Source organism: Seriola dumerili, unplaced genomic scaffold (genome assembly GCF_002260705.1).
Source record: "Seriola dumerili isolate Sdu_G_001 unplaced genomic scaffold, Sdu_1.0 BDQW01000665.1, whole genome shotgun sequence".
In the NCBI taxonomy this organism is placed as follows: domain Eukaryota; kingdom Metazoa; phylum Chordata; class Actinopteri; order Carangiformes; family Carangidae; genus Seriola; species Seriola dumerili.
In genome coordinates, this window is record NW_019174920.1 from 805,287 (window position 1) to 949,465 (window position 144,179).

At 40.1% G+C, this 144,179-nt stretch overlaps 4 protein-coding genes across 4 annotated transcripts; 1 reads left to right on the top strand and 3 right to left on the bottom strand.

Moving 5' to 3' along the window:
- The first annotated feature begins 10,675 nt into the window (after window positions 1–10,675).
- On the top strand, window positions 10,676–43,264 carry eno4 (enolase family member 4). The gene is made up of 13 exons (XM_022765137.1): window positions 10,676–10,840; window positions 13,228–13,356; window positions 15,788–15,972; window positions 17,521–17,663; window positions 29,675–29,844; window positions 29,925–30,053; window positions 30,297–30,359; window positions 30,965–31,129; window positions 31,298–31,423; window positions 32,288–32,462; window positions 35,791–35,852; window positions 41,619–41,736; window positions 42,253–43,264. The coding sequence occupies exons 1-13, from the start codon at window positions 10,676–10,678 to the stop codon at window positions 42,342–42,344; spliced, it is 1,722 nt and encodes a 573-aa protein (XP_022620858.1). The 3' UTR covers window positions 42,345–43,264.
- Window positions 43,265–48,005: 4,741 nt separating this feature from the next.
- shtn1 (shootin 1) lies at window positions 48,006–77,175 on the bottom strand. Its single transcript, XM_022765130.1, has 16 exons — window positions 77,104–77,175; window positions 75,226–75,278; window positions 74,631–74,691; window positions 69,285–69,379; window positions 63,999–64,170; window positions 59,560–59,657; window positions 58,662–58,743; window positions 58,413–58,507; window positions 58,177–58,323; window positions 55,698–55,851; window positions 55,381–55,495; window positions 54,810–54,892; window positions 52,218–52,321; window positions 50,494–50,544; window positions 50,061–50,182; window positions 48,006–48,020 (listed from the first exon to the last, which is right to left on the bottom strand). The coding sequence occupies exons 1-15, from the start codon at window positions 77,156–77,158 to the stop codon at window positions 50,072–50,074; spliced, it is 1,476 nt and encodes a 491-aa protein (XP_022620851.1). The 5' UTR covers window positions 77,159–77,175; the 3' UTR covers window positions 48,006–48,020; window positions 50,061–50,071.
- Window positions 77,176–77,945: 770 nt separating this feature from the next.
- LOC111236413 (V-type proton ATPase subunit B, brain isoform) lies at window positions 77,946–112,629 on the bottom strand. The gene is made up of 14 exons (XM_022765128.1): window positions 112,437–112,629; window positions 96,952–97,007; window positions 96,627–96,725; window positions 94,792–94,885; window positions 94,128–94,205; window positions 93,660–93,799; window positions 89,621–89,722; window positions 88,192–88,289; window positions 87,806–87,929; window positions 83,644–83,794; window positions 83,003–83,085; window positions 82,600–82,704; window positions 81,910–82,039; window positions 77,946–79,066 (listed from the first exon to the last, which is right to left on the bottom strand). The coding sequence occupies exons 1-14, from the start codon at window positions 112,543–112,545 to the stop codon at window positions 78,924–78,926; spliced, it is 1,512 nt and encodes a 503-aa protein (XP_022620849.1). The 5' UTR covers window positions 112,546–112,629; the 3' UTR covers window positions 77,946–78,923.
- A 9,261-nt stretch (window positions 112,630–121,890) lies between these two features.
- vax1 (ventral anterior homeobox 1) lies at window positions 121,891–127,593 on the bottom strand. The gene is made up of 3 exons (XM_022765131.1): window positions 127,380–127,593; window positions 125,509–125,696; window positions 121,891–122,430 (listed from the first exon to the last, which is right to left on the bottom strand). Exons 1-3 carry the CDS (start codon window positions 127,591–127,593, stop codon window positions 121,891–121,893), a joined length of 942 nt encoding a protein of 313 aa, XP_022620852.1.
- Between the last annotated feature and the right edge of the window lie 16,586 nt (window positions 127,594–144,179).

A 144,179-nucleotide genomic window follows, 5' to 3' on the forward strand; every position in this document is an offset into this window, starting at 1 on the left:
TTCCAAAAACTGGCAATACAGTCTCTCGATATTTCTGCCCAGGAAGGCTCCCAGTGATTAATGATATATTAAAACCTTTTAGCACTAAGGTGAAAACAAAAGTGTAACTGTTGAGCAAAACAATATCTTGAGTCTGAAGCTGCTGGTTGACATATTAAGTTCAAAAAGTGAACATACACATCTTCCAGATCAGTTGATTAACCGTCTCCAGGTTGTACAGTCCAAAGTGTAACACACATATTTCTACTCCTTACCGAACCTCTGATCGAAAAACTTCTGAGCTTCATCAGGTGAGTCGAAGGTGAGCATGTCGTCTCCGCATGTCACACACAGCCGGGCCAGGTATAGCAGGTGAGATCTGACGTTCTTCTGGTATGGGGCTTGTTTTATGCCATTAAACGCAGCCCTCTTTTTAGTGAGTGCTGTACTGACATCCTGATAGACCCTTATAGTGGTACCTTGGTACTTAAGCTTGTGATTCCTGGCCCCTCTGCTGGAATCTGGAGAAACAGACCAGGAACGTGCGGGGAGATGATCTTTGACCGGATCTGGAGGTCGGGGTCCGGTGGGCTCTCTCCAGTTCAGGTGGTGCAGGGAACACATTGGGGCCCATCGCTTGCATCAATACCTCCGACATGAACTTGAGTGGATCTTTACTGTTCTCACTGCCTTCAGGAATGTTCAATATACGGAGATTAGCTCTCCGTGATCGGTTCTCGAGGTCGTCAATTCGGTCCAAAAGCAACCGGCTTTGGTTTTGGAGCATACTGATGGTGGACCCCGCTGCTGTTAACCGTTCAAAGTTATCACCTGCTACAGACTCCACAGAGGTAAGACGGCTCTGGAAAGAGTTCACTGTAGTCTGCCGAGAGTCCAGTGAAGCTGATAGTGGTTTAGTTGCTTCTTGGATCAGGAAAGAGACATCACCCCTGAGTGAGGTCCTCTGCTTTGCAAATTCTGCAGACAGTTGGTCCATAGCAATGACCACGGCAGCGGCGGGTTCTTCGGGTGTTGCAGATGTTTTTGTCGTTGTCGGAGGGTTGTTAGCTGCAAAGGATGCTAACTTCCCTGCAGCGCTGGTGGCAGCATGTGTAGCCGGAGTTTGTGAGCTGTTAGCCGGTTTAATGTTCTTAGAATTGCTCATTTTGCAATGAATAGTCTTAGCTAAATCAATCATGATGATTATGTCGAAATACTTAGGATAAGGTTGTTAAAACAATAAGGTAACAAAACATGGACCAGGAGCCTTCAAGTGTGCCTCCTCTCCCACATGTCACAACCGGAAGTCACTGTAGAGTTTTTAACAGCACACATCACATTAAGTTCCACTTCCTATCACCAAGACCAGAAACATGGCACTGAAGTGGACACAGACTCACCAACTCTGGACAGTTGCAGACCTGGTCTGATGGATAAGGATTTGTGCTGAGGCAGCAGATGGTAGAGTCAGAGTCTGAATCCATGGAACAACCTGACTTGTGTCAATAGTCCAGGCTGGTTGTGGTGGTGTGATGGTGTGGGGAATGTGTTCTTCTTAATACCATCAATCATGGTCTGAATGTCTCAGTCCATCTGAGTATTGTTGCTGACCATGTTCATCCTTCATGGCTCCAGTTCACTATCTTCTAATGGCTCCTTCCAGCAGGATAATGCTCCATGTCACAAACTGATTTCATCAACATGAAAATAAGTTCAGTGAACTTCAGTGACCCCCCCCCCCCGCTGCGTCGAGTCGTCCGGAGACGCTGAATCCAGTAGAACACCTCTGGGATGTGGTAGAACAGGAGATTGGCAGCATGGATGTGATGCAGTCATGTCAACATGGAGCAGAGTCTCAACATCTGCTGAATCCATGACATGAAGAACTGAGCAACTAGCCAGTCTGTCCCCTGACTCTGTGGAAGTGCAGCACTAAATCATTGAGGTGTGTCTGTGTAAGTACATTAACATATCTGTTGCTTTATGATGATCACCACCTGGTGTTCACAGTCTGCATTATTTGCCGCTGCACCAATGAATATCAATGAACTGTGTCTCTATTCAGGTTTGTTTATATACACCTATATATATATATATATATATATATATATATATATAATGTAATGTAATGTGATGGTAGTTGCATGTTATATTTGTCTCTCCATTAACTGTTTTATTCAAAATTATAGTGAGAGCTAAAATCTTCTTTCTGTCCCTACACTTGTATCAATGCAAATGCTCAGTATACCATGATCTGACATGATGGATGTGAAGCTGTAGTACTCAATGTGTAACACTAGAGGGTAGTACAAGTGTAAAAGTAAAAACTGGAGGCAGACTGATAGCCTCAGGTCAGGAACAGTCAAATCAGGAACAGTCAAATCATATGTCAGTATATATATATATATATATATGCGTGTGCGTTCATGTTTAATTATTATTGTTATACTAATAATAATAATAATAATAATAATAATATGGAGAAGAAGAGGAAGCCATTAGCTGGTAATGTCTGAAGTGAAATACATACATTATATGTGTATATGTATATTTTTGCTGCACAATAGAACAAAAGATATACATTTAAGTTTCTTCAGCAAAATTAGTTATAACAAACATTTTATATGAACTTACGTTCGTCCCCTCTTTAGTTCCACCCAGATGCAATGGCATATTTTTTTTATAAAAACAATACAATGATATTTCCAAACAAAGTGATAATAGACTGTGGAATATTTAATCCAATACAATAAGTGTATTTAATTGTTTAACTGTTTGCTGCAGAAAATGAATTTAAATGTGGTGCTTAATGTAAAAATAAGATGATAGAAGGCCTACTGACGTCTATGGTGACAGGTGTCCACAGGTGTTTGAACCCCACTTATTCTCCTGAACATCCTAGGAAGGGCTTCACCGACAGGTTCTCCACTTGTTAGGCCTAAACAAAGAGCTGTGTCTCACTCAAAACATCAGAGCTGATGATCTGATCTGCCATCAGCTCCGTCTGCACCAGGGAACAGCAGCACCAGCCTTTTCCTCCAGACAGGGAGCGCTGATCACTGAGGAATCCACTTATCATCTCAGCTTTTATCTAAAACTGTGTGACTACAGTTTATCACTAAGCAGTGTCATGTTATAAATTTGTGTGTTATAGCTTTAGAGTGACAATTACATTGAAAAAAGTAAATTATTTTAATTATAATTATTAAATATCCAGAATTAGGCTGATTTTGTGACAGCTCAAGCAAATGAACCCAAAAGAGAGGTGCATTTATCTGCTAAAGACAAAACATACAAAACAAAGTTAAACATTTATATAAAGACCTGTGAGACTTTTGAGAAATACACAACAAACTGATCGTTCATTTTCCTCTTTTTATTTTTCAGTTTTAGGCTGTTTTTATTTTATAATTACATACGATATCACTATCATATTTTTGAAACATTTCTCTGGACACTACGTGATTTGTTGTGCTGTAGTATCATTAGAATATTTATCACTCATTTATCACTGATTAATGAGGGTTGAGACATTGAGACTATACAGCCAAATATCAGTCATGAAGAGAGAGCCACAGAATATCACAAATACCACACAATTCACCACTGTTCATTCAAAACCATGAATTCTGCTTCCTAAACCAAATAACTGTTTAAAAACCCATTTGATTATCTGACAAATTCACTTTAAAGAGTTGATTTTCAGTAAAAGTTTGCGTGTTGGATGTACGTGGTTTTCAAGTGCACACATCAGTTAGTAGCATCTTTTTGAAGTCATTAAAATCATAAACAAAAATTGGAGTAAAATAACAACTTACTGTTGTTTTAGTGGCTGATTTATTCTCACTGGTGATGTTGTGGTGACTGGTTCAGAGCTACAGTTTTTCTCAGTATAGTCCACAAACCAGGCCACACACACACAAGTCAGCAAATGCTCACAAGTTTCCAGCAGCACCTCAGCGCTCTGTATCACCATCACAAGCGATTCTTCTCCCAGTACCAGTCTGAAAGCCAGACTTTTAAAGCCCATTCAAACCACACCTGGTCAAGTTTGAAAACATTATTAGGGGATTCTAATTAGATGCAATTAGAGTTGGAGAAAAAAAGATGCGCTAATTAGGCCAGAGGCTACTTTTATTCATCTGACCTGTGAAGACCCTGCACAAGCTGTTTAATGTCACTGCTCTCACAATTACAACAGGAATTCATTTGAATGAGCTGTGCACGTTGACATAAACCCACAGCATCACATTCACTGCAGTGGGAAGAGTTGTCTCTGAGCTTTGAATGGTGTGTGTGAATGAACAGTGACAGGTGACCAGCAGGAAGAGGTTGGCAGAGCCATTGTGTAGCCATGTTGCATTACTTATAGTCCTTCTATAGATGCATATTAAAGCCATTGAGCTACAATGATGAGGTTTTAGTGGCAGGATTTTTCTGTCACATATTCCTTCACAGAAGATCAAACACAGTGAGTGAGTGTGTTAGTATTTTACATAACTTTGACCTTTTCATCTTTAAAAACACAAACATTTGCCTCTGTCTTTCTGAGAAACCTCTGGTAAAACTTCCATCCTGTGTCCAAATGTCTTGGGCACAATATTGCAGTGAAATATAACCATTCCCTGTTTTTCCAGGGGACCTAATGAAGCCCTTCTGAGGACCATGGGAACCCCCTTAAGGACACCTAGTGGACCCCATCAACAGTGCTTTAAAAAAGACATTCAGAGTTCTTCTTCCTGTGACAAATTAGCTGTAGACACTTTTCATGCAGCCCAATTTCATATGCCATTTGTGTCATTTAGAACCAAACTGGTCATTTTCTTGGCAGCTGCAGTTTTTTTTAAAGCCTGTTGGCACCCTGCTGTTGTAGCCTACCATCCTCTGGAGGAATAAAAAAGAAAGGAATGATGGCCCCATTATATCCTCATATGTGAGAGGAGAGTGTCCAGGAAGAGGCTGGGGCTTCGGCTTCATTGGCTGAAAGCTGTGCATTTTTAGGATTTGGCGTCTTAAAATGTGCCCCTCTTTGACAGGCCTGAATGGGTTTTACTTTCTTTTAATATGTTGCATAAGGCTTTGGCTCAAACTGTTGCTCCAGGCCTGCCAGTCCTGCTCTGGTAGGTAAGACCATTACCATCAAGGATTCATGGGAATATAGTTGTTCTCATTGTTTGAGTTTCTGAGTTTCTGAGATTCTGAACATGCAGTGGATTAAACCAACACTCAGGACATCAGATAACAAAGGCACAGTTCTTCTGTTCGCATCCAGGTGGTGACGGCACTAACTCTCAGGGTGTGACCTGACCTAACCTACAGTAATGGTAATGTGGATGTAAATACAAGATTACATGTTCAAGCATAAATATTTCAAAGAAATGATAATGTGCTTAAATGGAAAAAACAAAGAGCTTGTTTTCTTCTGGCATCATTAATGTCATCTTCTCTCTTCTGTGTTTAATCCCGACAAGCCTGAATATTTGTTTATCAAGCAAAATTAAGTTATTTATTAGATATGATCATGTAGCTCGCTCTAATTATATTCAGTCATTTTGTCAAGAAATGTGGTTTGGGAGGGAATCTGTCAGTAGGGTTTTAATTTCAAATCTAAATATCTGCATTTTGTTTGGTGAAACAGCAGCTGATCTAAATGATGTGGAGTCCATCCTCAGGTTGACTGTTTGCTGGATCATGGTGATATGAACAGAGTTTTAATTTTTGTAGGTTTTGATGAGGAGTAATAATGTGTGGTGACATCAAACATGTCTGTGAGAATGAAGACTTTTCTCTGTTGCTCATTTCCACTGTGACAGATTGTGTTTGAGTTTGCGTTTAAGCCATGTAGATGCGTCAGTCTCTGCTGTCTTCCTGCTTAACTTTCTGTCTGGGAGCAATGCGACCCTCTGGGTGACCCCGCAATGACCCCGCAGTGACTCCTGGACGTGCTGGAGGAGCCTCCAGAGCCGGGGCTTCCGATCCTGCACGGCCTTGAATTAGGCCATGTGATGGGGAAAACGTAAAATAAATTATTTCTACAGTCACCCGCACGGCCACGTGAAAAAACGACATTATTATTATTATTTTTTTTATTATTATTATTATTATTATTATTATTATTATTATTATTATTATTATTATTAGTGTTGTTATTGTTATTATTAAATTTGACTCTATTTTGATACTGAAAATATAAAACGTCGCGGGTTTTGTTTTATGCACACGCTCTATTTACTGTTTCCTGAATGAGCTGTGTGCGCTGTGAATATAGAAAGTAAAGTTTCATCATAATTAATAAATAATAATAATTGGGATTTAGGCAAAATACGTGCACCTAAAACGTCAGAAATTCAAATGAGTTATATTATCTGGCGGACAATATAATACAATATAGCCTATGGTGTGATAATTGAAACAACTCTCAAAAATAATATTTAAAACATTTTTATAATTAAACTAAGACTATTTCAATAAATATTAATTTACTTTTTAAAGTAAATTATCGGGCTTAAATGTGGATTTGGATTTAATCACACAGGAAATAAAAATAAATCAATAAACAGTGATGATGTGACGGACTGGCTGCTGAAGGAAGGAGGAAGGACAAGATTTTTAATTCCTAAAGTCACGCTGTGACTAACGGAACTGTGAGAGGCAGCGACAGGTGTGTGTTTATATTTACAACCATAAACCGTATTATGTCTTCATGAAGGAGAAGGACTGACTCAGATCCTCGGCTGTGTGGCGGCTGATCCGCACTGCCCTGCTCCACGCTGCTGCACATCTTGGTGTGTGTGTGTGTGTGTGTGTGTGTGTGTGTGTGTGTGTGTGTGTGTGTGTGTGTGCCCGCTGCTGCTGCAGAAACGTTGCCTCAAACACCCGCATCAACAGCCGCTTCCACAGGGAAATATCCTCCATGTAAAGTGTACGTAGGTTGTATAAAAGTGTTGATCTACTCTGGGACGAATTAAAAGCCTAAATAAAAATGAAAAAAACAGCAACATAAACAGTCCAGTTTCAGTCTCAGATCATTATCAAAATTGGCTATTTAACTTAAATCAAACACGGTACTTTTCACAATAAAAGCTCACTGCATATGAGTAAGATGTCATGTTTGTCCAAATAAAAACCATCGGAAACAGGTGTGTGTGTGTGTGTGTGTGTGTGTGTGTGTGTGTGTGTGTGTGTGTGTGTGTGTGTGTGTGTGTGTGTGTGTGTGTCTTTTTACTCTCACTCCACACTGGTGTTTGTGACTTCAAAAGATGTTAGTGTATGAGAGACAGAATTGTACATTAGCTCTTCAACAGGATATGGACGTCAAGAGTTCATTGTGGGTGTAGAACAGCCCCCGTTGGTAGATAAAGGTCATAAACACTTTAAAGGTTCAGCTCGTGAATTTTCACAGCAAGTAGGTAGCCTAAATCAGGCGAAGGACGGAGGAAATGACTCAAATTTATATTCTCTATGTATGCGCTTCATTGTCTCACAATTGTTTTTATGGTTTGCAAATCTGGGGTCAAAAGTGTTATTATTATTATTACTATTATTATTATTATTATAATTATTATTATTATTATTATTATTAAAACATTTTTAGGCCTGTTATTTTTGTTGTCATCATCATTGTTGTTGTTGTTGTTGTCGTGGTTGTAGTGATAGTGCTTGCTCTTTCAAAATAAAATTTGAGCTCCTGCAGTAGGCTAACAAAGGGAAGATTTACAAAGTGAAGAAAACGGGGAAGATTTTCAGAATATAACTTTCTAGTATCATTGTGCATAAGTTCTTTCATTCTTGTGTATGTTTGTTGACAAATACTAATAAAGTTAGGAATTCAGTCGGCCCCATGTGACCTTGTGGGTATCAGTGGTGAGATTGAATGTTTGTGCGTCCATTTCACAGCCTGGTAATAATTTGACACTCAGGTAATGAAACACGCCGGGGTTAAGGCCTTCCTTTAACACACCCACCTAGGGCGAGAGCTCGGTGAGTGGGTGTGCTGATTGTTTAGTGGAGGCTTGTTGGTGAACAATCAGTGCGTTTTGATTGGCAATATATCTATTGATATTTTCCTGAAGCTGCTTACAGCTGAGGTCCAGTGTGTTAAACCTGACCATTTCCATCACAGAGTAAAGAGTAGATACTTGTTTAAGGTGAATAGACTGTTGTCACTGAATATTTCATCACAGGACAGTAAAGAGGTTCATTGAAATTAGATATTTATATAAGTTTAACTGTCTTGAAAGAAGTGAATCACCAGTGTCAGGAGAAGTGTACATGAGGCATTCTGTTAAATAAGAAATAGGTTATTTAATCGTGTTATATTTTAGTCAAGCAGAACAAAGCAAAAGCAAAAAAAGAGGACAGATTCAGATACTGCATCACGCTCAAAAGGTAAAAACAACAAGGAAGAAACAGGCCTGGACAAAAAAAAAGACTATCTCATCCTTCATGTTCACTGAATCTCTTCTATTAAAGTTATTTCATCCTACTTGGCTCAGGTCTTATTTCAAGGGTGAAGTAATGTGTAAGGAAAACATGGATATATCATAGAAACACATGTATTCATAATTATACAAATAATACATGTACTGTATATTTTTAGAAACTTATTACACTCTACCCAATACTTAATGTTAATTCCTTGTTTCCTTTCACCTTGCATACGAGAGCTCAGCATGCCCAGAGCCATGTTTCTATACTTACTGTGCTGGTCTCCAGCTGCAGACCACCGTCCTACTGGCTGCAGTGAGACCTGCTGGAAGAAGATGTTTGCAGCTTATGTTCAACTCCAAACCAAACCATGTGAATGAAAGTGTAGATAATATTGTCTGCACAAAAAGAGCAACAGGGACCAGTTCTAAATTTAATTTGGCAAAGTTTTTGTGGGGAAATACAATATGAATAACTTTGTCAGGTTTCATTTGGTAGTTTGGTTAAATTCTTGAAATCCTCTCCATCTCAAAACAAATCAGTCAGTGTGTGTGTGTGTGTGTGTGTGTGTGTGTGTGTGTGTGTCTTTATTTCCCACTGTATACTGTTTCTGCTTTTTGAATGTGTTCCCTCCCTCCAGCTGCTTTCATTTCAGTTCACTATGAAAAGCAGTTTGAATTAGGTGTGACAGTGAACATCAGACTTAAATCATTATGTCATGCAGTAAACACTTACCAAATCAATTTTAAATTTACAGCCAAACAACCATAATGTAACTGACAAAAAGTAAAGCATACCTTGTGTATACTTGTGCATAATGTAATAGTCTTGACTGACTCAGTGGCTGTCTGGAAGGCAGCAAAAAGACACATGCCCTGGAAAGTGATTATCAGTCAGGCATACATGATTTATAGAAACTGGCTAATGAGGTTTTTGGTGACATGTAAACATATGGCAACTGAATGTGACTAAATACAAAACCACAAAGCTATGGTGTGGGTGGTGTGAAACAGTGAATAGTGAAGGTAAGTCTATGACCAAAAAAGGTTACTGTGACACAGTAAACTGACCCTGGCCTGTAGCTGCTCCACACACTCTGAGCCTGAGAAGATTCAGTTCAATTAACCTGTTTACCGACTAGTCATAGAACTTATGCCCCCACTTCAGGGGCCAGTCTGAACAAAGATATTTCAGACAGGTCTCTACTGTTGGTCCAGTCTTCATGTTACTCATAGATCAGTCTAATGCTGTTTCACAAAAATAAAGACTCACTAATTTTTAGCCAAAAACATTAGACAACTTACCCCCAGGCTAACTCAGGCCTAAGACCAATGTTACCATGGTAACAATCAATGACACTGCAAAAAAACAGGAAAACATGGCTCTTAATTTGTGCTTTGCTAACATTCTTATGGAGAGAGCAAAGAGAAGGGAAACAGTTTTTAGGCTACAGACTGTAGCAATATATATATATTTTCAAATTAGATGTTTCTTTTTCTTTTTATTGCTTCACCCTTCGCTGTATTTCCCAATTGAATTCTTCCAAAAAAAAATGTTCAGCTGGGGTAAATGGAGTACTGGATTGATCAGATGTGGCAAAAAAGGCGCAAATTGTTTCTCAAACGATGCAGAGAGGTAAGTCTAGATAGGGATGGATTTAAGTATAAGCTACGGTCACATTTCATGCAGTTGCCTCGGCTTGAGGGAGGGGTTGGGAGACAACGCCCACTTAGGGGACGAAACTGTGTCCCATTTCATTACATTGGTGCTGCCTGTAATGCAGTATCTTCTGTATAGAGGATCTTTGGCTAAAGATAGTCAAGAACTAAATGCTTTGTGCAACAGATGAATTTAGACTCAGTCTATCTGAAGTCTGACTATTTGTTATATCTGTCTAGAAAGTGTCCATGTTGTCAGATTTACAGCTATTGTAGTTTCAGGAGAATAAAATATACATTTTGATGAATACAGGGCTGATGTAGCTCTCATTCATAAGATATTGTTACAAATTATAACATTAACAAGGGGTTGTTCCCATTATAATCCCATACTTCGTTTTCATTTTGCATTGCTTTACAAAGCAGTGGCAGGGATATCCCCAATTCCTCTGTAATCACTGAACACTGACCGGACAAACACGTTATCCACTGTTTTATTTATGACGTGAAAAGGAAGGGATGTCGCTCTGATCTCCGCTGTCACTTGAACGACTCGTTTCCAGGGTAACAGACAACACAAAGCCAACGGAGACGGTGACAACACGTGAACAATGTCTTATCAAGCGGTTACCAGCCGTGTTTCTGAAGAGGAACAGGATTTGTATGAAATTAAAAACGCGGCCGAGTTTTATCGGGTCAACCGAGTCCCGGAGCAGATAGAGGGAGCTCTGAACGAACTCTTCCTCCACAAGCCCAGAGACGTTCACGGCTACCTGGTATGACTGCTTCTCTCTCTGCTGTTAATAGATAGCTAGGCAGTCCGAATGTTATGCTAATCCTAGCTTTGTTTATTTGCTAAAGTGCAACGGTTTACACCCAACAAAGCTAGTTAGCTTAGCTAGCAACTTTCTAACCAGCTGGTGATGGCAGGCCAAAATTGTAATGTCCTCTCCTGAGCACTTTTCCTTGATAAAGGATGTGCAGGAGAATTCATAAGGCCTTAATGAAAAGACAGCTGCTAAGAGAACTGCCCTTTTTTTAAACCAACTTTATTTATAATGGCGGTAACAATACTCACGACTGTAAGCCTACATTTCAAGTCAGGTTTCCTGTCCTTAACAGAATCACGCCTCCTCAGAGAGGATGTTTTCTTCCATTTCATACATTTAACCGTCAACCATTCACAGGAATTAACAACAAAATACATATTGTTCAAAACAAAACAAAACAACAGGATTGAAATGTCGAAATAATATAATATCATGAAAGGAAAGGAATATAATAACTATATTCAGACATAAGTAGAGCTGATATCGGTACTCATACTGATATCTTGACTATACTGATTCTTAACGATACTTTTTTCAATACCAATTTTTTCAAATTCATTGTGTGAATAAATAGCCAATCATCAACATTATAAGATCTTGGTCCAAGCATCCTGCATACTTAATGGCTCTCCAACGCTGATGAAATTTACTAATTTATTCCTTTAATCTTCAACAGTATCAAACCAATTTGGTTTGTCTGTAAAAGTATCCAAGTTCAATACCCAGCCCTAGACTTAAGTATATAGAGTTGCCTGACAGCCGTTTTTGACCTTTGATTTAGTGAAACAACATTTATGTATATAATATTTTGTTATGATGATGATATTGTTAACTAGTAGTTCAATAATCTTGTTCTTCATGATGAGTCCTAACTGGATCTGAAAGAGAATAAATCTACATTTATGGATTTTGAGTTCAGCAAATCAGACAAGGAAGAATAGAACAAGGACAAAGAAGTTTTGGATTGTGTCACAAACATAAAACAAGAGGTCTGATGTTTCTACATTTATGTGGTTCTGCTGTTGTGAAATTACAATAGTGCGTTGTTTTAAATGTTGCTGCTGCAAGGAATTATGGGATGACATTATCTCCTTTCCTTTTGTAAAAGAAGGTCCAGTGTATATGCTAAAAGACATAAGAAAGGAAGCACTGAAGCTCAATTCCTCAGTATTTAGAGAATTTGACCAGCTCTTATCATGGCTCCCACTTAGATACTTCTGGGTCATTTCAAGCAAAAAAGAGTATTCATTGACAACCTTGGTCTGACTGCACCATCTGGAGCTAGTGCTGCCTTCAAGTGCTGCATGAACTTTGCAGAATGTTTGAAATGCACATGAACTATAGAATAAAGTGGGCTTACAGTGAAACAAAATGGGACAGCGGAACTGGTAAACCTAAATGGAATGCAGCCTTTATTGATATTTGCAATGCACCTTAATGTTAGGTACATTGCAATGTTAACTCAAATTCTCTACTAACAGAGCATTAAGGCACAAGAAATGCAGGAAATAAGAATTACCAAGGATAAGGCCACATTAAGGCTGTGAAATTAGGGCCATAAATTTATTCTTTGAAAGTGAGACAGTTTTAAGAATAAGCTATTTCTTCCACGTGTTAGCCATGGTTTGTTGTGCAGGTATTCACCTTCATAGAATGCCACCTGAGAATTAATGGATATGACATTAATAATAACATTTGAGGAAAGGCATTCACATTGTCAAACTCTTTGGGTTATTAGCTTCAAACGCAACACAGATCACACCAGTGGTAGCTCACATATGGGATATTGTATTGGTTGTCATGGAAACCTCAGTACTCACTGGTGAAAAAGCTTTTTTTTTCTTGTGATAAATTTAAAAACTCATAATCATCTGTGACAACTCCCAGTTCAATTCTTTAACTTCCTTGATGTTGTCACCATTAGAGTTACATTTGGCACATGGGACAAAACTCTTGTTACTCTCCATTGACTGTGAAAGTTATGCATGCAATATTCTTTTCCAGTAAAATTTGTAGTGAACATGAGCACTATTTTACTATTATTTTCATATTGTAACATTTAGGTGAGGTAGGTTTTTATATGCATTCACTTGCTTCTAGGTGTTGAACTCTGTTTATTAAAACAAAAAACATTCACAACATTTTTGATCTTTGTTGCTTCATTTGCAATTAAATTGCAACCAATATGAATTTCGCCACAATCTGTAATTTGTGTGCAGAGGTTGGTTTTAATGGCTAAGAACAATTTAAATGCACCATAATGGCAGAATAGTGGGGTCTTTGAGTGTGGTCACAACTCACTGAGGTTAAAAATGTCTTTTTCTTCACTTTAGGCAAATTACTTTGCAAACCTCGCTGCACCACCAAGGATAAACAGACTGAGGGGAAGGGAGGTTTATGACACAAGAGGACAACTATCAATTGAGGTGGAGGTCTTCTGCATCGTCAGCAACAAGGAAAAGGTAAAACTCATAAACCATATTTTGCCTTTTGGCTATAGACTAGTGCTGCACCTGATGAACTGTTGAAATACTTTGTGGTGGCTCACCTGGTGGAGCGCATACCACTTAGGCTCAGTCCTTTCTGTAGCGGCCATGGATTCAAGTCCGACCCATGGACTGTGGCTGACAATCGCTCATGTGCCAGATTGTGGATATTCAGCTCAGTGTATGCTTTCAGTGTAAAGATTGAATATACACACTTTTCAAATGGACTTTCAAACACAAGTCATACTCTTATCTGTGACACAGTCGTATTCAACAGGCATGCTTTTGGCACCGCCATGATGTCAGCTGTGCTGCTTGCTTGTGTGATGTTGCCGATGGTATAGCTAAAAAATTGGAAGACAGATTTCATATCCACCCAAAATAAAAGGCTTCTGTATGAAATAAATGGCAGAGATGAAAACTGAGGACATTTTCTCTTCGGTTTTAGTTTGTCTTATTTTTGTAAAAACACAGCACAGTTTCAGTTAGTCATTTTTTTTTTTTTTTAATAAAGCCTCATATTTATTTTTATTTCAGTTAACAAATGTGTTTTTTCACATCTAGTTTTTGTTATTTTTTCATTTTCATTACAATAATCTTGGTACAAACCTATGATAATAACCATAATAAATTTTTTGAGGAAGGGCATTCACATTGTTGAACTCTTTGGGTTATTAGCTTCAAACGCGACACAGATCACACGAGTGAAAGCACACATATGGGATAGTGTAGTGGTTGTCATGAAAACCTCAGTACTCAATGGTGAAAAAGCTTTTTTTTTCTTGTGATAAATTTAAAGACTCATAATTATCTATGACAACTCCCAGTTAAACTCCCTAACTGCCCTGATATTTGATATTGTCACCATTAGAATTACAAAACGTGAGTTTTTTTCACATTTTTGTTATTTTGTTAGTTTTCATTAACGATAATAACCTTGGTCTATGATAATAACTCTGATGTTAGTTCTTTGAGGGAGAACTGCCGTTTGCTCAGTTGCATGATGATAGAATCAAAGCAGAGCTGAAGTAAAATAGATATGGGAGTCATCTGCATAAAATGGAAACTGATAAAGCAGCATATCAATGATATGGTGCTTTTGAAGCTAGATAGAGGTTTATGTAAAAATTGTATGATCAGTCACCTTAGCGGCCAAATGATTAAATCACACTGTGTCACAGCTGTCAGGGTTTGTCGGGGTTTGCCATAGCAAATCATGACACACTGAATGTAACTGAGGTCATAGGTCCTTTGTGGAATGTCACCTCCCTGAAGGAGAAAAGAATAACATACAATTATCTTAAAAGTCTGCAGGACAGGGATTGCCCTTTTTCCCTTTTGAGTATATTATTTAAAGAATGAATAGACTCTTTCTGTTGCATGTTATTGTATATTGGATTGTTACTCGCAGAAGTTACAAGCAGAATACAGAGACAGCCGATCCACTAAAACACATTAGAGATGTTTTGTGTTTTTTATGAAGTAAACTGGGCATACAGTAGCTGTGCTCCGGGATCATGGAGGGCCCTCTGTCAGTCTGTCTTCAGCATTAACACTAATGTATAATCAGAGAAAAATGTGCAAGTGGTCTGTGAGAAGGAGGGTGGACAGATAAGGGTGTTGTGGGTGAGGAGAGATAAGGCAGATATTAACGCCTGTCCTCCTCTCTCCAACCATCTGCTGGCTACAGCTCAGGTGGAGGTGAATGTGTCAGTAGTCAAGTCAGATTTTATTTATATAATGTAATATTACAAATCCAATTTTGCTGTAACTGTGCAGCATGATGAAGTCCGCTGTCCTTAGACCTTTGAATGAGATAAAGACTCAACCCAACTCCCCTGAAAAATCCTCTAACTTTCAAGATGGACATGAAATAGATATCATGTGGACAAAATAGTAGATTTACAGTATGGACAATCAGGATGACAAAATTATGAATTGTAAATATTAATGAATAATATAATCTGGGAGGATGTTGGGCAGCTTCCAGTCACACAACCTCCTGTCCACCACGAAAACCGAGGTTGGACTATGCAAACACACGAGGCAACAGCAAGCAGATCAGACCAAGTATACATACAGTAGATGTGTGAACATCTAAGAGAAAGAAACAAACACAGAGAGACAAGGAATAGGCTGAGACTCCTGGAGGACAGAGATCCTCCAAGACAGCCCGTACGGAGAGCCCGAATGAAAAGAGAGGAGCCTGGATGCTCATGTGCTTAAGGGAATAACAAACAGAGAGTTAGAGAGATGCAGTGGTGGGGATCTCATCGGCAGGACCACATGGACTCTACTGTACTATAGAAGTCTATTTTGGTATTTTGCACTTGCAGCTGTAGTGTTTTTGTGGTAAATAGCTTGTTGTTGACCTTTTGAACAAGTTCTTCTCTTTCTCTGTGTTCAGAGCATTTCCTCAGCTGCTGTCTCCAGCCTCTTTGGGTCTAAAGAGTCTTCACTGGACTGGAGAGCTCAAAGTCAGGAGAGGGCTGACCATGTGATGACTGCTGTCCAGTGGATCAATGAACCTCTAAACAACATGTTGAAGGACCAAAACCCCTGTGACCAATCAGAAGTTGACCACGCTCTCAGGTAGTGTTAAGATGTTTTTCAAGTTAATCTGAAAGGGCTGGGAGACTTTTGATTGTTCATCTGTCTCTAGAATGTCCACAGATCAGACTGTGCTGTTTTTACTAATCGCTTTTACTCTCTTCCACATTTTTCATCTAGTGTAAGTTTAATTGTATTCAGCTGCTGTGCTTAAAAGAGTTACTAACCCTGACTAGTTCAGTTTCAGTGGAAGGTTTCGGTGTATTATGTTGTAAATGTTGTAAATGCTGTAAATGCCTTTACATCCTGACAAGAATAAATTCTAGAAGAAACTAAATACTTATTTTTTTGTTTGATCTATGATCTGTTTGTGGTGCTACTTATTGATTATAATCATTGGGGTATATAAAAAATATATGGTGGGAGAGCACATCCCGGGTTACAGGAATCTTCTACGCTGATCATTTAAACACTTTACCAATGGTTTATAAATGTTCGTTAGAAAAGTTGAAATTTAGATTCTTCAACTGATTTTAATCCTCTACATTATAATTTTATACAAGGTAAACAAACAGACATAAACAGATAAGTAGTGCCGTTTTTATGCATAAAGATCCAATGGGGTCAGATGTAGTCTTGTGTGTGTTGATGTCCTAGAATGGGGTCACGCAGAGGTTAATGCTTTTCACTTGTTTCATCAAATTATCATTATATACTGAGACCCAATAGTAAAGCTTGATGAGTTGTCATGCATGGGAGTTGAGGATGACAATGCCATAATCGTATTGCACTGTGTGTCTCAGATACAAATTAGGAATTACAAACACATTTCAGGTAGAACAAGTAAATTACATCTTACATTACTTGTAGTCTATTAGTGTAGATAGATAGAGTTACCTTATTAATCTCAATAGGAAACTGCAATTTTAGTATATACTGTGTATGCCCTGTTATATACAACCTGCATCCTTAAGTAGAAGTGAGCAGGACTAAATTGACACCTACACACATTTTAAGTTAAATCATATTTTTTGACATTAGGAATAGGACAGTAATTGATAAAAAGAAGTATTAAAATTGTGTTTTATTTTTGGTAGGTGGTAGATCTGCATTATATGTTGTCAGGAGGACGTAAAATAGAATGATTATTGAAAGTAAAGAGCCATGTGCATACAAGCAAGTGTCATCTGCATAAAAATTGATAATTTGTCTGTTTATTGTTAATCTACATTGTAAGCAATAATAGACCAGAACCTTGTGGTACCTCCTCAGTAATTGTTAAGTGAGGTTGACCTGAGACCATCAGATCACCTGTGTTCTAGTGCAGTGGTCCTCAAAGTGGGGTCCGGGGAGTCCGGGGAGTTCCTGGTGGTCCCCAGCAAAAAGGGGAATAATTTATTTTCACAATAATTCCATCCATAAGTAACACAATGACGGAATGTTTGACTATGTTGGTCATGGTCATGTTTCAAACACTCACACTTCAGTACCTACATGCTTATTTTATTTTGCCCCAAGAACATGTAGTCTTCTTTTAGTACTTGTTTTTGTGACCTAAAATCTAATTTTATCCTCTGTAATTTTGCACAGTAATTTCTTCATGGCCCGGTACCTGGAGGAGAAAGACATCCGCAACAGGGAGGAGGAGGAGAGTCATTCACCAAACGAGTCTGAGGCGGTTCTTCCTTCTGCACCGTCAGCACAGGCTAAAGACAAAAGGACTGTTGATAAAGGTAGGGTGGTGACCGGTTGTGAATAGTACTTCCAAATATTTGGTATCAATATCATAATTTCTACAGTTGTAAAATCTTGCAGTTGAAGCTAGTTATTAAACCAAAACAACACTTTTCCACTATTAATACAGCATAATAAAATGTAGAATGTGTATTGTCTGTCTATCTGTTGTAATACATCATATTGCAGTTTATATTCCGTTGCTTCCTCAAATGACTCAACGGGGCAGCTGTGGCTCAGGTGGTAGAGCGGGTCGTCCACTAATTAGAAGGTTGGTGGTTCGATCCCTGGCTCCTCCAGTCCGTGTGTTGAAGTATGCTTGGGCAAGATACTGAACCCCACATTGCCCCTCAGTGTGTGATTGTGATGAATGAATGTGTGAGTGAATGGCGGAATGTGAGAAGTATTGTAAAGCACTTTGATAGGTCAGTAAGACTACAGAAGCGCTATATAAGTGCAAATCCATTTACCATTGTGCTGGGTGACATATTCCTTCACTTTGATAAAACTGGCTGCTGTAGTTCTTTTCAGCTCATGAAAGTAGCAAAACATTATAAACACTGAGCATGTGCAGTGAAGTTGACATTGAGTTGCTCTCCAAAGACTGACCACAAATTTAGGAATTTTAAGTAATTTTAAGTAATTATATTGTTATTCAAATCTTTATTATTATTAGTTTGAATGCTGCAGCACGGTCTCTAACTACTCCTTCATACTTTGTCCTACAGAAACCGTTCAACTATCAAAATGTTCGGCTTTTTCTGTAGATTATTGGATGTATTCAATTTCTTGATATTCGATATTTTTGATATATTTATATATATTTTTTGAAATATTAAGCTTTTTATGATTTTTTTTTGCCATTCAAATGAATGGAGACCATGTTCAAATCCTTGAAATCTTCAGCCTCTTTAAACTTTAACTACTTCAGCATACTTTCAGCTACAGACTTCATTCAACCTTTAAACTGTAGACAAGCCTTTCAGCTATTAAGCTTGTATTCAAATTCATTATATCTTCAACAGTTTTTGAATTACCACAGTTTTAGTTTCAAGCTTTTTTCTGATTATTTTTGAGTTTATAATGAGTGTGTATTGCACGTAATGTTTGAGGCTAGAGTGGATGACATCATCGCTAGAGCGGGAGAAGCTCTAGAACTCCTCTGAAAAAATTCTGTTTAACTTGTTCTCACGGCCAAATATTTTGGTTTTCACAAATAATTTCTTCCTCATTAGTAGACAAATTTGCCCTGTTTCATAAAAAGTGTCTACCTTAGTACAGAGATTAAAAGAATTTGAAATGTGACCCTCCAAGTGATGCAAGGACCCTCAAACTCTCACATAGACTGCAATACTTCAGGCAATAATTCAGGAGCGGATTTCGGGAGAAGACCGGAACAGACCCTTCTTTGTAACTAGCTCCTATTTCTACATTTTTGGCTTTAGAAACACCAAAACCACATAGAGGTGTTCAGGAGAGTCTTGTTGCGCTGACCATGTGATCATTTTTCTGATACTATGTACCGTTTTGTATTAAATGGCAGGAAGTTCGCTGACCCCTGTCTGCCATATATTTGTATGAGCTCTGTGTCTTCAACAGCCAGACTCCCTCACACACACACACACACACACACCCACACAAATGGACACATAGAAATTATGCTTTCCATCACAGTCTATATGTTCATAGGAATCAGTGAAAATGGGTGACATTTTCTGTATTGCTCAAAAGCGTAAAATAGCCTACTACAAGGCCCAGAATCCTTTGTGCCCTGGTGACTGCGATGTCCCTACAGGCCACTCCAGTTGCAACCATAGAGACAGAGAGAGAGAGAGAGAGAGAGAGAGAGAGAGAGAGAGAGAGAGAGAGAGAGAGAGAGATAGAGAGAGAGAGAGAGAGACAAGATAAACTCTGAAATAATGAAGCTCAATGAAACACACCACATGCTAATTACATAAAGACCTATGAAATATTTTAACGGGTGGTGACCTGTTAGGTGTGAGGGATAGATGACGGTCTTTGGGTCCGTAGTTGCGAGTCTGCCTCCGGTTCGTACTATTGACTAGTTAGTTCACGTCAACGCACACGCACACGCACACACAAACACACACACACACACACACCACACACACACACACACACACACACACACACACACACACACACACACACACACACACACACAAAGAAAGCTGTTTATAAGTTAGTACTCATAGAGGGAGATGACAGTAACACTGGTGTTATACTTGAGATCCTCCTTTTACTTTCCTTCAGTAGTTAACTACTCCTGCATACTTTGTGTTACATAAACCATTCAACTATCAAAATTTTCAGCTTCTTCAGGAGATGTATCCTTTCCTTCAAGTTTTTGATACTATTCATCATCTTTGAAATGATAAGCTTTTTCTGCAATTTATACAATGTAAGTGAATGGAGACGATGTTCAACTACTTCACACTTCAACATCTTTGAAATTCAACTACTTGAGAATACTCTCAGCTACAGACTTTATTCAAACTTTAAACTGTTCACAACACTGCCAGCTTTTAAGTGATTTTTCAGCTTATTCATATCTTAAATCAAAGTTTCTACTATTTAGGATGTAGTTCATCTTTCTGTTACTAATACAGATGATTACTTCTTCATATTTTTAAGGCATTCCATTCGAAGTTCCACCTATGGCGGTAAATTATTTGGCTTTCAAGTGTTTCAACAACATGTTTCAGTTCTCAGATTTTGCAGCTAATGGACTTCAGCTCCTCCAATTTAACATTTTGGCATCAAATTTTTCAAAGCACTGTCAGAAATCTCTTTCAGGTGTGACAAGTTTTGCTTGTACATTTCTTCTTTCTTAGGTTTTTTTTTAAAGGCCATTTAGCTTTCAACTAACATGTTTTCTGTTTTTAGCATTTTCTATATTTTCTACAGTTTTGTGCAGTTTGTTACAATTTCCAACAAGAATGTAGGCCTTTTTCAACCATTTCATACCATTCAACCTCCAGCTTACAATTTCTGCTTTTAATCTTCAGCCATTGCTTGAGCTACTTCAGTATTACTTCAGCAATTGCTTCAGCTTCTTCAGCATTGCTTCAGCAATCTAATTCAGCTCTCAGCATTCACAAGCATTTTCAGCAGGAAATGCATTTTCTAGTTATTATTATTCTTAATTCTTACGCCTTTCTATGGTTTTTAACTAGTCCTTCATAGTTTGTCCTACAAAAACCGTTACTATCAAACTATAAAAATGTTCGGCTTTCCCTGTAGATTATTGGATGTATTCAACTTTTTCACATTATTTATAATTTTTGAAATATTAAGCTTTTTATGATTTTTATTTGCCATTCAAATGAATGGAGACAAGGTTCAAATCCTTGAAAAGTTCAGCCTCTTTAAACTTTAACTACTTCAGCATACTTTCAGCTAAAGACATCATTCAATGTTTAAAATGTTCTGAAGAAATTTAGCTATTAAACTTGTATTCAACTTTTTGATATCTTCAACAGTTTTTGAATTATCACAGTTTTAGTTTAATACTTTTTTCATTTTTGATTTCTGAGTTTATAATGGGTGTGTATTGCATGGAACGTTCAGGGCTAGAGTGGATGACATCATCGCTAAAGTGGGAGAAGCTCTAAAATTTGTCTGAAAAAAATCTGTGTACCTTGTCCTTATGGCCACATATTTCGATCTTGACACATCATTTCTTCCTCATTAGTAGACAAATTTGTCCTGTTTCATATAAAGTGACTACCTTAGCAGAGAGTCTAACAGAATTTAAACTGTCAGCCTCAAGCTGATGGGAGTACCCTCCAACTGTCCTACAAACTGCGATACAAATTCAGGAGCTGATTTCAGGAGAAAACCAGGACAGACCCTATATTGTAACTCGCTCCTATTTCCACATTTTTGGCTCTAGAAACACCAAAACCACATAGAGGTGTTCAGGAGAGTCTTGTGGCACTGCCCATGTGATAATTTTGATATTATGATATTATGTACTGTTTTGTATTTAATGGCAGGAGGTTGAGAAGTTTGCTGACCCCTTTCTCCCATAGATTTTTATGAGCCCTGTCTTTAACAGCCAGACTCTCTCTCTTACACACACACACACACACACACACACACACACATATACAAACATGTGCACACGCACACACAAACGGACACATAGAAATGTAGACAGGTAGACAGACAGGCAGATAGACAGATAGATAGACACAGTTTAATTCAGGAAACATTTGGCTGTTAATTTCAGTTTGAATTTCATTGGTGGATTACCTTCAACCAGTGTTTTCCAGGTGCTACCTCTTTCAAAGACAGGTGGTCACCTAGTGAGACAGCATTGTCACCATGGCAACCTCTAAGATGAGGGAGCACACATCTGGGTCAATTAACCTGATTTGAGAGTCCTCTGATATCTTTGGTGTTTATCAACCACTTAACTGACATTTGTGCAGTGATTCACACACATCTCAACTGGATTCACTGCAAATATGTTTCAGTCCACTTTTAATCAGGAAGCAATCGGCAGTTAATTTTAGTTAGTCATTTTAACTGGCACAGAAACACACATGAATACAGACAAGCAGAGAGCTACACAGACAGACAGATAGATAGACACACACACGCACACACACATGTACGCAGGCCCACCCCCCCACACACACACACACACACACACACACACACACACACACACACACACACACACACATACACACACACGAACTGGAGACACATTTCTAAGGCATTTTATTCCTACTTCCACCTTTGGCAATAAATAATTTGGCTTTCAACTGTTTCAACAACATGTTTCAGTTCTCAGCTTTTGCAGCTAATGGACTTCAGCTCATCCAGTTTAACATTTTGGCATCTAATTTTCCGAAGCACTGTTGATCAATTAATATGAGCAGCTTTTTCATCTATTTTAGCATTGTGTCAGTAAACTCCTTCAGGTGTGATACTACAAGTTTTGATTGTAAATTTGTTATTACTTTTTTTCAGCCAATTTAGGCTATTTAGCTTTCAATTAACATGTTTATCTGTTTTTTACATTTCATATATTTTTTACAGTTTTTTGCTGTTTGTTACACCTTCCATCAACAACTCAGGCCTTTTTCAATACATACAATCTCCAGGGTACAAGTTCTGCATTTAATCTTCAGCTATTGCTTAAACTACTTCAGCATTGCTCCAGCAGTTGCTAAAATGTCTAAAAATGACACACAACGTAAACTGCGATTTTGTGTAAACCGTAATAGTTGTCAAAATACCAGTTAAACCCAAAAGAGTCTCAAGTCTTGTGACCCGTTTAATGTTTCAACCATTGTACTACGTTGAAGTATGACGCAGCAATAGAGCTCCAAAGTTGGAGCTCCGCAAGGTTTTCGGCATGGGGGCTTTTGGTTCTGACGCAGCACGGGGTCTGATGAGCATGCGTCAGGGCGACCAGACAGTGGCTGACTTCTCCATAGACTTTCGCACCAAGGCTCACCAGAGTGATTGGAATTCTGCAGCGCTATGCAACGCTTTTCTCCATGGATTAGCTGAATATATTAAAGATGGTGGTGGTGCCGCACGACCTCCCGTCTACGCTGGATGGGCTGATCGCGCTGATTGCGCTGGCGACAAGATTGGACCTTCGGATCCAGGCACGGAAACGAGAAAAGAAGCTGAGTGGTCCGACTCGTCACCCGTCTGCTACTCCTCGGGTCTCCTTCTCCTCCATCAGCTCCAGGTAGCATGGTAACCTGTGTATGCACTGTGGCCAGGCCAGCCATTTTGTCTCCCACTGTCCAGTAAAAGACAGGGCTCACCAGTGGAGAGGGAATTTCTGGTGAGCCCAGCTTCCACGCAACATTCCCTCAACCGTCGACCCCTATTCCAGGTCAAGTTTCTCCTCCCTGACGGGCCCCAGACCTTCGCCACCTTCATCGACTCTGGAGCTGACGCCAGTATCATCGATGAGGGGCTGGTTTACCAGTTGGGGCTCGGCCGTGTTCCTCTGCTTCACCCAGTTCCTGCCAGCGCCCTTGACGGACACCTCCTGGGAACCGTCACCCACCAGACCACGCAGGTTCACGTTCTCATCTCCGGAAACCACCATGAGACAGTTCAGTTCCATATCCTCAACTCTCCACACATTCCCCTGATTCTGGGTCACCCATGGCTTCGTCGGCACAATCCCCACATAGACTGGACTACTGGGGCCATACGGGGGTGGAGCTCATCTTGTCATCTGTTTTGCCTGAAACAAGCGGCCTCACCTCCGGTTTTCGTCACCACCCAGCACCGTTCCAGACATGACTGGGGTTCCCTTGGAGTATCACGACTTCTGAGAGGTCTTCAACAAGGCCAAGGCCACGTCTCTGCCTCCTCACTGGCCCTACAACTGTGCCATTGACCTCCAGCCCGGCATGTCCCCTCCCAAGGGACGTCTGTACTCCCTGTCAGCCCCTGAAAGAAAAGCCATGGAGACATACATTAATGAATCCCTGGCGGCCGGCATCATCCGTCACCCGTCCCTCTTCTTCCCCTGTGGGGGCCGGATTCTTCTTTGTGGAGAAGAAGGACAACACTCTGAGACCCTGTATAGACTATCAGGGGCTGAATGACATCACTGTTAAGAACCGCTACCCCCTTCCACTCATCTCTTCTGCCTTTGAGCTTCTCCAGGGGGCCACCATATTCACCAAGCTTGATCTCCGCAATGCCTACCATCTGGTCCAGATCCGAGAGGGCGATGAATGGAAGGCGGCTTTCAACACACCTACTGGTCATTACAAGTATCACGTCATGCCCTTTGGTTTAACCAACGCCCCGGTCGTGTTCCAAGCCTTGGTGAACGACGTGCTGAGGGACGTGTTGAACCACTACATTTTCGTCTACCTTGCTGACATCCTCATCTTCTCTAAGTCTCGCGAAGAGCACATCCACCATGTACAGACAGTCCTGCAACGGCTCCTCGAAAACTCACTCTTTGTTAAAGCCGAGAAGTGTGAGTTCCACGCCTCCGTTTCCTTCCAGGGGTACATTGTAGCTGAAGACAACATACGGATGGATCCGGCGAAGGTATCAGCGGTCACCTCCTGGTCAGTCCCTGACTCCCGTAAGCAACTGCAATGTTTCCTGGGATTTGCCAATTTTTACTGCCACTTCATCCGACAATACAGCAGCATCGCCGCCCCCCTGACTGCCCTTACCTCCTCCAAGATGCCCTTCAGTTGGACCCCTTCTGCCGATGAGGCCTTCCTCACCCTCAAGGCCCGGTTCACATCGGCCCCCATCCTTCAAGTGCCAGTTTGTTGTGGAGGTGGACGCCTCCGACGTGGGAGTGGGGGCTGTCCTATCCCAGCGTGCAACCTCGGACCAGAAAATTCACCCCTGCGCCTTTTTCACTCGGCGTCTGTCCCTTGCCAAGAGAAATTATGACATCGGCAACCGGGAGCTCCTGGCTGTCAAGCTGGCATTAGAGGAGTGGCGGCACTGGCTTGAGGGGACCAAGCAACCTTTTCTGGTATGGACTGACCATGAGAACCTGAGTACATCCGTACGGCCAGGAGACTTAACTCCCGTCAGGCCCTGTGGTCCCTTTTCTTCACCCGCTTCAATTTCTCCCTCTTCTACTGTCCTGGGTCCCACAACGTCAAGCCTGATGCCTTGTCACACCAGTTCCAAGGAGAAACAGACTCTTCCTTGGGGCCCGACCCGATCCTCCCTGCTCCCTGTGTTGTCGCCACCCTTACCTGTGAAATCGAGGAGAGGGTGAGGTCTGCCACCAAGGGTCAGCCTGGACCCAGCGCTTGCCCCCCGCACTGCCTGTTTGTTTCTCCAGCCCTGAGGTCCGAGGTGCTTCAGTTGGTCGCCTCCAAGCTCACCTGTCATCCTGGGATCCGGAGAACATGGGACGTCCTCCGCCAACGGTTCTGGTGGGCCACCCTGGAGGAGGACACACGGGAATTTGTGAATGCTTGCCCTGTCTGCAATCAGCACAAGCCCTCGCATCAGGCTCCATATGGTCTTCTACAGCCCCTGCCGGTGCCGCATCGTCCATGGTCCCACATCTCTCGTCACTGGTTTGCCCCCATCAGATGGCAACACAGTTATCCTCACGGTGGCGGACAGGTTCAGCAAGATGGCCCACTTTGTGCCCCTGGCCAAACTGCCATAGGCCAAGGAACCGGCCCAGCTGGTCCTGCTCCACGTCTTCCGCCTGCATGGTCTCCCTGTCGATGTGGTGTCCGACCGGGGCCCCCAGTTCTCCTCGAGTTTTGCTGTCTGATGGGAGCCACTGCCAGTCTCTCCACTGGGTTCCATCCCCAGTCTAACGGGCAGACTGAGCGGAAGAATCAGGAGATGGAGACGGCCCTTCGCTGCATGGTCTCCTGGAATCCGTCTTCCTGTTCGCAGCAGCTCCTGTGGGTGGAGTACGCCCATAACTCCCTCACCAGCTCTGCCACAGGCCTCTCGCCATTCCAAGGTGCCTACGGCTACCAGCCACCGCTCTTCCCAGCCTTGGACAAGGAGGTTTCCTGTCCGTCGGTCCAAGCCTTCGTCCACCGCTGTCGCCGAATCTGGGTCCAGGCACACACTGCCCTCCAGTGCTCCGTGAGTTGCTACACTGCTTTGGCCAACCAGCGACACTCTCCTGCTCCGGTCTACCAGGTTGGCCAGAAGGTGTGGCTCTCCACCCGGGACCTACCCCTCCGGGTGGAATCCAAGAAGCTGGCTCCCAGGTTCATCGGCCCATTCCCCATCCTGAGGGTTATCAGTTAGACGGCGGTGAGACTGAGGCTCCCGCGCACCATGCGCGTCAATCCCACCTTCCATGTTTCCAGAGTGAAGCCGGTCAGAGAGAGTCCGTTGGTGCCCACTATTCCACCTCCGATTTCCACCAGTGTCACCCTGACCAGCCTAGTGGACATCAGCTCCCCCCAGGAACCTTCGCCGGAGAGTCCTCCCTGCTCTTCCACCCATCACTCCCAATGAGGAGGAGCCGTCATCAGACAGTGGGGGATCCCTCCACCAGACCCCCTCCACCCACCTGGCTGAGGAGATGGACTGGACCAGCTCCCAGGAGTTTTAGGCAGCGCCAGCCCCAGCCTTCGGGTCCAAGAACTTTCCCCTGTGTGTGTGAGCTCAGTCACCTTGCTCCGGACCCCCGGCTCTCCATCCCCGGACCACATCCTCGGCTCCTCATACCCACCTGTGTGTTCTCTCTGCTGGTATATCAATAAAGGTCATTTCCAACTATCCATCTGTTTGGTTGTGCTGTAAGTGGGTCCTATCACACCCCGTTACACTCTTTGGAAAGTCGCTTGCTGTGAAAATTAATGGGTAGCTAATGAGCAGTTGAACAATTATTAATTATCTTACAGTAAAACTGTGGCCAGTGGCAATGTAAGCAGTCGTGCTCCTTTGTGTCCCTGATACTTACACTTACACTACTACTGAATATGTACCTGGGGAAGTTAATGGGAGTTCTCACACTGCATCTTGGTTGATGTTTACATTCTTCCCTCCGCTAACCCAGCAACCCATCAAGATTGTGAGGTGATGGTCTGATAATACATGTGCTACACTGCAAAACTTCTTTCACTGCACAGACTGGGATGTTTGCCAAATGGTGAGGATGTAGATGGACTGACAGACTGTTTGTCCGAGTATGTCAACTTCTTTGTGGACTCTGATTGACTGTCAGTGAATATCGGAAGGAGGAAGGAAGCCCATGGTAGGAAGCTGGAGCAGAGGCTGTAGCAGAATCACACCAGGGAGGTCTGGACACGTATGAGATAGATAGGCACACCTGGCAAACGTGGAGTCTACTCAGTTTCTGTACAGAAAAAGGCCTGTTCCAGTGGTGCCAGCGACTACAGACCCATAACATTGACCTCACACATGAAAGACTGGTCCTTGAGTCTCTCCAGCTATTGATGAACCCTTCTGTGGACCCCGTCAAGTTCATGTACCAACTGGATGTCAGGGTGGATGAAGCCATCATGTACCTGCTCCCCCGTGCCTATGCCCACCTGGACAGGCAAGCAGGCTTAAGCACCTGTGGCTCAACATCAGCAAAAAACAGAAGTTCCCCCCCTCTACACAGTGTTGTGGTTGGCCAGAGACTTAGACTGATGAGTGCTCCACTGAACGCCACAGGAGCGCCTTATTCCCTAAGGCCATCCAGATATATGACTCCTCCTCTTTCATCTCCTTCAGTACACTGCTGTTAAATTTTAAATGTTAAATTACTGTTAATCGGATGTATCCACGTTTGAAATTTGGCCACACTGTGATTCTACCTCACACATTAGTTTTTACTTTTTGTGTGTTTGCATTTGTACATTTTTCTATTCACTGACTGTAACATCAATAAAGTTCTTTCTGATTCTGATTCTTATATTATTTTTATTCTTGAAGCCAATTTCTAAACCAATTGATTTTAAAAGTATTGTTAAGTGCCTCATAATCTAAGACTTCAAGGCCCCCACTATCTTTGGTATTACATAAAATCTCTTTCTTTAGATAGTGACATTTATTTCTCCAGATAAAATTCACTGTGAATTAAAGAGAAAGAGAGAAGCATATACAGAGGGAGAGCCCTTCATGTCCCATCCTGTTTTGGTTTCACCAATAACTGGGTCAACTGGGTTTGTACATATACTTTCATCTTTACAATAATCCTACTGGAATCCCCAAAATCCCCAAGAAACTGTATCTTACCTTGATATAATGTATATAAGACAAATTACAAGATTTGATTTCTTGACATTAATCTGCCAACTAGATCCAGCAGAGAAAGGAATCAATGCAAATCCAAAGCAATCAATCAAACTGTATTGCCTTGAAAATGTCATTTTTGTTTCTCAAGAACAATGAGGTGTCATCTACCAGGTGACAAATTTTAAATTCTCTATACAGCTGAAATCTCTTGAAAACTGATCACTTTGATGTGTAGCCTTTACTTGAGACTTACAAAAGTATGAACGGAGAAACTGTCCTTGTTTCAAACCTTGTTGAAGCTGAAATAGTTGTGTGGTTTTGAGCATCCATGCTCTTCATCAGTTTTTTTCCCCAATCCTATTTTCAATGTTTTGGCAACAATTGAAGCAAATATTTCAAAGGCATTGTTTATTAAGTAATGGGTCTCCAATTATCTATAGGTAGCTTGTCTTTAGATGATGTATTTTTATAGGCTGACCCAGAAGTTAGCATCACGCTGGTTTGACAAAAAGCCAATGGGGTTTTTCCATTGGTAGACAGCAGCAGCATGCACTGCTCCAAAATAGTCAATACAGCAATGTATCAGGTGCATGGTTGTTGCAATCTAAGCAGATCAAACAGAATGCCAGCACTCACGGATAAATAGTCTTCTTGTATGGGGGCAAAGAACAAGCGTGTTTCAGCCAGAAGCCATCATCAGCCAGATTTTTCCATTTGCTTTGGAATATTGCAGAAAATAAGAAAAGTTTATGATATTACACATGCAAGTAAGATGACCAAGACCAGAAACATGACACTAAAGTGGACACAGACTCACCAACACTGAACAGATGAAGACCTGGTCTGATGGATCTGGATTTGTGCTGAGGCAGCAGATGGTAGAGTCAGAGTCTGAATCCATGGACCAACCTGCCTTATGTCAACAGTCCAGGCTGGTGGTGGGGAATGTGATGGTGTGGAAAATGTGTTCTTCCTAATACCAATCAATCATGGTCTGGATGTCACAGTCCATCTGAGTATTGTTGCTCACCATGTTCATCCTTCATGGCCCCAGTTCACCATCTTCTAATGGCTCCTTCCAGCAGGATAATGCTCCATGTCACAAACTGGTTTCATCAACATGACAATGAGTTCAGTGTAGATGTATTACTTATCTAAACCACACCAAGCAACACAGGCAGTGTGTTCCCAAGGGTGGCACAGTGATGGAGTGGTGATTCACTTTGCATGGTCTCCCATATCTGTGTGCAGGTGTTGTGTCTATTCCCATGTGTCATGTGTCTATTTACAGGTAAAAAGAGCAATACTTCAGAGAAACCGTTTCCTCCAGCAGAGCCACCAGAGCCAGTTCTGCCTGGGAGCTTAGCCATCGGCTCAGTGTCTGTGGCTGTTGCCAGAACTGGGGCACAGTTACAGGGCCTCCCTCTCTATGGATACATAGCAGCGCTAAAGAACGGAGAGGTTAGATCACACAACCACAAACACAAATACTACACACACTGGGAGCAACATGTAATGATGTCTTCAACACTTTTATCCAGACTCCAACACAGTTTTACATCCCTGTCTCCTTGGTGACTTTGCTGAGCTGTGGGAAGACATCTGCTGGAAAACTGAGTTTGCTGGAGGAAATCATTCTGATCCCCAAAGCAGGACAACGAGTCAAACAAGTACTCACCACTCCCACTCACATCTCTGTTGTTACATGTTCTGTCTTTGGTCCATGTCTCAGTGTGGTGGCAGTTGGTACAGACTTGTTCATTGTATAAAGTTTGTGTTTTTTGTGCAAGGTCGTAGCTTCCTTTGTTGTTGCTGTGACGTGCTATATTATTGGTGAAGCACCTCAGCTCTTCAGTGCTCAGATTTATCTATAGCATTTATAAAATGCACTGAACTGTGAACTTCTTCAACAGATCATCACAATGACCCTTGAATTACAGAAGGAGATGATGAGAATAATGAACACTTCAACAAAAGCTGGGGTGAGGGACGTTGCTATTAATTCACTTTAAGAATGGGAACTGTGTTTACACAGGCTTTATGATAGTACAGAATGTAAAAGGTGGAGGCAATATTCAAAGCTTTTTCTGTTACAGAGCTTTCCTACAAGATACACACAAAAAATTATATTTCTATGTGATTTTCATGGCTAATGTCCAAATTAACTCAGGTATGCAGGCCTGGAAATGCTTATTAAATCATTCTATATTCATTTATTATATATCAATATTTCTATCTGCCTTTTCCTTCAGGCAGCATTTGTGCTGTATACGCAGTTATCTCCTGCATTGTTCAGTGACCCCTAGCACTTACATTCATAACGCAAACAGTGCAGAGGGTGAGTGGAACACACTCATCTTCTAATAACCTTGAAATGACAACCGTTTCATTCAGACCAATGAATGAATAGTCATCTATTGTCATCCATAAGCAGCTTCAGCTAAGCTACTTTTCAAAAGACGTTCCCCAACAGGAGAGATGTAAAGAACACTGTAAGTTAATGTATTTATTACCGTTGGAAGTAGAAAAGTACAATACACAGATGTTGTTGACAAGGTGAACCATGTGTATTTGCTCCGAGGCCACTCAGGCAACTCTGCATGACAGTGGTGCGCCAGCTGTGAGCTACGAGAGACCCGAGCAGCCTCTGGATCTCATCGCTGAAGCCTGCATTAACCTTGGACTGGCACTGGGAACAGAGATCCATTTAGCATTAAACTGTGACGCTCATGAGCTTATGGACTTTGTAAGTTGACGAAAGGTAGTCTCTGGCTTTATGTGTACCAAGCTGTTGGGAGTCTACGCATAGGAGTTCTTGTGTAAATTAGTTCTATATGCATACAGCTGAAGAGGTCAATTCACAAGACAACAAGTAGTGAAGAGAACTGAATTAGTTTTCTTCTCCTCCTCTCAGTCTAAAGGAAAGTATGAAGTTGCAACAGGAGTTTTGAAGTCTCCGGATGAATTAGTGGACATGTACCAAACACTTGTCAGCAAATACCCAGCTGTGGTGGCTTTAATCAATCCATTAAGGAGAGAGGTGAGTTCAAAACATCATTGTTCTTTCCTCAACATTTCCAATATTGTTTGTATATTGTACATGTGTCTGTGTAGTTTCTGCTCCTGACACTTCACATTGTTCAGTAGAAAAGTAAAAGCAATTCTGGTAAATTCCTAACAGGTCAATTTAAATACAGAGACAATTTTAAAGATAAGGCAGGTGTTAATAACAGTAACTCAAACAGGAGTAAACAGTTCAGTTGTTGGGGACTATTGTCAGTGGCAGATTAATGCACATTTGGTATCAATATTGTGTGTATTTCCAGCAGCAGGACAGTGTGTGTGCTCTTGGTGATGAGGCATTTGAATTATATTATTTAAAGATTTTAGACTGATTAAAGCCATGGCTCAACATCTAAGTTATCACTCCTAACTGTGGTTAGGTATTGTATTGTTTGATATTGTATTGTTGTATTAAATTATTACAAACTCATGAGAAATATTCTGCCACCTCCGGTTAGAATGGTCAGGGTCTTTAGGGACCCGGTTGTAGTACAAGCTGAAACCAGGAGTTAACGTCGCAGTAGACTGTTGACAGGTTGTCAGGTTGCCATAGTTACAGATTCAAAACTGACTGAATGTCTAATTAGTGTTACCAACAGATCTTGTTCTACTGGACATGTGCAGCTTATATCAAACTTTAATGAATTTCTCATTGATGAAAAGGGTCCATGTAGAACCATGGAAATCCCAGTGGTGTTTTTCGGTGGTAGTATTTTTTTGTAGTAGTATTTTTACTGTTTATATGTGTTTGTGAGGTTGACTGCATGTTAGATATGTGTGTTGTGTGCATATGTATGATATGCCAAACGTGTATCCTTGTTCTTGTGTCTTTCTCATTAAGGACATAGTCCAGTGGGAGAAGCTGAGCAATGTTATTGGAGACTCGTGTTCACTGCTCTTTGACGTCACTTACAAGGCAAAGGCCCTGCCCCATCTGGGCGTCAGAGGTCACATCTTAAAACACACTGATGAGATGACAGTCAGTGATTTGGTCCGCATCACTTCAGAGCACCAAGGTAACAGATGCACTGAGATAGTACTAGGAAATAGTAAAATACTGTTCAATTCAACTTCCACAAAGTGGAATTCTACTTAGAAACAGAGGTCTTTGACTTTCTATTTATACCTGAAAAAAGACTTGTTGATGTACAGTGGCTTGCAAAAGTATTAATACCCTGTTGAACTTTTCCACATTTTGTATTGATTTTGTAATGTATTTTATTGGGATTTTATGTGATAAGCCAACACAAAGTGGCGCATAATTGTGAAGTGGAAGGAAAATGATACATGATTTTCAAATTTTTTTACAAATAAAAAACTGAAAAGTGTGGCATGCAAAAGTATTCAGCCCCCTTTACTCTGATACCCCTAAATAAAATCCAGTGCAACCAATTGCCTTCAGAAGTCACCTAATTAGTAAATCGAGTCCACCTGTGTGTAATCTAATCTCAGTATAAATACAGCTGTTCTGTGAAGGCCTCGAAGGTTTGTTAGAGAACATTAGTGAACAAACAGCATCATGAAGCCCAAGGAACACACCACACCAGACAGGTCAGGGATAAAGTTGTGGAGAAGTTTAAAGCAGGGTTAGGTTATGAAAAAATATCCCAGGGTTTGAACATCCCACAGAGCAATGTTCAATCCATCATCCGAAAATGGAAAGAGTATGGCACAACTGCAAACCTACCAAGACATGGCCGTCCACCTAAACTGACAGGCCGGGCAAGGAGAGCAATGATCAGAGAAGCAGCCAAGAGGCCCATGGTATCTCTGGAGGAGCTGCAGAGATCCACAGCTCAGGTGGGAGAATCTGTCCACAGGACAACTATTAGTCGTGCACTCCACAAATCAGGTCTTTATGGAAGAGTGGCAAAAAGAAAGCCATTGTTGAAACAAAGCCATAAGAAGTCCCGTTTGCAGTTTGCCACAGGCCATGTGGGGGGGACAGCAAACATGTGGAGGAAGGTGCTCTGGTCAGATGAGACCAAAATTGAAGTTTTTGGCCTAAATGCAAAACGCTATGTGTGGCGGAAAACTAACACTGCACATTACCCTGAACACACCATCCCCACCGTGAAACATAGTGGCAGCATCATGCTGTTGGGATGCTTTTTTTCAGCAGGGACAGGGAAGCTGGTCAGAGTTGATGGGAAGATGGATGGAGCCAAATACAGGGCAATCTAGGAAGAAAACCTTTTAGAGTCTGCAAAAGACTTGAGACTGGGGCGGAGGTTCACCTTCCAGCAGGACAACGACCCTAAACATACAGCCAGAGCTACAATGGAATGGTTCAGATCAAAGCATATTCATGTGTTAGAATGGACCAGTCAAAGTCCAGACCTAAATCCAATTGAGAATCTCTGGCAAGCCTTGAAAATTGCTGTTCACAGATGCTCTCCATCCAATCTGACTGAACTTCAGCTATTTTGCAAAGAAGAACGGGCAAAAATTTCAGTCTCTAGATGTGAAAGCTGGTAGAGACATACCCCATAAAACTTGCAGCTGTAATTGCAGCAAAAGGTGGTTCTACAAAGTATTGACTCAGGGGGGCTGAATATTTTTGCACGCCACACTTTTCAGTTTTTTAATTCTAAAAACATTTGAAAACCATGTATCATTTTCCTTCCACTTCACAATTATGCACCACTTTGTGTTGGCCTATCACATAAAATCCCAATAAAATACATTTACGTTTGTGGTTGTAACGTGACAAAATGTGGAAAAGTAGGGGTATGAATACATTTGCAAGCCACTGTAAACTAGAATATAATTATATACTGCATGTAAATCACATTATTGCGATGCTTCTACTGTTATACGTGTTGGAAAGGAGCCAATGACAGATGGAGCCTTGCCTTTGTTGTTTCCTATAGTATACAACCAACCAGGCAGTCAGTTCTCCATACCACTGCACTGGACCCGTCTGTTTCCCTCCACACTCCCAAACCCATTGTGCATTCACAATAATAGCACATATTTCAATTCATTACGCGTTCATGAATATTTGTTGTCTTGAGCTCAGGGGCTGGTTTCAGACAGACTTTGACTGTGGCTTAGATATAAGAAACAGTCAGACTTCAGATAGACTGAGTCTAAATTCATCTGTAGGACAAAGCCGTTTAGTTCTCGACTATCTTGGCTGACCAATGAACCACATCAAACCACTCAGCTCCATTTACCTCCAGCTGAAAATATGTTCAGTTACAAGGATGTTTTACTTTGGAAATTCAGCAAAGAGAGTAACAATAAAAAGAAAACATCTAAAAACTCTTTCCGTTCTCTTTGCTCTGTCCATTACAATGTTAGCAAACCACACATATGAGCCATGTTTTCCTGTTTTTTGTTGTTTGGTGCTACTGATCAGTGCAGGTATCTCATCTTAAGACAAAAACCTTAGACACCTTACCCACAGGCTAACTCAGGCCTAAGACCAATGTTACCATGGTAACAATCAATAACATCAGACTGATCTATGAGCAACATGAAGCCTGGAGCAGCACTACCGACCAGTCTGACATATCTTTGTGAAACCGGCTGTTATGTCTTTGCCAAAACTGATGTGGGGCCCCAGAGCAGAGACAGAACACAAAACACACCAGCAATAACCATGCAAGGGAGTTTATTGAAGCGAAGGCAATGGTGATGGTGAATGTGGAGGGGGAGTGGGTCAGAGGAATCGAGGTGGCTGGTGAAGACATGAGGCAGGACTATGGGGAACACTGGAAGCCAGAGGCAGGGGAGTAACACACTCTGGAAAAATGAGGGACAGCTGAAACCAAAAGCAAGTGCGTTGTGTGGCCTGGTGACAGCAGAGTGTGGCAGGATTAGCAGCCCACAAATCAGGAATTCTTCTGGAACACAGGAGAATGAAAGTTACCACAGACAAAATCACTGCGGATATCACAATATAACTCCGTAGTTACAAAAAGTAATCAGAGTGGCTGAGAGAGTTCTACCGCTGTGAAGAGCGGAACAATCTGGTGATGAATGGATGGATGACCAGGGTAGATGTACTGCAGGTGATGAGTGAGTGTGGTGGTGAGCTGCTGTCCAGACCACGCCTCCGCTGAGTCACCTGATGTCGGGGGAAGCACACAGACACACATGGGGGAAGAGGAGACAAACAGGAAGAAGAAAAAACACTGGGAGACACAGCGGCCCCAAGTCTGTGTTAAACTGGACCTGGGAGCAGACACTCAACCAAACTCAATGCATGAAACATGACTTCAGTAAAGCTGCCTTCCATTGGTTATGAATATCAAAATCCTACATGTTTTTCATCTGTGAATTGTTTCAATGGTGGATTATTATCAGTACTAATTGTGTAATTGTGTATGTCTGCAGGTTCAGTGTTGCTGGGTACAACATACAGTGAGCCCTGCAGTAGTGACTCTTTTTCAGATATAGTAAGTCATATTCCCTCTCTTATGTTCTGTGTGTCCAGCTTAATGTCATTTGTCTGACCAAAAAGCACTTTTTATCTTCTCACCTCTGTGTTTAAGATTCAGTCAGTTGCAATAATGACGTTTTGTGTGCTCTAAGGGTCACAAACCATCCACCCACTGTTCTCTTTGCAGGTCCAGGAACAAGTACTGAAGTGATATCATGAAAACTTTAATGATGAGTGTGAGCTTTCACCACATCAAAGCCGAGTGGCATTAAGAGTTTACTTGAATGAGCTTAAGAAGGATAAAATTATTCAATGTTTCATATTTTAGATAGATAGATAGATAGATACTTTATTTATTCCCTAGGGGTAATTCATTTGTCCATTAGCTCATTGTTAATAACAATAATAATAATAATAATAATAACAGTTTATAATAAATAAACAATAATAATTGGATTAGTCCACTCCCTTTGGCTGAGGTGTTTTATAGCCTGATGGCAGTGGGAACAAGGGATCTTCTGAACCTCTCTGTTCTGCAGCGCAGTGAGATGAGACGTATGCTGCAGCTGTAGCTGCTTCTCTGTCATGCCAGAATGTTGTGGAGATGACGGTTGGTACTGTCTAAGATGGCCTCCATCTTGCGTCTCTCCACAACAGTCCTGAGTGAGTCCAGACTGCTGCCAAGCACAGACCCAGCCTTTTTGATCAGCTTCTGCAGTTTTTTTATGTTCATGTTGGACATGCTGCCGCCCCAGCAGACTACAACATAAAAGAGTATACTGGCCACCACTGACTGATAAAACATAAGCAGCATTTCACTGCAGATGTCAAAGGACCTGAGCTTCCTGAGGAAAAAGCTGGCTCTGCCCCTTCCAGTAGATGGCATCCATGTTCACGGACCAGTCCAGTTTACTGTCCAGGCACACACCTAGGTATTTATAAGTGTGCACCATCTCAATGTCATTCCCTTTAATGTTGACTGGCTGAAGGGTGGGCCTAGACCTCCGAAAGTCCATGACCATCTCCTTTGTCTTGAAGGAGTTCAGAAGGAGGCAGTTCTTGTCGCTCCATTCACTGAAGGCCTTCGTCAGATCCCTGTACTCCTCTTCCTGCCCCTTCCTGATATGTGCTACATTAGCTGTGTCAACTGAGTATTTCTGGACGTGGCAGGACTCAGAGTTGTATTTAAAGTCAACCATATACAGGGCAAATAGGAATGAAGCCAGAGCAGTTCCCTGTGGACCCCCAGTGTGACAAATCATTTGTAGTGATGAACCTATAGTCAATTATCAACTGCAGCTCCTCTTGGCAGTGAGTTTTAGCTCATTGTTTAGCTCCTCAAGACCACAACTTTACTATTTTTACTCTCACTGCTGTTTTTCGGCTACACCAGATAGCACTTTTTAGAGAAATTGCTCTAAAAACACACTGTACACTACACCACCAGCAGACATCAGACATACACAATTAAAGACTAGCTGATGAGCATGCGTAGTGGAGCATTTAGCAGGAGTAGCTAAAGAGACAGATATTTCCCTAAGGAGCCTGGTATGGACCAAAAACAGAGAGTAAATAATGGAATTAGATTTACCAGGATCCAGAAACACAACTCCAAATGAATGATAATGTTGCTCTGCATCTGCTACATGTGGAAATAAACAACTGCCTTCTAACTATGATCAACTTTGATAATACAGTATTTCAGTGTTTTGTTCGCGTTTCTGCTGCTCTCAACTGGCCAAAAATCAGTTATTGCAAATTCAAAGTAATACAACCAAGAGAGAGCAACAATATGTACATGTGCAATATGTACAAACTTATAAATATGTACAGTAGACAGAACTTTATTAGGAACAGCACACTAACACTGGGTAGTTCCTCAGTTCTTCATGTCATGGATCCACCAGATATGTTGAAACTTTCCTCTGAGACTCTGCTCCATGATGACATGATGCATCACATAATTTCTGCAGATTTGTCAGCTGCACATTCATGCTGCCAGTCTCCTGTTCTACCACATCCCAAAGATGTTCTAATGGATCCAGGTCTGGAGACTGGGGGGTGGGGGGCCAGCACTGAAGTTCACGGGACTCACTGTCATGTTGATGAAAACAGTTTGTCACATGGAGCATTATCCTGCTGGAAGGAGCCATTAGAAGATGGTGAACTATGGCCATGATGGAATGAACATGGTCAGCAACAATACTCAGACCGTGAAATTCAGACCATGATTGATTGAAAACATTCCCCCTACCATCACACCACCACTACCAGCCTGGACAGTTGACACAAGGCAGGTTGGTCCATGGATTCAGACTCTGACTCTACCATCTGCTGCCTCAGCACAAATCGAGATCCATCAGACCAGGTCTTCATCTGTCCAGTGTTGGTGAGTCTGTGTCCACTTCAGCCTCAAGTCTCTGGTCTTGGTGACAGGAAGTGGAACCTGATGTGGTTTTCTGCTGTTGTAGTCCATCCACCTCAAGGTTGGATGTGGACGTGTTGCTCACTGTGAAGCTTTTCTGCTCATCAAAGCTGTAAAGAGTGGTTATCTGAGTGACCGTAGCCTTTCTCACTATGGTGAAAATAACTTTTACCTTGCAAAGGAGGTAGGCCCGTAACTAAGTCATGTGTGGGACAAGGGACGACTGGGGATGGGCAACAGACACAGCAGTCCAGTTGGACGATGATGTGAGGTCTTCCCCTGGGTACAGATGGAGCAAGGAGAGACATAGTCATGGGTGTCGATCTTCATTGTTGGCCACCAAAAGTGTCTCTTGAGCAGACTCAGGGTGCAGTTGATTCCAGGGTGGTAGTGAGAGCCCATTACAGAACCTGTGATTGTCAGGCACAAAGAGGCAGTTATGAGGGCAGTTACCTGGGTTACCTACCTGTTGATACAGTTGGGCCTCTTACCACCGACTCAAACTCCCAGCTCACTGCCACCACCACACAGGATGAGGGAAGGATAGTGTCTAGACAGGAAGGGGATTTTTCAGAGGTGTGATGCTGGGAGATAGCATCTGGTTTGATGTTATGGGAACCTGGGCGAAAAGTTAAGAAAAAAGCTTAAGTGGCTGAAAAACAGGGACCAGCAGGCTTGGTTGGAGTTTAGCGGTATAGCAGACTGGATCTGGACTAGGTTCTTATGATCAGGCTGCTCAGTACCCTCTAACCAGTGCTTCCATTCCTCTAACACTAGTTTTACCTCCAACAATTCTCAGTTCACGCATCACATTTTTGCTCTGCTAGTGGCAGCTTTTGGTAGAAAAAGGCACAGTGATGGAGTTTTTGGTCTGGACCTGAGTGCTGAGAGTTCAGCCCCCACTCTACAGTAAGATACATCTACTTCTACGATGAGTTGGTGAGGGGGGTCTGGATGGACCAGGATAGAGGCAGAAGTGAAGAGGCTCTTAAGCTGTGAGAAAGCGAGGTCCACCTCGATCCAAGAGAATGGGATGGAGGAAGAGACTAATCTAATGAAAGGGAAAGCCACGCTGCAGAAGTCTTTGATGAACCGATGGTAGAAGTTGGCAAAGCCCAGAAGCAGGAGCTGCCTGCAGTTTGGGGGTTTAGGCCTCACTGCCCTGATTTTCTCTGGATTGGTCTTCACCTGCCTGCCCTCAGTGATAAACATATTCATTGTCTTGGTGTTGAACATGCCCTTCTTGGCCTTCACTAGAAGTTTGTATTCTCTGGGGGTTTTGCAGAACCTGGTCGACATGGGAAATATGTTCATTCATGTTTTTGGAAAAAATTAGGATATCACATACACATCTCAAAAGCAGAGGTGATAAGCAACAGTGCTACAAAAAAAACCCAGCATTAAGAGGAGGAGGAGTGACAAATTATACCTGCTGCCAAAAACTCCATGGCATCTTTCTGGGTGAGACAGGTTGTAGAGTTAGCTTGATGGTAAGGGGTTCCTAGGCAGCAGGTTGATGTTGCAATCGTACGTGCAATGTGGGGGCAAGGATGGCCAATGGCCAAATCTTTGCTGAATGCCTCCCTAAATCATGATACATCCCTGGTAAGGTTGACAAGTCTACAAGAGACAAAGCAGACTGCAAACAATGTGAGTGACAAAATAGAGAGAGAGAGACTCTCCCAGAAGACCAGGGATGGCCAAGGACCAGAGGTGTTTTGGGAGCTTAAATTATGCTCTGTTGTTTACTGTCCTTGATTACCAGACAGCAGTAAAGTGACAGGAGCTGTGCTGTGAGTTACTTGGACCAAAAACCTCCCGCCTAGAGCATTAACAGTGAGGGGGAACGCTAGTGGTTCCAGGGGCACACCAGACTGAATGACCAAATCATGGTCAATGAAATTATCTTCAGCCCTTGAATCTTTCCTTGGAGAGGAAAGGCGAGTGCCTTATAACCAAAGGTTGCATGAATTCGTAGCCAGAACTTTGGTGGGAGTGAGGACACAGATTGACTCACCAATACCCCCACAGTGAGCCCTGCCTTTTGGCTGAACTGGACTGGAGGCAATAAAATGACCTGTTTGACCACAGAATGGATGGATGGATGGATGGATGGATAGATAGATGATGGAGACCAGTGTTCTTCTCAGGAACCCTCAATCCAGCAGAAATGTTTTTGAGCCTCAACACAACCCTGTCTCTGAGCTCTGCAGCTGTTCCTTCCTCTCCCCTCCTCATGGTTTCTGCTCTGATCTGCATCGTCAGACCTGATATAGACAGGTGTGTGTCTTCAGCTGACTTTACCACAGGTGGACTCCAGTCAAGGTGAAGAGAGATGATCCAGAGAAATGGAGGAACATGAGCTAAAAGTACCTGAATACTCAATGGGATATTTCAGTTTTTCCTTTTTTTTGTGGGGGGGGGGGCTTTTTATGCCTTTATTGATAGCACAGTAGAGAGAGACAGGAAATGGGGAGGCAGAGAGAGGGGGAATGACATGCAGTAAAGGGCCATCCGATGCGGGATTCGAACCGGGGTCGACTGCAGCGAGCACTGTAGCCTCTACATATGGGGCGCCTGCTCAACTCACTGCGCCACTCGATGCCCCTCAGTTTTTCCTTTTTAATAAATTTGTAAAACTTTCTAAAATTCTGTTTTCACTTTGTCATGATGGGGGATTGAGTGTAGATTGATGAGGGACTTATTTTACTATAAAACTGCAACATAACAAAAGTGAAAAAATTGAAGGGGTCTGAAGACTTAAATGAACTGTAGATCTATTTAGATGCCAGTGTAGGTCTTGAGGCCACACCGAAGTAGTTGATGTATTAATGGAAGAAATCTTCTGCCTCTTCTTGTCTTCCTTCTAATTGGACATTGCTGTATTCACTTGGTAATAATCATTTCTGATGGTTTTGACTTTTTAGTCATGAATTAGTATTAGGAGAATCCCTTTGACAAAAATGTCCTGAGGCAGGATTTAAACACAGGGACAGAGTCAGTGACTGAGTGTGTGGAAGAGATCTTGGCCTCCAGGCACAGCAGCACTTTGACCCCTGACCCTCATTATTCTGAGTGCATTCCTAGAGGGTTGAAAGCATATGCACACCCCAGTGTTACACAGAGTAAAGACAAAAGCACTGTCAAGAAAAAAAAAGTCCCGCCAATTAAAAGATGCTAAATTATGTTTTGACTTTACATCTCCCTTTTACCTGATAAAGATTTGATGACTATGACATTTCACCATTGTGTTGTGTCCTTTTTCTTGTTGTGATGTTATGTTGCAGCTGGGGAGCATTTATACAGATGTTTCCTCACCATCAGTTTCTGTCTCACAGTCTGCCTCTCCTCCCTCAGGCTGTGGGTCTGGGGCTGGACTATGTCAAACTGGGAGGTCTGAGTGGTGCTGAGAGGATGACTAAATACAACCGGCTGATTTCTATAGAGGAAGAACTGGCCCAACAAGGAATCCTGGGTGGGTTTTTTATGCTCCTCCCTCATCTTTTTTAGCTAGACTGAGAAAAAGGAGGCCAGACAAAGCGATAGAGAGAGAGAGGCAGTAATGCCTGAGCTTGAGAACACACATCTCTCTCTCTGTGCTGGATGTAAAAAGAAACTATGTGTGAGGAATCATACAAATGTGTATTTGTGTGTGTGAGTGGAAGAATGAAAGCCCCTACCTTGGATCTGTTAATTGGCTGCCTAATTACACACAGGAACAAATACTTTCCCATCCATCGTTTCCAAAAAGCAGGCAGAGAAAGTGGAGAGTTAACAAGATGAGTACATGTCTGTTTGTAATCCACTCCCGTCATAAAAAGTTTATTTCACATGTTTATTGCTGTTTAATGTTTGTGTTACTGTGACTGAGTGAAAGACTCAGTATGCTTCAGCTGCAGAAGCAGAAACGTGATTGCTGTCCTGTTATCTGAGTCGTTTGTGTTCCAGCTTTTGTCCATTCACTTTATTTCATTATTTTGTCTTGTCACAGTCTCCAAGGAGAAGCACCCCCCTCCACTGTTCAATGAAAACCTACAAAAGCAGTCCACTACTGCAGAGAGACATCTGTCAGACAAGGCCTGAAGGAATACAGCTCTCAGCTTCTGTTTCTGTCAGGAAAATATGACTGATTTAAATACTATGTATATATTTTATTTTCATACTTCAATTCTGCTGTTGTCACTTACTTGCAGGTCAGGATTTCACTTATAAAACCTACTGAGTTGATTATAAACATTATAAAATGCAATAAGCTAGTGTTATTGTGGTAAAAAAAAAAATCAATATGAAGCTATTGAGAGACAGGCTGAGTGGCTAAACACGACCTTCAATAAAGCAGTTTTTAAAAGCCAAACATCTCGTCACCCCTTCAGGTGTATACAAGCCATACCAGGCACTGTACACAAACACAGGTCTGCTTTCAAATCACAGTCAACCATCTCCATAAAAATATCCAAATATAGCAGCACTCATGAGCCATAACACAACACATGAGCCCTCAGCCTTCACTACAGTGGAGACAGTACAGATCCACTGGTGGAGGTCTTCATTTTATGTGATTAATGTATGTACCTTTCTTTTTTTTTTCTAAACAGACATTTTCGAACAGTTTTAAATTTGTATTATTGTCAAAACACAGAATACATTCACCCACTTGTATATTTTAAACATTTAATTAGCTTCATGTGTGTCACTTACAAAAATCAAACAAAACCTGCATCAGGTTCCCAATATCTTTTACTCATGACTCTATGTAGTAATCAGTTCTGTTTTATTTGAATAATAGCCGAGGTAAAATTGTTCACTTCAAATCACAAGAAAAAGAGTTTTTAAAAACATGCTGTGTTTACCTTTAGGGGGTCCAGACCCCACTAATCTAGATAAACCACGATACATGAAAACACACCACTGAATTTCAGATGAATGACATTAATTTTATATTCACAACTCTAAGATCAGGGCCACGCAGCATACTCATACTGTCAAACAAATAAATGAATAAATTAAATAAAATTCTTAAACCACTTTATGTACATATACAAAATATATATACTATATATTTATATATATATATATATATGTATACACACACATACATACATACACACACATATATATATATATATGTATACACACGCATACATACATACATACACACACATATATATATATATATGTTACTGATTCACTGTGTCCATTTGTTCGTTTTTGCAGCAGCAGCTTTGCTTTAATAGAAATGGATAAAAAAAGGCTGTAAGAAGCTGTGGGAGGACAAAAGCCAGAGAACACGCACACACATTTGCACACACACAGCTGTGTTAGTGTTGTCCAACAACGCTGGCCTCTTGTCTTCATACCTGGTCAGCACCCTGGCTGACCCCTCTCATGGCTCCTCAGTTTCTGGAGGAAAGGATTGTGTCAGTGTGTAAAAACAGGAGCGGAGAGGAGCTGTGCCTGGCCTGCAGCACAGAGAAAAGACTGCTTGTATAAAGTGATAAGTGGAAGAGCTTCTCAAGTGCTTTGTGTACCAGCCACATACAGCTGCATCAATGTGCCTGTCAAGTGAGTTATCCCATATTCACAGCTCTTTTCTGTTAAACAGACAACAGACAGGATCCGACTGACATGGCCCTGCTGACACCACAATGGTCCCGCTCAAGTTTAAAGGATTGAAATAAAAATTTCGACTGAACATGTTGACAGACGGTTCGTTCGAAACAACACTGAATGTAAACATGTCTCTTATTTCTTTTTAAGTCACCACAGTTCACATGTTCCTTCTATTTTTAGATTATTTCTAGGTAAAACAGCTGCTTCATGTTCTACAAATTTCATATGTACTTTAATGTCAGACAAATAAATTAAATTACAAATGTTCTCCAATTGTTTTTGATAGTATTTGGTTTCTTGATTTGCTGGCAGTTGCACTCAGTGCTGCTGTAAATGTCGGTGAGCGAAGACAACCTCTAATCAATGAAAACATGCAGACACAGACTGAGGCCGGGCGCACAGCCGCAGCTCAACGGAGGCTCCCTGGCAGGCAATTACTGTGTTTGGGAAAATAAATGAAATGACTAACAAAATAGGTCAAATTAAGTGTTTCCCAGACACACTAAAAGGACCTCCCTAATTGCTGGTCCCCAAAGGGACAAAAATACAAAAACAAAACATTATATTGTATCGGCTGATGACGAGAGAAAAGACAGAGTGTCGACAATAGGCTGTGGCAGTGAAGAAGAAACGGAGTAAAGAAAAGGACACAGCATGGTCTGTGTAATGACATGTTTTGCCTCGATTGGCGGTGTGTGTACCGTCTGTCATTCAACGTCAACGAGTCTGCAGCTGGAGCAGATGGTGGAGGAAGGCTGACCTGGTCATTGACTTTGTTTCTCCTGAGGGAAGAGACACACTCATCACTCTACTGAATCAAACACTATATTGTATGTGGGCACACAATTGAGTCATGCCAGGATGGCCTCGATGAGAAGAACCTCATTTGATATAGAGGATATGAGGAGACAAAGATCAATACAAAGGCCTTCTCCTTTTTTCTCACTTTACTCCTACTCAAGCAGGTCGGCCTGACTCTAACCTCCAACATATTATCCAAGATAATTCTCACATCTTCACGCTGCTGTTGTCAGGACAAAAAGCCAAATATGCTCTGTGCATATCTGATTAGTTCATATAATCTCCTCTCAGACCACTTCCTGTTTCTATGAGATCCACAGTTGTCACAAAATCTGAGGTTAAATAAATTTAGAATGTGATTTCCTGTGTGTGTGGATGGATCTCTGAAGAGCACTGCTGATGAATCTTGTCAGAGAAGAGACAACTACATTTCCACCATTTTCTGATGGGGGGGACTGGGAGCTGGAAATTGCACCTCAGTGCTAAACGAAGCCTAAAGCTTTAATTAACAGCAGCACACAATAAGTGACGGACACTGCCCACAGTTCACGGCTCTCATGTTTCAATCCCTCACTCAAGGAAGTGTCTGGGAAATCTAGGCAGGTGTTGAGGTAAAACAAAACGAGACGAGAGCAGCCCACCATTATAGTTAAATTACCAGCATTCACTGTGGTTTTCAAAGGGCACAGGCTGATCCCCGGCTCCACACCTGACTTACACCACCTCTGACTGAGGCTTAAAGAGACAATCCACCGTAAGTCACTGTAACATGGTTAGTGCTCAAGTGTTATTGTAATATATTTAGTGATGTCACTTTACTCATTGTATCTCATTGTATTTACATACATGAATACAACAGAATCTGATGACTGGACATGTTACTGTAAACATCAAGGTTCGTTTCATTTACTCACAATTTGACACAAAAACATGGAGAGATCCATGTCAGTGGACCAGAGTCTGGTGTAGAAGTGGCGTTACCCAGATCTTTGAGTTTCCTGAACAGAACATCAGTCATGATTCAGGAATAACACATGGATATTGTAGGAGAACATAATAAATATGTTGTCAGTGAAAAATTTATTGATTCATTCGGCATCAACATTTTGTGACTTGACAAATACGTTCAGTAGAAGTGTTGATTAAATTATAATCTTGGCTAAAATATGTTTCTCTTAAAATCTATTTATTGTTGCAAATTAGTAATTAATATGAAAATACTTTGTAGGATTCAGGTTTGTTGATTCATGAGTCCCACAGAGAAAATCCCACAACAACATCAACAATAACAACAACAACAACCCAGTAATGCTCCGGGAATGCTCCGACTGCCCCACCAAATCAAAAAAGAAAAAGGAAAAGTATTTTATTTTGTCGTTGTTGATTTGACCAATCAGTTTATTTATATCTGATTAGTTGGTCTGCATGTCTTATGTACTATTAGATGCTATGGCTTTAGTTTTAGAGAACATATGTTATAGCTTACAGTCCTAAAGAACATTCATAGAGGACCTCAGTCAAGTCCTGCACTTAGTGACCAGTCAACATCTCTTAATGCCCCCCCAAGTAAAGCAGTCTAGAACCGGGCCTGCACCAACACAGTCCAGCAGCAGCTCTGTTTTTATCTGAACTCCTGCTAACAGTGAGAAGCATCTGAAAATGTTTGTCCCAAAGCCTGACCTCTGTTCTACAGCCAAACAGGTAGTAACACTGCAGAGTGGAGGCAACAGAGAGGAGGCGGTGCCCCACATACAATGGGGGGCCTAAGAAGGTTGGGGGGTATAAGAGTGAGTGAGGGGAGCAGTGAAAACGGAATCAGCCTCAGTGCTCAGTAATTGCTCACTGGATGGCTACAAGGTTAAAACTAGTCTAGACATAAGCATTCAGCGACTTCGCTTTAGCAAATCCTCAAGGCTGCAGAACTGTTCCTGCTCCGCAAACAATACACTGGGCTCTCCTGTCACCATTAGAGAAAGAGCTGAATCAACCCTGAAAAGGTGGTGTGTGATACACACAGTTCATTTCAATGAAATGAAACTCAGTGTAAATCAATGACACGCTTGTGCTCTTGGTCCACATGCTATGTAACCTCACAACCAGGATGTCTGCTCTCATTTCTTTTCACTCAGGACCCTTCACACTGTATCACTAACTCAGAATACAATCACATGATTTTAAAGTGCCAATAGACAACTTCCAATCAATGAACATTGAGAAATTGGGCGCATGAGTGCAAGTCTCATTTCCACTACCACAATAACTGGATGAAGACTCTCCCTTAATCAATTAGTTTGTATAAAAAACACTGTCTCCACCAAAAGTGATCAGACACAGAGAAGAACAATGAATTGTGAAACTGAGGTAAAAACCTGCATCAGTTTACTTTAGTACAGTCATTCTAATGTAAAGTCCGTTTTACTCTGAACTTTATTTATTGGGACCAGAGAGTCTTAACGAGGCTCCACAGGCTCTAACACTGTAGTAAGTAAATATTCAAAAAGTATCAAACAGTTACAGAATGACTCACAATGAATAATCAGGATATTAAATGATGCTGAAGGAAACATTGAACACAAACACTATTATTTCTGTTTATGAATTGTAAAATTGTTATTGCTGTAAAGTAAAACTTATAATGATGATAATAAATGACGCTCCGTGAAGTTGGTTATTTTATTTTTTGTTAAATTATTATTATTATTATTTTGTATTTTCACTTCACAGTAACTTGGATCACTTTGGAAAACTGTGTGTTCACATGGTCAAAGGAATGAGTGAGGTGACACATTCTGTCTTTATAAAGACCAGTTTATGTGTGGGAAATGACGTACGCATGATTTCTGTGTGTACGCATCATTTCTACATCTGGCCTCCGGTTGTATTAATAAGCTGACTGATCCAGTAGAAATAAGGCCGACTGAATGTGGGTTTGAGCTCTCCTCACGGTCACAACACTAATCTCAGTGGGCTGTAAATTAGTGCATAAAGGTTTTACTGGCCCTCCCTCAGTGAATTCAGACTTGTGTGAATGCCTGTCTGAGGTTCACTCATAAAATCATATAGTGAAAGTGAGGTTTACAGGTAATAAATCTAAACGCTGATGGTGTCATTACTCTACACACTCTTACAACATCCAATGAACATATACTTCATAATCATAAGTTAAAACAAAAAAGTTGTCTGTTGCCACTTTAAATATAAACACACAGCACAGTGAAGTTCTTGACTTTACATCCTGTTATCTTCTATCAGCCTCATCCTGTCTGTTGTCATGGAGTCTGATGTCAGAGCCTGGTCACACCCTTCACACACACCTGGGTTGGGAGGGGGGGGCGTGGGGGGTGGGACCTGCACAGAGAGGCAAACACACTATAGAATGTTTAACAGAAACCAAGAGCTGAGCTGAAAAACTGACAAAATCACACAGGTGAGGAAGATGATGATGAGACTTCAGAAGCCAATGCAGCTTCAGAGGTGGGCGTGGCTTGAGGTGCCACAGGTACAAATCACTTTTGCTCCACATTTCACAGAGACATTTGGTGCAAAAGTCAGAGCGTGCAGAACTTGCCATTTTAGTTTCGTAATGGAAGATTCAAGCAGTTGTAGTTATTGACTTGTGTTTGTGCAATAAAAAATATCCAAGAAGAAAAAAGAAAATATTTTACAGATGTGCAACTCTCATTGCATGAATTCACGTTCTGATTTGAAGATGTGCAAATTTTGTCCATGACTTCACATTATTTGATACGGGTGTGTGAATGTGCACCACATTCACTGCAGCAACTGGAGCAAAAATGTGATTTGTAAAACAGGATTTGTGCACCTGCACTGAAGAATTTAACAAGGTGTAACTTTCATGTGTGTGAAAGAGGAAAAAATCGACAAATGTGAAACTCCTAGAGCATCTTTTCTCTGTGACCTCAAATTTACTGATACACATGTGTGACTATTTTATACAACTACTAATTCCACTGTCACAGGTGCTCAGTTGTTTTGCACCAAAAACACCTTCATACTATACTGATTAGATTTTGTTAGTCAAAGGTCAAAGGTCAAGGTCACGGTGACAAAACGTGATTTTGACCTTGTGAACATGATATCTCAGTAACACCTTAAGGGAACTTCTTCAAATTTGGCACATACATTCACATGGACTCAAAGATGAACCGATTAGATTTCGGTGGTCAAAGGTCAAGGTCAGTGTGACCTGACAAAACACTTTTTAGCCATAACTCAGGACACTCACTAACTCAGACATGGTTCATATTTTATTTAATAAACAGGGAACTAGTCTGAGTGGAGGAAGCAGACAACCACGAGGAGGTGATTGGAGGCTTGTAAAAAGTTATGTTTGTAAAAAGATACAGAGCTGGTAGATCTGCTGTGTTGCTGTACCACTATGAAAGTAGAGCGGAGGTTTATACTGCTTGTCCAAAGGTCCACATCACAGAGGATTAGCTCCTGAGGTCACAGCTGTTTGGCTTCAGTGTGAGCTATGCTTATATTCACTTCAACATCTGTCAGAAAAATCCACCACCTTTTCAACAAGGACCATTCATCTGAGAGAATCCACAACACCATTCGTCATGTTTTAAAGTTAGTGAAAAACAAAAGATCAGCTCTTTGCTCTGCTGCCATAATGAAATAAGGATGGAGGATGATTGATTGATGAGCAACAATGCACATGTCTCTCACCAGAAAAACCAGGGCCCAGTTTCACAAAGATATTTCAGACTGGTCTCTGGTGTTGGTCCAGTCTTCATTCTGTTCATAGATCAGTCTAATGCTGTTTCACTAATAAAGACTAACTCATTTTAAGACAAAAACCTTAGACATTTTACCCCCAGGGAAACTCACGCCTAAGACCAATGCTAACATGGTAACAATCAATGACACCTGCGCTGATCAGTAGCACCCAACAACAAAAAACAGGAAAACATGGTTCATAATTTGTGGTTTGCTAACATTGTTACGGAGAGAGCGAAGAGAAGGGAAAGAGTTTTTACAGACCAAAAAAATCAGATTTTTCTTTTTATTGTTTCACTCTTCACTGAAGTAAAACGTCCTTGTAACTGTTGAATTCTTCCAAAACACAAACACGTTCTGCTGGGGTGAACAGAACTGAGTGGTTGGATGTGGTTCCTCTATCGGCCATTTTTTTATATTGAAAAAGGTCTAAATTTACACAGAATTCATTGTACCACAGTCCGACTTAAGATGGTCGAGAACTAAACTGCTTTGTGCAACAGATGAATTCAGACTCAGTCTATGTGAAGTCTGACTGTTTGTTATATATAAGCCACAGTCAAAGTCTGTATTTGTGAAACTGACCTTGGTGGATGCATCACAGCCCACAGAGAGTTTTCTTGTGATGGAGATGAAACTTACTGGTGTGTGTGTTAGGACTCCAGTGCCCCCCGCCGTCGCAGGAGGATCCTCTGAAGCTCCTCATCATGGTTTGTTGATGGAGATGCTGCCTTTGGTTGGGGGGGGGTTCTATTGAAATTCTCCTGGACAGACAGACAGAGGCCTGGTCAGCTGAGACATGATCAGATGTGAAGAAGCTGCAGTAATTTCAACTCTGGATAATTAACAGTATGACAGTAACAGAATATGTGCTGCATACGCTGTAGTAACTTTCTTTAGGTAAAATATAGACGACTTCTCCACCTTTGTTTAATGATATTTTATTTGAACATTAAACTCTGTTGTGAGCTCGTCCTCGTACAGTGGAGACAACAAAGTCTCCTCCTGTGTAAATACAGTGAAAGTTCAACTAGTAAAATATGGCTTGTGAGGATATTTGATTGTTGATCATTACCATGATTCCTTTAAGTTCCTGAATGGCAGAATTAGAGGGCAGCCGCTGCATCTGACAAAAGGAAAATTGGAGGAAAAAGATGGGTTTGGTAAATAAACAGCAGTCTGACCCATTATACTTATTTTTCCTCAATCAGCACTTAGAGGCTAAACTGCACCTCTTACCACCGAGACGAGACACTGCAGCACGAGGACGTATGCTTTCTACAAGAAGCAAATGTGTCAACACACAATCATTCTGAGTCACGTCAATTTTCCCATCCTCATTATTTATAATTACCTTGCGGAGCAGGTCCTATCTAATGCTATCTAATTTGGCAGAGTTGTTGTAGTGGAGGAACACGCAGACTAAAAGATGTCTTGGCCATATGTCATGTTTTATGGAAACAAGTAGCTCTTGGATAATCCCACACACTGATGGATTTAAGAGCACTGAACAATATGCTCAACAATGTACCAAACTAATTCAGGCCTCAGAGCCTGGACGTCTGCAGCCGAGGCTGGGTGATTTCAGGGAAAATGAAAACACACTTCCTCTAATGTAACATATATCCAGTCTCATGTCTTCAGTGTTAGTCTATAAGACAGGTCTGCAGTTTGGGTTGGACTTTTAGCTGGGTTGTGCTCTCTGTCTGTCTCACTACAAAACTCTTCTTCTGTTCAGCCCAATGTAAACCACAATTCTTCCTGTGTTCCAGATAAGACACAGAGGGTTCACAGCTGCCAACACACGGGCCTGGAGGGCTCAGTATATTTCATGAATGCAGCAGCGTGTACTGTATGTCACATTATTTGGCATGAAAAATGAAGCAGTGTTGAAGAACAAAAACATTAGAGCACCAGCTACTCACTTTAGAGTTTGAGGCTCAGTAACATGTCTATAATATCCCTGTAGTAAATTATAACATATTAATCATCTTTATTGAATTTGTGACTAACATCACAATAATAAAATGTGTCAGTTGTGTTTCTCTGTCATCGACCTGGTGACTTTATTAGGTTTGTGATGTGTGACAGAATATTACTGAGTCCAACAGGATGTTTTCCTAAACTTCACCTTCACTGTGACTCACTGTTGGCCTCAGGGGACAAGACTGTTGTTCTGTTTGTTAATACAACATGGAGACAATCAGCTGTGTGACCTGAGCGACTGAAGATCATGACATGTCATGAAGTAATGTGAGGAGGCGTTTTAGATTTGAATAAAGGTAAAGCTGTTTGCTAACTGTGGATTAGCCTCACAGTGATGTTAGCAGGTCAGCACAAAACACATTACATCATTAAATAACCAAACATTACATCATTGAATAAATAAACATTACATCAGTAAATAAACATTAAATCTACAGTGTGGTTTCAGACTCAACAGGAGTCACATATTAATTCAGAGAATGAGTTTAAAATGGTTCAAAACCAGTTTTTGAAAATGTGTCAGGTGTCCAATATTCAATATTCATATTCAACACACCCAGATCATGACCTCCACACACACAGCCAGTTGTCCACACACACAGATCAAGATGTCCACACACACACACACACACATAGATGTCCACACACGCAGATCAAGACGTCCACACATCCAGCCTGCACGGGTGTGTGCCGGCACACATGGGAGAACACGCAGCTTCTTGAATCATTACTGACAGTTCACTGACATGAAACCAGAGCAGGTCACAGACCACGTCGGGGGAATACACCATGTTAGGAGATGTTTGAAGTTACCTGTCTCCTGGCTCTGTTGGGTGATTGGTTGAGGGGTCGAAGCTGAATGCCTTTCTTGATCCTCTGCATCATTTCGTCCACCGCCTGCTGCCTGACGTCCATCTCTGAGCACAACACACACACAGCAAGCAAGACACACAGGCGTGTTGTGTTTAGTGGCTTCCCTGTCTGCCTCAGTGGGAAACTGTGCCAAGAGCCAGAATGAGTTGAAATGGCTTTGAGAGGCTGTGTAATTCACATGCGTCATTAGCACTGCAATTGAAATAAAACTCACTTGGATGTAAAAGCTTAAAAATGACACAAACCCACAGGAACAATCAGTGGGGCTATTGTTGGAGAAACTCCAGGTTTTCCTCTTAATTATAAACTGAGCCATATCATCGTCAGCTCTGACGGCTGTGGCTGTAGTCTGGGAACAGTCATTATTGCTGTTGTTAATTCTGTGGTATTCAGAGCACACCTTTACAGTGTGTGAGGCTACCAAAATCATCTGGAATGAATGTCGACTTTGTAAAAACACAAACACTATTCATCAGTTTTTCATCCAAAAGTTGTGTGAGGAAAAGAGAGTTTCTCAAGCTCACAAAAGACGGGAACAAAAAATCAAATTCTGCAATAATGCAGCCTATTGGCAAAGAAATGTGAATATTTAATTTGCTAACACAGAACATTCAACAGCTTCCACAATGGAGCTGTTGTTGGTAAGATGTCTTTAAAATGTCACACAAAAATGATTTTGTGTTAAAGTAATGGTAAAATATTTTCCTCCAAAGTGCTCAGAAAGAGACTATTATTCTGGTGTCAGAGTAGAAGATACCCTGAGCGTAGTGCCCAATTCAGGCCTCACATATTCAAAAACTACTTAACAAAATGAGGAGCCAGCGCAGCCTGTTCAGTTAGCATGGATGTTCTACCTGCTCCAACAAGTCAAGGTTTCTCCTTTGTTTGCACAAATTGAAGAATTTAACATGTTGACCTAATAGGCCAGTGATGAGGATTTGAGTTTGCATTTCTCATGCACCACTTGCTACAGCATTTGTCCTTCTACACATAAGTGACATTGATTTGCAAAGGAAAAGGCGAAAAGAATACAGGAAGGAAAAAACAGGATTCAAGACCAGTTCTCCATCACTGAAATATATGAACTGCAGCAGAGGAGAGGAGAATAAAATACTAAATGATCATACATCACATAGAGAAAGGACAGATATGCTGAATGTCTAGACTCTCAGAGAGTGTGAGCGACAGGGTCTGGACATTAATACAGCGTTTCCCTCACTGTCATCACTCACAGCACAAAAAATCTTTTATGCAGCAATGCAAAATTAATATTTGCATATTAAAGCAAGAAATTTCAATAATGTCCACCAAAGATCTTCCCTCATAATATTCAATATATAAAAAAGAGACGTAAAGTCCACTGTGGCCTGAGTCTGAAACACTGAAACATAAAGGAACCCTGGCTGAGCAAACATCAAACACCAGGGCTGTTGTCAAAAAGTCTTCTTAAGGTTCAAACTAAGTGAAAGGAGCTTAAGTCTCTGAGCAGCAGCCATGATTACAGCTGGTCCACAAAGTATGAGGAAAAGAGCTTCAGTGCTTCCTATCTTATCTCCTTTAGCATAGAAAACACTAGAACTTCCTTTATGAAAGGAAAGGAGAGATTTCTTGCTGCAGCAGCATTTAAAGTGACACACCATTGTAGTATCACCACAGCAGACCCACATAAATGTAGAAACAACAGATAAAACTGTTTTATGATTGTGACATGATCAAGAACTGATGGAAATCCCTGTCTGATCGACTGAAGTCCAAATCCATAAATATAGATTTATTCTCTTTAAATCAGTATGAAGAACAAGCAGATTGAATTTATAGTTAACAATATCATCATTATAACTGAATACTATAGTCTATACATAAATGTTGTTTTACTAAATCCCCTCCCATTGTGTAAAGACCTAAAAATAAATTTTCTCTAGTTAACAAATTTATAGAAATGTCAAAAGCACCTACTAAAGAAAACTATAAACTTCTGTCTGAATCTAATTCATTCTGATCTGTTGCTCAGTTCCTTCTATTCCTTCAGTTATTTTAATGGTTAAGCTTCCTGTATTTGTATATTTTAGGTTGTATGTTAGGAAAGGAGTATTTATCGTCCAAATGTTATAAATAAAGTTAGTTTAAAAAAAAACTTAATAATAATATATGCCTTCGATGCTATTGCATTGCAGGCACATAATAAAACTCCTAAACTCCTGGTTCTAAAACCTTCACTGTGTGTTCTGTATTAATACTACATCGAGTTACACTGTATGTTACAAAAGATAATGGAGACCTGACAGCCAAATGGCAAATGGAATGTATGAATCCAGAGTTTTACTCTATCAGACACAGTGATGATGCATTTTTTGGGGTTCAGTATCTTGGAGACGAGAGGAGCTGGGGATCAAACCAGTGACCTTCTGCTTGGTGGACAAGCCGCTCACAACCGTCCAGTCCAAATTGTCCTTTACAGTGGACACACCAGGTGTTGAATGGTGCAGTGACAAACAGTATATCATTCATATTCTGTGGGTGTTGGATGTGTACCTGTTGTCTTGGCAGAGTCCTGGACCACCAGTGGGATGTCAACACTGATGTCCCTTCTCTTTCGGATCAGTGACAATAGTGAGCTGCAGGGGAGGACACATGGAAACCTGCTTTGACAGGAACCAACCCACGTTCTCATAGGATTTCAGGATTTCACATGAATGTGTTGATCCTGATCATATACAGTATTAGATTTCAGTTTTTGCCTGCACAGCTGAATGAATAAAAAAATTATGTAAAAACCAGACAGTTACACACAGAGCTCTTTCTCACTGACTACCTACAGTGCCAGTTCAGCATCAATTGACTCAACACATATGATGAGGGCCAACTAAAGGCTAACCATGGCAGTGAGGGTGCCACCAGGCTGTGTGAGGATTCAGTCGCCAGAAGGCTGAAAAAATATTCCGATTTTTTTAAAAGGATAGAATGAATTCTTCAGATATACATCTAGATTTGAAGTAAAACCCTTTCACCATCAGTTGTTGGCATTTCATTGTATGAAAGGTGCATCATAGTGAAAATGATCCCCTAACTGATGAAGTACAGAGCAAACTGTGTGTGATCAAACCTGAGGGGGTTGGAGGCCAGAGCTGGGGCTGGAGGGGGAGGAGGTGGGGGAGGTGGTGGTGCTGGAGTTGGGGGTGGGTTGATAGCTGCCTGTAGCTTCTTCTGGAGCTCCTCAACTGGCCAGTCAATGACGTCACACACACACAGCAGCAGAGAGAACATTAGAGAACAGTGTTATCGTGAAGACTAAAGAGCAGCTGATGAATCTCATGGTCATACTGTAAATGAAATGTTTCCTTTATAGTGCTGATACTCTATAGTGTACAGTGTAATGCCCCACAGCTCATCTTGTCCTTACAGTTCAAAATACACCCTCACCTGTAAACCGTAGATCCTTGACCTCCACTTCAACCTTGGTGCATTTTTCAGTGTACTCCTTCTTCTCCTCCTCCACAAGCTGCAGTTTGCACCTCAGAGCTGTCAGCTCCCTTTGAGCCTCGCAGCTCCTCAGCCTGTCCTCCATCTGCTTCATCTGAGGACCGAGCACAGGACAGTCACTGTTACACTGTTACATTTACACACTTCCACTCAGCATGAATAGGGAGCCACTACACATCTATTCTGTCTGCTGCAGCTCTGTGGCTGCTGCAGCTCCGCAGCCCTGTGGCTGCTGCAGCTCTGTGGCTCCTGCAGCTCTGTGGCTGCTGCAGCTCTGCAGCCCTGTGGCTGCTGTAGCTCTGCAGCCCTGTGGCTGCTGTAGCCCTGTGGCTGCTGCAGCCCTGTGGCTCCTGCAGCTCTGTAGCTGCTGCAGCTCTGCAGCCCTGTGGCTGCTGTAGCTCTGCAGCCCTGTGGCTGCTGTAGCCCTGTGGCTGCTGCAGCTCTGTGGCTCCTGCAGCTCTGTGGCTGCTGCAGCTCTGCAGCCCTGTGGCTGCTGTAGCCCTGTGGCTGCTGTAGCCCTGTGGCTGCTGCAGCTCTGTGGCTGCTGCAGCTCTGTACTAATGAAGTGTGATAAGCAGCACTGAGCAGCTGCCAGCTGACATTCAGTCATCCACTCCCAACCCCAGTTCCTTAACCAGTGTTTTAATTGTTTCTCAAATGAAGGGTATGGCAACCTCTATCCCTGCACCAGGAGAGATCACTGATCCCACTCAGCTAAAATTGTTTTCCATCAGTTTCAGGGGAGGGGGAGGGAGCCGGGGGCTTCACTGCTGCTTTTAATTATTAATCTGGCAGGTCGTGGCCTCTGGTTTTACTAATTCACCAGGCATTTCCCCTGATGTAATTAACGGATAAATAATTCTGTTTTGATGCAGTTTTGATGCAAATGATTTGGAGGCTTTACAGGTGTAAAACACAGATGCAACACTCTGTACTGTACTAATACTGTCACCATATTCTAATCTTCAAGTCTGCCATGTCACATCCTGGATTCTGTGTCTCTTCAGGCACCAGTAAAGCCTCAGTCATACTCCAGTACTGGCAGGCGGACGCACCTCTGTACATACAACACATGAGGGTCTGTGAAAGCTCGTTCCACACTGAAAACATGATGGAGACCTCCTGGCAGGAAGGAGAGCTCCTCTTTTGTTGTATTTTCTGGACAAAGTGAAAATGTCAAAAAAAAAGCAAACAACTGTACAGTGAGCATCCAGTTTACTCTTCTAGCTTGTATTGCAGACTGTCTGTTGGACTCTCACAAACATGTGCTGCTAATGAATTTTATGTCCGGTGGCCAAACCATGAATCAGCTTTTCAATTTGTAACTTCTATTATTATCATTTTTCCACAAGTGTGTTATTTCCAGTTCAAATAATCAAAAAGATTCTTCTCTGTCATGAGACATTTGAACTGAGAAATGGACCAGGAGTCAAACAAGTTGTATGATCAACAGTCTCTACACATTTCCATTTCATTAGTTCAGGATCAAGACATCAAACTTCAGCAGCGTAACAATACTACAAATAAAAATCTTAACACAGTACAGATGTGTAGCAGAGCTGAGCTGCTATGGCTTCTTCGTGTGGCAGACATCAGTTCTTATGATAACTCATCAGTCTGACCAAGTCCTCACTGTTAGTGAAACACTGTTAGTTTGAGCTTTGACATTTCTGCTCAGCAGCTGTCCACTGACTGAAACCATTGAAATGAAGAGTTAGCCTCAAGAGAAGATGAGGAGGAGGAAGAAGAAGAAGAGGAGGAGGAAGAAGATGAAGAAGAGGAGGAGGAGGAGGAAGAAAAAGAGGAGGAGGAATAAGAAGAGGAGGATGAAGAAAAAGAGGAGGAGCAAGAAGACTTTTGACTTTTACACAGCTTTATTTAGGACACATTATGCCAAAAAACTTAAATGGTCCATTTCAAAACTTCTAATAACTTACCAGTGAACAGTTAAAACCCCACAATCAAAAGGGAAAACAACAACAACAACATATTCCTGGCTACAAATTAAAACAAACAAACAAAAAAAAAAAAACTAAGAGAGGAGCAGCAAGAAGAAGAGGAGGAGCAAGAAGAAGAAGAGGAGGAGGAAGGAGTAGAGGAGCAGCAAGAAAAGGAGGAGCATGAAGAAGAGTAGGAGGAAGAAGAAGAGCAGGAGGGGAAAGAAGAAGAGTAGGAGAAAGAAGAAGAAGAAGAGGAGGAGGAGGAGGAAGAAAAGGAGGAGGAGGAAGAAGAAGAGGATAAAGAAAAACAGGAGGAGGAAGAAGAAGAAGAAGAAGGGGAGGAAGGTGGTTGGTTCTTTATGAGGAGACGAATGTGGATCTGACAGTGAGGCTGAACTTCCACACATCCACACACCCCTTTGTGGATGATGTTATATTTCTACATCAGTCTAGTTTGTGACTGAGTTATGTAATGACACCTGGTTCTGGTGCTCCAGCCTCTGCGTCTCCAGATCCTGGGTCAGTCTGGTGACCTGGCTCAGGGCGTCCAGTAGAGCCTGACTGGGCGAGGAGCTTTGCATCAGGATCTGACTCTGTCTCTTCAGCTTCTTCTGCTCAACCACCATCTGAGGAGAAGGAGAGTCAGGACGCAGCAGAGAGAAGGTCGTCACACAGAGAAGAAGTGAGGAACACAGAGGCTGGTGTAAAAACTCACCTCTCTGCCAAAGGTCTCGGCCTCAGTCCTCAGATGTTTCTCCAGGTCCAGTGTGTCCTGTAGGGCCTTGTACTCCTCCACAGCAAACTGAGACACTGGACAAAGATGGTACTGGTGAGACGCAACATGTGGTGTAACTATATCAGTAATCAACTCATTGTGATACTCTGGTGTGTTTACTGTAGGGAAATAAGACCATGCTCAAAATGAGTCGTCTCTGATGAAGGCCCCCCACCCCCCCCCACTAACCTCTGTTATATTTCCCCAGAAGCTTCTTCTGCCACACCGTCTCAGCTATTAACACAGTGTTATCATGTTTCTCCTTCAGCAGCTGCAGATGTGAGGAGGCACAGAGTAGAGACACAGTCAGTGGTCACAGTCACTGTTGAGGTGACACTCAAACTGTAACTGATCACAGACTAAAGACTTTTCTCATCAGATTCCTGAGAAAACTAAAAAGTCCCTCTGAAGTTTTCTTGTAAGGGAACCAAAGTTATGTTTACATTAGTGTTACTCCTTGGCCGGTTCCCACTACTGCTGATCAGACTGGGTCGGACTCTGAACCACATTACCCATGTGCACAAATGTGTGCATGAGCAACCTCGTGCTCGTGCATGAGTGCTACTAAAACTCCACAAAACACCTTCAAAACCTGAAATGTGCTTCTCCACACATCCAGGCAGACTTTAATTTTGGTTTTACTTTTACTTTGTAATTAAATTATTAATTAACTCAGCCAAAGGAAGTGGACTAACCTAATTATTATTGTTTATTTGTTATTAACTGTTTTTATTTTATTTTTTGAATTATTATCTATCTATCTATATCTATCTATCTATCTATCTATCTATCTATCTATCTATCTATCAGTCAAAGACAAATGTAGCTATGATGCTCACTGTGATGGATCACACACAGCCAGTCTTAAGGCTCTAAAACACCTGCACCCTTTCATGTGAAGTAACTCATGTCAGGTCTGAACAGATTTCATCTGGTTCTTCTTCTCTTAGAAACACATTTTTAAGAATGTGGTCACCTTGCTGTTGACACAGATTTATTATGAGCACACGTGTTTTATATGGAGTACATGAAATGTACATGGAGTGTTAGCAACAATGAAAACCAACAGAACGGTGTTTAAACTTACTTCCTCCCTAGTTTCCCTCAGTTGGTCTCTCACTGACTCGAGATTAGTCACTGCTCGAGTTTTCTCCTCCAGGGATGACTCCAGCTGATTCTGCAGCTCTGAAACACAGACAATCAACTCAAAGCAGTGTTGCACAGTGCTCTTACACACCTCACCACAGGACACTGGCACTGAGAATATGAAGCAGATCTAAGCATGAAGGACAACAGAAGTCAGAGGCTGCTCAGGTAGAAGACTTCATGTTCAGGTGTCTACTCCATTTTGCCACATCAAGCTGGATGACATCACTCTCACCTGACATGATCCACCAAACTTCATACACAAGTATGAAAACATTATTTCTGTTAAAAGGAGAAACTGGGAACAACATAGTGCTGACTACAACATGTTGTTTTACTCATGAAATCATAGACATAGTAAATTTACCATGTGAGCTGCTGTACTGTGCTGTATTATTATTGTTATTATTATTATTATGAGGGTTGTCATTATTATTCTTTCATCTTCTCATTATATTTCTCTACTAAAAGTGTTTGTGCAGCAAAAACCACAAGAACAAAACTCACCAAAATCAGCAGGTGGGTTTCAAAGTCTACCCTCTACTCAGGCACTGTCCTTAACATTAACTGTCCTCAAGGTGGCGCTGTAATAATCAGGTTTCCATTTTCACAATCATTTTGAAAATGGCTTAGCACAGGGTCAAAATGATTTCCTCATTTTAATCTCTAACTTCATGTTTTCATCTACAGACAACGCTGACAAAAAAAAAATCAATGAATTTTTAAACCTGTGTCATTAAGATCTATTTTACATAAACATCAAAAATCTACATTGGCTGAAGCTATTGTGACCAAACCTTTTTTGCTCCGTGTTGGATTCAAAGTCACCAAATATTTGATGATCCTCCTGAAACCAGTAGAATGATGTGTAATAACCAACAGTTTGACTTTTAAGTGTTTTAAGGTGAAACAGAAGCATTATTACACGTGACAGTGCGTGCAGACTGAAGGTGTTGTTTTTGAAGAAATTATTTTTATTATTGTTCTGCTGGAAAAATGCATTATTGAGGGTCTTATGTGTACTGATTTTCATGTGTTTTCAAGCATCATGTCAGAACATGTCATTTTTCATTTCATGAACACATTTTTTGTCTTTAGGAAGCACAAAAGCTCATGGAACTTTGCACCAATGTTCGAACTAGTGAGTTTTTTTATTTGATATCTCAGTCAGGGATAGATGTTATAAACACGGTAAAGGCATCTTTGCCAGTAATTCCGACATTATACATTGAACATTCAAAAACTTTACATGCATGCGTGACCTAAAATTAACTGAATCTTGTGATATAGGCCACGCCCATTTCTTTCAATCATTTGTTTTTGCAAAATTGCTAAAATATGTGAAACTTGCTTTTTTGAACTGAGTGTGATCTAAACTCTTCTGATCAAAAGTTATTAAAACATTTTGATAAGCACAAAATACATTATAATGAACAACTACTTATAGGTTGCGGTCAAAACAATCACTCCTATTACTACTTGGTTCAATAGTTTCTCATGTCCAAACAATGCTCTGTACAAAACGTGACACCAACTGGCCATTAGGAGGCGCTTTTGTTGCAATATCATGAAATATGCTAAAATTATTTTTCCACTTCTGTTAGGCTCTACCTGCAATCTGCATGAAACTTTGCAAATATCATCTATGTGCTCTCATGGTTTCTCATGGTGGTTTTGTTACTGCAAAAAAATGTAAAGGTTATAAAGGAATAGCTTTATATTCTACTCATACAAAGGAAGTGATGTTTTATCTTTACATAAGTCTGTATGATTAATATGAAACTTGCTGTGTCACACTGAGGTTCTGCACAACATCTGGTGAATATTGGCATCTAGGTGGCACAAAGTTGATCCACGTAAGTGATGTTTAACTCATTGGTTCTGTGTCCAGCAGTCGTGCAAATGGCCATGGTCATGTCACACGATGTGCATCAACTCCCCCACATCTTCAAAGTGCGAGGGCCTGTTCAATGCTGCTTTAACTAGGGCCTGAGCATAGAACGGTGTGAGGACCCAACTGGAACTGCTCCATTTATTAGAGCCCCAAAGGTGGAAGGAACCTATTATTATTGCTATTATTATTATTATCATTATTATTATTATTATTATTATTATTATTAACGTGGAGTATTAACGTGATGTGGAGTTGCCGTTTGCAGCTGTATATAAACATGTTTCCACCAGAGCAGCAGTGAAAAGCTGATAACCCAGAGGAATGTGCTGCATTAGCCAGTAATTTATTTCTTTGTGATGTGTTTGCAAAACTACATGTACTGTGTATGAATATACTGTGGAATAAAAAAACTGGTTTGTATTTCTATACATGTACCTGCGTGGTAATGCCAGTCATCTGCATGAAACAGATGACTGGCATTAGGCGCATAAAATTCAGGAATTTCTGAGCCTTGGAGAAGCAGCTCACAGCAGGACCAGGCTGAGACATTTAGGAGTGTACTTAAGCAGAAAGGGTCAGTGACACCTCAAATTGTTTTGAGCAGGGGATGGGATGCCCTTTGTTAAATAGGACAAGTATTCTGTTGAATAAAATTCTCAAATGAAAAGAAAATGCTAAAAAGTGTGTGAACAGATGAAAAGATGACAGTGCAGGACCTTCTTCAGGCTCAGCTGAGATGTGCTTAGCTCAGAATCTACCACTCATGTTCTTTGATCACATCTAGTTTAAACCTGTTTATAATAAAATAGTAAAATAATGTGGAGTGAAAGTATCCTGTGTGTTTGTGACAGGAAGTGCTTTCACTAGCTGCAGTCTTGGAGAAGGTTAACTTCTACCATTTTCTGCATCAGAATGAATCCATTATCACCTATGGTATAATTACTAAAGGACCTGACTGTGACATCTCCCACAGACAGCTGCAAAAGTAGTTCACTGGTATTTTAGACAGTTTAAGACTCACTCAACATCTGTAGTTACCACTCACTCATTCATGCACATGAAACACACAGCTTCACAGTTTACACAGGAGTACTTACATTATTTTGGGTCACCATGTTGTGCATATCTATTTGTACTTTGGTACATTTAGCATATATATGTTATATACACACTGTATCAAATGTGGCTGCAGTGATAGAGAAAATGCGGACGGTTGAAAGCTCGGGGCTTGTAAGTTACCCTAAACACCCCACATTCATCACAGAACTGTGATGAATGTTTGCTGTTATGAAATCATAATGATCCTTCCCTAACTGTCAAAAAGGATTTTAGTTTCCTAATACAGTGGCCGACGAAGGCAAACACGCCGCCAAGGCCCAAAACACTTCCATTATGAGAAATGAGCTTCAAATTGAGAAACGATGCAGATCCAAAAACATAAACGAAAATACAAACAACTACATGAACAACAAACACGCTGCAAATACAGAAACAATTCATCAACAAAAACACACCAACAGAAAAAACATTGCATATCCACTAGGAACAGAAGAAGAGCTCCAGGCCTCTAGGGGGAGCTCTAAGTGGAACACCTTGAGCATTAGCTTGTGCTTTGAGAAAAGAAGTATAAGGAAAGAATGAAGAGGCAACATAAAAAGGTTTGTGTTCTTTTTTACATTCAGCTGTAGTTTTTGCAATAAAACTAAATATAAAAGAGCAAAAGGTAACGTAGCAAGTGTTAGCATTAACTTATATGTTCCACTTATAGCTCCCACTAGAGGCCAGGAGCATTTCCGTTGTTTTGGAAGTTCATGCGTTTGTGTTGTTGCATTGTTTCTGTATTTACAGCGTGTTTGCTATTCATGTTTTTGTTTTGTCTTCCTGCAGCCTGTTTTTTCATTTGCAGCACGTTTCCATTCTTGTATTTGTTTTGTATTTTTCTATGTGTTTTTGAATCTGCATTGTTTCTGAATTTGCAGCTTGTTTCTCCTAATGGAAGTGTTTTGGGCCTTGGCGATGTGTTTGCCCTTGTGGACCACTGCAGCTTAATCTTAACAATGCTGTCACACAAATACTGTCCTGGACCTGGACACCATAGTCTGTCTCTATGCAGCCATGTTGTAGTCCAGGGTTTCTGTTCTAAATCTAAAGTTTCCAAGATAAATCTGATTGAACTCAGCAACTTAATTCATCCCAGACAATGAAGCAGGAAACATAGATTCATACAACTGTTCTCATTGGCTGGCTGTCTCTCCTTATGACCAGGAAATTCATTTTGACATGTAAAGTCTGTGCATGGTAACATGTTGTTGGTGTGGCAACAGGTAAAAGGTTGTGATAAAAGGTGTGAACTGTACTACAAACCTTCATCATTAAGGTCGTTAGCAGAACACAGGAGAAGTGTGAACACAACACAGTGTGTGGTGACTTCCTGGTAAATATGTGACACACGTTACAACTGGAGCAGTTGGAGACTTATCTGGTACCTGAGATGGTGGTCTGGCACTGCGGGGAGAGACAGACCTTGCTGGTTGCATCCAGATCCTCACCATCCTCCTCCTCTTCATCGTCAAGATTGATGTCTGTGATGGTGTCTGGGCTGAGGTGGGACAGCAGCATCATGCTCTTCCTCTTCAGAGAGCGGTTCTGACAGTTAAGCTGCAGAGGAGACGCAGAGGAAGATAAAGTGTCACTGCAGAATATAGTCCAGGATATCACAAAGGAAAGACTATTTAATATTTAACAACTTTCATGTGTTAATCACATCACCTGTGAAATAAAATAAAGATTTTTTGTGCCATACAGTACACACAGCAGTCTCACAGTATGTTACATCCTGTGGTTTGTTCAGAAGCTGAATGAGACACTTTCACTTTGAATTCTGTCTAAATCCTTTTATTAAACGCTCCAAACGTGCTGAACTCATGTCTATACCACAACCACTATGGCCACAATCAGCAGGCGTTCTGAGCTTACAATTACGAGTATTGTAACTCATTACTTTCTAACACATGCAGGTACACAGGATTGTGTTGTGTTGTCCCCTGCTCAGACGTTGCAGGCACAACATGAAGTCTAATTCAGCTGCTGGATCAGATCCTGGATTTGTGTTGGGTTTGGTTCTACCGTAGCTGATTCCTCTGGTCTCCAGAACCTGAGGTGAGCTCAACACAGAGAGTACAGAAATCACATTCACTGTTTAAAATCGACAAATAGATCCAGAAATCTCTGTCTGTCCTTCCATTTTCTCATCTGATCTACTTCAGACTTGGTGGCTGTGTTGCTGAGGACAGAGGAAGTGCAGAGCGACTGAACAGTATTTACTATATATATCAAATATAATGTTTAATTCACTGTATTTTCTATTGAATCTTAAAATTACATGGAAGCAATATGAAACTAGAATCACCACCTCGTGGTTGTCTGCTTCCTCCACTCAGACTAGTTTCAGGTTACATCCCTGTTTATCCAGAGTCATATAAGATATTAACCATTTGTGTGAATTGTGTCATAATTAAGTCTTTAATTATGCCTAAAAAGTGTTTTGTGAGGTCACACTCAAATTGACCTTTAACCACCATAATCTAATCAGTTTGTTCTTAAGGCCAAGTGAATGTTTGTGCCAAATTTGAAGGGATTCCTTTGAGGAGTTCTCAAGATATTGCATTTACAAGGCACAAATCATGTTTTGTTAGGTCACAGTGACCTTGACCTTTGACCTTTAGCCACCAAAATCTAATCAGTTCATCCTTGAGTCCTAATGAATGTTTGTAGCAAATGTGAAGAAGTTCTACCAAAGTGTCACTGAGATATTGTGTCCATGAGATTCGGATGAACTGACAGACGAATGGATGGATGGACGGACACACGGACGGACACACGGACGGACACACGGAGGGACAGACAGAGGGACAGACAGAGGGACAGACGGAGGGACAGACGGAGGGACAGACGGAGGGACAGATGGAGGGACAGACGGACGGACAACCTGAAAACAATATGGCTCTGACTGTTGCCGACACGGAGGAATAAAAATGAAGGTTGGACTAATTTACACAGTTAATCAGTGAAAGGTTTTGTAATAACAACAACTTACTTCTGTGTAAAGACATAATACAAACCAGCAGTGACACAAAACTTTGTTTTCTTTGAATGATTTGAATAATTTCACAGATGATTTGCTCAATAGTAGCTACAGTCATCCGACAACACAGCCACGACAATAACACTTGAGTTTGCTGTAAATAGAGAGATTACACGGTGCAGCCACAGAAACAACTTATGGCATGTTCAGCACATATTCCTTAAAAGATAACATGAATCCAACAAAAACCCAGAGAAGCTGCATTTCCCCTGCCTTCACTTCTCAAATCTGCATAGACTGACGAGCGTGTGCTTTGTAGTAAGCTGGAGGAAAACAGGTAGACAAATGAGGCAGCGCAGAGACAGACAGGGCAGATGAGATGTTGCTCTGATTTCCTCTTTTCTTTGGCCCTGCAATCAGTAATAATGGCAGGACGCATGCAAACGCAATGATAAGGTGTGAAAAAACAGACATCATTAGAGGAGCACAAGCAGATGAAGGAAGCAGGAAAAGGCAGTGAATATCTCTCCTTTTAGACGTAATCACAGTTTTTTTGACGTGACATGTATTTGCATCTTGCATTTCTGTGCATCCTGTTTTTCTGTGTGATTATAACTTCTAACACGTATTCTTCCTCTGCCGCCTTTTTCCTTGAAATTCTTTGCAAATTGATCAGTTGACTTGAAGCATACATACTGAACTGCCACAATGGCCATTCCATTTCTAAAAGTTCAATCATCAGGACAGCCATATGTATCAATTAAGGAGACCATCACCAGGCAAAACATGAATGAAGCCTATGGGAAGGAGATAGATGCCAATTATGCCTCTTTCTCGGTGTCATCTGAAGGAAGAAAAGTGCCTGCAGAGGAGAAAAAAAGAGGGGGAATAGAAAAGGCGAGCCATAAAAGAAACATTTATTAATGGCATCCTGCTGGGAGCGGATTGCAGCAATTCCATCTTTTGATGATGCCCTTCAGGCTGCATCTTTTTTTCTGAAATGCAATCAACAATACATAACATGGAATCACATTATTTTGATAATAATCTACAATTGGCGAGAAATGTACGTATCAAATTATATACTCAGATAAATTAGGGCTGACATAGCACCGGGCCGGCACTCTGTAGAGGTCACAGCCTTCATCTTACCTTTGATCACTCGTCAACACAAAACCATGAAGCATCAAAAGCACATTCTGATTTAACTGGGTGTAAATTGCTAACACCCTCTGGCTGCTTCTTAATTCAAAATATTGAGGACTTAAGGAATTGTTGTGAACTTTAGCCTCTTTCGGACTAGGATTATTTGGTAGATGAAATTACCATCATTGGGTAAAAAGAAATTAATTCTTGAGTTTGAAGAACGACTCCTCATGTAATCTTGTTTTGATTTAAATGTAAATCAGTAATAAACTGATGTTACACCTTCAGACTGTAGAAACTGCTGAAATCCTACTGAAAGGTCAGCACTGTTCAAACCGGTGATATCCTCCAACCTTACTGTATTCTGATGGTATATGTTCTCAGATATGGCTGATCAAGGATTGTTACTCTGTCTGCTCCGCCCTCTATAAGTGGCTGGTTATGGTCAAGAGACCAAAGACGTCAAATAAAGCCTGATGGAGAGTCGTCACTGACATGAGGCAGTTTTTACTCAGTGTTTTCTTCAGAACAAACAGATGAATTCCTGTTGTCAGAGCAGGAGACAGTTGGTTTCCTGCTGCCTCTTCAGCCTCTTACACTACATCTTCTCTGAACTGAAGCCAGTTATTGCACCGGCTCAGCATGAAAAGAAATAATCTCTCCTTCCATTAAAGGCGATGACAGTTCTTCATCTTTAATTCTGTGTCATCAGCTGATAAATATTTACTTTTTCATACACATACAGATCATTCATAAATAAAGTTTCATGTGGTTATAGCAGGAAATATTATACTGTATGAACAGTTTCTTCTTCATTTCATTAAATCTCTGCAGCATCTGAATGTGCTCAGTGCTCCGTCGTTCACTGTGTCGCCTGAACACAACACAAGCCTCTACACACATGAGCCATGGTAACTGGTCGCTCCGTTTTAAAAAAAAGCACCAGACTAAATTGACAAAACAATAATTTAATCTTGCAGAACATGCTAGTTGCTGGTCCGCCGCTGCCTCGATCGGTTAGTTAGTTTGTTCTATTGTATGACCTTAAGTGGTGGCAAAAGTATTCAGACCCTGAACTTGAGTAAAAACACCACACAATAACAATAACACCACAAGACTGATGCCATGGTAAACCAGCAAATCCTTTGTTCTGTGAAGTAAAATGAATGTTTTTGTCAATGGAATCTGGTGGCTTTTCATTTCTGGTTAAGCAAAAAGGATCTGACCTCTTTAACAGAAATATTTCTATAGGACTCATTTCCATAATGTTGCCAGACTGCAAAAAAACAAGCACATTACTGGACGTACTTTGAAGTCTGAGTATTAGGAGTCACATACACACGCACATGTGTGACTGAGTTGTACTTATCACACATTCAGTACATTTACACAGTAGTAATGATCAAACAAGTGTATGTACGTGCATCTCATCCCCCACCCCGTCTCTTCACCTCTCTCTCTGTGTGTGTGTGTGTGTGTGTGTGCATATGTGTGTGTTTGTGTCTAATGATCAATAAAAAAGAATCTTGCACTGGAGCCCATCATTGTCATCATACGTTGTTGTTACCTCTGAATGGGAGTAATGTATTTGTTCAGCGTAGATCACATTTAGAATAAACATTTAGAATAAATGTAATATATCTTCATGCTGAATACTGGATTAAAACAGTTGTACTGTCATTTGTCATGTGTTAATTTAAAGGTTAAGCTTTTTAACCTTCACAAAATGTAACGTGAATGGCAACACTGAGCGGTGTGTCAATAGATGAGCAGATGAGTGTCTAAGGTCAGGTTTTGTAAAAGAATAAATTCTCAGCAGCTGGTGAGGATTTATCAACAACTGAGTCAAACTACCCAGATACCTTATGGTACCTTATGGTACTTGGGCCAGTACAAATCTTACTTGTCACTCCCATAAGATGGGGTGGAAAAACAAGCCTGAGGAAAGAGGAGTGCTGAGGGAACATAAGAAAAAAAGCTTAAAAGTCAACCTTCACTATAATTCTCCCTCAGCCTCCCACTGCCCAAAATCTGGTACAGCCACATGGACCATGAGGGCTTTTGTCCAGAAATTGAATGAGAAATGATTACAGTGATAAGCTCAACACCAGTGGGCTGTGAAATCACTATGTGCCAAGCTCCCCCACTCTCAATCACAACTCACATTTTAGCAAGGACCCCAAAAAAGTGAGTCGAAAGAATCCAATGCAATTTGAGAGTCTAAGATACGGGGACGACGGCAGAGCCAGAGGACCACAGAGTGCTTTTGATTGCAACATCCAAATTGAATGTGTCAAAGTGATGGTTTCTGGCATACACTGACCACAGACTCATCTTAAATGGCTGATTTGATGCTGTAGTATTTATTTAACCAAACTTGGTCTAAATCAACAGATCCTGCAATTCTGATTACATTATTCTCACCTTGCTTTAATGTAATGATACTATTTTCTTGATTGTGAGCATGTGTTATTGGACTGTTACACTGTTAGTTCATTTGAACAGAACCAGAAGACCATGTTTGTCTAAAGATGAACTGCACCTTGGAGGCCAGGGCTTCAGCACTTTCTCTGCACGTCCTCTCAATCTCCAGGTTTTCCTGAATGGCACTGACCTCTTCAATGACCATCTGAGATACTGGGAAACAAGAGACAGAGAACATTAGAAACCATACAGACTTTATTTTATTACTTAACTCCCCTGTACATGGTGTCATTTTGTTCCACATGATAGTCAACATTCGTCAAAATTCTGAGCAAATTCTCACAATGACGTCTGCATGCTATTTCAGTTAGAAAAAAATGTAAAAATGATGATATGATTTTTGTTGGTCTTGTACCAAACAAACATGTTCCTTTACATCTGGACAATATGATTTGTTGGCCAGGGCGTCTCTGTAGCACCGCAGCACTCGTGGTGCTGACAATGCACAACAATGTGACACATTTTACCTTCATCAAAAAACTGCAGCTCCTTTGATTTGGATATTGCACTGGGCCATATTGATATTTTGATAATATTTCAATTAATTGTGCAGTCCTTACATCTGCTACTAACTACGTCTTCACACAAGCCAATCAGAGCACAGCATGAAATGTCACAGAATACACTGACTGGTACAACACTGTTAGCACCTTTACATACACACTGTCTACAGTACAGGCTGTATACAGTCATTGTTTCCTAGAAATTACATTTACTGTATATGCTATGATTTTTTTTGTAATAGGAAATATAATGTTATAATGTTGTGACCCGTTATGTCACTGCCACATTCGGCCAATGAGAACACCATCAACCAACTGGTAAAGCAACAGATTCAGACAGGAATAAATCCAGGGCCACTGATACAGACATATACAGAGACACGTCATGCAGTTGGCGGCCTTTTGTTGATGAGACGATGTTAATGAAATATGAAAACCAGCAGATGAAATTCAACTGAATGACAGCATTCGTGTCAATACAAACTTAAAAAGTCAACTCATGGCTATTGAACCTGATCAAAATGCCATTGAGGAAACAAATACCATGATTAGGATGTTCTAAATGAGTGGTTACATACCTGTGACTTCTCATTTCATTGTGCGGTTAATTGAGATAAGAGTGCTATAACACTTGACACTGAAGAATATTTCTGTTTGCTATTGTGTCTGCCATCTGTGGAGCCTCATTGGTGAGTGACCTCTGTGCATCATTATGATATGAATTCAAGAGGAAGTGAACTAAATAATGTTATCAATTTATCTTTTATTCACACAATTTTCCCTCCCTTTATTTTCATCAGCCAAGGCCAACACGTATTGACTATAGACTGAATACATGCAGGAAACAACTTTGGAGCATAAGACTATGAATAATAGTTTAGGGTGTATGTGGGCTTTTTGTTCACAATAATACTTGTGATGCTGCACTTAACCCAGGGTGAAGGGAAACATTTGCCTTAAAGGCTGATTTCTCTGCTGAGCTACTGCAGCATGTACAACAACAGGGCTGCACTGGAAAAATATATGATGAGAACAATGGTGAGTTTTTTATTGATAAACACTGAAGGCTGTTAAATCAAATTGAATTTATATCTACAACTGTAGATTAAAGTATTTAACATATATAGTCTGTGTTCAGTATACAAACACAGCAGGATGAAGGTTCATTCTAGCCTCATCTGGAGTCTTCACAGGTTGAACGTCCTAGTTCCTCTTTAATAAAGCTGCATTATTTGATTTTGAGGAACGAGCGGAAAACATGACATCTCATATATCTCAACTTAAGATCCACTTACTTATTTATTATAGAGCTTTTGACCCACAGTCAGTCTTCACTAGCAGGTGGAGTTAGAGAAGTGCTCAGACTATTAGAACATTTAACAGCTCAATTACACCTCCATGACAACTAAGAAAACTCCATGTGATGCGATATAGTCCTCTGCTGGCTACTTGGCCCGAGTCCGGCCCATATACCTCCAGCTGATTGTGGCTGTGATCCTCCAGTACTGGCTAACATCCAGGCAGATTTTCTGTGTGTGCACCAGAATTGGTCCAGATGTGGAAGTAACATCTGACAGTTGTGCTGTATGTGGGCCGGACTTGGGCTGAGGAACCGGGCATATATTGAGCCAGAAGAAACACAAATATGTGGCTCAAGTCTTGGCCAGAATAATTTTACTGTCTGGGAAATAACACAACAGGCCTCAACTCCAACAACCTGAATCCATTATTTACAGCAGCTGTTTTCTAAATAATCTAATTTCAGCTTCTTAAACGAAATAATAAAAGTGAAAATCTTTATTATCCCCTTAAACATTTGTAAATATATCAACTGCTGCATCAGCATTTATGATTTGGACATTGAACATGTCCACCTCTGCAGATTCTGGTATAAACAGAATTGGGTGTGTGTCCACTGTCAGGGCCCATTTACAGAAACACAACAAAATTAGCATTCATTTGAATGAAAAGCATGAATGTACAGTAGCTCTGTATGGGTCTCCACCAGCTGCTGCTGCTGCTGCTGAAACTTGATGAGAATGAAGTTTACAAGTTGGAAATCAAAACACAAAACTAACAAAGGCTAAAAAGCTCCATCGAGCTGAGGAGAGCTGCAGAGCTGGTAATAATTCTGCGTGGACTCATTTGATCCATTGTAGATATGAAAAATATTGATTAGTGCAGCTTTAACTGAACCGAGGGGGTTGAAAAAATCTGGTAAAATTCCACATCACAAATCGTAATGTTGTTTAAGCTGCAATCACACCTCCATACAAAGAGGACGCCCTTAAACAATGCCCTGCCACTTAACTAATTAAACATTGTGGTTGAGCGAGGGAGATATTAAGCATTAGTGCCATTGCTGTGGGCAATTCCTTCCCCCCAGTGACACCTAATTAAGAAGTTGATGAACGCCAGCGCTGGGCGATAACGGCGTTCCTCCGGTGCCCTGCACATCAGTCACTGAATAGCACTTAGCTGCCAGTTTTCATCCGCAGCCTTGTCTCCGTTCCTTTCTGCCTGTCTCCATAATGCCATGGCCACACTCAACAACCTACGAAAGGACGCCTTGAACTAAATGACATGTTAATTATAATTACTGGTAGCCATGGTAAATAAACAGCAGTGGAAGTGTTGAAAGTGTATGAGCACGAGTCAACGGGGGGCTCTGACACATCAGAATTGGCAGTCTTAATTGTAAGTTTCGGCCTCCCCATCATCATCACTCCATTTTTTTCTCCCCTCTTTTTTGTGCCTGTCTTTTTTCATCCTCCTCTCAGGAAAGACAGTGATTACCCCTGTGCCGACGTGCTGCATAATGGTATCAGCGCCGCCAACGGAGCAGTGAATTAAATTGTATCTGCAGCCGCTGTGAAGCCTTGATGAGGGGGGCAGATGCCTTTGTGGTGTTATCATTATAACACAATGGTCATGTTGTCATCAACCTTGCCATTGGCAATTGAAAAGGCATGATTGTGTGTTGGGGGCTTTTTCTACTGTCCTCCTACTGCCCCCCCACCCCCCCACCACCACCACCACCAACCCTGTCGCCCCATCCCCAACCGTTTCGTTGTGAATAGGAGCAATTTTCTAAGAGCTATGAAATCACGTAATAGGTCCTAATATGCAGCTGCTTGGCACAGTGAGGCAGCCTCTATTAACACGGAAGTCAAACACAATATGTGTTTTGGCTGGAGAATCACTGAATACACAAGTACGGGCCAGATTTATTCAGATGAAAATCCACACAACTGTCAGCGTCACAAAGACAAACTATTTGCTCCATCTTTTGACATGTGTTGCCCTATTTCAAATTCTGTCTTAACTAAAGTGGTCATAGCAAAGCATTCAACCTGTAAAGAAAGTCGTTTGGAAAATTGAATGGTGGGCTAAAACATTTGAAACATATTTGTGGTGTTGGGAAACAGATTTCTGGTGAAAGCTGCAGCAATGACAGCGTCATTATCTGTGTCCCGGTTCATGTGTTTCTACAGCTGTGATCATTTTCACAACAACATACGTCACAAAAGGACACATGTTCTCTCACCAGTGTTTATGTTGTCACACATTAAATCTGGGAGGTAATGGGAGGCAGATGTGTTGCATCTTATACATCTTAAGAATTAACTGTATGTTTCAAAATGTCTTAGCAATATTACATATACTAACATCAAAGGTTGATAAGATAAAACACAGAATGTATTAAATATTGTAATGTGATTATATTACAAAAGTCCCTCACTGAACTTACTAAAGTTCATGTGTGTCTCATTTGATCAGAATTATTTTTAGATAAAAAAATGTATTAGGTCTCGTATTGAATGGAAAATGATACTATTAATAATTTATGTGTGTGTGTGTGTGTGTGTGTGTGTGTGTGTGGTCTTTATGTTTTATTTTAAAAGAACATTAATCTAAGGTCACTGCTCTGTGTAAAATGAGCTACATTCATTCTGTCATTTCAGGTTTCACTTTAGATGTCACACCTGTCATACAGACACATCTGATGTTCACTGTGAGTAATTCTATTTTGGTTCAATTCAGAAACAGAAGTTTCCTCTGCTGCCAACTGAACTGAGGTAAGTTCAGTGTCATTTGATCAGTTTTGACTAACTGAGTTAATTTAACTGAACTGAAGCTATGAAGTTGAGTCACCTGATCAGTCACAGGAACAGTTGTTACACACATTTGTTTAAACTTCCTCATCTGATATGTAGCAGTGACAGATTCAGCTGCTGAAGCCTTTTTCTACCAGAGTCAGAGTCAGTGAGGACGAGATGTGAGGCTGCTGCTGTGTTCAGGCTCAGACTGAGCTCATCAGGGTTTGTATTGTTTTCATTATCATGAAAACAAATAACCACAACTCAATTTAACATTGTTAAACAGCAGGTTTACATATTCAAACCACAAAATAGAGTCCCTGGAGGGTTCTCTCAATGCATGAGCAATGCATGCTTGGAACTCTGTTAATATGCTAGCTCTGTTTCTTTTAAAATTCATTTAATAGTTTAGTGAACGCTCAGCAGTTCATTCATTCAGCTCATCAGCTCATGTTTAAAGTCTGAAAATGTAAAACTAGAGATGGAGACAGTTTAAATTATTTTCCCACATGTTAAATATGAAAAGACCCAAATGAACATTGTAAGTTCTAATTAACCACTTGGTTACTATAAGCTAATTATCCAAACAGCATTTGTACAGGAATGATCTCTGTAGCTGTGATCAGTATGAGCTGTTTCCAGTGTAAATCTATAGAGAATGATTTCAGAGCTGCTTTTGTCCACTGGGACAAACTCACTCACACACACATTTATCAATACATTGATGAGTTAAAGCTTGATTGTAGAATGAAAACATCTGACTCTTAATCTCACTTCCTGGATCCGGAGAGGTGAACTCACCTTGCTGGAACTCACTGAGCTGCTTGATGGCCTGGTCTCTCTCCTCCTCTAGCCTCCTGCACTGATGTCAGAGACACACAGAGACACTGTTGCTTTAATCTGCCTGGAACAGCAGCTGATTTCATCTGACGAAATGTGTCCAAAATACATTACACAAAGCACTGAGGAACACACGTGACCCTGAGGTTTCCATATTAATTTATACCAAATAACCAGAAATCTAGAATCCTGTGTACGACTTGAAATGCATTTTTAAAAAGTTCATTTCCACATTTATCTTACATACATTTATCTATGTGTGAGAACAAGAAGAGAACACCTTTGTTCTGTAGAAAGATTTCTCTCAAACCACCTGTTTGTGTATCAGCACAGCTTTTGACAGTCCCCACACACTCTGTCATCTCTCTCCATTGACACACATTGACTCTGCCATTGTTTCTCTGTTGTTACCATTAATTACAATTAATCATCATGACAACTGCTACTGTTAGTACAGCTACCACTACTACTGTTACTGTTATTGCAACATTAACTTAACCATACAACATCCTTCATATGTGGAACCAGACCAGCCCTGACCCACAGTGACACTTACCTCCATGGCTGCGGTCTCATGCCTCCTCTGCAGACTCTCATACTCCTGCAGGGCTGTGGGGAGCAGAGGATACCAGTAAGTCATCTCCATCAGTAAATCACATCACAGCAACACCACTCACATCTTCCTGTTTAAAAAAAGCTGACAAGTGAAAACTTGTCCAGCATGTGATAACATCTCATCCAGTGACTCCCTGTGTCCAGTGTCTGGCACAGAGTTTCCAGTACAGTAATACTCAGACTGCCCAAATATTTGCCTTGGGTGTTACTGCAGTGCTAAGAGGAACTGCAGAGCTGCCTTCTATTATACATTAGTATTAACAGATAATCTGGCTGCTCACTGCCAACTGTGTTACAGCTAACAGCCAGAAACTGGGGGTCAACATCTGTAAGTCTCAGAAATCAAACAGATGTTTTTACCCTCGAACACAAACACACGCTGCTGTGTGCTGATAGCTTTTCTCAATGGAACAACCTGTGTTAATCTGTAACTACATGTCACTTGCTCATGGTGACTTTCGGGGTTTACAGAACAAGAAACTGACTGAGGATGTCCTTCTCTCTCAGTGAGGTCAGCTCTGAATCCAGCTAAAGGAACAGTCTGACATTTTGTCACATACAGTACTGTTGTTAGAGAGCACACCCTCAGACAGATGAAAAGATCTCCCCTGTGCAGCCACATTACAGTAAATATAACTGAAACAAATCTTTTTGATCACAGTTACAGATTTAATCTGCTGAATTTGACTGATTTAAGCAAGGTGCATATTATGAGCAAAAACAACTAAATCAGGAAGACTCCACCAGCACAAACTGAATGTGTGAGAGTTTGTGTACAGCACACTGGAGCTCATTAAAAGTAGACTAAACATTTCACAATTGTTTCAGGTAGTGCCAGTAAAAAGTTTGTCCCCTATAGCTTATGAGGCAATGCCACATTTGAAAAAAGTGTTTTATAATAATGACAAACTCCAGCACAAAGAGAGAGCCTCTGCTGTGTCCAGTGTTTGTTGGCCAAGAAATACCCAGCAGTTCTTTCTGTGACGCCTTGAGCTGTGTTACTGGTCACGGGTCTGATGCAGAAATGATGTGATGCATCATGTCAACATAGAGCAGAGCCTCAGAGGAATGTTTCAACATATCTGGTGGATTCATGACATGAAGAACTGAGGAACTACTCAGTGTCAGTCTCTTCAGTCGTACAGTGATATCTCATATCATGGAGCTTTTGGAAGTGTGTCATTATACAGGCTGTACCCTGCCACTGCCATGTGACATTTTATTTATTTTATTAAACTCATTCATTCATTTAAGTCACTCGTCACACGTGTTGTTGCCATGTAATCCTTCATCAGATAAACCCTGGAGATTTCCTGGGCCCAGGAGCAGTTACACCCAGCTCTAGGTGTACGAAGTAAGGTGTAGTCCTCCCTCTGTGCCTGGACTGTACCTGTTCTACCTGGATTGTACCTGTCCTACCCAGATTATACTGTCCCTGGACTGTACCTGTTCTACTTGGGCTATACCTGGACTGTACATGAAAACAAACACCCCTGAACACCTGTGAAAGACTGAACTCTGCTGAGTGATAGACCTTTGCTCAGTCAGTTCTGCTCACTGGACCAGGAAGCTGGTCTAACACATGGACCCAGTATCGTCCAGCAGAGCAGCAGTGATCTGTTGCTGACATGAAGACTGATCAGTCTTTACAACTGATCAATAATCAAATAAAGTTTTATTGTATTTTAAATATTTGTATTGTTAGCTGTCGCGCGGGTTTCCCTCAGGTCGACAGGATTGGACGTAACATCGGAGCTTTATGACGTAAAACAGCAAAAACCAGCGGCAGCACGTTCATTTTTAGACGTAAAACACTCACCTTGGTCCGACAGATATGTAATGACATTCATCTCTTCCAGACCTTCGGCAGCCATGACGAGAAACTCTGAGACTAAAGTTCAACAGGAAATGACCCTCCGCAAACTACAACACAGAACCGTCCAAATAAAATGTCAGAAGACTGTCAGGAATATTACAGCTGTAGTGATGGTATTTTGATTCATAAAAATCTGTTTTTTTTTTTAAAGATTTTAATGTAGCATACAGTAATTGGTAATAAATGAAATATTGGAATGGAGGCGGTGCCTGTGGTGCTGTGGTCACTGCAGCTGTTTTGTTGTAATACATATAAAAAATGAAAAAGACATAAAATAATGTTTATCTTGTGCCTATTCTAGTTCTTTCAGTCATATCTGACGGTCTTCATCAGCATATGCACTTAAACTGCACAACCACTTCATTATTTATTTTTATTTTGTATATAGTACCATTTTGTCTCATTTATTTTAGATTCTGTTTCAATTCTTAAATTTTTTTCTTATTACATTTCCCCTTATGCTGCGGTTTCAAATTTTTATTTCCTCTACAGGGATCAATAAAGGTAGATCTTATTTTGTTTAATTTTATCTTATGAAGTTTGCTCAGTTGTAATACTGAGGTCACCTGATCTATAAGACTGATGTAGCCGTTGATTGTCAGGATTATTTTGTCATACTATTTCCAGGGTCAACTTTCCCTCCAGGGAAATTTCACTTAATTCCCACTGGAGAGAGAGTCCAACACATTAGTTGATCTACATTGACATTATTAGCAAATGAAGCTAAAACAAAGCTGTGTCAGGTCAGAGGAGGGTGAAACTGTATGAAAAACCACAACATGCAATTTCTCATAATTTAATTTATTCATGGACACAAACTCACAAAACCATTATGGTTGCACAACAAAGAATTAGTTTCTGCAGACAGACGGGAATGTTTAGCATACTTTTGTATCCTCTTTTTTATAATACAAATCAAACAACTAAATACAAATCACTCAACTTAACACAAATAATGTTAACATCCACTGTATTCTCTCAAGAGCAAGGTAGAGGAAGCAAGAGGGAAGAAAGAGTCAAAGTACTGGAGGCAACAGACAAACATGTGAACGCTGCCTGTGGCCAGAGTCTATCTGATTTAATTAACAGCAAACCTGATGCCACAAAATACAGCAGTTTTCTTTATGAAACAATAAACAGGAAGTGGACAAAGTAAGAGAAATCCCAGACTGTAAAATCACTGTCATGTACTGACAGGATTTTGGGGCATTTATTATTTTGTCAACATCCATATAGAAACATCTTTCTTCTGATGGAAACCTCCCTTTTCAGTGGGGGTGGATATTACATAGCATTTATTGTAAAAAAAAAAAAATAAAAAAAAAATAATAATAAGGGGATATTCAGCAGTAACATCCCAATAAATAGAGACTGATCTATCATTTCAAGGATATGTTCATGTTTTTTTGATCAAGGGTAGATATTAAATCCATAGACACTTCCCATACACAACTTCTGGACACAGATACACTACAGTACATCTATAGAGGGGGGTTATTGCCCTGTTCTCGTTCAGGAAAGGGAAGAAGTGGGGGATGGCGTTGGGGTGAGTTGATTCACAGGAAAGAGAAGAAGTGGAGGTAATAAGACCAGTGGAGAGAGAGAAGATGAAGTTTGAGATGGGTACTGGTTCAACACCATCAGGCTCTGAGCACCAGGAAGTGAAGGGCTGCAAAATGAGATGAAAGAAGGGAATAAAGGGGGAGGAGGAAGGTGGGTAGGATGGTGTGTGGAGCTAGAACAAGAACATCCCTTGGTGTGCCTTAGTGACGGACGGCAGACTCCCTGGGGTAAAACTCGGCCAGCGTGCTTTGAGGAATCCTCTTCAGCATCTCCTTGGGGAAGATTCTCAGCAGCTGCCAGCCGATGTCCAGGGTCTCATATACCGTCCTGTTGTCATAGGGGCCTGAGAAGACACAGAGGCCACAACGCTGCTGGTTAACATCCAAACATAACATCGACTGTGGCTGTCTCACAAACAGTCTCCACTGTACGTCAATACAACGTGTTTTTTTTTTTATTTGTTGTTGTCATATTTGTGTCCATCTGATGAATATAAATTCAACAGTCACTCTACTTGTAGCTCTGTTTTGGTCTCCACCTCCTGAAGACAATACAGAAGCTTCAGAAACTCTTCAGATCCACCTTACCCTCTGCACACTATCTGAGAATCAATCTGAAATCTCTCACAAAACCATTTACAACAAAAATTCAGACCCTTTGCTGTGACACATTGTCACAAATTGTAGTTAGGTGCATCTTTGCTTCAATTATCTTTGAGATGTGTCTAGAACTGGACTGAGAGTCAGTGTCAAGACAACTAGAGTCACCTCCTCGTGGTTGTTTGGTGGTCACAGTCTATCCTTCCTGAGCTACAGCATTGAATAATGAGCATAAGTTGGGGTCTGGGGCAGCTGTGACTCCACTAATAAGAGGGTCAGTGGTTCGATCCACGGCTCCTCCAGGCAACATGTCGAAGTGTCCTTGGGCAAGATACTGAACCCCACTTTGCCCTGTTGGCTGTTCCATCAGTGTATGAGTGTGATGTATGAATGTGTGAGTGAATGGGGGAATGTGAGAAGTATTGTAAAGCGCTTTGAGTGGTCAGCAAGACTAGAAAAGCACTATATAAGTGCAAGTCCATTTATCATTAGTGTTTCTGCAGAACATTGTGATGTCACAGTGAAGTTGACCTTTCACCATTTGGATAAAAAATGTCATCACTTCTTCATTTAATCCTGTTAGACATTTGTGTTATGTCATGTAATAATTACTGAATTAATTCTTGAGTTTTGGTCAAAAATGTGTTTTTGAGTCCAAGCTAATTTCTGTACCTAATTTTAAAAACTTCCCACGTGGCGTTATTGAGATATCATGTTCACAAGGATGAGATGGACAACAACCTGAAAACATGATGCCTCCAGCTCTGGCTGTCGCCAGCGTCAAGGCATACAGACCAAACCACGGGAGCGCCGCGGTGGCTCACCTGGTAGACCACAAGTCCTTACTGCAGTGACCCAGGATCGAGTCCAGCCTGTGGCCCTTTCCTGCGTGTCATCCACTTTCTCTCTCCACAACTTTCCTGTCTCTCTCACTGTGACTATAATAGCTCCTCAACTGTTTGTGACATGATGTCATCAATTCTTGATCAAGCCTGTAGTTTGAGGTTTCTCTTCTTTTACCAGTCTGGGCTTGTAATGACGCATCTACACATCTACGACCTAATGAGGAAACAGGAAGCTCCCAAACACATGACGGGCACATTAGACAGTAGGCACAAACTAGTTTTAATCACCTTATCTGAGTCACTTCAGGCACCCCCTAGTGGAAGTATCAAAGTGATGCTCACTGACACTGGTACTTTACTGCTGCATGCTTTACTGCATGACTGAATCAGCCAATCCAAATTCTTTTTTCTAAATTTGGCTTGTAATTCATATTTCCTCCATTGTGCAGAGGATTGGTTAAAAAAGTGTTTTCTCTAAGTTCAGTGTTTTTTCTGCTGTATTGATTTCCAGACATGTACCAGTCTTAGAGAACGACTGCCACCTTTTAGAAAACACTTATTCACTTTTTTTAGATGAGAAAATAAACATAAGTTCCATGTCTGTAGGTGTGGCTCTGCAGTCAGGATATAGTTAGCCTGGCTTAGGTGCACTTTAACTGTTACTCTGGTCTAGTTGTATTTTATTCATTTCAGTGTCAGATTTTTTTTACTCTTGTGTTATTCTGTTTGGACTTTATTTGGCTTTTAATTGTGTTTCATGTTCCACTCTATAGCTTCTTTTTCTTCATGTAAAGCACAGTGAACTGCCTGTGCTACTATACAAATAAAGCAGCCTTGTCTACAGACTGGTAGAATAGGGAAACAGCTGGCCCAGCTCTGAACGAGAAATAGTTCCAGCATATAATCCTCACCCAAAACCACAAACTGTTCTTGTCACATTTCTGCTTGTGAAGAGATGAAACAAATGAGGTAAAACATTGTCATCAGTGAGGTTCAGAGGTGTTGGTGTGACTCCAACCTCGTCTGTATTTAGCTGCTGGACATAGTTTTAACTGTTTTAGTAAAAACCCTGCAAAAGTTTCAAAATGTTGCAGTGTCATATATTAAACCCGATCAAAACAAAAGTTTTGTGATATATCTTGTGATATTAATTTCTTAATTTACCTCTGACCTTGGGCTTGGTTGTCCCTGCTCTGGATGCAGATTTGCTTGTAATGGAGGTTGTTGTACTGAAACTGTTGTTTGGATGTTGCTGTAAGTTTAAAAATATTTCTCTCTCTCTTTTCCCACACTGTGTTGCTGTAATGACTAATCTCCTGAGGAATGAGAAAGTACGACTGTATGTTCATTTCACCTAGAAGAAGAAACCGTCTGTGGTGAGGTGCCCCTCAGCTAAAAGAAGAAACCATATCTAATTTCTGCTGCATTTGCAACAGAACAGGAAGCAAGTCCAAAACGTGTGCAAACATACAGGTGCATGTAGGGATCCAATTACAATACCTAACAATTACTTTTATTATTAATCAATCTGTATGCAATTTTTTTTTTGTTGTGGCATGATAAATGACATAAATAATTAATCAGTTATAAAACTAGTTGGCGAGTCATTTTCTGTCAACCAATTATTCGGCTGATAACAACAAGAAGTAATGGCTGCGTTTGTGAGGAGGCAGATGAAAGAAATATATTATATGAACTGTGGTTGCAGTGACACACTCCACCAACACTTTACATCTTCTTACCTTGAGCGATGAAGTTCTTCTCAAACTTCTGCAGGAACTCGAGGTAGAGCAGATCATCAGAGGTGAGGGCCTCCTCTCCCACCACAGCCTTCATGGCCTGGACGTCCTTACCAATGGCGTAACAGGCATACTGGACACAAGGAGAGGCAATGAAGACACCATTGATGACAGTGCATGATATGGTTAAATCTGCTCTCTGCATAAACTACCCTCATTAATGCATTATTACTATAAACACACATACACCTGCCACTGATCAGTCACCAGGTTTCTCCTCTACCCTTGACATGTTCTGGAGGCATGGCTCACTGTTTCTAACTGTGTGGTGAAGAAGATGCTGCTGTTTGTCCATGTCAGAGCAGGGATCCTCTCCACAGCACCAAGGGTCTGAATTGAATAAATACTCAAATTTTCCTACATGCCACTCCTTTCTCCATGCACCTTAAAGTCAGTGAAGTTGTCTCAGACACCTCTACTTTGCTTCTCTCCCTTCATTCAGCCATTCCACTCCACTTCTTTCCTGTTTGAGTCATGTGCACTGATTTGAAACCTGGTGACTCGTACACATGGCAGAGAGATCTGTGTTCTCCTGGAGAATCAGATTTCTCTCATCCCCTTCACTGTTTACAGAAAAGAATGAAGAACTGAGCTTATTGGAGAAAAGAACGTGCAGCAGATGAGATTTGTTACCAGCTGGTTGGAGACATCAGCGTGGTCCTTCCTGGTCATCCCCTCGCCAATGGCCGACTTCATCAGACGAGACAGTGAAGGCAACACGTTGATGGGTGGGTAGATCTGAACGAAAGTGATGAGTTTGTCTGATTACATGAAATGTTAATGCAAAATGTGAACTTAATAACCATTTTATTGTTTTAACTAGAGAGGATGAATAATGTGAGTTGATCAATGTGGTTAACGTCTTAGCTTTTAGCCACAGATGTCAGACAGTTCCATGAACAGTAATTATAAAGAAAACGCACAAAGTGATTGGTACAGCATGCAGCATTTTGAGTCAAAACTAACCATGGGACCATCTGACCCCAAAAAAACCACCGTTCTGAGCCCCCGAGTGTGATGAAGGACTGATGAATACCTGTCTGTTGTGTAGCTGTCTGTCAACGTAGACCTGACCCTCTGTGATGTATCCAGTCAGATCAGGGATGGGATGGGTGATGTCTGTTAGACACAAACACCTATTTAATCACAACTTCATTATATTTAAATACAGCAGTAACATTAATAGAAACACTACATATAATGCTGTTCTCTGTTCTGTTCTGCAGATCACTCAGTGATCTGCAGGTGTCATCACACAGGACAGAGACTCAGGCAGTTTAAAGACTGTCACTGTGAATCAAGAGGCTGACAGCTGCTGGATGAGCAGCAGTGTTTAGTCAAAGCCGACACAATCACCTCCTTGTGATGCAGTGATGGGGACTCCTGCTCAACTACATAGGAGCAGACTCTTCATGCTTGTTGCTATGGTAACTGGAGGCATCAAAAATGTCTCCTCAGTCCATTTCAGATGCCGTCTACAATGACTCGCCAAAAGATTTATAAATTTAAGGACAGAAAATAGAACACAGAAGAAGAATTTGTCCAACTACTCTGATGTCCAGACACAAACACACACACAACACTGTTTGAATGCATAAATACATGTGTTATACAGAAATCATATCTAGGTCCTCTACAAGGCTGTGCAGAAAGCTGGAGTTCTGCTAATGCTCTCACCATCATTGGGCATGGTGAGGATGGGGATCTGAGTGATGGAGCCGTTTCTGCCCTCCACACGGCCAGCACGCTCGTAGATGGTGGCCAGATCAGTGTACATGTAGCCAGGAAAGCCTCGACGGCCAGGCACCTCTTCTCGGGCAGCAGAGACCTAAAGTGGTGGAAGGATACAAGGTTGTTGACATACATTTTTATTTTATTTCTCTATTTTCTCTTATTTTCATGGAGTTTGAGAAATTCTTAAAGCTGCATTAAGTAATTTTTTTTACCTTTAATTATCACCTTATACAATGACTGTAGCACATGTTAGCTGAACACAAATCCAGCAGACATAGAGCAACAATAGCATTCATTTGAAGTGACGTTTGTCCAGTGTTCCCTGTCTTTTAGCTCTGTGTTTGGTCTCCACCAGTTCATGAGGGAAACACCTGGCTCTTTAGCTGCTGAATGCTCCACAATGTTCACTGGTGAGTCACTGACTGTGCCTGTCTGCTGTCTGCTGCTGGACAGGTAGAGTGCAGAGGCTCTGTCAGGGCTTCTCCACTGGTGAACTGCTGCTGATAACTGACCCAACTAATGTCCAATACAGCGTAGAGTGACACTCAGTATACAATGAATTTGGGGGTTGTTCTTTGAGGAAAAACGTGTTAGCCAGTCCTGAGCTCAGGGTAACATTGATAATAGTGGAAAAGTTCACACTCCACTAACTCTAGTCAAACTTGTTATCTGAGACATCGGTTAGTGCTCTTCCTAAAACCCTTTTGTAAAAGTGACATACACTTTGAAATGACAAACAATAGCAGAACATGTGTTTTTATTCTGCTGTAAGGGGTAAACTAGCTCTACCCTGTAACAGGATAACAATGATGCACCATTATTTGAGAGTTTCTTACATGGATCAGCTGGTAAAGACCCTTCAGCAGGGACTGTTGTTTCAGTCAGCAAAGTGGATGGCTGCTGATTAAAACCCTGCTTTTCTACCTCTGTCTGAAATCAAAGAAGCACTGCTTAAAAATAAAAATTGATCTCAAGTGGTAAAAATGCCACTGTCAGTATAAACTGGGTCTGTACCGTGCTAGAATGAAGAATGTCATTAGTGTACTGCATTAACTGCACAGGTGTTGGGGCTTAGTCAAAGGTCAGTTCTCTACAGGTCGACGACTACAAGTGACACCTCTCACATTTCACCCAGTTATGTTCTGTCTGTAAAAATAAGCAGCTTTAAAGTCCTCTGTCCACAGAAATAAATATTAATGTTTGATAATAAGTCAGATTTAACCTTCCTGTGCTTTTTTCATATAAACTCTTCACTTGTAAACAAGTGTAAAAAAAATCTCCTGGAACCATTTACTGTTGGAGAGTCAAGTGATGCTAACTCCTCCAGTATGTTTCAGAAGAGGCAAACAGGTGGTTGGAAATGTCGCCATTCTGTTTTCAGGCCCTCTGCAAAAATGACCAAAAGTAAATCCTTGTTCCCAAAGTCAAGTGAATTCAGAGCAAGCAAGAAAGAAAATGCATCTCATTCATCGCTGGATTCAAAGGTTGATGGGCAGGCTAAACACTTGTGAACTGTAGATTCAATGCAAAACTAAACCTTCACGTGCATGAATGGGAACAGAAGTTAAATGTTAATGTCCTCCTGGCTCTTTGTAAGTGGTGAAATACCTATCAAGCTGCCTGAGTCTTAGCTGACTATTGGTGCAGCGTGCATGTGCCAAGGTTATGGACAGCGAATGCAAGAAGGGAAACGCACATGCACCATTTAAAAACCTACATTGTGCTGCCAGTACAGAGACACAAAGGAGTGAGTCGAGAGGGCCTTACTCCTCGCCATGAGGAGAAAGGAGGGCAGTAGGTGGAGGGGCAGAGAGGGGGACCATTTCCTTTTAAAGCCAAGCGGACAATAATGAAATTAAGGTATTTCCTACACGAATGAAGGACACATTATCCTCCCTTTCAGCAATGAGCACAAGACCTTAGTGAGCCCATCACCTTTGTGCTAATGCTGCAGGGAATTTACACTGGTGTGTCATGTTGACACGCTGCCATACAGTCTGGTGCTTCAACTGCTGCTGGAGTCTTCAGGGAGGATCCAGGATGACTATACTATGGTGAGATGTTACTGAATATACTGCACACGTCGTAACTGTACAGTATTTTAAATTCACACCGATAGTAAAGCAGACATACCTCCATGTGTATACAACAGCTGGGCTAACCCAGCAGCTAACAAACAGCTTTTAGAGCCAGAGAAGAGATTTTCTATTCTTGATTTAGTGTTTCCTTGCAGATCACTTCAGGTTCTTGGATATTTGAGGCCTTCCTGTTTCAGATCTACTCACAGATTTTCAGTGATGTTCAAATCAGGGGACTGTGCAACAAAAGTTTCTGCTTTGGATCATTGTCCTGTTGTAGAGGGTAGCTTCTGTTCACTTACACTTCCTTGACTCACTGCAGGACATCTGCCTCCCCAATGTGCTGATGTACAATGGAATTCATTATTCCGTCTGTGCAATGATTCCTCATGCTTAACAGTTGGCAAAGGCATCCATACCTTTGCACATGCTAAAGTTACTATATTAAATTGATGAAATAATAGTGCTCAGTCCTCTGTGCCATAGAGCTCCCTTCTTGTCCAAAAACATATCAATGTACATGCTGTTGCATTGGTTGACATGTTCCTTCATTACCGTGAACTAAGGCTGCACGATATGCAAAAAATAATAAATAATCATGTTGTGAGTACGGCAGATATATGTGATTTCATCTGGAATGGTTGTTTTTTTCTATTTAATTTTTACTGAAATTTAAAAAAAAAATGATGATGATGAAATGATTTTTGTTGGTCTATACCAAACAAACAAACATGTTCTTTACATCTGGAAAATATGATTTGTAGGCCGGGCCGTCTCTGTAGCACCACAACACTAACAATGCTAATAATGCACAACAATGTGACACAGAAAACTGCAGGTCCTGTGATTTGGATATTGCATTTAGCCATATTGCGATTTCAATTATACTTCCATTAATTGTGCAGCCCTACCATGAACATATACACTGTAGTTTATTTTGATTCAATCCCACAAACACTACTGTTTGACAATTTTCAAATTCAAACTGATCTTCATTTGAGTAATCTTATATTGATTGATAAAATCAAGATCTATCTTTTAATATATGTCTTTTACAGTCTACGGCCTTTTCCTGTGAAGCTGTGACCCTGTTAGTGAGAAATAAAAACCTGGCAGACGTAGCTCCACTGAAGGCAGATGTGTGGCTGCATTTCAGAGTCAAAAACTACGAAGACAGCAAGGAGCTGGACAGAAACATGTCACATGTGTAAAATGAAGAAGTGCTGTGGAAACACCACAAATCTCTACACCAGTTAACGAGATGTCACAACAGACACTCAATCTGCAAATACATGCAAAACAAACCCCACTGGAGAAGGCGTTTGTGTTCAAGTTACCATGGGAAATGATGGCTCCCAAAGCCTCAGTAATACACTAGAACCACGCTATGTTTCACCAACACGCAAACATTTCAGTGAAGTGGCTGCCTGCGGTTTATAATACACTGAAGATGTAAATAGTTCTGAGATCTGTTTACCATCTCCACCACACCCTCTGCACTAAAAGAAGCACTTCAAAAAGTGCATTAATGTAACTGCTGCAGGTCCATTCTTAATGTAAATTTTTATTGTTAATAATGCACCAGGTTAGAGGGATATTTTACAGCATTAGTTCTCTGAGAATGTCATATCACATCCTAGATTTTTATGTTTTTATGGAATCTGTTGACATTAAGAAAATATATTATTATTTTTTTTTTTTTTAAAAACTCATACTTTAATTTCACAAGTGGCAAAAGTGATTGCAAGTATCTAAAATAATGAGTGTTGAAGTGAGAAGACACTCCGGCTCAGACCTTGATAAAGTACATCACTGGGATCTTTTAGTGGACACAAAATAAATGATTGTTTTTACTTACATCACTGGTCAAAATTGGTGCCTTTTTTAGTTTTCAACAGCAGCTGCATTAACCAAACAACATCAAGACTGCTTTCACATTCAGCCTCTTCCAGCAAGAACTTAGAAAGATGTGGCAGAATGTGAAGAATGTAACCAACACGTCTGAGGCAGAGAAGTCAGGGTCATACCTCTCTCAGAGCCTCAGCGTACGAGCTCATGTCAGTCAGGATGACCAGGACGTGCTTCTCACACTGGTAGGCCAGGTACTCGGCTGTAGTCAGGGCCAAGCGCGGGGTGATGATACGCTCGATGCTGATTGGTCACAGAGGCAAAAAGCGGAAGTTATTATAATGAACACATAATAATCTGAAGTCTGAATTCAACTGGTCAAAGCAAACATTTATTCCAGATACAGGTCACACATTTGACATTAGCAAACACGACACATCTTCTCTGTCGTCCCTCACTGACAGAACAAACTTCAGTCATTTACTAAACAAAACACACACAATAGTGGAGCAGTTGGTACGATCACTGCTCTCACATACGGAGCTCATTTCAGTGTAAATCTTACGTGGGGTCATTGGCCAAGTTCAGGAACAGGCAGACGTTGTCCATAGAGCCGTTCTCCTCAAAGTCAGACTTGAAGAAGCGAGCGGTCTCCATGTTGACCTGAGAGACATATGATACAAGTCAGTGATGCTGAGGAAGTGTGGCCAGAAGATCCTGAACCATTCTGACAGGATATAAAACATGAGCATCAGACAGGTAACATTACCTTTATGTTGCTCTGTTACAACAGAAGCTTCAAACTGTGTGATGCACAGAATTAGACAAGCCTCTCATTTATTTCTGTTGGCTGCGTGTTGAGTGTTTTCCTTGATATTTATCATTTCATCTACGCAGTTGGCATTTTAGCTTCACACAGCAGCCTAGTCTGGTATGACTTTTATGTTACAGTGTATTTAGTATTCAGACATGAGACCAACAAGGTGCATGTCTGACCTTCAGCATTCCTGCTTTACCTGCTCGACTAAAATTAGACAAACATTGACATGTTTTCTTTGAGACCAACTTGTCCAGTGTTTTTGTCAAAAATGAACTAAAAGTAAGAAACCTGATTAAAACTCACTCTCAGGATTAAGGCTGAGACAGAGGCTGTGAATGAAGGTTCAAAGTGAATGAAATGAGCTAAAGTATCTAATACTGAAGTCTCTATTTAATTATTATTTTAATGGCTCAACTTTATCTATTTGTATGTTTCTTTCATGTTATTTTATTTCAACATTTCAATCCTGTTTGCTTTGTGTTTGTGGTTAGGAAACGAGGATTTATCCTCCATGTGTTACAAATAAAGTTAGTTTAAAAAAAACATCCTAGTGTAAGTGCAGTCAGATTCTTTTCTCTTAGTCCTTATGAATCCTCCTTCACATCTTTCCTACATGTCATGTTTCCATGGAGGTTATTTTGACTTTTTGGCCCAAATCTAAAAACAGTAGAGGGTTTTATATTTGAATGTTTTTTTTATCATTATACAGATGCATTGCTGTTACACTGTGGCATTTAAAAATATTCATATCCATGTGGTGACTTGTATAAATTCCCAATTCTCCCACTAGACTGACCACAGAGGGCTGTGAACTAGTGGAGAAGTAGAAGATGGAAGGGTGTGTGTGTGTGTGTGTATGTGTGTGTGTGTTGGAGGTCAGCATGTCACAAATGGGGTATTAGAGCAGACAGGCGGAGCAGCTGAGGAGGAGAGAACTTGATACTGCAGGGCTGACAGTGTTAAAGGAGCTTTTGAATGAGTAACCTGTCTACATGGCCGGGGGATATGCTCAGAGGCGCAGAAATAACAAGAGGGAATTAAAGGTTAAATCACCTGGTGAATAAAAGACAGAAACCAGGGTGGGAGAAAGGGTACAAGGTGTCACATCAGGGTTAAGAGGGGGATTAGGGTGACAGATGGGAATAAAATAAATGTTTGAACACTGCCTGCTCACCCCCATGGCTGCAAAGACAATGGCAAAGTTCTCAGCACTATAGTCCATCACATCCTTGGATTTCTGCACCAGGCCAGCCTGGCGACAGATCTGAGCAGCAATCTGAGAGGAAGAAAACACAGAGTTTTAGACAGTCAGGACATCTCTGGGTCAACACAGTCTTTCAATATTTAACGCACAAAGTTTCTGTTCAACAGCATTTTATTGAATGGAGACCGCTTATCCAATCAGCATCCTTGTTATTAGGTTTAGTTTTCACATTTGTAAATACCTGAGATCATAGATAACTCAAACTAAAAGCTTCAGCTGAGATCTGTGATCAACTGTTACTGTATGAGGAGGCAGAAATCATAAAGCCTGGAGCTGTAGACTAATGTTCACAATCTGATAATAATGTAAGATATGATATACTAACAGTGTCAAACACACTGAAGTAACAGGCATCACCTACGTACTCTTCACACATTATTTTCCAGCTTTAAACATTGATATAAAACATGATTAAAGTCTAACTGGAAGAAACTCCTGCAACTGGCGTCACACAATCACACACATCATTTCTCTTGGTCTCGTTACAGACAATAATTATTAGTGGATCAATTCATTCTTCATACAGAGAACTTATCTAGTCCTTTATTCATTACTGCATTTCTTACAAAAAACCACAGTCAATCAAGTTTGCTGAGTGACAGAGGAACTTCATTGCATAATGCCTCTATCTTGATCTGGCCTGACCTCTCCATGCCCCCGAGCCCACACACCTGGCCCATAGAGGACACCAGCACATGCCTGACCTCTGTGACATGTGCTTAATGAAACAACGAGCCAAGTGTTTACAACATGTGGTCGTCATCATTACTGTGATTCTGTCGTGGGACAGTTATGATTAAGTCACAGTGGTGATAGGTCTGAGGCTGATGCTCAGAACTAATCAAAGATGCTCTGACAGATTTGCTGAAGTTTTCACTATGACATCAGTTAAAGTCATCAAGCACACTGTTGTCATATTATCACACTATACAAGTTGTTACAATTGTCACATTAGCCACATAACATTAGCATACATTTAAAGCTGTGTTTGTGTATTCACTCTCCTTTTGGCTCCGTTTTGGTCTCCTCCACTTCCTGTGAAAAAACCTACTTCTAAGCTGCTAAATACTCGACTATGTTCACCGCTAACAGCTAACTCTGTGTGTCTGCTGTTTGGTGCTTGGCATACACTTACACTGAAAACAGCTGGAGATGATGAGAGTGATGACACTGAAGCATATCAGTAAAGCTGTAAGCTTCAGCTTCATTTGAAACAGATTATGCATCATATTCTGCCTTTTTCTGTCTCGCAGATGTCACATGATCCAGGAGCACTTCATTTACTGACATCTTTTCTCTTAAATTTCTCTAGAGCTTATTGAATGATTTCAGGCTTCCTTACACTGATGGAGCTAATTCATGCTTTTCTGTGAATACTTAACCAATGTTAGAGGTACAGTAGCTTAGGTAACACTACAGTCTGTTTTAAAATAAACCAAAATGGAACAGATTTTTACGGAAGAGTAACGCAGTCACTTGAAGAAAAAAAGAAATTATTAATATAATAATAATGATAATTATTAATTATATAATTACCTCAGAATTTAGATGAATATGTTAATTCACAAAAACAGAGCAGTTTTTTTTCTTAAGTGAATGCATTATACATCCGTAGATTTTAATCAGAAACTACTAAAATATAGTTGTGTTCTGATTCTTCTGTTCAGCCTGATGAAACATGATTCAAATTCTCCACAATACAACAATAGTAAAATATTTCCAATGCAGTGTTGTACTATTACAAAGCTTGTTAGAGTGACAGTGAGAAAAACATCTACAACCCACTAATAAACAGAGGAATCTGTCTGTCTGTATTTTAATTTCTCGACATCCGCTCACTGACCAGACCTCAGACTCGCCAGGTGTGTTGTCGAGGACCAGAGGAGATGTGGTGTCGACTGTGAGGGTTTTCCAATGAAGTGGTTCTTGTGACGATCTCAAAATCGACAGGGGACTCGTCCGTTTATTTTTCTGGACTTTCCGTTTCTATGGTAATCATGTTTCTTTTGATGATGTCACTGATGATGTGTGTTACCAAAAGATCATGGTCCAGTGTGACAGCCACTGCAATGTTTTTTTTCGCATCTTTAATTTCTACTTGCATTTTGGAAACAATTGATGATGGCAGATAAAAATAAAGAAAATCTATCAAAATCTCAGTTACGTTGACACATTGTCTTGTTTGCTGTGTCAGTAACAGTGTAAGAATGAGGTTTTAGTGGATATTAAAACATCTCCTGAACAAAACACAAAGAAAAACATTCTTGTTACTGTCTGATAATGGTTTTCCATTGTGAGAAGGTAACAGCATTAAATTTTGTCCCTGAGCACTGACGTGTAAAGAACTGTGGCAAATAAAAGAAGAATACAAGGGTCAACATTGGTTTCTGAATCTTTTTTTTTTTTAGCTGAAGTGTATCAAGAGCAGCCAATGGTCACTCAAGAAACCTCAATTGTGCTGGAGTGGTTCAGTAGATTGAATCAATCAATAATTGTTTCGCCAAACAAAATGGAGTTGTCTTTGAGGCAATTTTTTATTTCATTTTATTTCTTTTTTTTTGCCTTGAGATGATTCCAGGAGCTGTCCTACTTAAACTAGCGGACTGCAGCAATCCTGCTGGAAATAACAGATCACTCTCCTTCTTTAAGTATGACTTGATCTCGTTGGTTTGATTTCCACTCGGCCACAACAAAGCTGTATGTGCTTGCACAGACAATCATTACAACACACACTGTAGCAAAAGCCAGAACTGGATGAATGTCATACATGCACATGGGGGTGAATATTTAATAATCTGTTACTTAGAAAGGAATAATATTGATCTACTTAAAAACTTTAACATCTTATATCTTATAGATTCCACAACAAATTCAATCTCAAACACTTCTTGTGTACTTCATGTAGGGTGGCATCAGAGAAGATTGAGACCCCTTCCCTTTCTGTGTTGTAGATTTCATTTTAAATGAATAAAGCTACCATTTTGCTCATCAATCTATACTCAATAATCCATAATGATGAAGAGAGAACATGTTTTTAGAAATGTTTGTGTGTTGTATGTGTGTGATGAATGAGTGACCAGCTGTGCATGGTGCACAGAGGAAACAGAAGGAGTTCAGTGTTTTTCAATCAGTTTATCACTGAATGTTAATGGGAGAAAAATTGCAGGGTAGTCGGGTCTTTTTTTTTTTGATAGTTGGAAGTAACAAAAACTGCTTACTGCAAACAATAAATTTCAATTGCTCATTTCACATCTATTTTATAATTCACATGCATTTTCATTTGATCAATTAATGTGTTACTTCCACCCTCATATCCTTTTGTTGGACGCAGAAGGATCAGAACCCACAAAGTGCCACTTGTGACTATATTTATTATTTTTATTATTCTTATTATTATTATCATTATTATCATTATTATCATTATTATTATTATTATCATTATTATTATTATTATTAGAACCCAAAGCACCATGTTCTACCCTATGGAAAGTGCCATGTTTATTATTACTCTTAGGACAAACGAGTCAAATTTTTTAGTGGCTACAGGTACTCAAAAAAATTCCAAAAACCCTGCACCTGCATCAGACATGGTGAAACATTATACTGTATGTTTTGTGGGTCTTGTGCATGGGTGTGGTGTGGTAAAATGGCTCAATAAAGCCCCATACAAAAATTTAACAAAGTAGCCCTGGAAGTATGTGTCACGCGTGTCTGACTTTTATATTTTGTTTTCAAATTTGTTATCTTCACTTGAGGACATTTATCAGACTTCACACAGCTCCCCCATATCATGAGTACTCCCCTACTTGTGAACACATTGTGATATGTTTACCTTTAACTAAGAATTTACCAATCAAATAAATAATCACTGTATAAATAATTACAGATTTAATCAGGTATCAGGTGGATTTTTGTCTGTCTGTCCGTTGACATAAACTGATGTTCTCACCTCATTGTGTGGCAGCCCAGCAGCTGAGAAAATTGGGATCTTCTGTCCTCTAGCGATGCTGTTCATGCCATCAATGGCGGAGATGCCGGTCTGGATCATCTCCTCGGGGTAGATACGGCACTGAGGATTGATGGGCTGACCTGGAAAACACAGACACACCATTTCTCTAAGAGACCCCCCTAAAAAAACAATGACAACCTCCATGTTTATCAGACAGGAAACAGGAAACCTCTTCCAACAAAATGATGCAAGAAAATAATGATTCAATACAATAGCTTTCTATGTTTGTTGGTGTGATGGGCTGATTGCATTCAATGTAAACGTTTAAGGCCATACTTTAGGGTTAGGTCAGCAAGGCCATATAGGTCTGATATCGATTTTATATGAGTCACCTTACTCTAAACTAGAGCCTCAAAAATGAACAATGAATGAGTGTTAACAGGAGAAAACAGGTCACTGAGGTCATACCCATAATATCCAAGTAGTCCTCAGCCAGAACACTGGGCCCACGGTCAATGGGTTTTCCTGAGCCGTTGAACACACGCCCTGAAAAGAGAAGATTTTCTGCTTTGAGCCGGGTAGGAATCAGGTCTATTGTGTCATAAAGAGCAGCTATTTGGTTTATCTGAAAGTTGAATTCCAAGGTAATTACTAAAAATACTAATAAAATACGATTCATTAGATGATACTTCCAACCACATCTGATCTATTCTGTTTTGTGTCAGACTCTAAAATGGATGAGAGTGCTCCTGGTGGCTCTTGTTGAGTCTACTAGTAGCAAGTGCAAGTAATTATTAATTCATGGACATGATTAATGATATTTCAAAAACAAAAGCATGTTTACTTCATACAGCTGTTCAAATATATGTAACCTTGTGCTGTACTGAGATAATCACACTGATTGAGACATTCAGAGATAAGGTTTATAAAAGGTTTGATTCAGTGTTGCTTTTACCATTCACTGAGTAGATTCAAAACATTAGTAAAATGAGCAAATTGAAGGAAAATGCCGCATTCAACATGTAAAATGTTCATCTTTGTGTTACAAAGCAAAGAATGAAGAGAATTATGTGGAGGATTATTACTATATCACTATATGTAGATTAAATTTGCCGTGTGAAACTCATCGTACCCAGCATGTCCTCTGACACTGGGGTCCGCAGGATATCGCCAGTGAACTCGCAGGCCGTCTTCTTGGCATCAATGCCTGATGTTCCCTCAAACACCTGAACACACACACACACACACACAATTATGATTTTTTTTAATTTTTCTCCAGACACCATGGTGAGTTACAGGTGTCCACCAAGAGTATACAGACACTCTGTGAGACTGCACTGGTGCTAAATGCTCACATAAGCATGCTAAAATGTTTACAATGATAATACTTGCATGTTAATGTTTAGAAGATACAATGCTTACCATATTTACCATGTTGGTTTAGCATGTTAATCTTTGCTAATTGGCATTAAAGACAAAGTAGAGCTTGAGATTATGGGACTGTCATTGGTTGTAAAAGGTATTTAGTCACAGACCAAAGCATCAAAAAGAAACTTTGATCTGATGATAGAGCTACATGAAAAGTCAGGAGTAGTGATGTCACGAGAACCCGTTTCACATTTGTCGCAGGTCATCGAGGACAAGTTATAGATGACCAAAAGCCAGTGGGCATAGAGCGTTTCAATGACTTCACTTTGGGTAAACAAACTGTCATCTCCCCTCCACCTTCTGCTCTCATGCAGCTTCATATAAGCTCACTCCACCTCCACGTCTAATGGTTGGTACTGTGCAGTCACTGTGGTGGCCCTGGTCTGGTCCACACAAAACATGCTGGGCCTCATCCAATCCAGACCAAATTTTTCTGGTTTCATATTACCAAACAAGCTGCCGATACTCATCAGGTTTTGTTTCATCTTTTTTGGCAAAGTGTAATCCTGCATTTTGTGAGCACTGGTTTATGTCTTTGACTGCGTCTGCAGAGGTCGACTTCATGCAGTGTCCTTCACACTGTCTGATCAGTTTCCACAGATACTCCCTGTGCCAAGTCACCAGTTCTTATCCATCTGTTTTTTCAATACAAGGTTGCATAAATAATGACTGCAGTTCTCATTTTTTGAGGCATCACTCAACCTGCTGATATTGGTAGTATGACTCTGTTCAGTTTGTTCACTCGCCTCTCCTTTATGAAGTCTCACAATCTGGTTTCATACTTGCTCAGGCAGTCATGTTGCATTAGACACAACCCAAGCAAAAACTGAGAAAGCTGTGGTGGAGGATAGATTATCTATCTGACCTCTTCGTTTTTAATAATTCATAAAAATTGATTATTCAATCAAACACATTTCAACTTCAAACTAATGCAGTTATTCTACCATGATATTGTTCTCAATCATTTAACATTTTAGTGAATGGATGTTTATTTTCTTTTGAAAGGACGAGTGTGGAGGATTTAGTGACATCTAATGGTGAAGTTGCCGATTGCAACCAACTGAATACCCCTCCCTCCACCCCTCCTGTCGTCCCTCCCTTTTCAATCGTGTAGGAGAACCTACGGTGGCCTTCAGGTAATGTCCCTAACCCTAACCCAAAAACGTGAAAGGTCCTCTCTAGATCCAATGTTTGGTTCGCCATTCTGGGCTACTGTAGAAACATGACGGTGCTACATGGTGGGCTCTGTGGAGGAGAACCTGCTCGTTCTAAGCCAACACAACATTCTTAGTTTCAGATGATATAAACTAACGAAAACATAATTATTAATATTGTATTCCTCTTTAAATCCAACACACTGGTCCTTTAAAGCTGGACACTGTGGTTTATAGCAAATGTTACTCAAACAGGAGTAAACTGCATTTATTGGGGACTATTTTTAGCTGTGGAGTAATACACATTTGGTGTCATAGCGAGTATTCACAGCCACAGGAACAATAAACAAGAGGTGCACCAGGTGCCAGTCAGTCAGTTTCTTACCTGGACAACTGCCTTGCTTCCGATCACCTCCAGGACCTGACCACTCCTCTTGGTGCCGTCTGGCAGGGTCAGGTGAACAATCTCTGCGTATCTTGGGAACTAGTTCAAAGAGATTGAACAGTTTCACTACAGCTGCTCAACAATTACATTTATATCACCAATACAAACATTAAAACACATTTTTCAGTTTGCTGAATGGTAGTGTTGACAATCCCAACCTCATTAATAAATACTATCAATGAATCTTCACAATAAGTGAATATAAATGAATATGAGTTTTAGGAGGAGTAGATACATGAGATACACAGTTTAATAAAAACCTCACCTTCACATTATCCAGGATGACAAGCGGTCCATTTACACCTGACACAGTGGAGTAAGCTGAAAGAGGAGAGTTACATCATCGTTACATTGAGAGTTACAGATCTCTGAATGTTTTTTTTTCCTCACACTGCTATTGTATGGAATACGTGTTTATAGGTCCAGTCATCAGACCATGAACTCACACAACCTGCAAATTTTTCTCCGAGCTCAAATCCTTGTTTCACTGGACTGGATTTGTCAAGATTCAAGTAAGTAAATTAGCCGAAATATTTTTATTTGTGTTTATTACAAAGTCCAGAACATGTAGATGTTAAGTTATTGTGGAAAACATTCATCAAATTTGATTTTGAGCTTGTTGTGTCTATGTTGCAATTTTACAACACTGGGTCTTTGTGCTAGTTACAATGGCCTGTGCACCTGTCACATTACATGGAGACACTGAACTTCTCACGTGTTCACATATGTAAAAAAAATACCATTAGAAATATAATATATGCATTGATTCACTGTAACTAAGTTCTATATGTGTTTTCTCTGTTATTTTTTTCTAGTTTAGACCAGAATTGAATAAAAGAATTAATAGTTTTTGGTATTTGAAACTCTATCTGTAGCAGCATTTAAAACTCCATCTGCATCTAATCAGTTTTAAAAAAACAACCTTTTCACTGATCCGGGGCTTTTTCTTTTAGCTTTGTGAGTTTGCCCAATAGCTGCTTGTTGCATGTGGAGACTGGAAACAACTTCTGAATGTTCTGGGATGGGTTGGGGGATGCTTGTTGCTTTGTTCATGCCCACATTGCAGACCATTCTCACCTGTGCCTGAACAATGCAACAGGCATATGTTCTGGGGGATGGATGCATGCATCCCTTTTAGTGTGATAATAGAGGGCAGAATTGGCCAGACAGTGGTGGAAGTGTTCCGAGTGAAGATTCAAGATCTAATCGTAATCCTTTCCACTGTCACACAATACTGTCTATCATATGTATGTCATTATATTTTTTGCATTTCAGAATGCCACAGCACAGAGAGATCATCAATACATTGTGACTCTACACTCTGTTGACTATGACAAAATTTAGTTTTGTAAATAGAACAAGTAGATTTGTAATGTAAATTTGATCCTACATTTTTTATTAATAAATGACTTCATTAAGATATGACTGTTGTGTTATTATTATTCACAATGTAAACTATTATGGGGCTAAATAGGCAGTCAACCCTGCAAATGAAACCTGAGTTGCTCTGTATATATGTTCAGACAATGTGAGGACAAATACAGAAATTCTGCTCCCACTGAGGCCCAACGATGCAATATTACAACCTTTTCCTAAAAACTTACTAAAAGGTAAAGAATTCTAAAACACTTTAATTTCTGCACCAGAGGCCTCCTACAACATCTGGAAGGTTAAAACATTTTTTGCTCATTTTTTTCTATGTCTGGGTTTTACAGGGTTAAGAGGCCACAGGGCAGTAAAATCAGGCAGTGCTGACAATATCCCACAATTGACAATTTCCTTGTGTAGCTGAAAGCTGAAGTGCTCACAGCCAATACAGTTAATAATCACAAGCTGACCTTTCACGGTGAGATGCAAACAGCTTTCATGCCCAAATGTCAGAGGCAGGCAAATGTCAGGAAAAAATGCATGAAATTCACTTGTTCACGAAGGGTGAGGACAATTACACAGTCACATAGTTAGTTCTGAGCCTCACAATGACAGACTGCTAAATGAAGGGTCATCACTGATGAAGGTTAGTGGAAACAGCCTGTGGCCTTCCCCCATATCAAACAATAATAACTGCAGCAAGATGTACTGAAAGAACATACTAGAGCTCAATGAAAACTAACATTGCACAATGCCATTTCCCTGAACTTCAGCTGCTGCAGACTTCTGTAATCACTATAAGAAGACCCAGTAAGTCACTTCTTTATTTGTGCTTAAAAGAGCATTCCAGTGGTTTCACACAAACAGCGCAGTAAATCCTGTGCTCACAACTTATATCACCAAAAGACAGTTCACAACTGATGCAAGTGGTGCCATCATTTTTAAATGTTAAAAGTTTTTCCTGGTTCCAGTTCATTTCAGAACACTATCAAAATCAACTCACATAGACATGAAAGTTGCTCAACACAGTTAACGCATCATAATGAAACTTAAGTTCACACTGGCTTTTGTTAATTACTTCATTTGAGAGTTTTAATTGTGTTAAAAGTTAAAAGGGGAAGTTAAAAGTTTTCTGTGAATCCTTCCTGCTCATCTGATGAGAAACCTTCTCCATTCTGAAACTGATGACAGGAAACTCAACAGGGGCTACAAATACCCAGCAGACATGAGTGATGGAAAAAATGTCAATTTGTCATCAGTTGTAGTGAATGGTGTATGGTGAGGGAGCAGAGAGACAGGCACTATATATATATATATATATATGTGTGTGTGTATATGTGTGTGTGTGTATATATATATACGAACTATATAATATATATATATATATATATAATATATATAAATATATATGTGTATATGTATGTGTGTGTATATATATATACATACATATATATATATATATATATACTATATATATATTATACTGTATATATATATATATATATATATTGTGTTGTATGTATGTGTGATATATATTATATATTATATACATATATATGTGTGTATATGTATGTGTGTGATAATATATACATATATACATATATATATATATATATATATATACACACACACACATACATATACACACACACACACACACACACATACATATAATATACAGTAGTTGGGTGAAATAAAATATTGTGTCCATTGCGGAAATTTGGATTAAAATGTTTGAACAGCAACAGGCAAGGTGGAGGGGGCAGTCTGTGTGAAGTGGTGGTGGGGGGTAGTGCTGCCCATCGTAGGGTGGGATCTCATGTCAATTTAATGTACTTATATTACAATTTATCAAATAATATATCAATAACAGATGAGGAATTTATGACTTGTAATCATTAATTTAACACTTTATATTTGCAACAAAGAAAACTTCACAATCAAAACAAACATTTCATCCAGGTATAGCCTACACACGTCTGCAGGACAAAATCTAAGTTCAGTTTACAGGCCAGTTTAAAAATGCTAAATAAACCAGACTGAAATAAATCCTAAAGGAAATGAGAGAAACAGATCATATGGTATGGACCTAACCTGTCGCTTTCATTGAATGAAGAAATAGTCTGTTCGCGAGTTTGCAGCGAATCCACTGACAGCCCCCCTCCTCCTCACCATCCCTCTGCACATCTGCAGACTTGAGGGTAAATGCAAAGACATGGGACTGGAGGGGGTGGGGAGCTCGAGGTGACAGCATTGTTTCCACTGGGTTTTCTATCATGGTCTGGTGTTCCTCTTTATCTGTGAACTGTCAATCTCAGGACTGATATCAAAGGCGCAAGGAAATTAGAACAGACTGGTACGAACATAAAGCACTAAAGCTTAGCGGGGTGCATCCACTATGCCACTAATTAGGCAGAGGCCAACAAAATAACCTGTCAATGCACTACAATATTTCAGCTATTTCCCACACACACCTGCATTTCGCTCTCTATTAGCTAGACAGGCAGTGTGTGTGTGTGTGTGTGTGTGTGTGTGTGTGTGTGTGTAGTGGAAGGTGGTGGTGAGGGGCTGGGGCAGAGACTGTTAAGAAAATGATTCTAGATCTAGATCCATTCTAATTTTTTCTGCTACTTCATTGTAACATATACAGCAACATAGATTTCATATGTGCAGTCCACTCCTCTGTAATGATGGGACAGTGTGAGTGGACGGTAAAAATGCATTTCATTCTTAACCATGTGGACAGAAACATAATTCAGCAGGCCTATACTACATCCAAATCTACATGTTAAATGTAAAGTGTACTTGTCCTTCACAACAGGACAACATGCATGTCAACTACAGTCTGTCATTCTGCTGTGAGGCTTCAAACCTGCTCCAAGAATTATTAAGGAACATTTTTATGACAATGATTGACATCTTTTTACTTTTACCTCAGACTGTTCCTCATACCTAACCACACAATTTACAAAAAGACATGCTTTTATTAAAATTCCATCAAATTTTCACATTACATTTTTTGTTCCTCCTCACATATGGCAGATTGTCCATGTTGGCCATGTTTATAAAAGGACTCAATAGCTACATTTAGCCTACAAATTGTCCACAGATCTCAAAAGAGATACATATGGCTATTTCCTAAATAGTGATAATAGTGCTGCAGGGAAATTGGGCAACATAATTATACAGGAACCTCTCAGGAATCCATAAGTCTGTGCATCTTTGGGTAGACTTTGGTCACAGTGACAGGGGGAGGGAAATGTAATTTCAAGACCTTTTAAGTGACTCTGACTTGGTTCACTCACTATGACCATCAAGTTACATTTGACCACCACAAAATCACAGAGACATACAAACAAGAGACGTACAAACAAAAGAGAGATAGAATCTACTGTATTTGGTGGCTGCAGCTGTCAGAGGACATCTACTGGATTACTCCTGAAAATCTTGAACATACGAACAAACATGTATCATTTCATGAATTTGCCTTGATATTTTAAAGTTTCTATACTCTGCAGTCAGAAAATGTGGGGAAAAATGTGGAGACTTTTGTCAGTTAAGTGTACATACTTGTACCACATATGGTGTACAATTTAATTCTGCCCTAACATCACCCTTGTTTGATTCCTTAAAGAAAATTTATCGGACATTTGGTGGCACTAAGTCTTAAGTGTGTATAATTCCTGAATGAGTACTTCCAGTGGGATTAGAGGCCTAACACTGTCTCTATATGCTAGCCCATCATTATAAGAATGAAAAAAAAAACAGGACACTTACATAGAACTGTGATGATTTAAAAAAAGTGGTTTGCTCTCTCATTTCACAAGATACAATTGCTCAATGGCCTATATGTTCATGAGGTGTGAAGTAGCAACATTTCCCATTAGGTTTGGAAAACTTTCTCCACCCCTCTTTTGCTACTTCAGTTCAAGTGCAGCAGTCCCCTGGCTTGGCATGCAACGGCAGTGTGGGTCACCCTGCAGCCTGTTCAGCTGCCAGAGCTCTTTGTGTACAAAGATGTTAATTGGTCCTAATCCGCCACTAGAAGCTGTTTTGGTAGCCTGACCTCGCACCCTGAAGGACACCTTGGTGTGAAATACTAAAGAGCCTATTCAAGTGCCAGAGAAAAGAGGCACAGAGCATTCCAACACAATTTCAATTTCCAGCTTTAAGGGGTTGGGTGGGGGGTCGAAGGCGCGGGATGTGGTGGTGTGGGGTAGGGAGGTGGGGGCTGGAGCTGGGATGGAGATGAGGGTGCATCATCATTCTGACAATAAATGAACGCTACAAAGCAGTGGCTGCTGTGATGTGCAGCCTCACAATCACGCCTTAGCCTCTACTTCAAGGGATTCCCACAGCCCCACTGGACATGGGAATGCTAATTGCCTCAAGCCTACAAGAAGTCCTCACCCCCACCTCACCTCACCTCATACACATAGCCAAAAACATGTAACAGTCCATAAACCAGCATGATTAAATTACTTACAATCCCCAGACTCATTCTATAACCTCTGTTTCTATGCTGTCAGGTTTCCATTGAAATGAATGGCTAAAGGTAGCAGCCCAAAATAAAACAGTCTATCACAGGTCCACAAACATGTGTAGATCCACTACACCAGCTGTGATTATTTACCCCCTGCACACCTGCAGGGGCTTAGAAGAGCAGCTCATTTGAAGATGTAGAAGCTTAAAGAATAGGAACAGTCTAATACAACACTGCCATAAGAATGTTGACAGAGTTATTGATTGTTGTTTTTCCTCACACAAGCCAAGCAGAGACGCCTTCACAGAGTGTGTACAGTGTAAAAGATGGAGGACGAAAATCTACAGTCTGCTTTTTACAAAGTCGACAAGCAGCCTTATCTTTACTGAGTTTACCTACAGGTAGGGCTGGGCGATATGGCCAAACTGTTATAATGATAAAAAATTTCCATATCAGTCGATATCGATATTTACACGATAAATGCCACATCGTTATATATTTCAGGTTTAAAGGCTGATTTTTGCTCCTGGGTGAAAGTTGAAGAAACCAGACAGTCAACTGTGGTTCACTGTTTACTGTTCTATTTAGTCAGAACATAACACTTTCCAAATAGCAGAACATTTAAAAACTCTGAGGTACAAACATTCAAAATATGATAAAATATGCATGATTAAAATCAAAACTTTTTTCAGTCGTTTTTACTCAAATTAAATAGAAAATGAAGTTCTGCAGTGTGATACAGCACACATGTAACACGACCAGACTGCGAAATAAAAATAATAATAAAACAGATAAAGAAGATTTGCACTGGGTACTGGCCTGGCGCTCGTTGAGGCTCCACTAATACTCGTTTGGGCCTGTAATTTCTTACTTTCTGTGTGTTCTAACGGGTGATAATGTTTGAAATGATGAAACAGGTTTGTGGTGTCTTTGCTGGAATGTGTCTCCAGCACACTTTGCAGTGCGCATTGCGCTGTTTTTTGTCAGTCTGTAAATAGCCAAAACATCTAACTACGGAAGTTGAGTGGCCTCTCTCGGAGACGATATCTTTATCCTCCGAGCTGCATTCTGCTTTTTCTGCGGTGGCACTTATTTTGCCTTATTTGCTTACTCCGCTCCATCTTCAAGCACGTCAGCCACTACGTGCATCTGTAAATAATATCACATGCATTTATACTTCTCACCGTGCATCCTAACTTGTGCAATGCAGGCCTCTATTCCTGCAGCATGATTGGCTGTTCGTGATTCATTTGTGGGCATGCTATAAGCATGGAAATTAATTCTATCGAACATTTTTAATGTTTCTATTGAGGAAAATAATTTTGCGGTTTTATCGCCAAGCCCTACCTACAACTGAACAGGGCATGGTCCTCCTATTCTTTAAGATTCATATTCATGAAACCAAGCCACCAAAAGATTCAAGCCAAGAAGTCCAAATGTTTTCATGAAGGGGGGAAACACAGGCAATGAAATGAACAGCAAGTCTGACTGGAACAGTTACGAAGGGACTGAAGTAAAAACATGGCTTTGAATATGTCTGTATTTATCAATGTCACTGCCTGTACAAAGCAAAATACTCCAACACGTGACTCCATCAACATGTCACATGTCAACATGCCATCTCAGCATCAATAGGGATCTATCACAAGGTATTCTCGGAAACGCAGGAATATGATGATCGATTCTAAACTGGATGCAATGATGAAATCACTATATCTTGTTATTCCTGTCAGTTGAGACATTGCAGATGATTTTATGTGTAACCAGTTCTCAACAAGTCTGCTTACCAACCAGGCAAAGCAGGCAACTACCCTGAAGCTCCAGTGCCCCTGGGGGTCCTCAAAAACCTAGGGCCAGGTGGTATTCTAGCATAGCACAAGTTGTTGGTTTCTGGATGACTAAGAAAATGCTGTATTTACAAAGGGCTTTTTGGAAGGTTTCTGTGCTGCTAAACATGGTTTCTTGCTGGGAGCTGGTGGTGGTGAGGTCGCTTGCCAAGAGCTTCAGCCATCATTGTGTTTAAAATATAAGAGGTTAGAGTACAGTCCTCTGAGCAGCTGCCTCTTCAGGCCTGACCGGACACCACAGTGACTTGTTATTGGAAAGTGACCAAACAGTCTGGCTGGACCAGGGCTAGCTGGTTAGCATGCTAAAATCTGTAAACAAAGTGCACGTGCACTTGTTTCATTTCAGCTCAGTGTGAGAGTTTGTACTGACAACTGGTTACATTAAGTGCAATAAAAGATGTTGACCCCAAACGTCTGAAAGTCAGGACAAAATATCAGCGCTCTTTAAACATGCGCTGCCAACTCTCCTGCTAGCTACACAGAGAAGCTGACAGTCTTCCCCCAGTATGGCGAACAGCTTTTAGAAGAAATAAAAGCATTTCATGACATGCCTCTTTCCAACCAATCTGTGTTATCACATGTTTAGAGTCCTCCTCCTAGTTTTGACACTCCTACAAAATGAGACCGGCTTTTGACCCTACAGGTACACAGGTACTCTGCATGAAGAGGACTCACTGCCTCACTGCACAGATGGTAAATAAATATCATCAGGCTCCACCCAGGAGCATATTCATGAGTAGAGTGGGGCCTCTTGTCTGTGGGGCCTGTCTGCTGGTGAGTAATATATTGGAGGAACAACGCTGTCAATCACATCAACATGGAGCAGAATTTCAAAGGCATGTTTCCAACATCTTGTGGAATCCATGTCACAAAGACTTGAGGCCCTACCCAGTATTAAGTCCATCACCTAAAACCTCCGTACAAAATGCACATCAAACTAAAAGTATTGTTTGGTAGAGACTGACCCTAGTTTCACAAGATCACCAGACCAGACCACCAGACCAAGAGGTGTAGTACGGAGACTTTTCCAGCTACATTCATTCATTCATGGCAGCCAAGCACATCTGAATTTTCATCACCATGGCAATCCCCTCTGCATAATGTTGCATGTGTATCACAATTTGTCAACAGTAATCATGTTACTCAAACTGTTAGACTGTTTCAATTATTTGCTAAGCTAAAGTTGTTGTGTAAAACTACTGCAGATCCACACATCCTGTAGTACCGCCAGGCCTTTGAAGCTAGTTTGTAGGTGGGTGACATCGTTTCTTTTGTGCCATCTACAGAAAAACATAGACAAAGGCAACAAGCAGAGATGAGATGGACACAACTCTACATGTTGTTGTTAGCTGGTCTACAGAAACAACAACTGTTCAATCAATTGTCATGAAAAACGACAACTATCCCTAGAATGCGCCACCACAGCTTCACTGTCAACTGAAATTGACGCTGGCCATTTATACTGAATTCTTACACTTGGTCCTGACCATCAGCAGTATGTTGAAATGCTAAAGAAAAGACCGCACTGCTTCCCATTTCCTAGAAGACAGATACTCAAATATGTCCATGGTTAATTTTTTGCACTATGACACATCTTGAAAACTATAGCACATACTCAGAAAGTTAACTGACTGTGGAAATGACAAGTTACATATTTTACAATTATAAAAACTAAAATCTTAAACTGTAATTACATAGTTTTTGAGATGAGATTGAACAGAGCATACAAAAAAGGGTAACAGGTCAGAATAGAAGTGCAAACTATATCTTCAACTATAAGATTCATTAACTCCAGTACAGTGCAGCAGAACATTCTTCTGTGTCTGATTCAGTGGATAAAATACTCAAATTAAAATCAAGAACAATAGTTTAAGAAATAAATAGGACAAAATCTATCATGAAATATAAACAAAGGTCATCCATGTGTCCGGGTACCACTTTATACATCAGTATATAAAAAGGCTAAACCACTGACACAGTGTCACGCAGTTATTCCAACGTTTGGCAGAAGTTAAGCAGTGGAATGGGGAATTTCCTGTATTTGAAAATACATTTACTTCTCTAAATGACTCAAAAACTCTTAAGAAGAAGAAGAATGTCAGAAAATGAAGGATAGACGGTCAGCAAGATAGAAGAAGTGAGACACTCACAAGGATGAGTTTCTGTTCATGCAACAGACAGAAATGGTGTCAAATCCTTAGCCCACATTTTAATGTTCTTTCATGAAAAGAATGGCAAACGCCCACGGCACAGTCTTTCTTTCTACTGACAAAGTAGCTGCTTAAGCCTAATTAGAATGTGGATTATAGAACTGTTACAAAAATAACATTGATTTTATAGAAATTACTTTCATAGTGACAGATGAGACATTTGTTTACTGTGACTATATTATTACAATTAATTAAATCTGTACAAAGAAGTATAGTGCCTTGCTCCATGTCTTTTCATAGCACTAAATGACAGAATGCACTACTAAAACAAAGACCAGCCATTTCTTGGGCTAATAGCTTTTGTCACATTTGACATGAGAGAGACAAAGGCCTCTTAAAAGAAAAGACTTGGTCTGATGAGAAATGTCTTTATTTGTTTATTTTCCTGCTCTGTCTCTGAGTGGCTTTTCAATAGCTGCCTCTCTTAGAGCTTTGTCAAGTCAATAAAGTACTGAAAAACCATCTCATTATCCTGATCTTATAGACTGCTTGACGCCTGGCAACTCTGTGATTTCCTACACTCCACACTGACGTTATAGTTGCTTCAACCTGACACAGACATGGCTGATTCTGAGGCCATTTGTCATGTGTTGATGTCAGATCGTGTGATAAAGGAGACGTCCTGCCTCTAATAAATCAAGTCATGACATTAGCTATTTCTCAATTCAGGGGCCGCCCCCGTCGAAAGCTGCATGTGAAGACCAACTGCGTCACAGCGATGTGACAAGGCTGTCCCATTTTGGCGGCTCAAATGTGTCCTTGGTTTCCTGGGCAATTAAAAATTCAACGGGTGGATCTTATGCAGCCCAAAGATTCATTGCTTGCCAGTGATGAATCAGTTTTTAAAAAGAGTAGAAGGTGGACTTCTCAACAGCAGCTGAGGATAAACAGGAAATCCTCCATAGAACAGAGATGATATATCTTATCTGGTTTAGGAATGTCTCTGGATCCACCAGGAGGAGCTGAAAAACATTGCTGGTGAGAGAGATGTCTGGACAGCCTTGCTAGACCTGCTGCCTCCACGATGTGACCCTGCATAAACGGCTGAAAATGGAAATATGGATGGCTGACGAGGCTTTTTTTGATCCTTGATAGTATCAAACCAATTCAAGTCCATAAAAGTATCAAAGTTGGATACCCAGCTCTAGCTGGGACACTAAGGTCTGTTCATTTGACATGACAAATTTCTCCCCTTGATTTGGTTATTACACCACCCTCAGGGGCATTTTACAGATTTTACACATGAAGATTAGTTTTCTTGTCCTCCAAATGCTACTCAGCAAATGAAAACAGTTGTGTAATGTAATCCATGGCCCTGAAGGACCTCTGTCATGTCTCAGAAAATACCTGATTATGGCACAGTGATGTCATCATCTTGGTTTGGGCTTTGAGAAAACACAAATTTAAACTAGAACGGCTTAGTTCCTAACCAGTTGTGTGGAGTTTAATTAAAGAAGCTATCAAGCTGCATTATAGCATTTTGACTAAAATGTAGGATATCAGTCTCTGCTGCATCAATTCTGGTGCTTCTTTGTTTGACTGTAGTGAATCTTCCAAATTTAAAAAGGTGCTATACTAACCTAACTCAAATGTGAACAATGCTGAGGATCATGGTGTACATTAAATTCTCAAAGACTTTATCTAGTAGGTGCATATAAGAGACAGGTAAATTCACCTGTTCCACAATCAATGCTAACTCAAAACTCCCTCCATGTTTATTTGCTGTCTTGAGAAATTCAGTATGGTATTGTATGTACATTTCTCATTTCTCTCCATCCCTTAAAGAAACACAAATTTTCTTTGCTAATTAACAATTCTGTCTAATTCTCTGTCTCACATTTAGTGTCTTTCAGCAGACTGATGAAATTAGTGCTGTGGAAATATACAATATACTGAATTTACAATGGGTGCTTTCCATTTTGCCAGTTATGCTTCCTCCCATTCCCACACCTTCATTCTATGGGCCAAGATGTGGACACTAATACCCTTTTTCCACCAACATTATCAGGTATAAGCAAGTTTCTTAAATGAGGGTAAACCTGCTAATAAAAGCCGATTGACTCCTTTTCCACTGCCAGTCAAGTTTGTCTTTCTATTTGGATTGAGGACACACACAATTGCAAGGAATGATGTCATCACATGCACTTACAGAGCACACACACAGACACAGTCTGTAAGAGTGTCAGAGCCTCTGTGTGAGACGCCTCAATCTGTGATTGTGTGTTTTTAAAACTTATTTCAGGGCTGCAGCTCACTCTCAGAGAGAGGTGTAGCTGTGGTGTTTCTGGTTAAACAGCACCTTGCTTGACAGGTGAAAGGTGTGTCTACAGTGTCTGTGATGTGAGAGACATTACAGCAGGAAAAGGGGTGAAAATTAACATGTTCACCCGGGTGTTGTGTTTACATCAATGCCATTCAGAGCTGGAGCCTATAAATACCTGTGGCTACTGCAGTCATTTGACCCAGGTGTGAATACTGATTTAACCCTTTTCCATTGCCGACAAAAGCCTGATGGTAGCTGGTCTTAGTGGATTTTTCACTTAAACCAATAAAACTCCACCTGCAGATTTGGGCTCTGTGATCGTCTGTCCTATATAAAAGGAGTATAAGAGACATTAAAGCAAAAACACCTCCTCTAACCATCAGCAGGGGCTTAAAACATGCGACACATACTGTAAATGCAACACATGCGGTATTAGAGGAGCACGTAAAAAGTTTCCTCACAGTTACTTGGGATTATCATTTGGCTCTGAATTGCTACCTCATCATCAGAATGGACTGTCGATGTTTGGTAATGTGTTTGATGAGAGAAAAAAGCCAAGCCATTCTGCTACAAGAAAATTAGAAAATTTCAGAAGTAGGATGGTTAGATGTTTTTAGGATAAGGGTTTTAACACATGTTGCATGCTCTCTGCTTAGCTCTCAGATGGCCCAAGCTCCATTAAGTCATTCCCTTCCAGTTTGCTAAAAGGCTTTTAGTCCATACTTGCCTCTCTGACACACACACACACACACACACACACACACACACACAAAGGAAAAGCCATCCCCTCCTGGCTTCATGGCTTCAACAAGGTTCAACAGCATAATCAAAGTCACAGCAAAGGCTCAACATCAAGCTCAGGGGAGCAATGTGCCAAACAACACCAGAATGTCCCTGTGTTGATTCAAACCATGTAATCAACACGGCCAAAACATTAACAATACGGCCACTGCATGAACACAACTAATCACTGTGGTCACCGAGGTATATTAGACTAGATAAATCATGCCTTTGTTTTATTTAAGTGGGGAAACAATGGAACAATTATTTGTACCTTTTCTTTACAGAATACTGTTTAATCATTGCCAAAGCAGGACACTTGTCTAAAACTCTGAAATCATCAAAACCCACAGCATTCAATGAACTAATCAAAACACGTCAAGTTTGATCAAATTCCAGTGAAGTTTGAAAGGAATGACGACTGTTCAGTTAAAATACAATGGTGATTATCTGCCCAGATAAAACACTTAGAGCATGAGTACCATCTCTCTCCTATAATCCATACTTATCAGGCCAGAGGAAATAAACCTGAACCAGCATTCTGATCATCATGGGCTACAATGCTTGGTTTAAACCATGCAGACTAATGATTAACCAACTCCATTCAATTTGAGGTTAAAACCGGATACATTAGGACTTTAAATTAAAATTTATTTAAGTTAAAAAAAAAAAAAAAATCAAAAAGGAAATCATTAATACAAAGCAGATAATACATAAAATAGGGCCAGCAAAAACTAAAAATTAAGACTTCTGGTTTCCACATAAAGAGTTAATTAACAGTCTGTTTTAAGCTGCATTCAGACGAGTGCCACAAATGCCTATAATTCCTCTGGTAAACAAAAACATTTTTACAGCATTTTTAAACCAATTTTATTTCCCAATATCAACATTTATGCTTAGATAAATAGAGATGAATAGATCAGCTGACGCACAGAAAATGAATCAGCAGAAATTCTGGCAATGACTGACTCATGCATTTTTTCAGAAAAAAATAAAAAAATGCAATGGTTGGTTTCTGGCTTTCCAAATGTGAATATTTGCAGACATTCTTAAACTTCTGTTATGGGATATTAAATATCTGAGCTTTGGACTGTTGGTCTGTCAAAACAAGACATTTGAAAACATCTACTTGGCCTTTATGAAATTGTGAAGTCCATTTCCACAGTTCATCTGGCACTTTAAGGACCAAACAATTAATCAAGATAATACTGAACAGCTTTACTAATAATTAAAATATGAATGTTTTAATGTTTTCAGAATATTTAGGTGTAAACTATAACACGGCAAAACCATTTTCAGTGTTACAGTTATTTAGTTAAACCAGTAAAACTTCAGACAAATTAATACACCATACTGTATCATTATGAAATATGACTTATGAAAAGAAATGTTGATTTTCATGATTTCCTTATAGTTCTGTTCTTGTCAGCACAGATTAACCTTTGAATTACCTTTGAAGCAACTTGTCATTTTACAGCATAAAATGACTAAAATAAAACGGTGTAGTTTTGTATTTCTGTAATATTTCATGTGTAAGCTTTGCTAAACTTTGTAAACAATTGTAGCTATAAATTACAAAAAAAAATCATCTGTCTTTCCACTAGCCCAGAAACTGCAGGTTCTTATGTCTCATGACTGCACCGCTCATGTGACCCAGTCACATGAGAGATCATCCATCTGTCACCAGGCTGTTCTTCAACATGCTGAAGCTGCCAAAATGTCGAAACTGGCCGTTTATTACAGAACACACTCGCAGTAACATTACGCTTCAGAGGCAGTAGCGCTAATATTAGATGTTTAAATCTCAGCTCAGCACATCGAAAAACAACACTTGCAATGTGTCTCATTCATTCGTGAGGCTACCACCAGAATCAGCTAACTGTTAGCTGCTGTGCTAACCAATCCATTCCGCTGGTGACATTTACGTGTCAGATTGTAGAAACCCTGAGCTTGTACGCAGTCGAGCTTGTACGCAGTCATAGCAGAAGTGACAATGGTGTATTTGTCCAGATATGAAATTAAAATACGACTGGTATTCATAGTATTCTTGGTAAAACCTCTGAATACAATTCAAGTTACGTGTAGCTAAAATGGTTGACTACGATTCTACTTCGGATTTGCCACTATTAGCTATAGCTACTTAGCCTGCTAGCTTAGCTGGTTTGCTGTTTGACGCGATAGATGCGATTGTAAGTAGTTTAAAAAATACATGTAGAACAAATGGTGGTGTCAATTGTATGTCTAAATTATAACACTAACTCCCGCTTGATATGTAGCTTCATGGATTGTTAGGTAGCTAGCAGCTTGCTGTCCCCGTATGCTGCGTTCATGTTTAATGGGAATAACAATCATTGTGTCAAAAGCCATGATGCAAGATTTGTACTTTCTTCATCTACAAGTTCCAACTCAACCAACATCTTACATGAATTTGTAAACCAACTGTACCCGCAGTGGAATTTAAGTATTGCTTGAAATAAAATATTCACAGAATTCAGGACGCTGATTAAATCAATCTCATCTAGCTGGATGAAGGTCCCTGATCCTGGACCGTGCATGTCAACACAGAGTGTTACTGACCTATATCTCGGCTTAAGTTCCTAATACGTATTTTCCAACTCAAGTGCGACAATAATAACATTCTGGCAACACAGTTTTCCCTTTAAAATGAGATTAACTATATACTCTGACAAATAAAGCCGCATTCCCCACCGTTCATTTGTCCTTGAACGCAGCACAACAACCTTGTTAGCCACTAGCTATAGCTGCAGCTATATCCAGCAGCTTGTTGACGTTACATACTTAGCCTGGGCTGAGAGATGTAATTTCTTGTCACAGCCTGACTGTGTGTCCTCGCAGCAGCTGCCAAGCCGTTAACGTCCATCGCCCTGTTTGCCACAAGTGTTGCCATCGCCGGATAAAGGAGGAAAACCCGAGGTAACGTTGGTCGAGGTGCTTTGCTAACTGACGCAGAATAACAGATATGACAGCACAGCGCTGGTCATATGACTCTGAGGAACCGGATGTGTTATGGCGAGGGATGGACCCGAGCGAGGAGCACTGTACATACAAGCAAAATGGGGCTCAGAAGGGCTTTTGGCATAATTTTAAATCATAACACATTGACAAATCATAGTAAACATAAAAGCAGATAGAAGAATAAGCACTCACCTATAGGTTGCTAAATAATATGAAAAGCTGTAAGCTGGTCTTGTTCTATGACATGCAGAAACTAGTCTAAACATGTTAGTTTTTCCTGGGACTTTTGAGAAGTGAATATTTGGTTAGATATGACATGTTATTAATTTGTTTCTTATTGTATTTTCTTCAGTTGAGATCTAAATAGGCCTTTTCACACCAGACATTTTGACATTCTGTCATGGTAAGAAAAGCACAGGTGTTAACTAATCCTAACCTTAGCAATGACTCCATTCCAGTCATGTGCCCAAGTAAACAACTAAACTGAAGCAGCTAAAACTATTTGAATCATTATTGTTTTTAATACCTGTGATTTTCCTGCTGTGTCTTATCAAAATTCCCTCCATGACACACCTAATGACACTTCAAACATGCTGTAGTTGTCCAGTATCAGTGATAGATATGAAGTAACACCAACCATCACCCACACCATGCAAATGCCATATTAGTCTAATACTGCACTGAGCGGAAAAGAGATAATACAGCAGACGAACGTGGTGTCAGTGTTAACTTTACACTCAAGGTAACATTTCACTAATCACATGTTTTTTCCACACATCTCATCTAACCCTAACCCTAATTATTTATACTTATAATACTATCCTTACTGTTCAATTCTGACATAACAGTACAAACAAGTGCAATATTTCAATACTTCTATTCTCTGTGCAATACAAAGTGCAATTATTCCACTGTTGTTTCAGACGAGTGCAAATTTCAACTGTGCAATTACACCATATACTGCTATATTTATATTTATATTAACTATCACCTTTTTCTTATATATATAGTTGTCATATATCATAGTATAAGGACAATTACATTTTATGTTTGTCTTTTTATGTTTATCTTTATAATCTTATTCCATATTCTCTATTCTTTGCTGTTACACTTCCATTCCTGAGGGAACAACTGTAACGTAACCTAATTTACCCCTTCGGATCAATAAAGTATTCTGATTGATTGATTGATTGATTGATTGATTGATTGATTGATTGATTGATTGATTGATTGATTATAATGGCTGTCACATCATTCCATGCTCTCCACTTTGGTTTGCTCTGGAAATCTCCTGCAGGGGCTGTTGAGTTTCAAGGAGAGTGGCTTAGCACGGAGAGGAAAAAGAAGCAGAACTTATTGGAAATTATTAGTGAGAACTTTTCAGAAGAGAAACTCTAAGTAACAGATCAGTCAATATGTCCTGACTCTGTTGTTCTAATGGGAAAAATTATGTAAATGTACATGATGCTTGTCACAACAGGTGCACAGAGCATGTGCATTAACTGCTGGCAGCATCAACAGCTTATTAAAATAGGAGCTGAAAACAGGGAGGCTTTCTCTTTCTCCGGCCAGTATTTGACAATTTATGGCAATGACATTATTAATAAGAAATTGAAAATATGTGTGACGTAGTGATTTTTAGCCTGAAGAACTAGATACCTCTGCTGTATCTAATGTATACAGTATGTGCTCTCTCTCTGTGTCTGCCCCTCCCTCCCTCCCTCACTCACACACACACACACACACACAAACATTGACCAACACAATGTCCTGGTGAGTGAATTGTTGAGTGACAGGTAAAATGAAATGATTGCACACATTTTCCCCTTAAAAACTCTTGGTTTGCTGTTTTCTCATTTTTGAGGCTCTGATCCATTCTCATTTGACGCAGCATGTTCTGCACAATAGCTTGTAAGCGAGTGTTTGAAGATGATTTTGAACCATGCCCCCTGCACAACCAGCACACCGGCAGTCACAAATCACGTACAGACACGCACAGCTCTCTGATGGTAAAAAAGCACTACAGATTGAAGTGGTAAGCACTGCCATGGTGAGGCTGATGGCCGCCCCTAGAGAGCTCATCCAAACGTTTCAGGCTGCATGCAAAAAATAGCAAATTAATGCAAGTGAAGGGCTTCTTCCTACAGGAGCAGTGCCCTCATTTTAGCAAAACCTGTTTTTTCCCCTGAGTCTTTTATGATGAGTTCAAAGGGATGTGACTTCCCTCAAACTCCTCAGAGCCAACCATTTGGGCAAAATAGATATCATAATATTCATGCATTTATCTTGTATGTCTGCTGCTTTTGTTGTTAAAGGTCTCACACAAAGCCCTGATGTACAGTATAAAACTAATTCCTGTGGTAACCACAGGAACCACATTCATCTTTGGAGATTCTGCAACACACAACCCTTCACTGCCATCGCTGGAGGTGTGTTATTTAGAAAAGTGGAAAGATGGTAATGTGGAGATTTTGATCTCTTTCTATTTAAACATGACCGCAATCTTTCAATCACTTTAAAGCTGCACAAATCAATATTTTTTAATATGAATGGAAGAGGAAAATGATTATAAATAATGTTGCTCGTAGGGACAAAGACACAGAGAATCCTCTCAGCTTATCCTCTCCGCTCTACAGAGCTTTTTAGCTTCTTTCAACTTATTGTTTGCTTAACTTGCCCCCACATGGAGTTTTGGTTCACATTCACTGCTCTCATCAACTGTGTTTCTGAGCAGGTAGCTGGTTCAGTGAATAGGCTCTGAAAAGGACCACTGTTGATTTAGTTTTAGTCTATTGACAATAAGGTTTGTTAGTTTTAGTCAAATTTAATTTTGTTTAACATCTTATTGAGTCATTAACACCTGGAGAGTCATTGAGATCCCATGTGAGTAACTGACCCCCCCCCAACCCAGTGATGACTCACAGTGATCTCAAGACTGCATCTATGTGACTGACTGATAAGTTGTTTCATAGACCACCTCTTCTGTTTATTGATGGTCATTCCAGTTTGAGATACATGTTTTCTTTTACTCCTCTGAAGACTAAATGTGGACATTGCTGTCCTCAGTTGAATGTTGAGTGACGGACAGACGGACAGACCTATTTTATTTTATTAGTTGGATTATTGTGTTGTCTGTTCACAGAGACTTTAAGGGTGTAATCAAATGCTCAGAGCAACTTAGCATTGCAGAGTGTCCTACATGTAATTCCTAAAGCCTTTTCATTTGCACATTTAAGTTCTTTGACTGCAGTTGAAATAGTATTTAGTAGACTGTCCTGTTGGTCAGTGTGCAATTAATGGATAAAAATTATGTTACACTGGGGCGTCGCGTAGCGCAGTGGGTTACGCAGGTGCCCCATATATAGAGGCTACAGTCCTCGCTGCAGCTGGCCCCCGGTTCGACTCCCGCTTCAGACGGCCCTTTCCTGCGTGTCATTCCACCTCTCTCTGCCTCCCCATTTCCTGTCTCTCTACTGTCCTGTCCATTAAAGGGACAAAAAGCCCAAAAAAAAAAAAAATTATGTTACACTAAAGTCATACTTTGTCCCTTACTGAGTAAATGATTCTGTTGGTGCTTCAGCCAACACATTAGCAAATGTGTTTGTTTGTTGGTTTGTCCACTCTGATTATTCAAAGTTAGAAGCCTGACCTTTAAACAAAGTAGTTTTATTAAAAGGCCTGTCGGTACAGAAAATCAAAAAACAATGTACCATTAACTATTTTTGCAGATGAAGCCAGGTTTATTTTTTGAGTTAATTAAGGTTGGCGAGTATGTGCTTTTATATATCTATGCCCATGGCTCTTATGTCCTATGGAAAGTACTCTGTGGTAGTTGAAAACACCATATACTATTAAAGAATATTAATGCAACAGGATCAGACTGTGCTCAATGTCTTTATAAGCATATCTTCTTTATCTCACATTTTTCCTTCAGATAATTTAAAGGTGACTGTTTTACTTTAAGGACTAAAACAGCTCAGTTTCCCATAGTGAAACAGTTCAGTATTCCATTTATAAATGAAAGGTAGTCACAACATGACAGTTTGAGAACCAGTGGCAGGACTGAAACATTTTAAACCAGATTTCAGAACAGAAGACATGGTTGCACTGCACGTGATACCACAGCAGTAGACTGCTCTAGATCATACTTGTCAAACAAGGTGTTTTCATCACCTGCTCAGCCCCTCTGACCTGTGGTGTTCCCCAAGGCTCCACCCTCAGCCCTCTGTTGTTTTCTATATGTTTACGCTAGGTCATATTATTAGCAAACACAATACTCATTATCATTTATATGCAGATGACAACTTTTGCTGTCAAGGCCTATCAGCTTTGGAGCTCCCTGTCTGACTATCAGAGATTTGCAGAATCAGTAACATCTATCAAATCACCTCTTAAAACATAATACAATAAAATGATAAGACTATTATTGTTATTATTATTATTATTGTTATTATTATTATTATTATTATTATCATTATTATTATTATAGATAAAACTGATCTTTTCAGGTATACACTTTCCATTAAAGCTAAATTACTTGATTTCTTTTTCTTTTTTGGGGGGGGGGTTAACAAAGCTATAAATGCAACATTGACAACTCATAAGTTGTAATCGCTGAAGCAAACAATTGCCTGTTTCCACAACTAGCTGGAGCAATGTTAGTTTTGTTTTTGTTTATCTGATGACAGTCCAGTATTCAATCTCCTTTTAGCTAGTTTGCTCTTGGGAAAAATATCTGGCTCGTTAGCTGTTAAATTGTCCAATATGTTCATCAGCAAAATTAGCTGCAGCTAGCTGAACCAAAGCAGTTGACTGTTGAGGAAAAGCATAGAAGCGGATAATAATTCTCTGTACGCTAATCACCACAACTCTTTCACACGTAGCAAATAATACTATAGCCTATTTTACTATATACCAGGATTTTGTTCTCCTTCTGTGTACCCACTAATAGCACTGGTGTACTTGTGAAAGTGATATTAAAATAACTACTGTGTTTCAACTCATCTGAAAATGATGGTTATTTCATGGCTTTATGCAAGGTGTTTTAGAGAATACACAAGTAAAAAACTATGCTTTCAGGGGGTTTCCGCTCCCCTCACTCCTTTGATTACTTAATGGGATTAATTATTCTGAGGAAGCAGAGTGACTAAGATGTGCAGGTTTTTCACTGGGATGCCTGGAAGGAATCCTGTAGATTTATTGCACTGCAGACCTTAATGTTACTAGATCAGTGTACTATTAAAGGGTTGTTTTTTTAGACTTGATAGCATGTTAATCCTGAGATCTACTGTGTGACAAAAACATACTAAAACAAAACGGGATATAGCCCTTCTTTCACCTCCTAAAACTTGAGCTTAAAGACAGGGCCATGTGATGGGAGAGAATATGTTGGTGGTCTGCAGCACTGACAGCCCTGCGCCTGCAGACATATGCACATTCCCCCCAAAACCCCCCACTTACAAAAACCTCCCAGACCTTCCTTCTAATTGGACTTTCTGGTGAAGGGAGAGAATGGGTGGGTGGGGGGCTGGGGGGGTAGGGGGGTGGGGGGTCTGAGAGGGTGTAGGAGGCATAAGAGTGACCTTTTTTTCCTCTAGGGAGTTTCCCAAGACACAGTGGGGAGGACTGGTTTCTTTGACTCTGCTCACAAAAGAGCCTCAGTTTTCTCTGTTACTGGACAGTCCCTACATTTCTGCTGTGATTACTTTACAATAAGAAGCAGAACTAAACTCAGACCAGAACACAGAATTGTCTGAATATTACAAACAACCTTAAACTTGCAGTAGCATCTCTGCAAACCACTGTGTTCTCACCAAGTGCATATGTTGCTCTTAGGTCAGTTTCTTCACAGAAAGTGGTGGACAAAGTACCTAGATCCTGTCTTAAATAAAAGTTGCAGTAATACACTGTACAGCCCTTTTACTTTCTGTACTGTTGTAAAAACACAAAAGTGTGATCAGAGAGAGTGCTGTATTATTATATTTTGTTTATATGTTTGTTTGTTAGTAATGATGCATCAATATGTAAACAGCATATTAATGTTATCCTGGTCAAATTAGTGCTAATTTTAACTACGTTACAAACTGTAAATTAATTTAATATTTAAAAATAAACCCTGTTCACATTTAAGTACCGTCCTTCAGTAAATTCATATAATTACTTACACACCACACTGCTGTTTACCTTGGCACACTGCTGAACAGATGCTGTATCCTCTGCCACTACTTTGAGCACATTTCCTCACAATTTATAATTTATGTAAATTACTTAAAAATTTGTTTTCTCTCTTTCTCTCTCTGTCTCTACCAGTCCAGTAGAGGTGTTGTTTTTTTGGCTGGACCACAACAACAAGGTCAGCCCTATAAACGCGATTGTGTGTGACTGACTGACTGAGTGACTGAGTGACTGACTGCAACCAGCTGACACTAGACTGAAACCAGCTGATACTAGACTGAAACCAGATGACACTAGACTGAAACCAGCTGATACTAGACTGAAACCAGCTGATACTAGACTGAAAAGAGCTCACAGTAGACTGAAACAAGCTGACACTACACTGAAACCAGATGACACTAGACTGAAACCAGCTGATACTAGACTGAAACCAGCTCACAGTTGACTGAAACAAGCTGACACTACACTGAAACCAGATGACACTAGACTGAAACCAGCTGACACTACACTGAAACCAGCTGATACTAGACTGAATGCAAATATGACATGATGATGTCAGTTATTTACAGCAGCTCCACAACAGTTTTCAACCACATCCTCAGTCACTAATCACACATGGTGCAGCCATGTTCTAGGTTTTGACCTGGTCTTGTTAATGGTGGAACCAGTAAAGTTCTGCTGTATACCTCAGCCACCACACAGCGCGCGGGGGAAGGTGAAGTGTTTTCATTACCACCAAAATAAATAAATTAAAAAAATTTTAAAAAAACCTGAACTGTGTCAATGCCAAACAAGGAAGTTCATTGATAACCTTGGAAACAGTAGTTTAACTTTTTCCTGAGCTTTCAACCACACCTCACTGTTTTCATCAGTGCTTAGAGGCTAATGATTAAGACAGTAAGATGCTGTTGATAGCTCTGGTTAGGCTGGTAAGTGACCTTCATTTGGTCAACTTATTTGAATGCTATATCTTGAATATACACAAATATATGTTAATCTGGTAAATGACATATTCTGATGACATAAAAATGTTTTTCCAAAAAAAGACAGATATACATGACATTTAGTTTCAATGACACAGAGTTGATACTTAATCATAGATAGTTTAAACTAGAAAGAACACCAACCTTTACTTCCTTGTCTTTGATGTTTAATTCTAGTGTATTTTAGGAGAATAGTAACTAAATTATATTTTACCACTTTACGCCCTGAGAGGTGCTGAAGCTCCCTCGTAAAGATACAATGACTTTTGCTGCTTCTCGTTGTTGTAGATCATTGTAAACTGACTGTTGGTCAGATCAGACAAGATATCTGAGGACATCACTTTGGACATTATGAAACTGTTTTCTGACATTTTATAGACTGTACAATAAATAAATAATACAATAATTGGCAAATTGATTGATGGAAATAATTAGGTGTAGTCCTAAAACTTATTGTCATTGCTTTTTAAAACCTCTCACGCCAATTTATAATCCTGCTGTCATCACAGGTTTATAACCACAGGTTCTAAATGTTGAATATGGATGAAGAGTAAAAACACCAGCGTGTCACATGACCAGAAATAGTGTAAAAAACTCTCAGGAGCACACACACATTGGGTCAGTGTATATAAGAGGTATAATAGTCATGAAATTTATCATAACTTGGTTCATAGCAACATGTATGAAAGAAAAATGGAAAACACACTTTGTCTGTATCCAGATACATCATATATATGCACATTTGTACCACACGTTTCACAAATTTCAAGATATTTCACAACAACAGCACCAAAGAGCTTTTGATTGATTCCTCAACCCTGCAAATACATTCATTCATTATTTTCCAGATACTAATAATCTATTAATTACAGAAGTGAATAATTTACAATAAAATAACAATTTAAGGTACTTTTCTTATTTCCAGTACTTTTATACAACAATAATGTCACTCAGTCTTCACATGTATCAGTCTGCCTGTGGACTAACTGTAAAACTCACTGTATCTGAATGATTGAAAAACCTGTTACCTGCTGCCGTGTTCAACAAAGCAAGCAGCTCACTAATGCTGAAAAGCCAATTTTAAGACCCTCCCACTCAGCAGCTCATTCCTGTGATTAGTTCCTGCATGGAGTAGAAACTGTACACAAGACTCTGAGAACTCACAGTGGTATTAAAATCACAGGCAAACAAAGTCAGGTACTGCACCTCGAAGAAGAAAATTCCACAAAGTGAAGACTTCTGTTGTAAAATGTTAAAATCCTCACCAAACCATAGAGAAAACAACACTGAACAATTGAACCATCAAACTGTATGACAACACCGTCTCTGGATTATGTTTTGGCTTGGTCGAAACTTAATACAAACAGATGTACAAAAGATCTTTTTGTGAGATCAATTTTTGCAGGGCATCTGCAAAAGCATATCTAACGCACTGGGCTCTGCGCTCACACTGGCCTTGCAGTGACCTTCAGAAACAGGCACTTTTTTTTCTTCCCCAATTCTATGTTGAAAAATCGGCCTTGCTTGTTCATTCATAACGCTGCATTTTAAATTTGAAACATTCAAATCGGCTGATTGGATCTCACAAACTGCTGCTGCTGGTGTTTGACAACTCCTCCTCCACTTACTGTGACATGCATCTACCCAACACAATCAAAAAATAAAACAAAACTCAAAAAGGTACCATCACTTTACACTTTCTGTCACCTTCACTTCCTGCTATACACTATGTACCACTCCTGCAGTGTGGTATGAAGCAGCCATATTCTCTGGTTATTAGAACAGATAGGACTAATGATCAGTTAATCAGAAACCTGAAAGAGCCCTCAGTGATCACCTCAGAGTGTTTCTCTCTAAATCTCTGTAACAAAGTCCTGTTGTGAATATTTTGTGCAAAATCCTCCCACCTCCACCCGGTCCCATCAGATGAGCTTGTACAGGTTTTTGTTTTCTTCCTTTTACAAGGCTCCAGATGTGCAACTAGAACACATGAACTGCTACAGAACTTGACACAGAGAGATGAAAGAGACTGAGCAAAACCAAACAAAGACAGTGAAAGCCAAGAAAACAACCAAACACGTCCAGAGGAAACAGGAATCCATCTCTGTAAAAACAAAGCATCATTCCAGAATTTTCTTGTCCATGGATTCTTTGCCATTGGTCCGCGAGTAAGGCTCAAATGCAGAGGAGCTCAGGTAGCGGGCTGAAAGTTCCTGCAGGTTGCCAGCCAGCGAGCCGGCCATGGACAGGGGATTGGAGGAAATGCGAGTGGCGACGCCACTGAGTAAGGACGGCATGGGGAAGCTGAAGAGACTGTGAGCCGCAGGTGAGCTCTGCAGGCCCGCAACTGTCCCTGAGCTGGTAACGGTGGGTAGAGGTGGGCTGCTGCCCGCTGTGCCTGTGCTGCTGCCACCGCTGCTGCTATTGCTGCCATTGCTGGCCATGGCCATGGAGGGAGGGCGCAGAGCAGAGCCCAGGGTGCCACTGCTGCAGTGGGGTAGGAGGCCCGGCAGGCCCGGAGGTGTCAGCAGCCGCCCCTGCTCCAGCAGTCTGAGCACGCTGCAGGTCGCTGCTGTTTCTGAAACCACTGAGCGCAGCTCCGAGTCCTTCCCCTGGTCCTTCTTCTGCTTAGTGCGCCGGTTCTGGAACCAGACCTTCACCTGGAGAGGAGCACAGAGGAAAGAGGGTTTAGAAAATGTATCATTTATAGTTCCTATATTATTTATGCCAGATATTACAGATAGAAAAAATATGAATTTAATTTTAAGCTTTTCTATTGTTAGTGGCAGCAGTAAGAAAACTGGCTGTGATTAAAGTGCAGCAATAATCTGATCATCTCAGTAGTGATTATGGCAGCATGGACTATACAACTCAATAACACAACAACAACACAGATGAAGTTCATTGATTTTACTAAAGCTTTTGTTTGTGCAGTAAAAGTTACAAAGCGCCTGTGTGTTCCCACCACACACATGTTCAGATACTCTTTAATGTATCGTAGCTATATATACAGGCAAGCTTACACACACACACACACGCACGCACGCACGCACGCACGCACGCACGCACGCACGCACGCACGCGCGCACGCACGCACGCACGCACGCACACACACACACACACACACACACACACACACACACACACACACACACACACACACACAAACACACACACACACACACACTCACTGAGAAACACCAACAACAAAAACTTTGTGAAGCCGCTCAGAGATTCTGAGTCTGTTACACTGAAGAAACTGAAATCACTCACTCAGTTCTCAGAAAAACAGATACAGTCATTTTACTGTTTGCTGGTTTGACTGAATTTGTTGATTGTCATGACGATGTCGTCTAATTGCAGTATAATGACGATTTATTTAAAGCTGAAATTATCAGTCGAGATTGACAAAAATGAACTCTGGATAATTTTAGTTATGGCTGGATTGTTAAAGTCAATTATCAAACAAAACAGCCAAACGTTTGTTGGACTTAGACATGAGGATTGTCTAAGTTTATTCATTTATTTATTGATTTTAAATTGAATATATTTGGATAGTGAAAACAACAATTATCAAGCTGTGAGAACTGGGGATAGTTTTTTATTTCACTATTTTCTGACATTTCATGGACTAAATGATAAATTGTTTCATTGGAAATCTAAACGACACATTAACTGACTGTGTTACTGTAAATTGCAGCCCTCATTTTGTTTGTGTACAGTAGTTTTTCTGAGATAAAGAACACATTTTAAAGACAGAAAAACACAACACATTTATATAAAATTTGTTCTACTTTTTTTACTGCAAATTTCCAAATTCCTCCAAATTCTAAATGGCCACCTATTACTTCAGTGACCTGTATCGGCCCTGGCTCTGCAAATATAGGTTACACATTTCAGACAGAATCTGAGATACTCTAAATGTGAACCTGGCCTTTTTAAAAATCAAAAGCGGTTGCCATAGTTACACCTCCTTTAATTTCTGAAAATGTAAAGATCTACAAATCTCCACTTCACTGGAATAAAGATATCATTGTCACAACCAAAAGGTTTAGCTTCAAATATATGTGACAGAATGTGTGCAGTAGCTTCTGTTGTATTAACCTGAAGAGAAAAAACTAATTTTATTTCCACAATGATGGAAAAAAGAAGACATTCTTGTTGATGATGTTATTTTGACACATCCATTGTGTTCTTCCACACAGTTGTCTAAATTGAATAAATGTCAAAACTGAAATAAATACAGGCTTTTCTATGTATTGTACCTTTAAGTCTTGTGTAATCACACCTGATTGCTTTAATATAGAACAAAATTTGCATGTACCAATCAGCAGCAAGCCTCTAGCTCAATTCTGCTAGTAGTCCAATCACATTTGAATATTTTTTTCCTTCACTTCAATAGGAGGTTTAACTCCTCAGTAGCTGTTAACAACCATTTCATGTCCAGAGGAGAATTCAATGTGTTTTCTGTTTGCTCAGAACATCTGGTTCATTTTAGAGGCACATAAAACAATAAGGTGGAGCTGGTCGCTCAAACAAAGATGAGGTGCACACACAGTGAATGGCTGGGAGTGACAGGGCTACATGTTAATTTCACCACGCTATCATTAAAAAGCATTTTTTCATCACTTGAAGAAAACCCTGGAGCCTTTGTCCTGCCTAAAATCTATACTATCTTTATGTGAGCAAAATAACATCTTCAATTTTCAGTTTTTGTAAAAAAAAAACAAAAAAAAAAACAGAAAAGCAGCCAAATTAAAAATTTTAAAATGTAAAAAGTAAATTCTACACAGCTGTTAATAAAAGGAGCCGTGTGTTTGTTGTTGGTTGTGCCATCGTTTTGTGAGAACAGGTCGACCCCTCACAGACCTCCACTATGGGTCAGCCTCCTTCAGCCGCTCTGAAAGCCTCAGCACATCAACACCAAACACCAAGCTGATGGCACCGTTAGCCGCTTCGCACATTTAAAACAGAAATAAATAGATGAACGAAACTGTGGCTGAAAACACAGCAGAGCTTTGATGCTGACAGCCGGGGTTCTCTTCAGTCCAAGTCACAGGGTGACCGGATGAATCTGGTGTCAAACGCAGAGAGCAAACGCAGTTCACCCACAGCGGACACTGCAGGGCCCACTGTTGACCCAATATGCACCATGTGAGGAGGAAGTCTGATATTTTCTCTAATGACAGTGTCAGGCAACGCCAAACACTCTATAAATCAAGATCAATTACATTTACCATAAAGTTCATACAGTTTAATATATGTCTGTGTGAAATCCTCAAACAAAGAATGAAGACAGTGAGACTGTGTGAGCTCTGATAGGTCTGTGAATACAACCAGCAGGACTCCACAACAGCTAGTTTGATTACTGGTGCTGTTAAATGTTTGTTAACATCAGTAATGTTTGTATTCATGAATATGATCAGCTGTGACGCACTAAACTCTTCTTCTATCTTTGGACTGTATGTATCTGATCATATTACTTTATATGATATAGACAAACAAACAGAGATTAGAGTGAAATGAAATGACTTTGACTCCTCACAGACTGGAACATGACTATTTAAAGTCAGGACAGATGCAGTGAGTAGGTGTAAAGAAGAAAAAAAAGAAAATTACATTGAATCAATTAAAATCAAAAGGATCCATTATGTCTTTTGCTCAGTAAATTTTCCTGTTTACACAGAATCAGGTCATAATTTTTACATTTAGTAGGTACAAGTATGATGCATACCTACCTGAGTTTCAGACAGATTGAGCTGGCGGGCCAGTTCAGTCCTTTCCCTCCCAACCACATACTGGCACCTCTGAAACTCCATCTCTAACCGGTAGAGCTGCTCTGCAGTGAAGGAGGTGCGGGTCCGTTTGGGCCGGTCCAGATCCAGACCCTTCGGCAGAATAATCTCTCTGATGGAGCCTTTAGCATCTGCAACAAGAAGCTCTTTGAATCAACAATGTTCAGGCAAATACAGAGGCAATTAAAACAGATACATAAAATTTATTGCCAGGTGTACCTGAAACAATATTATTATTATTATTACTACTACTACCACTACTACTACTACTATAGGGAGCTCCGATGTGGAAATACTGAGAATTCATAATAATGAGTCAAATTGTGATTTTACTTATTGAATTTAAGTATATGTTCACGATGTGCATGATGAGACAAATACTGTTTGTTTAAATTATTTATTATAATGTATTATCACAGACGATACACTATGTTTTAAATTATGAAATTGGAAAATATAAATCCAGATGAAGTGTCATAAGTGACAGAAAACTCCATAATGTTGTTGTTGTGTCATTTGATAGGAATTTAATTTACATGTATTAAGACACATTTATATCAAGTGCTGACAAATTTGTGCAACTAACAACAGAAAAAACGTGAAATAAAAATGACTGAAACATGATGCGGTTCTATTTCCATTCACTCATTTAACTCAAACCTATGTTACCACAAAAGAGAAATTACAACAATGTGTGTTGTCATCAGAAGTATATTAAAGTAATGTTACCAATCTCTGCTTAACAAATATATGTAAAAATTTTTTTACATAATCCTTTCAAAATAAAAAGTTGTTGCAGTGTTTCAAAAAATCAATTTACAATCATTTAATTAATAACAAATAACAAACAAATATATAAATAAATATTAAAAAAATATATTACATGATTGATGTTTGAGGCGGCTCTGTCTTGTTATATCTTGTGTAATTAATCCTATTTTAGCATGATGGAAATCACACAACTGACTCTCTGAGCCCCTGACAGACATAAACACAAATCCACGTATGGTTTGTTAACATTAAATATCTGTACAAAGAAATTCACATTTCTTTATTTTTTTGAGTGATTGAATATTTATCATTTTAATATGTATCTCTCTGTAAGTGAAATGCAAACCTACAGTGTAAACCCCGCAGGCATTTTTCCTTAAATACATGACCTTGCACATATTTGAATTAAACAGGTAAATACACATGAAAATGTAATTTTAATAATTAAAATTAAACACTTTTGAATAATCTAACAGCAAGTATTATATAAGTATGACATATGAAGAAAGATGTAGTTCATCTCAGTCTTTATAAAAATGTAATAAAAATAAAACAAAATCACTAGGGTTATGCAGAAAGATTGGCATAAAATTAAAGATACATTATTCTTTTTTCATAACAATTGAGTACATTTCATGACAAATTATAAAGTTACACAAACAGAAAAAAGAAAGAAAGAAAAATAAAACAAATCCAGATGCCTCTTCATTTAAATAGGCTTGATAAATGTAAATTAAATAAACCAATTTTTAGTTTAAGGGGATATTTTTGCTATTAACTTAAATTTTAAAATTAAGTAAAATCCTCATAACTAAAACAGGTGATTTGTCTTTTTTCTCTCTATGCATCAACAACCAATGTCTGATATTACCAAGGCCTCATTTTACAACTTGGTTCTGTAAGATTCTCTGATTTTAAAATACATGGGAATCTAACAGCAGTTCACACCGTTCATCTGGACGATTCCTTCAGTACCAAACTGCAAGTTTGTTAAAAACAAACAAAGAAACAAACAAAGAAACATACAAACAAAAAAGCCTTACCTCGGACTAGTATTCTCCGACAGTAGTCTGGGTCCCCTGTGCTCCCTCTGTTCTTCTCGCAGTTGTCTAGAGTCCCAGAGGGGGAAAAGGAGTCCTGCTGCTCCTTGAGGAAGCTTTTGGACAAGCTGCCCTGGGAGTCCTTGCTATCCTTCCCCTCCTTTAGTCCATTCTTCAACACCATCCCGTCCGTCTCTTGGTTGTATCTGACCTCCATTCTCAGTTTATCCTTTTGGACCTGCGGTTCGTCTTTTTTTTCCTTTGTCAGGTGAAAAAAAAGGAGATTACGGAGAGCACGGAGCAGCAGCTCGTCTGGACAGTGTGGGTTTTAGTTTCAAAACAGCACCTTTCAGCACGGCACAGTCAGCTATCTAATGCTTGGTGAAATATTTCTGTCGCCAGACTAAGGAGCCCTATTATCACTGACCAAACTCCCTTTGCCCAATGATCATGGACTTCTCAGTGAAACTCAACAGTAATTCAGTGCCCCCCTTTCCTCGTTACATAGACATCAGGCTGATAGATGATCTTCAAATAATCAGAGCCATGGATGCGCACTCGCTGTTTCAATTGATTACGGTAATTTTGCTGCCTCCACATTTGCGTAACCTCATGAATACACTAAATTGTTTGGGGAAATAGATCAGGTCTTGATAGAGGGGTTTGCTCGTCCCGTCCCCCTCTGTTTTCCTGCTCTCAGCCCAGGGAATCAAGACAAATGATTAGTCTTGTCTCGCAACCAAGCCTCCCTGAACCCCACATGAACGCACACAATCACAGGGGTATGACTCTTCCAGACCTGAAAAAAGTTCCCGGGTGCTTCATTCTTCCATCCACAGACCACGGCCAGGCATTTTTCCCCGAGACTTTTCACAGTGCACCTGATTGCTGCAGCATGTCAGCGAACTTTGATTCCGTCTTTTTCTTGGCACTCTCGCCAATCACCAGGTTTTTGCAATGTGCAGATCTCACCACTATGCTACTGTAGGCAAGAGGAACTGGGAAAGAGCCAGAGAGGGAACGAGAGAGATAGGTGGAAAAAAAGCATAGTGAACAAATCCATGTCAATCAAAATTTATGAAGGCAGTGACGAGCGAGCCAGCTTCAGCTAACAACGCAGCTCTGGTTTGACAGGGATTGTGTGAAAGTTTCCTGAGTCGTCCTGCGTAGATTCAGAGAGCAGGGTCCTGGCCACTAACACCACATCCTGCAGGATTAAGATGATTGCACCATCCTCAGTTCTCATAATCCTAACCTACACATTTGAAAAAGACAAAACAGGAGAACAAAACTTGTCATTAGTGCTCAGACTGCCTACACTCTCACACATGCATGCCCCTGGAATGGCCCCTACCTCTCTCACCACTCGCCTTCCAGCCCACTACCCACCCACCCAACCACCAACTCTTAGCTATTTTCATTGTCACTGCAACAATATCTCTGAACACAGCAGTGGCCAGTAATCCAATAAGACCATTGATTAGGCCACAATGATTCAATTCAAACCAGTGGCCTAGTGCAAGGAACATTCTCTGGCCCTTCTTGTCACCTCAGCTGGCCAGAAGCCCTCTTCAAGCTGCCCCCCTCCTTGAGTGCCATTCATGCTTTTATGGGAAACAGAGAGGAAAAGGAGTGAAAGATGGCAATTATCTAATTGGACTATTAACAAACAATTCTGCGAGTGTGGCTGCCTGGCAGCAGTCTTGGGGTGGGTTTAAGGGCTGCATGTTGGACTAACTTTATTCACTGACTGTTTGGGGGGCTATTGCTTGATGTGGGGCAGGATCCATTGTTTGAAAGAGGTAAAAAGGAGGCTAAAAAGGGAACGACTAAAGGGGACTTGGGCTTCTCAAGCTGTGGTGCGGAGCCCCAGCCTGGGAAATAGGTTGAGGATGCAGCATCTTGGCCTCTCAGTGACACACAATGGCTGAGGAGGAGAAAACACTAATGTGTTCAGTTTCTACATCAGACACTCAGTGTGCACAGAATACAGCAAAAAAAACAACAAAAAAAACAAACAAAAAAAACACACATCTCACAGTGGTAAACTGCCAACACTGAAATTCAAGTGATTTGATTCAAACTATTTAGGAACCTCAATTGTTGGATCAGTAAAATTTAAAAGCAAATTTCTAAATCTATGATGCACACCAGCACATACACTGCAGCGCATGGCTCCTGGAAAATATGAATAGTGTTCCAGGCCTCACTTATGATCACTAATACAATGATCTGCAATACACTCATTACAATGATCTATCTCACAGTAGAAGCCTTTTGGTGCTGTAAACACAAAGCTTCCACTTTTGATAGTGCTTTATATTAGCTGTATAGAAAGGGAAAACTATTATATTTGTGGGCTAACACCATGAGCAGCCATGCTGAGCAGTCTTCGGGGAGGTGTGTTCAAGTGTCAGTCGGCAGACTGAATATGAAACCTACAGCATTCATCTAGTAACAAGCTGCTCCGCTGGGTTTGTGTGACCCTGTTCATTTTGTTTACTTAAAATAGCTCTATGGAGAGAATGTAGAGACAATAACTTCACTACATACATGGACATCAGGCTGATGTAATGGGTGACAATTGTTTTAGTTTTACACATAAGTAAATTTCAATTATTTTAAATTAAATGTATATGAATATGTCAGGAATGTTTAACCTTTCTAACGCCACATTTGTCTAAATGATCCAGTAGTTAGACACAGCCAGTGACACCAAGGATCAAGACATACTGTGCATTCATTATTTTCTGTTGATATTCCATTACTGCCATAAAAGGAACCCTGTTCAAAAACTATATTACTGTTCATAATGAATGAGCTCATGTACAAATAATACACGTCACCTGCAACAGAGTAGATGTGAAAGTATTACTGCTTCAGATTTTGTTCTATCCACTCTGAAAGGATAACTACATGTTCTACTATAATATGTTCAATATTATTGTAGAATTTCAGCAGTGCAAAAAAAGCCTGTATAATATAATATTATTGAAGAAAATTATACCAGCACAACAGCATTTCACTGAACCTTATCCTTGGTGAATATGGTAGATTTGGGCCACAGTCCTTATCGTTCATACAATCCAATTTAACACAAGGGTTCCCTCCAATTGGCCTTCAGCCGTCCCTCAGTCACATCACAGAGTCTGATATAAAAGAAATGCAAAAGGTGAATCCACAGGGTTTGAATATATATTTCTTCATGTGTATTTATACTGGAAGCATCCAACTTTGGAGACAAGTACCCTCCCACACACGCTCACACACTCAGAGCTCTGCAACGGTCCAATCACCACAGGCCAGCAGTGAATCACCAGCATTATCATCACTATTACAGTCATCATTTTAACACAGCAAGGCTTCAGTGACATTCTTTAAAATACTGGACAATGTGCTGTGCTGTAATTTGACCCGGCTCAAACCGGTTTTCATTATTTCAACACCGGAAATTAGAGCTGTTCTACGGACACATTTAATGTCTGGTTATAAAGAACTGTGTCCCAGGAAATCAAATCAAACCCCAAACTGCTGGAGCAGCTGGACAGAATGAGGGTGTGAAATTTCAAGTTATTTCTGCAGAGGAAATGGTTACTTTTGTTAAAAAAAACCTGCTGAGATGCCAGCATGTTTATTTGTAGTGCCTTCTCCACAACTGTGACTGTGCCACACATAAATAGTCAGTTAACACAGTCAAAGCAAACTACAGAAATGACCATGTGCCTAATGTTGTATTAATGCTTACTGTAATTGCTATAAGTTGGCTCTTTGTGGTGCTGTTATTAGGACCCAGGGCTCCTTGGCACTTTGTGGCAAAGCTTTTTAGGCTCTCTAATACAAGGTAGGTTGCTGTGGAGAGCGCAGGCCTTGGAGAGCCTTGATGTCTGATCGACAACATGGTAACTCAAGATGAATGGTTACATTCAATGCCCTGCTTTACGTTTACAAATGTGGTGATTATGTTCCACAGTAAGAGAGCAAGCTGTTCTTGAACCCTCTAAATAAAGAGCTTGTTTCCATCTATGGCAGAGGGCTACACTCGCAGCTGAGCTCAAAAATTGTTGAGCGCTGATGGTTTTCAGTGTAAGCATGGAATTTATATCTAGCTTCTTTTCCCTTTGCTTGAAAATCCTTGGTAGCTCATAAACACTGAGTGCTTGTAGTTACTGATGGTGTTGTGAAAACAAACTTCCCGAGCAATTAAGCTTCATTAGAGCTGTTGAAGTTTACACGTTTGATTTAAACTCTGAGTAGTTTTGACAACTGAGCTAATAAGTGGGATTAATTGTTGTGTGTGTTGGTTTCTGGTGTAGGAACACTATGTTCTCAGGCCAGTGACAGCTCTATTGTTAATGGGCACTGAGAGCTTCCAGATATGTGCTCAGCTAATTTGTAGTAGTCAAGGCACAGCCAGTGTTACAGTGCTGTAACAAGTGGAGGAGAAACAGAGAAAAAGGTTAATCTGAGAAGCCTTAAAGAACCTATTTGTAAGTTTTGTTATTGCTACATAGGTTAGCTTAACAGGTGTTTACTTACCAGTCTTGCAAAGAGTTTCAGCTATCGTGTTAACGACACAGTAGGTTATAAAACGTCCTCTGAGCAGCTGCTTCTTCAGAGCAGGATCGGCGTTACAGTGACTGTGTATCGGAAAGTGATGAGACAGTCCAACTGGGCCAGGGTTAGTTGGTTAGCCTGCTAACTTTGGTAGAGTAAGAGAAGTGATAGAAATAGAAGCAAAACAAGCTAGTTGGTTTCCCAACACTGTTGGTGAGTAAATGAATGAAGTTTGATGCTGAACTCACAACTCCCTCTAGACTGGTGAATAAACAGCTGTTAATGCTAATGCTAGCTATGTAGTAATAGCAAAAATTACAATTAGCTCCTTTAAAGGATAGTGCCAGTGTTTTTCGTAAATTGTTTTATTGTCAATGAATCTAATGAAAAAACAAAGAATAAATGTCTCCAAAAGTGTTGTGTGTGTGTGCATCTAAAGCCCGATGTATTTTATTCCTCCATTGTTGTCCAAAAACACACACTGCAGCTCATCATGACTTAATCCCACAAGCTTTGTCCTGCTGATGGAAACAGTCCCTGCTGCACCAAATGTGGATTAATGCAGATGAAAAAAGTGCCCAGCACATTCAGATGTTTGCTATAAACTACACTGGCCGACTGTATTACAAAATTATTGAGCCCTTTTTAAAAATGAAATCTCGTTTAAAGATTGTGTATTGGTGTGATAATGTCAAGGCTGTGAAAACAGTGCGTGTTGTCTTTGATTTTAATTTACATTATTGTTTGGCATTATGATGTAATGTTTACTTGACCCCAGGAAGAGTAGTCGCTTCTTTGGTAGTGGTTAATGGGGATCCAAATAAATAAATGAATAAATAAATAAATAAGAAAAATAAAACAAATAAATATCACATCTGTCTGGATGATATATAACCACAGTGACTGTATTGGCTCTGATTATACCGAGGGAAACTAATGTTGTTTTCATTTACATCACTGTACTTCAACACTTACAAGCTGTCCACCACATGATGGATCTTTGGCTGATACCATATTCTGAACTGTTGAGCTGACAAGGTTCTGGAGTTTGTGGAGACACACGTCATCATCTTGCTTCCTGACAGACCTGACCCTGAGTAACTGGGCTTAACCACATCTCAGTGCACGTTTTCCTTGTTTAAATCTCGAAAGGTTTTAAGGTTTAGGCAGCCTCTGAAAGGTTGCTGGGATTCATCAAGGCCTAAGCAAATTATCTTATGTTATTACATGATGGTATGGAATAAAGACATTTTATGAATGTAGATAGAAGGTTGACTAGCTCAGAGGCCATTTGTATTTATGGTACTACATGTAATTTTGTCATTTTAAAGACAGAAAATACCACAGTGCTGTTGTACTAATCTGCTGTTGACAATACAATATTTTAAGTGTGACATACCAGACAGCCTAAAACCTGCAACAAAGCCTCAGCAGTAATTGATTTTTTCTGTACATTCTCTGTGAGTAGTTTTAGATAACACTCTTTTGTCCCGCAGACAGCGCCTAGCTGTAGTAATTGTCACAGGTGTAATTTGAGCAGTTCCTTTGTATCTCTGCAACAGTTACGGCCCCATTGGCAGTCGTAGTATGCATCAAGACTAAAGCAAGAGGGAAACAATGGAAAGCATCATAAAAGCCTTGAAAATAAATCATGTTTTTTTTCTTCCCCTCTCTCACCACTCAGCCCACCATTTGTCAGAACACAGACAGATTTTTTTTTCTGGGAAAATCTTTTAGCAGTGTTTGGAAACACGGCAGGCATGACTGTGATTCTCTGTTTAACCTCATCTTAACTGTATTGGGTGATTAAGAATTACAGCAAATTATTCCTGCTGGGAGCTGTAGTGATTAAATAAGCATAAAGCTGGTGAACAGTAACCTCTGAGAAAACCAGCATGTTGGGAGTGAGGACCTGTATGTTGGCACTAGGCCCCTCTCAAATTATTTCTCCCTCTGTCCCTGCAACAGAAGGCGTGCACAAAACGGTTCAGTTCTACAGCGTTCTGGAGCGGCTGTGGCTCAGGAGGTAACACAGGTCATCCACTAATCGCTGGTCTGATGCCCGGCTCCTCCAGTCGGCATTTCAAAATGTCCTCGGGCAAGATATTGAACCCCAAATGTATCATCGGTGTGTGAGTGTGTGTGTGATAAAAAGGCACAGTATGTATAGAGAACAAAGTGCTGTATGAATGTGTGAGTGATTGTGGCTTATACTGTAAAGTGCTTTGAGGGGCGAGAAGACCAGAAAAGCACAATATGGGTGCATGTATTTACCATTTATTTACAAGGGTACAGTAAAATTTGGGCAAACTGTTTCATAATTTATGGAAAATAAACACACATTAACAATTAAAGGATAACTGTTTCTTTTTTTTTGTCAACAATTCTCATGAAACGACTGAACCAACGGTGTCTCGCAGTATTTTATTCCCTACCCTGTCTGTGGCTCTCAGTCCCAACCCCATTGGTTCCTATAAAGAAGACATATCATTAGAAGCGGGTCAATATATATAAAATAGATTTCATTTTTAGTGTCCTAAAGCAGATGGCCACTGTATTTTTTTTTAGCAAACATTAGCCAGACAGACATTAGGCAGACAAGAGATGTTTGCATTTTTTGAGGGACTATTTTCTGCTGTGGATGAATCCACATTTATTGCTGTAGTGAGTAATTCCAGCAGCAGGGTGGTATGTGTGGGATTGAGTCAGGTTAACCCTACAGTGTGTGATTTCAACAGACTATATGCAACCTGGTACAACAGGTTACGGGTAGATAAAGGTTGGTTGGCTACGGTTAACATGAAACTTCCAGGCATGAATCAGTTTTATTAATTCATTTGTGATTGCATGCAGAAAATGTGTTTAATACAGGGCTTAGTATATATTACTAGAGTCAGTTATGGTTCTGAGCTGTAGTTGCAAACACAGTGGAATAAAAGATGATATCAGTGGTAAAATGATCAGCTCTCATCAAAAGATTAGCACACAGAGCTGAGAATGTCCTGGCTGCATGAGGCAGTACAAGTTTGTCAAGTTACTGTTTGCCTGTAAAAAAAAAAACAAGCCCATTGGTTGTGTGTTCAAGCAGGTTAATCCAATCTATAGTGATGTTTTATTGTTAGGTGCCCTCTAGTGGCCATAGTAATTATGATGGGAGCAAAGGAAGAAGTCATGTGACGTCGCAGTATATATATAGTATATCGTAGCAAGTCAGCTTTAGGAGGATGGCAGGATAAAGGAGGGTGGATAGCTTGACCAGACTACGACAGTCAACATTGTTTCGCACAACCTTAACCATGTGTTTATCATTGTAACCATGACGAGGAAGGTCCTTTAAACTGAAGGAAGTCGGATACTTATTTAAGCCCAAACCATCATGTTTTTCTAAACCTACTTCAGCAGCTGTTACTGTCCTATAACCTTAACTGTGTTTATTATTGTTACCATAACAACAAAGGTAAGGTATGCCTACCACTGGTACACTCCTCGGGGTAACCACAAGCAACTATATAGTTTAAGTTGGAGGACTTGTTGTTTTATATAACCACAAATCACAAATTTAAGTACCAGATAGCACCAAGAACTGTTAATACCTGGACCCCAAAACTGGACTTGGACTGTCTGCATTTGTTGAAGGACTGAACACACATACATACAGTGGGTCTATATATGCCTCAGGAGCATGTGCTGCACACTTCAAGTCAACTAATGAGGAGGTGTTGTATGACTGAGACAAACACAGCTGCACAGCAAATCTAAAGGAAGAGGACGGGGCAAATACAACTAATGACAGCAACCCAGTGATCATAACAAAAGACAAAGTAAAATCCATGCTGGCTCAGCCCTATGTGGAGGGGCACTGTTTACTCCTCAGGGCAAAATAGAAAGATTCAGATTTCAGATTTTACCCAAACAATGCTACAGTGTCTCCTTACAGAACAATTCAAAGAGCTGAGTACAGTCATAAGTGCTTGAGAACATGATCATATTTTCATTGTCATACAATTGGTCTCACTTGTGGTCAATCATTTTCCTGTAGAATGCAGGAAAATCGACGCTGGCACACAGCTACCAGCCGTCACAGAGCAGTACTACAAGCAACATTGAATATCTAGATGAACAAATGAGGCAGGAGAGAAGCGTAAGCCCTTCACATCTCTGGGATTTGGTTTTCATCAATCAGCAGGACTTACTACAACTATATCTTCAGGTCAGCTCCAAAGCTCAGATCCATAGGTGGAAACAGTAACAGTCAATGATTGTAGCTGTTGTTGACTATGGGACTAAAACATATATGGCTTTTATAATCCTTTATACCAGTCCATCATTTACCTAAAAGTAAGTGCTGACACATTCTCGTACATGCTAAACAAAGGAAAGTGATTCAATCTGATAATGTCTCATCTAATCAAGCCATCCTTTTCATTTCACTCCTGCCGTATAAAAGATGTCCTTGGAGCTTCATTAACTTTCAGTATTTAAAAAAAATCTGTTTTTGCAGACATTCAAAGTGATAAAGTGTGTATAAAGTCTAAGTACCTCTTATTGCTGAACTCTTGACACATATTTTTCATTAAGACTATGCATGAAGGTATGAACCCAAAAGTTTTGATGGTAGCTCATGTTCTTCCTCTTCATGTAGGTGGTCATCCTTATGATCTAAATAACTATCACCCAATCTAAAAGCTGCTCTACCTAATAACGGTTTTAGAGGCCATAATTAAGAGTCTGAGGTGTGTGTGAATTCCTGGTGTGTTTCCTGAGAGTTGTGCTGTAAATGATGATGCTTCAGTTTATTTTTCATTAGTTCAGCTAGTAAACATCATTGTGATTCTCAGGTCAGTTGATTACATGTTTTTTTTTTTTTTTTTAACTAATTGAATAACAAAGAAGATGAAAGTATAAATAACTAAATTAATCAATGATTACTTTTCCAGCAACTGTTGTAATATTTGTTGTAAGAAAATGTTAATTTGTCATCAGTCATACAAACAGTGTCCATGCAGCCAGAGATGGTCACATTTTATTACTGATGCATCACAACGATCCTCACTAAAGCCTTTGTTTACTTCCCCTCCAACACAATAGAGTTACTGAAATGTAAACAGCTGGGGATCCCTTGTGTCAGTGATCAAATGAGTAAAACAACAAAAAACAAAAAACACAATTTCATATTACATAGACTAAAAATCCTGTTCCTTTTCTCATTAGACTGAACTTGTGTAAATACACCTGTGAATATTCAGCATGTACAGTATGTTTACACTTCGTGAGGATGAAGCTAAAATGAAGATGACTGTTTTGAAAGTTTGTAAAAAAAAAAAATAAAAAAAACAACTGATTAATCAATTAGTCAATACACAAAAAATCAAACAAACATTTTTTTAATGTTTAGCCATGAAAATCATTTATCAAGCAAAAATTCACTTTTTGGTTTCAGCCTCTGCAATGTGACAATTTGCTTATTTTCTCTGTTTTACATCATTAACAAGTCAAAATCTGTGGATCCATTTAATGTTGATAGTCTAGAAGACTGTTTGATTAAGAAAAAATAATCTGTAAGTAAATGTAGTTAGTGTCAAGAAAACATTTTAAGCATAACATTGTTGTCATTAAGACTATCCGCTCTTGTAGCAGTGAGCTCAGCATTAACCTGAGCTCTGACATACGGCAGTGGGCAGGAAACCATGTGACATGTGTCATAGTATTTAACAACACAAGTGTATTTTACCAACATGGAAGTTGTTATTTAGGATGTTAAGTTGTGTTTAGATAATGACATTAATAAGATTAATTAATAAACCTCATTACATTTGTATTCATTAATGCATTGTAACTTTCCAATTATATTTTCAATTAAAATTTCTGTACATTATTAATTCCCTTAATGCTGAGCCACATTGGATATAACTCTGGGAAGAAGAATACTAAATCTTTTTATTAAGTATTGATTTAAATTAATAGTTTGGTCTGAGAGCAATAACATTTGAAGACATTTAGCTTTAAAGAAAATATCACTGAGGACATGAAATCTGTGATCTCAGCTGTAGCTACGACCGACCCTGACACACATCAAATGTGTCAGTATGGTACTTAAAATTAGACACGTAGCTCTGATCACAACATTGTACAAGTTAAAATATTTACTCACCTGAAACAAAAACCTGGAACTTTGTGACAGGACTGAACCTTTACCCCCTGCTACCTCTAATCTGCCAGATCTACAAACATCTTGTTTGATTTACATATACATAGCTATTATTCCAGTCCATAATTGGAAGGCCAATTCACCACCATAAATTATGATGCTGGACTACACTGTCACAAATTTGCATATGAGGGCTGGGTTCCTGTGCCAGGGGCCATTAGACAGGAGGTTGTGGGCCACAGATTCAGATAGCTGGAGAGCTGGAAAGATTTGTAATATTTCAGCACCAGTTGGGATGTGTGACTATCAGACCTCTGAGGCCCTCATGTGGCCTCTTAAGGTACTACGTCCCAGCTTCATCAAAGGCACAGAACATGGAGAACAACATGCAGTAAACCTGCAAACACTCTGTATGATTCATAAGAAATACATAAAGCACACACCCTGAAACGTGCACAGATATGCAAGTGTGTGTAATTACCGTATGTGCGTTTTACCTCTCTTATTTCAGCAAATGGTATTGGAGAGGGGTGTAGAAGCATTTTAAGAGGTAAAATAGGTTAACTTTAGTGCATGTGGGTGTGTGTGTGTGTTTCCTGGATGTGTTTTTATAGAAGAATTAATGTAAAACTGGAACATTTGCGGCATAAAAAAGGATGTTATTGTAATCAACATATAGGAAAACTATAACTATAAAAGTATTAGTCAAATGAATAATAATAAATAATCAATAACTGGCCACATGTTGGTGCTATTTCAACAACTTTTAACTATGTGACACCTTTCACCTGTCAAGTTTCAATTCTGTAGCATTTACAATTTTTGAGATTAATGATTTCACACACTCCTAGTTAAAAAATTAATAACTCATGGGCTATAAGAGATATCCGCGGTAGTGGTGTTGATTGACATATTAAAAGTGGAACCACCTTTCTACCCATCACTATATGTCAGTAGTACTGATTTATATTAAGCAATTTGTTTGTTTTTTTTGTTGGTTTTTTTCCATAGTGCCCCTTAGGGAGCAAATGAAACTCAGCAGTCTTATCTGTCATCTCAATGTATGCATGCACCAAATTTGGTTGCAATTAGATGAAACATTTAAGAGTTACAGCAGTTTGAATTCATTTGGCCACACCTACAAACATTTGTCAGCCAATCATGGAAAAGCAATATGTGTTATCTCATATCAAACATGTGTACAGTGTTTGTGGTTGGTGAAGCTTGGATTAAAGATACCGGAGAGGGAGTCAAAATTATGTCTAAAGCAAACTGAAAATGGCAGAAAAATGTTATGACACCAGTGAGTGTGGCTTATAGTATTCTCTTCAGCATCATCCACTGAATGTAGAAAAAAGATATTAGCCAAAACATTTTGCAATATTTGTAAGCTTAATCTCGCCAAAAGGTGGTGCTATCGCTAACATTATTGAGTAGGTAAGGCACTGAAGTATGAGGATCAGTTCGCCAAGGTTCAGTGTTGTAGCTTCTGTAGTTTTTGCAATATCATCATATTTCATCAGGTTTCATCATATTTTGTTCACTCCCCATAGAAAACCATTCAAAATAAATCCTTAAGAAAATTATATAAAATCAACTATTACAGATAAAAGTCATAGCACATATGAACACATGAACATATGAGAAAAAATATAAAAATAAAAGTATTATTCAAATAAAATATCAATAGCTGTCTACATGGTGGTGCTATTGCAACACTATTGCGCTATTTTTGACTGTGTGAAGCATTTCATCGTGGGCCACATCTGTCAAGTTTCATATCTGTAGCCTTTACAATTTTCAAAATATTTGTGATTTTATACAAAAAACGATTTTCTCCAAGTAATTAAATAAAATATCCAAAGTTAACATAGTATTGTCATGTAGAGAGCAGATAAAACAAATAGAATGGTCAAAGTTGTCATATTGACAAATGTCAATCAAGTATTGAGTAACATACAAAAAAACATTCCACCTTCAAAGCAACCAATAGCCTCTGAGCTGGACATTGAATTAAATGGTTATTAAAGATAAAAACACAGAAAACATCCTCTCATTCATCATTCACTCCTCTAACAGTTTCTTTATCTGTGATGTATTTACACAGAAACATGACAAAGTCTGTTACTCTTGGACAGCTTAGTATAGGCTAGCCTGTTAGCTTGACCTCTGCCTGCACTGCAGCTTCTCCTCTGAATGGCTGTTACCAATGTGGCTCAAAGCTGGCCCAAGGCATAAGCGAACTAAGCGGCTGCTTAGGGCCCCCAAGAGTGCTTGAAATGCCCCATGAGATCTTTATATATATATATATATATATATATACATATATATCAAATTTTTATTTATTTATTTATTTATTTATTTTAAACACTAGGACCGCCAGTATTCTAATGGTCTGTCACATAGACCATCACATATAATTAATCACATTGTTTGGGCTCTCAAGCTGTTCTGCATTCACTGCAGAATAAAAATGATCAACAAAGAAACAATAAAAACATCACTTGGCACAAACATCTTGGCACTCTCATGCCAAGAGCCCGTGTTCGCTCAGAGATTTATTGGATTGTTATTTTTTGTGTCAAATTCTGCTTAGTGGCCCGTAAAGGCTTGGGTCGGCTCTGATTGGCTTCATTTACTCAACACAAGTCAGTAAATGAAATCATTCAAAACACAAACTACATGTGTTCATTCACCTGCTGTTTAATGCTATGGTATGGTCTTATATTACTGAGCTGGATGTTTGTCTGATGCTGCGTCATATTCTCAACATGATGAAATTCATTCATTAAGTCAGTTTAACATTTGATCATGTGATCATAGTTGACTGATCAATGTAAACTTGTCAACGTACGAACAGTGGTTACAAATGAGCCCCAATTTAACAATGTGGGTGAACAATAGGTGCAATCTGGCACGTAAACAAAGAGCCCTACACCTCTGCACGTGAGAGACAAAAACATGGCAGACAGGGCTCCAATTTAGAGGAACAATTTAGTTCTCTGAGAATCTCATTCATATCGAAACAAATTGGGATCAGTTGCAATACCCAGCCCTAATCACACATAAAGACTGTTACAAGGAAGAGCTTGCTGAATCCCACCGAGAATCAGCACTCAGTTGTGAAAGCAGTCCTTGAATTCTCTTCTTGTCGCTTTAAACAGCAATCTGATCACAACCTGTGAGAGGCAGGAATGTGCCATGTGGCATCTAGTCCACCAGCACAGCGCACAACTACCTAAAATGAAGGCAAGGAAAAGTTTTTATATTTTGTAAACATGCTGAAAAGACACTATGCCCGGAAAAATCAGAACCACAAAGATCTTAGTGTCTGAATTCATGTTTACCACGGTTCCCTCCACTGTTGAAACATTTCATGGTGAGCCTACCACTTCAAGAAGGAGTCCTTCAAAAACCATGCACAGTTCGAATTTGGATCTTCACAACGTTATTTCTGAAGGACTGGGCAGTTCCCACTTCATGTGGCCCACCATGAGACTCACAAAGTGTAAGTCTGCATTATTATTGTGGATTTGTGATGTTTAATTGGATTGCCGGTGACCTAAGCAACAAGCACAAAGATTAAATGTTTGTCGATGTTGACATGCTATACCTTGTTAGCTCAGATAAATTATTCACAGTTTAAACATTCAGATAATTTTTCAGTAGCTATGAGAACTAAAGTTTAATTAATTTAGATTCACCAGCATTGGAAAATAGCAGGACAGTGAAGCAGTGCTGACTCCCTACCTTTGAAGCGGTCATGAAGTCTGTCTGTCTGTTCCTCCATTATTTATTTTCCTTTGGACCGGGGGGGAAGTTTATCAAAGGATTCTAGGTTATGAATATCATCATGTGAAGTCCATCAGACTGTTGAGAGACTTTACTCGCAGCACTTCTTTCTACATTTGGCATGTCCCTCTTTCTAGCTGCCTGACAGTGGGTATGGTTGTTTCCTGCTTCAGTCCAGCTTGTGAAGGTGGATCGGGTCTGTCATCTTCTGGTTCAGGATGGGATTCTGGCTCAAACTGATAAGGAAGATTGTAACGGCCAAAACCGTTTGTTTACAGCTGCCCGAGGAGGGAGGGGGCCTTAAAGAGTCCTGAGCTCTAACAAAGTGTTTCAGACAGAAGGTGAATAGAATACAACATAAGATTCATAGACTGCCATCCGTGCTTCATCTGCTCGAGGATTTTAATAATCCCACAAGGCTACTCGTTCATTTCTAGACTCCTTGATCTGGCCCCTCAGTCCCAAATTTGCACGACCAAATCTCACTGGATGAGGGCTGCCGTTCCGATCTAAAATTCTGGTCACTGTTGCTAGATCAGTGGAATGGCATCTCCTTTTTCTATGACTAAGTAGTACACTCCAATTCCATTCAGGTTTTCACAGATGCGGCTCCATCTGTGGGTTTTTGGGGGTATTTTCAAGGTCAGTGGTTCACCAGTACCTGGCCTATTTCATTTCTGCAATCACATTATTCCTCAGCACTGTACAAGATCTATCCCATTGCAGTCACCTATCCCATTGCAGTCACCTGCCATGTTTGGGGCCATCACTGGCAACGCAAAAGAATAGCAGTGTTATGCAACAACGAAGCTGTTGTCGATATCATTAATAAGGCTTATTGCTGACTCATTATCTTGCTTCAATTTTCAGGTGTTCCGGATTTTGTCTGGATGCCAGTCCATTTCCTATGCCTGTCCCACCTCTCAACCTTCTAGCTGTGTATTAGGCGTTGAGCCATATGAGAAGTATACAGATTCAGCCAGGTTTTACATGAGGAAAGGTCTAGCAGCTTCCACTCTAAAATCATACGATTTTGCTTGGGTCACCTTTGCTTTATTTTGTCATTCAATTACCATTCCTCTGAAACCCCTTATTGACACCACATATGCCTTCATCTGCTATTGCACCAATGTTCGCCATTTCAAGCCTCAATACATTCATGGCTTGCTTGCAGGGATCCAATTTAATGTAAGGTGTTTTGATCCCACTTGTCCAAGCTTTTTTTTGCCAATCCAGCAATAAAATTGCTACTGAAAGGTATTTCCAAATGCTTCCCTTCTGTTCCTGACATTAGACACCCCGTCACACTGCCTATTCTGCATAACATGATTTCAGTCCTTCTCGAGGGTCTGATTAGTGCATTTTTACTGGCATTTTATGGGTTTCTAAGAATTGGAGAATTCACTTCCCCATTGAATTTATTCAATCCCAATAGAGATAGCTCTTTTTCTGACCTAGTGTTTCACCCTAGTCACTATGGCTTATTCCTTTAGCATTCTAAAATGAAAGGGGGTTGTTCTATTGTTAAGCTCGCATCAAGTCCCCCTTTTGTCCTTTTAAAGCCATGGTAAATTGTATTAACCTCAGATCCTCCACTAATTCACTATCGCCTCTTTTTATAACCCCAGGCAATAATGCCATGTCAAAGTTCTGGTTTACTCATCATTTTAAAAAAGTTCTCCTGAAATGTAATTTATCATCTCAGCATTACTCAGGTCATTCATTTAGAATATATAAAATTTCCTGCATCATAGCTATTATTTCCCCCTGCTTCATCATTTGCCATTAATTTTTTTTTTTGCAATTTCCCCTGCATCAATGCCACATTTCTCCCCTACATGTTGCCAGCTTTCTCTAACATGAATGGCATCTCCCTTGCATTATTTCATCATTGTTAAAAAAATAAATAAAAAATTGCCATTTCCCCTGCATCATTGCCATGGCTATATCCCCGCATCATCAGCCAATTTCCCCTGCATCATTAAGAAAATACTTATTTCCCCTGCATCATTGCTCATCTATTTCCCTTTCAGCACTGCTGGGTTTTCCACTATGAAATATCGCTATCTCCCTTGCATCAATATTTGCCATTTTCCCCTGCATCACTCAACACTGCAGGGGTCCCAAACTTTTTCAGCTCAAGACCCAAATGAGAAATTTTGTCTTTCCCCGGGACCCAAACTTATAAAAATATATCATGCCACAGCCACTGAGAGTTGGCTATGCTCAGAGAGGGTGCACTAAAGCAGTTCTAAAAAACAAAAAGACAAAAACAAAAAGGTCTGAAACTGAAGAAAATGACATTGCAA

Bases quoted from the DNA above. Each gene is read 5' to 3' on its own strand.
- eno4 (XM_022765137.1), top strand. From the start codon at position 10,676: ATGTCTTATCAAGCGGTTACCAGCCGTGTTTCTGAAGAGGAACAGGAT. The intron at 13,357-15,787 runs GTAAAACTCATA...CTCTGTGTTCAG, and splicing joins TCGTCAGCAACAAGGAAAAG to AGCATTTCCTCAGCTGCTGT. The intron at 29,845-29,924 runs GTTAGATCACAC...ACTTTTATCCAG, and splicing joins CAGCGCTAAAGAACGGAGAG to ACTCCAACACAGTTTTACAT.
- shtn1 (XM_022765130.1), bottom strand. From the start codon at position 77,158: ATGGCTGCCGAAGGTCTGGAAGAGATGAATGTCATTACATATCTGTCG. The intron at 55,496-55,697 runs GTGAGGGTGTAT...TTGACTGGCCAG, and splicing joins CAAGGATCTACGGTTTACAG to TTGAGGAGCTCCAGAAGAAG. The intron at 54,893-55,380 runs GTTTGATCACAC...CCTCCCCTGCAG, and splicing joins CTGGCCTCCAACCCCCTCAG to CTCACTATTGTCACTGATCC.
- LOC111236413 (XM_022765128.1), bottom strand. From the start codon at position 112,545: ATGGCAACACTTGTGGCAAACAGGGCGATGGACGTTAACGGCTTGGCA. The intron at 82,705-83,002 runs GTATTCATCAGT...ACTTTCGTTCAG, and splicing joins GACAGCTACACAACAGACAG to ATCTACCCACCCATCAACGT. The intron at 79,067-81,909 runs GTAAGAAGATGT...GTGTCTTCTCAG, and splicing joins GAAGAACTTCATCGCTCAAG to GCCCCTATGACAACAGGACG.
- vax1 (XM_022765131.1), bottom strand. From the start codon at position 127,593: ATGGAGGTCAGATACAACCAAGAGACGGACGGGATGGTGTTGAAGAAT. The intron at 125,697-127,379 runs GTAAGGCTTTTT...TTCTTGTTGCAG, and splicing joins TCGGAGAATACTAGTCCGAG to ATGCTAAAGGCTCCATCAGA. The intron at 122,431-125,508 runs GTAGGTATGCAT...GCTCCTCTCCAG, and splicing joins TCAATCTGTCTGAAACTCAG to GTGAAGGTCTGGTTCCAGAA.